At 35.4% G+C, this 103,968-nt stretch overlaps 11 protein-coding genes, 1 long non-coding RNA gene and 1 other non-coding gene across 18 annotated transcripts; 5 read left to right on the forward strand and 8 right to left on the reverse strand.

Moving 5' to 3' along the window:
- Nucleotides 1–3,987: 3,987 nt before the first annotated feature.
- HEC1 (basic helix-loop-helix (bHLH) DNA-binding superfamily protein) lies at nucleotides 3,988–5,271 on the reverse strand. Its single transcript, XM_022041910.2, has one exon. It carries the CDS (start codon nucleotides 5,013–5,015, stop codon nucleotides 4,146–4,148), a length of 870 nt encoding a protein of 289 aa, XP_021897602.1. The 5' UTR covers nucleotides 5,016–5,271; the 3' UTR covers nucleotides 3,988–4,145.
- A 3,248-nt stretch (nucleotides 5,272–8,519) lies between these two features.
- On the forward strand, nucleotides 8,520–8,592 carry TRNAR-UCU (transfer RNA arginine (anticodon UCU)). The gene has a single exon. It is a non-coding gene; the product is annotated as a tRNA-Arg (tRNA).
- An 829-nt stretch (nucleotides 8,593–9,421) lies between these two features.
- Nucleotides 9,422–10,136, forward strand: RALFL34 (ralf-like 34). The gene has a single exon (XM_022041842.2). It carries the CDS (start codon nucleotides 9,558–9,560, stop codon nucleotides 9,957–9,959), a length of 402 nt encoding a protein of 133 aa, XP_021897534.1. The 5' UTR covers nucleotides 9,422–9,557; the 3' UTR covers nucleotides 9,960–10,136.
- Nucleotides 10,137–15,483: 5,347 nt separating this feature from the next.
- On the forward strand, nucleotides 15,484–17,035 carry MAPKKK19 (mitogen-activated protein kinase kinase kinase 19). Its single transcript, XM_022041934.2, has one exon. It carries the CDS (start codon nucleotides 15,686–15,688, stop codon nucleotides 16,811–16,813), a length of 1,128 nt encoding a protein of 375 aa, XP_021897626.2. The 5' UTR covers nucleotides 15,484–15,685; the 3' UTR covers nucleotides 16,814–17,035.
- A 1,543-nt stretch (nucleotides 17,036–18,578) lies between these two features.
- LOC110814455 (uncharacterized) lies at nucleotides 18,579–19,998 on the reverse strand. Its single transcript, XM_022041935.2, has 3 exons — nucleotides 19,379–19,998; nucleotides 19,101–19,286; nucleotides 18,579–18,984 (listed from the first exon to the last, which is right to left on the reverse strand). The coding sequence occupies exons 1-3, from the start codon at nucleotides 19,868–19,870 to the stop codon at nucleotides 18,700–18,702; spliced, it is 963 nt and encodes a 320-aa protein (XP_021897627.1). The 5' UTR covers nucleotides 19,871–19,998; the 3' UTR covers nucleotides 18,579–18,699.
- A 1,002-nt stretch (nucleotides 19,999–21,000) lies between these two features.
- LOC148266173 (uncharacterized) lies at nucleotides 21,001–27,667 on the reverse strand. Its single transcript, XR_015818221.1, has 2 exons — nucleotides 27,011–27,667; nucleotides 21,001–21,323 (listed from the first exon to the last, which is right to left on the reverse strand). It is a non-coding gene; the product is annotated as an uncharacterized LOC148266173 (long non-coding RNA).
- On the reverse strand, nucleotides 23,748–26,388 carry LOC148266174 (Subtilisin-like serine endopeptidase family protein). Its single transcript, XM_088217066.1, has one exon. The coding sequence runs from the start codon at nucleotides 26,371–26,373 to the stop codon at nucleotides 24,001–24,003; it is 2,373 nt and encodes a 790-aa protein (XP_088073192.1). The 5' UTR covers nucleotides 26,374–26,388; the 3' UTR covers nucleotides 23,748–24,000.
- Nucleotides 27,668–28,393: 726 nt separating the features above from the next.
- Nucleotides 28,394–31,854, forward strand: LOC110814453 (PLC-like phosphodiesterases superfamily protein). Its single transcript, XM_022041933.2, has 9 exons — nucleotides 28,394–28,547; nucleotides 28,647–28,727; nucleotides 28,813–28,938; nucleotides 29,075–29,212; nucleotides 30,099–30,197; nucleotides 30,297–30,600; nucleotides 30,918–31,141; nucleotides 31,232–31,318; nucleotides 31,479–31,854. Exons 1-9 carry the CDS (start codon nucleotides 28,542–28,544, stop codon nucleotides 31,653–31,655), a joined length of 1,242 nt encoding a protein of 413 aa, XP_021897625.1. The 5' UTR covers nucleotides 28,394–28,541; the 3' UTR covers nucleotides 31,656–31,854.
- Nucleotides 31,855–32,760: 906 nt separating this feature from the next.
- Nucleotides 32,761–36,402, reverse strand: LOC110814345 (putative serine/threonine-protein kinase At1g01540). Of its 3 annotated transcripts, none has more exons than XR_015818219.1 (8): nucleotides 35,472–36,402; nucleotides 35,172–35,276; nucleotides 34,873–34,995; nucleotides 34,611–34,781; nucleotides 34,399–34,528; nucleotides 34,070–34,279; nucleotides 33,407–33,831; nucleotides 32,761–33,265 (listed from the first exon to the last, which is right to left on the reverse strand). XR_015818219.1 is itself a non-coding variant. In XM_088217067.1 (7 exons), the coding sequence occupies exons 1-7, from the start codon at nucleotides 36,122–36,124 to the stop codon at nucleotides 33,691–33,693; spliced, it is 1,533 nt and encodes a 510-aa protein (XP_088073193.1). In that variant the 5' UTR covers nucleotides 36,125–36,402; the 3' UTR covers nucleotides 33,315–33,690. The 3 variants fall into 3 exon arrangements, 1 of the variants encoding a protein (XP_088073193.1); XR_015818220.1 differs by having other exon boundaries at nucleotides 32,761–33,269; XM_088217067.1 differs by lacking the exon at nucleotides 32,761–33,265 and having other exon boundaries at nucleotides 33,315–33,831.
- A 1,817-nt stretch (nucleotides 36,403–38,219) lies between these two features.
- Nucleotides 38,220–49,727, forward strand: ICU2 (DNA-directed DNA polymerase). 2 transcript variants are annotated; one of them, XM_088217069.1, is made up of 30 exons: nucleotides 38,220–39,501; nucleotides 40,092–40,262; nucleotides 40,350–40,433; nucleotides 40,521–40,595; nucleotides 40,750–40,814; nucleotides 41,359–41,449; nucleotides 41,557–41,745; nucleotides 41,869–42,032; nucleotides 42,125–42,239; nucleotides 42,735–42,914; nucleotides 42,988–43,101; nucleotides 43,872–43,991; nucleotides 44,079–44,402; nucleotides 44,535–44,627; nucleotides 44,952–45,070; nucleotides 45,171–45,243; nucleotides 45,347–45,403; nucleotides 45,553–45,645; nucleotides 45,962–46,084; nucleotides 46,159–46,256; nucleotides 46,421–46,466; nucleotides 46,761–46,874; nucleotides 46,989–47,084; nucleotides 47,173–47,376; nucleotides 47,462–47,538; nucleotides 47,926–48,145; nucleotides 48,388–48,441; nucleotides 48,521–48,640; nucleotides 48,727–48,801; nucleotides 49,365–49,727. In XM_088217069.1, exons 1-30 carry the CDS (start codon nucleotides 38,350–38,352, stop codon nucleotides 49,509–49,511), a joined length of 4,653 nt encoding a protein of 1,550 aa, XP_088073195.1. In that variant the 5' UTR covers nucleotides 38,220–38,349; the 3' UTR covers nucleotides 49,512–49,727. The 2 variants fall into 2 exon arrangements, with proteins under 2 accessions (XP_088073195.1, XP_021897489.1); XM_022041797.2 differs by having other exon boundaries at nucleotides 38,221–39,501; nucleotides 46,989–47,072.
- Nucleotides 49,728–50,090: 363 nt separating this feature from the next.
- Nucleotides 50,091–57,814, reverse strand: NAPRT2 (nicotinate phosphoribosyltransferase 2). The gene is made up of 15 exons (XM_022041798.2): nucleotides 57,311–57,814; nucleotides 56,339–56,483; nucleotides 55,672–55,791; nucleotides 55,448–55,582; nucleotides 55,308–55,369; nucleotides 53,883–53,958; nucleotides 53,533–53,634; nucleotides 52,814–52,930; nucleotides 52,424–52,482; nucleotides 51,917–52,091; nucleotides 51,613–51,747; nucleotides 51,441–51,539; nucleotides 51,032–51,140; nucleotides 50,455–50,567; nucleotides 50,091–50,385 (listed from the first exon to the last, which is right to left on the reverse strand). Exons 1-15 carry the CDS (start codon nucleotides 57,463–57,465, stop codon nucleotides 50,308–50,310), a joined length of 1,680 nt encoding a protein of 559 aa, XP_021897490.1. The 5' UTR covers nucleotides 57,466–57,814; the 3' UTR covers nucleotides 50,091–50,307.
- A 2,274-nt stretch (nucleotides 57,815–60,088) lies between these two features.
- ALC (basic helix-loop-helix (bHLH) DNA-binding superfamily protein) lies at nucleotides 60,089–64,621 on the reverse strand. Of its 3 annotated transcripts, none has more exons than XR_002539646.2 (9): nucleotides 64,029–64,621; nucleotides 63,549–63,653; nucleotides 63,406–63,471; nucleotides 63,248–63,313; nucleotides 61,053–61,367; nucleotides 60,894–60,966; nucleotides 60,534–60,702; nucleotides 60,321–60,445; nucleotides 60,089–60,145 (listed from the first exon to the last, which is right to left on the reverse strand). XR_002539646.2 is itself a non-coding variant. In XM_022041799.2 (8 exons), the coding sequence occupies exons 1-8, from the start codon at nucleotides 64,446–64,448 to the stop codon at nucleotides 60,400–60,402; spliced, it is 1,260 nt and encodes a 419-aa protein (XP_021897491.1). In that variant the 5' UTR covers nucleotides 64,449–64,621; the 3' UTR covers nucleotides 60,089–60,399. The 3 variants fall into 3 exon arrangements, 1 of the variants encoding a protein (XP_021897491.1); XR_015818222.1 differs by having other exon boundaries at nucleotides 60,089–60,247; XM_022041799.2 differs by having other exon boundaries at nucleotides 60,089–60,445.
- A 4,756-nt stretch (nucleotides 64,622–69,377) lies between these two features.
- On the reverse strand, nucleotides 69,378–72,358 carry LOC110814344 (RING/U-box superfamily protein). Its single transcript, XM_022041767.2, has 4 exons — nucleotides 70,757–72,358; nucleotides 69,909–69,995; nucleotides 69,601–69,708; nucleotides 69,378–69,518 (listed from the first exon to the last, which is right to left on the reverse strand). The coding sequence occupies exons 1-4, from the start codon at nucleotides 72,356–72,358 to the stop codon at nucleotides 69,378–69,380; spliced, it is 1,938 nt and encodes a 645-aa protein (XP_021897459.2).
- Nucleotides 72,359–103,968: the final 31,610 nt, after the last annotated feature.

A 103,968-nucleotide genomic window follows, 5' to 3' on the forward strand; every position in this document is an offset into this window, starting at 1 on the left:
TTTAAAAATATATAAAAATAGTTATTATCGAGTTAAATAATTATTGAATAAATTAATTTATTTTGTAATTTTTTAATGACTTGAATTTTCTTTTTTTTTTAAAAAAAAAACCTAATTTTTAATAATTAAGCAAATCTTTTTGGAATGGTAAATGACATGTTGTAGGCAAATTTATTCCATATAAGTACCAATAAAGTCATATCATAATGATGGTTATATAGTATTAATTAGCTCAAAAAGAATAATCATTAGTATGTACTAATCTAATTTTTATTTTATTTTTTACTTTTATGAAAATTGAATAAGTTTTGCTTGCCCATTTTGTCAATAACATATACATGTCTAATGTATGCAATATAATTGGGTTACTTTACTATCTCAATAATAATAATAATAATAATAATTAATATAAGTTACTCCTTAAACAGTGACCACAACTATTTAAATAACAAAATTATTTATATATAACCCCTCTCAAAAAATCATTATTACATATGATATGTACCACCAATGTTGTGAGCGCTTCTAATTTATATTACGAAATTTAAATATATTTTTATTTAATTTTTGATAAAAATATCTTTAAAAAAATATTATTTTTTAAGAAAAAATAAAAATTTACGTATTGGGTGATTGAAAATAATATTGAAGATTTTAAGTATAAATTTTAATTAAAAAATAAAAAAAAAACGTATTGTAACTTTAAGTTTACATATAGAATCTTAACTTATAAGAACAATAAATTAAATTGTGACAACATTCAAAGACTAATTACATGTCCATAGTTTATTCAATATTTCATTCGAAATTCATTGAATCGGTAAAGCTCTTGTCTATTATAATAATTGAAATCAATAGTTAAAATATTCTTATACTTTCGTTAATTATTTTATATATTGATTATTAAAAACACACCATTCATTGAACTTAAAAGTTTAAAATATGTAACTCTTGGTAATTTGTATGTAGTCTACATTTTAAAATATGTAATTATATATATATATATATGTGTGTCTGTGTGTACTTGTAAATCCTCTAGAGCTTATTTCCCCACAAAATTATTCTAAATTGTACAATTTATTAAGCAACAATGTCAATGGTCTATATATCCAACATATATTCTGTATTTTTTTCAATAAAAATAAATTAAGATTAGCTTTTTAAAATTAATCAGCAAATGCTAACCCAAAAACAAACAAGCCCAAGTTTTTCGAAACGGTGCGGACTGAGCACAGCCCATAGTCAAAGTTTTTTGGGCCTTCAGATTTCTCTCATTGGGCCTGTAGAAATTTGAAAAATTAAATCAGGCCTGCCGCTTTTAATCAAATTAACCCGCTCCGATTTAAACCGAGTCAAACTAAGTCATTGACTTGTGGATTATATCAGGAAAAAAAAAAAACAAAAACAAAAACAAATTTAGTAGCGGTACATTTCACTTTGCATAAGGGACACAAGACGAGAGGGAAGAGTACTTCCAACTTCTCTCTAAAATATATATATATGTATATATTTAGATCTGAACATGTATATATATATATATGTATGTATACGTGCTATTTCCACCTACTCTTTAAAAAAAAAAAATAAATTATACAGAAATTCAAATTAATACAACCAATTATTTATTTTTATTCTCGTTCCAATCAGACTTGACATTAAATAAAACTTAAAAATTTGGAGGTTTCTCCCTACCATCTAACCTGCATTGTGTATCACAGCAGCATTAATAGTTCCCACCTCTCCTAAATTTAGTGCACCTCTCTTCTAACATCTTTGACTTCCTACCTCCATTAATGCTCACTTATTTTGAATAAATTTGTAAACTTTTTTTTTTAATTTCCCCATTTTAAAAATAATTATGATAATAAAAATTTTACCCTTTGAATTAATAAATGCAAAGAGTTGTATTATGTTGGTCCATGATTTTTTTTTTTTTTTTGATGAAATAATTTTTCTCAATTACCAATTAAAAGAGTTATGAGGTGTTAAAGTTGAAAATGTTAGTAGAAGTCTAGCACAGAAGAAAGCCAAAAGAGGAAACAAGGAAGAAAGAAAAATATATTATTATAAACTTTATCCTATCACGAAGAACATGAGAACTTATCTGAAAAAGGAAAGAAAAAGATACATTGATTGAGTGTAAAATATTATTATATGTATAGATGATATAAAAGAAAGATAGAATGTGTCTGTCAGAGGGAGAGGATACAATGCACCTGCTGGGTGGGAGAGATATGAAGATGTCTTAAAATTCTAAGCCTTCCCTTACGAACGAGGCCTCTTTGTGGGCATGTTGGCAACTTAGTGGGATATCTCACATGCCTCTCTCCCTTTGATAGATGCTTGGTTTGACCCACCCTAATTTAATAAGAAATTAATTACTAATTAATTATATAATTTTTTAATTAACTATTGTTTTTTCTTTTATATATTTATATGCGTGTGTGTATGTATGACTTTGTTTGGATTATATATATATATATATATATATTGGTTGGATGAGGGGAAATGGGTGTTAGTGAAGAATCAGGCATGACCCTCGAGACATGAACATTACTCCAACTAGACCCTGCCTTGGGAGGCAACCTACCCTCCAACTGCTCTCATCTAAGCACTCCACGTCCAAATAAAAAAAAAAAAAAAAAAAACTTTATGATAATATAATTTTTCTTTAGATTCATGATTAATTACATATTAATATTCAATATTATATGGTTTCAATTATTATAATATATATATATATATATTTTTATGCAGAAAACGTTTACTTACTCGTATTATCTACATCTGCATAAGTATATATTCTTTTGTTTTACGTGAATATTTCATTAATATGTAAAAGACATATAATGCAACCATGCATTAATTGCAATTTGTAGAAGATATACCTAAATCTGTCATCTTCATAAATAATAATTTTGGATCTTATTGACTTACTTAAAATAATTTAAAATTAAATTTATTTGAGAATTTTTTTTTAGAGATAAATAAAAATTTTTATTAAAAGATAAAGAACAAATAAGATTATTATCGAGATACCAAGTCACCATATCGTATGTATATTTATTGATGCATTAAAATATAATCAAAGTCATCCACCCGATAATTAATTATAATACTTCGTATTGCCTTCAAAGTAACTGCGATGAGACTTATTTCTCATCTTGACCCGCACCCTGTGTAAATTTATTCGAGATCGTATTGTTTTCAAAATCGTATTTTATAATTTTGTAATACTATTTTTATTGGTATTAATTCATTTTTTTATAAACTCTTTATGTATTTTTAAATAAAAAACGAACTCAATTTAGGTTTATTATTTTGAATTTTTTTTTTCGGAATAATTTAAAATTTATTAATCAAACAAGAGAATATAATGAGGTAACAAACATGAAGCCTCCTCAATTAAAATAGACTCATCATGTAGTATATGACAAAAGTGATTATAACATATAAAATTGTATAAGACAAAACGGATATAAAAATAATAATAATAATGTTTAATATCGTCCGCAAGCAAATTACGAATATAAAAATCTTAGCACTATAAGTAAAGTTATGTTAAAATTTAATTGTGCATTATCTCTATGTATCACCACCAAATTAATCATGTACACGATCACCTCAACCTCCATGATTTAGATTTTCTTGTACGTGCATTTGCACTATGAAATCTTTTTTCCATCACTCTGAATCATGCATAACAAGTTCTGAATTAATAGACATATATATATATATATATATAGATCAATGTGTACGTACATGCATGTATGTAATCCGTAATTTCAAAGTGAATCATCCACTAAAAATTACAAATCTTAAGTTTTAACGAGAGAAGAAATTTGGTAATTAATTAATTAATTATGTTAATTAAGATACAAGTACGTAGATATTCTTCAAGAGTGCTTTAGTCAGAGGTGTGCGAATTGTGGAATCGTAGCTTTTAAAATTAAACAAGGTGATTAACGATATTAAGCTAGCTTGGTAGGTCACACAAACAGAACATATATATTGATAAGATTAATTAATCATATAGGACCTAATAATTAATTATTAAGGACCCAAGTGAAAAATATCCACTTTTTACAAATTAGCCCACAAAACACAATTAATAATCAACATTAACCCATAAATTTCCATTAATTTCATCTAAGCATCTGAATATTCCCCATCGCTTGATGATGATAATGAGCTGAATTAGAAGGTTGGCAAGCTTTCACCAAAGGCGAGTAGCCCATATTCGTAGCCAAGGTTGCACCCGATAAACCGAGACCCGAACCCATCGGGCGATTAGCTGCAACTTGTTCCAGCGACTGCACCTGTCTTTTCAAAAACTTGACGTAATGTATGGCCTCGTCGAGCATCGAAGCCGTGTCCATCTTCGTTCCGCCCGGCACTAGTCTCTGCAAAATCCTTATCCGCTCGCTTATCCTTTCCCGTCTGTGCCGAGCCGCAACGCTCTGCGGGTCCTTTGAGATCCTCACGTTTCTTCTCTTCGGAGGTTTAATGGATTCCGGGTCGATGTGAATCGGCTGCATTGCCGCTATACGAAAGATCATCTCCCTCATTGCAGCCATGGAGCTTTTCTTCTCAACCGACGACGCGTACGAGTTCGCATTGTTAGAGAACAATGGGCCTAGCCCTCCATATCTGAATTTTCCCGACGTGGGTACACTGGGATGATGAAGATGGTGAGTGCTAATTGACGTTTCTGGAACTGGGTTGGCCATGAAAGATGTAGAAGTAGGTAGATTTATCAACATAGACGAGGTGGAGGAAGAAGAAGAACACGAAGTCGGATTGATGTTGGTATTCGGGTGTTGAAATATTGGCTGCTGCAATGTATTTCCAGAAGTAGAGAATTGAATCTCGGGATGCAAAGAGGAATTACTGGCGTGGAAATTAAGGTCACAGAATTCAGGAAGCTTTTCCATTTGCATCATCATTGTCATGATTTCCATGTGGTCTTCTGCTGCAACTGATGACGGTGATGAATTTATCATGTCAACATCCATTGATTCTCACACTCGATCAACTCAGACGGAAAAGATGGGCAAGTGATGATAACCTGAGAAGATGATCAACTGTGACAGAGGGATGGCGGTGCACAGATGATCAGAGAAGAAGAAAAAAAAAAAGAAAAGCTGTAAATTAGTTTGGTGGAATTAGGGTTTTTTTTTTTTCCTTCCTCTTTACCAGTTTTGTTCAGTAAGATAAAGGAGAGAGAAGAAGAAAGCATGCATGAGCTAAAAGCTTGCAGGAAATGGAACGCTTTATATAGCAAGTTGTGAGGCAATATATATATATATATATTTACTTTCACGAATTCATTTATGATGAATTTATGATGTATGATGGAGACCGCCCATTATGTGGGGGCTACTTAAGTAATATAAAAGAAATGTAAACCGTCTGATCTGGTTCGCGATAATTAAAACCCAACACGTGTGTGAAATCAGAGGGTCAGAAGAGTCCATTCCTGCTAACTGGTCCACAAGTTGAAGGGCTGAGATTTTGGACAAAGGTTCATGCACGATGAACCGCTTTCTTCTTTTAAAAAATTTAGGGGGAGTGAAAGTGGTTTGGTTTGGTTTGGCTTGGCTTAAAATATTTACTACTTTGTAGAGAAAACCCCACAATCACATGAAGTGTGTCAGACACCAGAACTACCACTTCACCGGGGCCGATACTCAGTTGCCTGAATAATATTTCTAATGATTTCTACTGCTTTAATATATCATGTGTTTACACACATATATATATATATACTTTCAAAGTATATATCTTCTATACACATATGTACGGCCATCACTTTGCATATAAGATGATTAACACAAAATTATATGACAACATTTTATTAAATTTTAAAAAGACTCCATAGATCACAAAGAAAAAAATTGGTGTAAGTATATACATTTGATTTAATATTGTTGATATATAAACTGAACAACGAAACCATTTTAAACAGCATCATAGTTCACAAGATCACGACAACAGTAGGGTTGATTTGGGGATGGGACCTACAATACTGCGGTAATTTTATATATATATGTATTAGTAAGGGTTTAAATATAGTTATATATATGTGTATGCTATATCTCTGGAACGTTGCAGGATTGGTCTCTTACTGTTGTTCTGTAATGGTCACGCTTTTCAATAAGGATTAGAAAATGACGGTGATGCAGAGCCTAGAGACTGACCGCCAATTGCAAGTACACTAGACCGGATCTCTCTCTCTATCTATCTATATTGTATCATACACATAAATACATATATATATATATATGTAGTGTACGTACTGTCAACTGTTCAATAATTCTTTGGCTGCTTATGGTAACTGTTCTTGCCAATGCACAACGCCCTTTTCAGTTTTCACGTCTTCGTGCATAATTATCAACAGCATCTCATCAAAACAAAGAATTTCTCGTCCTATGAGTGTGTGTGTGTATATATATATATATACACACAAAACCTCACACCTCCACACGCGCACATTTACACACACACACACACAGATATATATATGAGTGTGTATGTGTGTCTGCATATATAGTTGGTCTAGTAACATCCTCGAAGTAAAATTCTTGATATATGCTGTTAATATTATGGAAATAAAATTTTAAATGCATTGTACCAATATAAAAAGGTACCTATATATTTATATGTACTTGTAAAAACTTGATCTTTGCTTGAGAGAATTGACCGAGACTGCGTGAATAAAAAAGTTTTAAAAGAGAAGATGTTAATGCTTTTGTTTGGTTGGATCTTTTCTTTACTCTGAATTATAGTCATGGAAGTTGTCCAATTGGGCATCACCACCTTATCTTCTTAGTATTAAAATGTTGAGAGAATGTATATTGTAGGGCCTCCCTTGTTAATGGAGTCAGTTCTTACTTGGTTTTTTATTAAAATATTTCAGAAGGGCACTTAGAAAAAAGGTTAGAGACTCCAGATAAATCCATATGGCATCGTTCGATCAATATATAATTAAATTCCAACATATCTTCTCTCTACATATTCTCCCTGATCTTTTGCTTTCTTCCTTTGTATTCTTCTACCTTCTCTTCTCTGTTTGTATATCAATTATAACGCATGCAGTGAATTTTTTAAACTTAACTTCACTGGGTACGTCAAAATGTATCTATACAAGTAAAAAAAAACATATTATAATAAAGCTATATGTATAGAATTTTATCAGCGCACATGGTTGCCTGGGTACTGACACTCAAGGTTCTTCCAATACTTGAAATTTCTGCATGAATGAATAAAAACTATTATTGTTATTTTTATATATTATCCTTACTCATTGCCTTCTGTCTCATGGACCAAAGAAAATAACAAGTGGTCCAATTACCCAATATAATTTATTTCCTCTCCCTTTCACAATAACTTTTTTTTAAAATAAATCGGATCCGTCCATGCATTCATTATTAATTACTAACTAGCTATGGTACTTATTACCTTAAAATTCATAAGACCCAGAAGCCACTGTAGCTGTTCATCTTTTCAGATTGTCTCACTTGAATTCTACAAACTAGCATTAACAGATCGAGGAGAGGAAGCTTTGAAGTTTGAACATATTCAGAAAAAAGAAAAAGACAAAGAAGGGTTTATGTCTTTGAAATTTGTATTCGCTGCTCTTTGGGGTTGACAATTAATGTTTACGTAAAAGTTGACTTATCTACCTTTTGTTAGGATTTGCTTTATATGCACTACTTCATCATTATCCACGGTACCTTCTCTTTATACATATCTATACAAATATATATTAAATACATATATAAACCATCATTTTTTGTCAACTGCGCAGTAACTCAAGCTAACTGGGGATGCAGTTTCTCGAAGACTCTATCCATTTTCCATCAAGAATCTATTCTTTTTAGTCTAATCGTTATCAGGTCCATTTGGGTTTTTATCCAGTTTGCGAGTTTGACTAATGTTGTTGGGAGGCTGCTTCTCTTTATCTGAAAATTTTGGCATGGTGATGACGAATCTCCATATGTATATATTTATACATACACGTAGAGATGATAATAATAAGCGCAAGTCAAGAACTGGACCACAAGGAAATTAAACAGAGAGGAGATAATGGTAGAGGCTTGTCATGATTGAGTTTATCAAACCAGTTGTCATGATTTGTCACGAGTTAACTGGTCGTATGAGCTGATCCATCGGTGTCATAAATACAAATGCACAGAAATCTGTATCTTCTTCCTCTATGTATGTACGTATATGTATGTCGACCAAATTCGGGGGAGAGAATCCAAGGGCCCTAATATAAATAAGGTTGGGCGAGAGAATGAGGGAGATTTTAGATTCATCAATGTCTTCATAATACTATATACATATACCTAATCATTCAATTACAATTGCAAAGAATGTGACGTACGCTATTACTTCCACACAATAAGGTCCAACGGATCATGATACAGTAAATCCAGTAAGATATATATAATCTGTATATGAAATTGTCTCAGAGTTTTAAAGCTGTAAACTCAAAGTTGCGCCCGGAACAACAGGCACCCATGGCCTAATGGATAAGGCGTCTGACTTCTAATCAGGCGATTGTGGGTTCGAGTCCCACTGGGTGTGTGTTCTGAATTCTTTCTTCTTTCCTTTCGTTTTTTGAGAATAAATTTATCGACTTTTAGTAATATTCTATGGGATTAAAAATGGGTTTTTAGGCCTAAAATTTGTGAATTTGGGCCTTTGCTTTCTCCATTATTGACGAGTCCTCGTAGCTCAGATTCCCAGTTGGGAAGTCCAACGTTTACGTAACAATCCCAAGCATTGTTTTTAGATCATAATAATATAACGAGTGATGTTATAATTAGAATGCATTTACCACTTATATATCAATGTTTATATGTATTTTAATTAAAAAAAAAAATTATTAGAATCATAACTAAAGTCATTAAAAATTAACCCCATGAAGAAAATTTTATGTAAAATTTAAAAAATCATCAGCTTTGATATAATTTAAAAAATTTGAAGGGTTGAATTTTCTTTTTTTTTTTTTTTTTGAGAGGCAAAAAAGCGAATAATTGATGATGCCTTAATTGAAAGTTTCTGAAAAAGAGAGAAAGAAACAAACGGTGAAAGGGTCACTTAAAATGCCAACACATTGGACCGGTACCGTCTTTTAAGGGCGTCCATCATGTCTCTTTATTTTTTTAGGATAAGCCCAAATTTAAAACACTATAAACAACACTTTACTTCTATGCTCATCTTACATCCCCTGTACTCGCCGCTCTGATTTCGCAAATAGCACTGGACCCCACCGAGAAATCAATCCGACGGTCTAAACTAGAGGATCAAACATTTCGCAACTAAGGGTATGCTCATTATAGTCAAGCATACAATCATTACCCACTGACAACATGTCCAGAATCGATGCAACCCTGAAATGGTGCATTTATGAAGACACAGCTGTAACCCAATCATCTTCCTTCCCTCACCGACTCCTCTCACTTCCATCCCAGCTTTTCCCTCCCTCCCCTCCCTCTCTCCTCTTATTTCTTATCTGCTTTCCTCGATCTTCCCCCTCTCTGACCGCCATGGCCGTTTCACCTTCCAAGCTCCTCCTCATCCTCATCCTCTCTGCTATTGTTGCCCTGTCGCTCTTGAGCTCGAAAGCCAAGGCTCACCTCGACGAGACAAGCTTGAAACTAGTCGGCGACGCACTGGATTGGCCACTCGCTATGTCTCTGTACAGCGACATTGACGATTTGGAAGGAGAAAACGGGGAGATAGAGGAGGATGAGGGTGAGTTCGGTCGCCGATCTCTGTTTTGGAGAAGGGTCCGATACTACATTTCGTACGGAGCTCTGTCTGCTAACCGAATCCCATGTCCACCACGTTCCGGAAGGTCTTATTACACTCATAACTGCTACAAAGCCAGAGGGCCTGTGCATCCATATACGAGAGGTTGTTCCGCCATAACCAGATGCAGGAGATGAGTTGAATGTAAGTTGTTCACGGCGGCGGGGGGGTTGTGATGATTTGTATGTGATTTTTTTTTTTTTTTTTTTTTTGATGGGTTTGAGGATTCGAGCTTAGTTGAATCAAGCGTTTTCTTTGTACTAATTACTTGATTAGTGTGATTAATGTTTAATCTATTAAGGAGTGTTGTTGTACTCTCACGATCTGATTGTTTCAAATTTTGAAGTTATTATTTGGATTTCAAAAACAAATCTGTATTCAATTTAAGGTAGGAAGTAATATGATTAATTTATTTTAAACGAGAATAAAATGAATTTGAATATTTTTATAAAAATATTAACTGTAATTTGCAATTATACAAAAATATAATTATTTGAAATGAATTACTGTTCTCTCACATGTCTGACATCACCCAAATTTCTCAGAAGAATTTCAATTTTCAATTCATTGTACGTTTTAAAATCTGCGAATGATTTGGAATTTCTGTTTAGATCTCTCTCGCCTGGCTGACTGATTAATTGTCTAAACAAATAATTAAGTAATGCTTATTTCTAGGCAGTGTGTCCATCGCACCCTCTTCCCTCACCAACCGCCATTGCTAGCAATCGGCAAAAAAGGCCGGCCCATGGGAACTTCAAATGCGAGATGGCCCAAACTGACCGCTTAGCCAACCCATGGTCGCTCCTGCGCTGCTTCATATTGGACCATGAAAGTAACTCCGTAATAAAAAGGGCCCGGCCTAACCTCTGATGCAACAATTCCACAATCTTACTGGTTCACATTGACCCACCATTTAATAAACAAAATAATTGTTGCAAAACAATAAATTTTAGAACCCTTTTTTTAATAAATATTTATTTAATTTTTTAATAAAAAATATATTTTTTTCTTTTATTGGGAATTATATAATTTTTTCACGTATGAATGTCAATTTCGTATCTCGCTATGCTATTAATAATGAAAAATTTAAAATTGAAAGATATTGAAACATGGAACACAAATTTCAGGCAAAGGTAATTCCTTTATATATATATATATAATACAAAGACGAAGCTTGATTATAAAATAAATCAACACACACCCAAGTATATATATTTTATGTGTACTAATAAATTAAAGTCAATTTCCTTGAGATGGTTGTTTCCTACCCTAGAGTTTGGTGAGGTCTCGGTGTATAAATTCAACCTATATATGTATATATGCATGTGTGTTACCCAATGACTTTATTCATTCATCTTATATATGTATATATATATATATATATTATAAAATGTTGATTCGGAATTTTTTTTTTTTTAAAAAAAAGTTGATGGTAGGAGCTCATCATTGTTGATGGGGGCAACGATCATTTTGGGTCCCATTTATAATCCGCCGACATGAAACCCAAAGCCATAACCATTGCAATGATAACGAAATTAAGCATAGTCTCAATTACACTTCGTTGAAAATAGTTCAATTATTATACGTACATACATATATATATATATATATATGTATGTTTTCTAGATTTCATATGGGTGATTGAGAAAAGGTACGAGCTGGCACCAAATCTTAGTAAGGTGGGATAAGAGATTTATATAATTCTCTAATCTGTAATCAAGTAGGGTTTTGTAAGTTCACCCATTAAATCAGTCTCCAAACCAAAAAAAAATCTAGGGCATATATATACACAATCTACTTTTAAGCTTCTAATCAATTATTTCAAATTAAGTTGTTAAGCATTATAATACATTTGTATCGTGTATATATATATATATATATATATGCTATCACATCATTGCTTTTTTTCATATCTGATGAATTAAGCAAGCAATATTACCATCGGAAAAAAAAAATGTATATATAAATTATTGTTTGACAATTTCTTGGCCCTTGGTTGGGATTCCGATCACTATTTCGCTTTTACTCGGTAGGCGTCCATCAACTCCACTTCTTCTCATCTAAGAAAAGTGAATAATACAAAATCTCTGTTAATGTAAATTGGACAAGACAAACAAATCCAATTCAACCCCATGTGATCGCACATTATAAATTATAATGTGTGTGATTTATATACCCAACTCATATTATATTTATTTATACAGTTTAAGGGAAACAATAACACGAAATTGACCGGCGGCTGATGGCTGCTACTTTTGTCAACGGGTTTTAACTCTTAAACGTGCCCGAATAGGAAGCTTCCCTCGCTCTTTCGCTCGCAGAAATAGCTACTAATTAACTCTTTGTTTTCTTCCTCTTCAATTTGTGTAGTTTTGAATTGCCGGGGGGGGGGTGTGTCAAATTCATTGTTTTAAGACCACACGAGGCTGGGATGGTCAAAAAACCTAATTTCAAAAAGATTCATATAAATCTTTAAGGAATTTGCAATTTGGGTCCGTCTGTGGAGGAAAATCACCGGAGAACCCGTGCGTCATAAACCAACCATGGTGGGCTAAAGTGGGTGTCGCCAAATGGGTCCCGTATCACTTCCACAGGGCTGCACAACGTCTGTGGAGTTGACCGTCCACGACTTTGACCCCACAAGGTGGCTTACTCGACTCTCACTTCATTATTTTTCGACCGTCAGTTTCTCTCTCTCTTTTTTTTTTTTAAACCTATTTACGACTTTACGCGGCCGCACCGTCGGTCGGCTCCACCACCCGGTTCAGTGTATGTTGAGCTCACGTGGGCAGTGGCCTGATTGATTTAAAATTCAATAATTAAAAGGAACCAAAGTCTTTTAATTTTTATTAAATTTTTTGACGGCGATTCAGATTTTTGTTGGCTCCCACTTTTGTGCGCACCGCACAGTGAAATTAGCAATTTGTCACAATTAGTCAATTATCCATTGAAATACAACCATGTTCGTCAAAAAAGGTGGCGAAATTCACGTATTACATATTGTGACAATTAATTTAGATAACTAATTTCCCAGATAGGCCATACTAATCTTATAAAATACAGACACGATCATATATTGCTTCGTTAATTACTGCTAATTATTTTTCCACGAGTAATTAAAAAATGGGTTTCTTATTATTAAAAAATAATAATAAGAATGACCCTAAAACACGTGATGAATATCGCAAGATGTCACACCTTCACACCTACCTCTACCTAATGACTATCAAATATGCATGCATCTATCTACCCCAACGCTTATTAATTACACCCTGCAATTTCAGAAATTAAATATATTTACTCAGTCACGTAGCTAATTAATCTCCTCTTTCTAATTTTATATACACGTTAAACCTCTCCCCCCCCCCCCCCCCCTCCCCAGTTCACCTCGGTCAGTACTTCACTTTTGAAATAGATTCTATATATGTCTATATACATATGTATATAAACGTAGAGTAGATATGTGCGTTTGGATGCATACCCCTCTGGGCAAGCATCAGTCAATATCTTATAGTGTATCTATATAAGTGATGGTCGGGAACTATATGTATCCAAATAATTAGATATTTTCATTTTCTATATGTAAAAATAATATAACTTGAGTTACCAATATGACCGTAAGATTTATTTTTGTTGTGTAAAATAAAAATACATAGAATATATATATGAAGCGAGCGAGAAACAAAGTGACTCTCGGGAGTGAGGTGAGGCTGCCTGTATACCTTGGTTTTTTGAAAAAGGAGGCTGTATATCGTTGGTACTTGCAATATAAACTGCATATATACGTATATAAATGTTCATATATATATATGTGTGTGTGTGTAAAACAGTTTTGATAATTATGTTGCATTAAATATACATAATAGTAATAATAAGAAAGGGTAAATGGAAAAGTAAGGAGGAAGGGAAGAAAGATGATTGGGCCCCCGAGCACTGAAAACGCGGTGCCAACAACAGAAGCCCCGCGTAGGGTGTCGCAATTTCGTGGAGAACGTGCCTTCATGTGACGCCATCCTAAAATCGAGGCGCCTCCAACAATATCCAGCCCTCTGCTTGAATCATATATATATATATATATTATACACACACACACACACACACATATCTCTCTCTATACATACATACATATATATATGTATATATGAATTGATTATTAGGGAGGAGTGAAAAGGAATGCAACCAGGGTTGATGAGAGCAGAAACACATGCATGCAAGTGGGAGGAATATCATGCAACTACTTACATAAAGAAAAAAAAAAAACGGATCGTAACAATCCTGCACCTGGATGACCTCATTCCGAATACTGCATCACGTATATAAATATATGTGTGTATATACATGCACTGTATGTAACTGGATGCATGACCTCGTTAAAAATACTGCAGCATATATACACACGTCTACATACTTTCAGCTTATTTCAACGGTTCTTTTCTCGTAATTAATATTATATAATATATTTCCTTCTAATGTTTTGATATATATTTTTTAAAATTTGTCAGTAGAAACACAAATTTTTAACCTCATTCTTTAAATTATATATTAAATAAATTTTTTTTTATAGATTTTAATTTTATTAATTTCATTTTACCCAAATATTTTAGGTAGATCATCCTCGTATATTATATATATATATTTATATATTATAGCTAGTGAGCTGGTCTTGTTGTCACACACAATATAAATATATACATACATACAGCCGGCGGATTGCACGCAAAATCAAGGTGTTAAGTGATGAATTACAATAACTGGTATGTTCAAGTCCAATATCAGAAATGGCAGCAATATTTATTTTATATATAAGTATGTATATATATATATATGTCCTTTACCGATATCCCACGAGACCAGTGAAAAATGTTCATAATTATATATGTGTGTGTGTGGTGCATATATTTTTTTTGGGGTATCGTGTCAATACTCATTAAGCAGGATCTTGTTAAGGTGACGGGCGCTGTTAACTGCACACGAGACACAGTCGCAGATTTTGTGTCTAAAGACAACTGCCATTGTATTTTGGGCTACTTTCATACATTTATTAATTTTATAATATACTAAAATATCATTATTTTTTGAATACTGTTATTTATTTTCATGAATTATTATTTTTTTACATCATGCTAATTAATAAAATTAATAATAATAAATTATAATTGTAATTAAATAATCAAATACTAGATTTATTTTTCTTCAAGTGACGAAAAATAAATTTATGTAAAATGGATGATGGGTAGTTTCCAGTTTCGCACGTTTTAAAAATTGGAGAAACTGTCGGTTAAGACTACGGGGAAATAGTCAGGGACCTTACTAAAATATAGTTGACGTAGATTCTTCGTTCAACTACATCGCCACACTTTCCTAAATAATAAGGGACTGTTTGGTTATTAATTTCAATTTGTAAGCTAAAATCAAATCTTCCTGGCCTCCGTTTAAAAAAAAAAAATCTTGATGATTTTATTTCCCAATTTAATTTTCTTTTTAATTGAGGGAACAGTATCAAATATTATCAAACACACGTTTTCTTTTTTTAAAAAAAATAATAAAATAAAAATATCCCTGCGGAGCTTGCGTATCACGTGCATTAATTATTATAAAAATATTAAATTCATATATAATTAAAAAGTAATAAAGCCAAATACTACTCCCATGTATAAAACCAGAACCTCTGCTTTTAATCTTTTGTTGTGAGTCTCTGAGTTTATACTTTCTTCTCTCCCAGCTTCTGTTTCTTCCTTTATCGCCAAGAAATACCAGAAAATTGAGCAAGAGGAAACCCCAATACCCCCCCTCTTTATTAACCCACTTCAATCGTTTACTCCCAAATCTGCAACTCGAGGGAATTTACTCTTTGATCGCTGCAATGGATTGGGTTCGAGGAGAAACCATCGGCTATGGAAGCTTTTCTACCGTCAGTTTGGCAAAAGTCACAAGAAATTGCGACAGATTTCCGCCGTTGATGGCCGTAAAATCATCCGACTCGGTCGACTCCGCATTACTCAAGAACGAGAAAGAAATCTTGGAACAACTTGGGAATTGCCCGCAAGTCATTCGCTGCTTCGGAGACGATTGCACGACCGGCAAGGGAGACAACTTGTACAATCTTTTCTTGGAATACGCAAAAGGTGGCAGTTTATCCGATCGTCTCAAGAAATCCGGCAGCGGGTTGCCGGAATCAGACGTCCGGCGCTACACAAGGGCGATACTCAAAGGGCTTCGTCATATACACGCCAAGGGTTTCGCTCACTGCGACGTAAAGCTCGACAATATATTGATGTTCGACGACGGCAAGATCAAGATTGCCGACTTTGGGCTCGCGAAGAAAACAGAGCAAGAACAGAGTCATCGACATCAGGAGAACGAAGACAGTTCAGACAGCGGCGTTACGATTAGAGGGACTCCTTTATACATGGCGCCGGAATCGGTTAACGACAATGAGTATGATTCGCCGGCGGATATATGGGCGCTTGGGTGCGCTGTTGCTGAGATGGTGACTTCAAAACCGGCGTGGAAATGCGAAGACAGAACGAATATCATGGCGCTTTTGATTCGTATCGGTGTCGGTGATGAACTGCCGAGTATTCCCGACGAGTTGTCCGAAGAAGGAAAAGATTTCCTCGGCAAGTGTTTCGTCAAGGATCCGAAGAAGCGATGCTCGGCACAGATACTTCTGAGCCATCCATTTGTTGCCGTCGATTTTGACGATGATGATCAAGATGATTCCTCTGTTCCATTGGTTTGCAGCGAGGAACTCTCGACATCACCCAGGAGTCCTTTTGATTTCCCTGATTGGATTTCTGTAAACTCATCGATTTCTGGATCACTTCCCGCTCAGTCTCCTCTGTCCAATTTAGGAAATTCAAGGTTTGGTTTATCGTTTTCTTCAGGTTTCGAGTCAATGAAGAACAGAGTAAAGCAGCTGGTGACTGATCAGAGATCGGATTGGTCAGTTTCCGGGAGTTGGGTGACTGTCAGGTGCGAGAATTCGTGAAGTGCGGAGAATTTTCTTCCATCGATTCAATGGTCATGATTGATTCAATTTTGTCTGTAATTTGATTTGGGGTGTATATAATTGGGATAGCCATTAACGGAGATTTGTAGGTCGCTGACATTAGTTCTAGTGATCAGTCTTGATTTGGTCGCTCGGGTGGCCAGCGTGTACAGAACCAATTTTTTAATTCAAAGATATTCATGACACTGTTATTAACACTAATTAATCCAGTTTTATTCTCTTCCACAAATGTTTGCTAATTACTGGGGGGAGTTTGTGAATAGCTTGCTTTGGAGCGAGAGGGAGAAATTTACTGTTGAATGAAAATAGAAAAAACCCAATTGACAAATCCGAAATTCTGGGTGTTGAATGCTTTGAACCTGCAAATGGATCCTCTGTTTAAAGTCACGAGCGGTGTCATCTTGGCTCAACCATGGAGTAGAATCGATTAAATTAATCTGTTCTTTTTTAAAATTTTGGTTTTGAAATAAGCATGCGGTGTTTTGGATATTTCACCAAACAATAATAATAATAATAATAATGAAGAAATGAAGAGGTAAACACCAAGCCTGCCAAGAACAAAAGGCAAAAAGAAGAGCAGCCCTTGGGAGATTGAACGAGTCAAAAAACAGAGGCACAGGTTCAATTTCTCATCTTCGTGCATGAATAACAAGAATTGCTGAATTGACTGAAACCTGTAGTATTCGTATCACCAAATTGATTTCGCATTTTTATTTGAAAGGCAGGTGAGTCAACATCAATTTCATCATCATCTATACTATATTATACTAAATGGTATATATATATATATATATATATACACACACGTATATATAGCGTTGAAAATGTAGGGGGTAGATACGACTGTTTTGGGCGTAAATCAGAACGTTTAAAACGAGTTTCTCATTTTTTTGGGTGAAGTCCTGCGGGTGAGAAAAAAGATTACACGTTCAAATTTCTTCTGATTCACGTATATACGGACCACACTTGTGTTTATTTGTATCTCCTTATTACAAATAAAACGATGACGTTTTAATATTGGGCTGCCCGTACTGGGCTTTCTATATATCTTAATCGAAAATAATAATAATAAGTTTATTTTTAGATAAAATTATTCAATATTCTATAATTATATAATAAATATCCACAGTGTATAATTCAAGTGGATCATTTTTGCGTTTGGCTCAAAAGGAATGTGTGTAAAAGAACTAGACTAAAATTAAGACGTAAATAATTACATTAGTTTATAATTCTCGCCTTATAATTTATTAATGTAATATATATCATTCCCATCGAATAAGAACAAAAAAAAAAAAGCAGTACGTTAAATGAGTCAGAATTGAAAATAAATAAGCAAATTAAAGCTAATAACCCTCATGATTAATACAAATTGCAACACATAATTTATGTAATTAACGGAATCTATGGGATGGTTTTGATAGATTTATGATGGTAATTAACTTAGATCTTTTAATTACATATAATAAAAAAAGATTGAACCACCACCCTAATCTAAATCTCCAAATCTTCTAAAAGTTACGGCTAATAATTGAAGGAGACAAGCACCGACCGAATTTCGTATAGATCCCAACTCTTCTTATTATATATGTAACTACCGACCAAACCCTTAATTTACAATCTCACAACCGCGATCTGAAATCCTCCGCCAATTTTTAATTTTCTGAAATATGTTTTTATTTATGCTACCAAAAAAAATATATATATATATATGTATTGGAAAATATGATAAATATAATAACAAAAATTAAAAATAATATAATAATATAAAATTGATTTGCTTTGTCTTGGAATTTATAATCAAAAATCGGCTGATCAAACAAAACGACCCTTTTGAATTTCCTGCTTTTTCTTCTTCTCTGATACGTTTAGTTGTAAGTGCACTTGTTCTTTAATGGAATGGCCACGTTCATCTTCTTCGGGTTCATGGTGACGAAGCACTCGACTCTTTTGTAGAACTTGGGCTTCACCAGTCTGCCCAACACGTACGCTCTCGACCGAACCATGAAGCTGAGTTTCAGGGGCACTGGGTCGACCGGTACGCCGTTGATGCTCCCCAGGTTAGCTCCTCCGCCGTATAATGGTATATGGCTTCCTTTCACCGTCACTGTAATCGATCTCTGGCTTTTCCTCGACTGGTAAAATCTGTTTATCTGCAAAAGAACCCAACTCTGTTTTAATCGCTAAATCGAAGTTGATTTTACCGCCATGATTCAAGAACGGTGGATTGAATAAAGGAATTTCACAATGGGAGAGATGGGTTACTTACGGCGCCAGTGGCGACGGTGAGTTGAGAGTAGGAGAGATCTAGAGGTGTCGATGTGACATGGACGCCGAAGAATGTGGCCGTGTTTCGGAATTTCAGCTTAACACTGCAGTTCATGGACACCATTTCTGTAGCGACTCCTGATGAATCCGCACCGGCTTGGATCACGAATCGATCAAAAAGAATGCTCTTTAACCAAAACAATGAATACCCATTTCAAAAAAATGATGGATAAATCTGACCTCAAACTTGTTTCATTATCAGTTTAGATTTGAGGTTACCTTCATGGTGATGGCGGGTTTTTGAGGCCGACTAGCACCCCATAGAATGAGAGAAAACAGGGAGAAGAGGACAATGAAGCCAAGGACAAATGCGAGAAAGTAGGAACGACGAGAGAGAACATGAGATGCGCCATCATCGTCGAGCAGAGCCTCCTCTTCAATGGCGTCAAACTCCTTCCAGGGCTTGCGACCGGCTTTGTGGTGATGGGAGTCGTGCTTGTTGCGGTGCGGCTTGAGGGAGGCAGAGAGACGAGTCGAGGAGGATTCGCGTGAGGAGTGAGGGCCCAAGGAGGAGTTGGAGTGAGAATGGGGAGGGGAGCCCATGGGGCTGAGTACCGGAGTAGAGTGGAAGGAGTTGGTCGTCTTCTCGCCATCGTGGGAATCTCTTGAAGGGCTCTGAACGTAGTAGACTTGCCGGCGAGGAGATCTCGTTGGCGACGACTGAGTGAGGCTGCTGACCTCCGAGTCTGTTTTGGAGAGATGAGCCGACATTGTTGAGAATCTGTGTAGCTACTGGTAATGGCAGAAGATGGAGAGCGAGAGGGAGGAAGAAGAGTTTGTTGACCTGATTGATTTTCTTGGCTCGGGAGAGAGCATTTTTTTAAGTATGTGAGATCTGTAAAACGTACGTTTTGGCGTTTGCACGTGGGGAAGTTGTGTCTATTTTCGTTTAAGGTAATTAATGAGAGGAGGTGGGCAAACTTAGCTGTCTGTATTTATTTACTGTATTGATTTATAAATGGTCAAATTTTGATTTAGAGAATGGCCAATTTCTTAACCCTTTGAAAGTATGGAAGGAATCATCTTGTTCAGTTAATTAAGGTGTCTCATCTTCCCAAATCAATGGCAGGTTCTGACTCTACTGGTATAATAAGGTGTAACCTGAAACCATTTAGGAAATACAAAGATTAAGTTGACTGACTTAACTTTCATTTCTTTGTTTAATTTACTAAATTCCTTCATTTGGCGCAATTATTCATTTTATTAACATAATTAAACACAATTATAAACATTAAGTATTCAATTAAATATCATTTGCTTCAACAATTTTTTTGAGAGTAAATTTTGGTGTTAATCAGCATTGACTGAGCTTGGCGTGAATTGCAATGGTGTGATGAGAGGGAGCATGGGGTCTGGCTGGTTATGGCATGTACCACAAGTACATCTAGACTCTCAAGGCCCCATCTTTGATTTCCATAAACATACAAATCTCCTTTTGAAAATTCTACACTAAACACATCTCTGATTTTGATTTTAACTAGGGTCCAGTTTTCGTAAATTTTGCAATCAAAGATCCATAAATGAAGCTCTCAGATCTGCCATTGTTTTCTTGTTTACCTGCATGGGAATCAAGAATTGACATAAATCTTAAAACCTCTTTTTTTTTTAAAAAAAAAAATAAGTTATTTTTCCACAGTTGAAGGGATATGCTATTCTGGATCTACTTGATTTTCTGACTATTATGTTAAATTAAGTCTGGTGGTAGATGGAAGAAGATGCTGGCTCACTACCACCTAACCCAAAATAACTAATTGTCAAAGGATAAATAAGTTCTATGCTGATGCTAATGCTAATTTATCATTCGGTATGGTGAACTCATTGATGGTAATTCAAGTCTAGGATGGGTTCAAGCAACCATAAATATAAATCATATAATTCAAGTCTAATGACGGGTTCGAATGATCATAATGATATTCTTAATCTAATAAAAAGAATTTGCAGTTTGGAATGGTTTTCTGCAGGTTGACCACGAATCGGAGCAGAGTCTAATGTCCTGCCAGTAGATGATGATTATGAGAAATAAATTGAAGATAAGGATTCATAGAAGCTTTAAAGAAAAAAAAAATTGTGAAATTGCAGAAAGTTCAGTGGGAAAAATGACTCCATTCTGCCAGCTTTTCAACTGTGATCTCCTTGAAGGCCCTCTAAATGGCTGTGTTCAGTCCTAAACAATGAATGCAAACATATTATTTAGATGAGAAATCGTATTTGTATAATCAAAATTGTTAGTGCAATTCGATCTTTTATCAGTATATCAATTCAATTAAATGTTTAAGTTAGTAATACCCATCAACGCATAGCTATTATAAATGTTTCTCCTTTTCTCCTTGTACCTACTTCATATTTTTTTATTCATAAAGGGATTGCTTCTTATGGTTGAGTTCCAATTTTATATAAGCAACATCAAATTTAAATATCAACCGTGAAAGCTATCATATAATATCTTCATTGTAGCCCGGGGAAGCTGCCTGCTGATCCACATGCACTAGAATATGGGTTCTGCAGACAGCCATCCATTGACAGCAAGCAAGTTAATAGTATATATGTACATAAATACATAAATACATAAACACATACATACACACATATATTTATCATAGAGCATCTCTAGCTTTTGGCCTGTTTTCTAGAAGCTGTCACTTTTCTTCTTCTGAGCATCAAATTAAACTATCCGGCATGCTTGGCAACCTTGTCCCAAGAATATGGTTGCCTCCCCTTCAAAGTAGAAATCAAAAATTTTTTATCCAAAGAAAGAATAACTACCTTATTATGATATATTTAAACCACAAATTACCTCAATATCTCATAGAAATTAGTAGTTATTTATCATCATATAACACAGTTATTATGTATACAATGATTATTGGCAGAATGACATTGGCTACAAACTAATTGCAGATGTATTTTACTGCTCTCTATGCATCCATGTAGACCAAAAACTTGGTAGAACATATCATATACAATCATGTATATTATATAATGAATTGTAATAAAAATATTTAATTTCTTGTTGAGTTAAAGCTGATCTGCTCTTAATTGTAAGGCATGAATCTGACAAATTGTAAGGGACGCGAAAATCTAGCAAACATCAATGGTTCTCCATTTAGACAGTGAGCGAGACATTTTCTCGTGGAACCAACAGTTAGAATTTGATAGAGGCTTATTAGTGATTTTTTGTTCTAATGTCACTACCTAATAGTTGCCAACTATATGAGATCGAGCAATACTAAACAATTCATTTTTTTCTCTATTCATTTTTGTTTTTTTCTGGGTAGAAATTTTTTTTGACTAGATATGATAGAAAATTTTGATTTCTTCTATGCAGTGGCAAAATGGTGGAAGGTATAGATAGAAGGTGAACTCTACTACAAACTGATACAAGAGGAGTATCAAGAAAATTCAAGGGACAAGCATAATAATAAAGATAGACTAGAAAAAATTAGAGATCAAGACGAAGAAATAGAATGAACAGAATAAATTTAATAACATAATAACTAGAAAAACAAACACGAAAAGATGATAGATTAAAGAACCTTAACAAAATGAATTATTTATTTATTTTCATTTATTCTCCTTTTCATGATAATTACTTAGTCTTTACATAGACATTAACTATAACTAATTAAAAATTATAAAAGAAATCTAAGTGAGCATAATTCCTACAATACTAACTATCTATATAAATACAAAACTAATATATTATGATGTCTAAATAAATTTAAACATAAATAATTTAAAAATATAAAATAATAGTAATTATTAAAAAGATTTAACTGAAAATTTGTTGCAAGAATAATTTCTTCTTATTTTGTATCTCTATGATGCCAGTACTACTGAAATGGGGGCTAAAATATTTGGCTTTAGTCAAAAAGGACACTAAAGGGCATTCTTCCATCCTAATCAAATAGCCTACATGCTGGTTTTGTAGAAATAATTGCATTTCTAGTATCCTTTATATAGTCCGAGATAGTTTTCTCAGCAAGCAAATCTATAAAGGCTGCTGGAAATGTGCTTCTGGAGTATAAATCTGATAAGTACTAGTCAGTAACAAAGAAAGCTCCTGAAACTCCATCAAAATTGACCTTTTCAACTTTGTTTCTCATGCCTAAATTATTTTTGCAGACAACGTAAGAGTAGAGAGCAAAAAAGCAAATTCAAGCAATCAGAGAAAAAACAGTAACATGGAGCAATTTTGTGAAGGTGACATTATCCTATAGCAAAGCAATCGAAGAAAGCATCAGTTACGGAAAAATCAGAAAATTGCAGTGGCATAAATTCAACAGATCTGCAGCGATCTGAGAGGCCAAAAAAGGCAACAAAAAGACCTGCAAAGCACCTGTCTAAAACTGACGGCAGTATTTTGGAAGATTAAAATTCTACAAAAGATCCTAATGCACAAATATATCACCGATATGTGTTACTTACCAAACTGAATTTACTTCACCAAAATAAGAAATCATCAATACAGGCCATGAAATCAAAACTTCTAACAATTTTGAGAAGTATACCAACTGATCCTTTATACTTACGCAACAAGCTAGGAAAGAAATAAAATTTGACAACAATTAATGAGAAGTTGCTAAGGAGGTTGCAGATGAAAGGAGAAACTGGCATTCCAACATTGATTTGTTTGCACACGAAAACCAAAGCAGGGTACGTTTGTGTATATATGTACCCTGTAAGTTAAGGATATAGTTCCAAGAAAAATGTTAACGGCAAGGGAATATAAAAGAAAAAAAAAGACACAGAAAAGAGAAAGGGCAGTGAAATCATCAGTCTCTTTTGATATAATTATAATACTTTATTATCCAATGAGAGCCCAAATTTATGCCCTTAAGAGATTAATCTTGCACAAAGTTTGTGGCAACTATAGGACTACTCACGATATATTTGCCAGTGTTATCCACCCAACTCAAAAACCCATAGACCAAATCTTCTTTCAAGAATCTTGGGCCTTCCAGTCCAAGTCTGTAGCTTTGCTTCTCATACTTATGCTTGAACACCAGTCGTTGTGGCTCCACATTCACTTTCAGTCCCTTCATGCCAGTTATCTTGGCAGTATAACTCCTTCCTCCCTCAGCCATGTTTGTCACAGTCCTTAAGAATTCCAAAACTTTTCTATCTGATTGTGAATCTTTCTCATTAAAGTATGCAATAAAAGATGGGTAATTAAGATCCAAAGAGCCCTGTTGACAGCTGTGAGGGGACCCTGTAATGGTTCTGATTTGCTTCGATGTGAAATTCATTCCACAAAGAAGCTTTATGTAGTCCTCTGCTGCTGCATCGTAAACAAGTCCTGGATCAACTGCCTTGTTAGGATTAACGTGTCCAGCCCCGATATCTAGAGGGCTGGCTGGGCGGTTATTATTGAATGCATCTTTTATGGGAGTTAAAGTGTTATCTAGTGAATTAGCTGTGGTCATGAGGGCAGATCGAATTGCTGCAGGGCTCCAATCAGGGTGGATTCTTTTGATAACCGCTGCCACACCAGCCACATGAGGCGTAGCCATAGATGTTCCCGATAATAAGTTGAAATTGTTAAACAAGGAAGCTGAGCCAATTTCAGCAACTGAACTTTTTGGAGACCATGATGCAAGAATTACTGAACCAGGGGCCAAAATGTCTGGCTTTAGTACAAAAGGGCAACGGGGAAATGGCCCTCTTGAGCTATAATCATCAACCATTGGTGCTGGTTTTGTAGGAATAACTGTCTTCTGGAATTGCAGGCTTCCTGTTGCATTTCTGGTTTTCCTTATGTAGTCCAAGACAGTTTTCCCAGCAAGCGAATCGATAAAGGCTGCTGGAAATGAGCTTCTAGTGTAAAAATCTGATAAGTAGATGTCAGTAATGAAGACAGCTCCTGAAACCCCAGCAGACTTGGCATTTTCAACTTGGCCACTTATGCTTAAATTATCTTTACAGACAATGATCTTGTGGTCTGCCAACCTCATTTCTTTTACACTTGCACAAGCATCCAAAAAACCAAGCAGCATTTGGGTATGAGAAGAATTTCCAGGATATAATGATGGGAAAGGGATTTGAATTCCATTTCCAAGGGTTAAAACTCCTTCAAATTGGCGGTCTAAAGTACCAGCTCCAACAGTTAACACCCATGGAGCTCCATTAATCAAACTCCAATACAGAGGTCCATCATTTCCCGCTGAGGCAACTACAAATACACCCTTTTCCATGGCTGCATAAGTGGCTACTGCAATTGGATCATCTTCCAAGAAATTATCATCAACTGCTAGTGCCAATGATAACGAAAGAATATCCACTCCATCTTGAATTGCCTGGTCTATTGCAGCAAGAACATCAGATGAATAAACCCCATATCTCCAAATTACTTTATACATTGCTATGTGAGCCCTTGGTGCCATCCCTCTAGCAGTGCCTGTTCCATACCCAAAATAAGACGCTCCTTTCACATAGCTGCCAGCAGCTGTAGATGAAGTATGTGTGCCATGTCCATCTGTATCTCGTGGCGAATTCATCTTAATCTTTACCTCGGGATTGTTAGCAATAAAACCCTTGTTGTAAAAGCGGGCACCAACCAGTTTCTTGTTGCACAAGGAAGAATTGAACTGAGTGCCTGACTCACATTTTCCTTTCCATCTGGATGGGACATCACTCATTCCTTCATCGCTAAAGCTCTCACTCTCAGGCCAAATACCAGTGTCAAGCAAACCAATAATCACACCTTCCCCATAATTTGATGCTGGCCATGCACCAACCGATGAACTCAAACCTAGGAACTGAGAGGTCCTCGTCGTGTGGGCTTCAAGAGGATGATCTCTAGTGGAGGAAATATAGCCAGGGACCTTTTTCAGAGCTTCAAGCTCAGGAAGACTAAGACTTGCACTAAAGCCACGAATTGAGTTGGTGTAAGAATAGAGAAGTTTAGAAGTTGGGGTGGAGGTTGCTTTTGAAGTGTCTGATATTGACGAAAGGGTTGCTAAGTACCAGCCTTGGTCACTGGAGAAGGGTCTGGGCATGGCTGATAAGTCCATGTGGATGACATATATATCTGATTTTGCTTGAGCATAGGAAATGATCTGGGAGATAGTAAGTAGTGCGAGCACAAAAGTGGAAGTAAGTTTAGCCATGGCTAATGAACAACACCTTTCTGTAAAATCTTGGTTATCAATGGAAATTATATCTCTCTTCTCAGGTTTCCGTGGAAAAAAACTACCAGCATTGTTTTGGTACGTCATCTGTCCATCTTTGGACCAGTGAGAAAGCAAAAACGTGGGATGCTTTGAAAGGAGCTTTACATGATTCGTCTTTTGTTTGTAGGGATCTCTTTATGTAATAAATTTCTTGGCAAAGTTCTCTCGTACAACTTGTTTTTGTCCCATTGCTAAAAGTTGGGTCTGTAGGTAGTGGAAGCCAGATAATCGTTTTTTCTTTTTGGGCACAGGAAGATTATATCTTTTTCTTCATTATAAATGTACGCATATATATCTTTTTTTAGTGGAACAATGCGCGTTCGTGTGTGTATGTCTTAATTATCAGTACTATGTATGTGTGTATATCTTAATCATCAGTACTATGTGTGGTGATAATTCAGTCTCTCCCTTATCTCTAGCTAAGACCATTTCACATGCTATGTAGCACAACAAAACCAAAGTGGGCATGCCTATATGCAGTCCGTATCAGCAAAAAAAAAAAACAAAACAAGAAAAGGTTTAACCCGTTCGCACTACTCTTCTAAGCGCTCGCTCTCCAGTCCTTTTAGCTTGACAAAACCACAAACACCTATCATGCGTTAGACTCATTTAACGATACATACGTGCGCGTGTTTAATACATACAGTCTGTAGATAAAGAGATAAATAAAAATGGTGGGTACCTCGTTTTCCACTATGTTTTTGCTATCGGCTCTCGCTTCCGTCAATGGTTGCTCCCCACCGACCGTGCAGCTTTTGCTTTCATGTCGTCGCTTATAGGGCCCTACTTGAGCATCTTCAATGCATGGGTAGACGATCGACGGTAGCCATGGCTGGTATTATGTCAGCTATGATCCAAAGACCCGCCGACTTTCGGCCTGAATCGCGGAATAATTGGGCTTCATCTTCTTCTAATGCGTAAACTAAAGATTTAGAGAGTTTGCCGAGACAGTAAAGAAATGATATTCAAGAAAAATGCATGATGTAGTTCTCGAATCAAATTTACTCCTTTTCCAAAACAAAAGAGCTTGCAAAAGGCAAGCATCCAAACACCTTGAGTCTTCCATCTTTCTCATACAATAGCTCAAATGGAGACTAAAATTAAGTAGAGATGAGGGAGTCGGATGAATTTAGCTGGTGACCCTCAAGAGAGCTGATATCCGCAAGTTAAATTAACATCTAAAACTATGCTTCATAGTTAACTTAACAGACGACGGTTTATAAAGAAAAATTTAACAAATGGAGAATTCGTTTTTGTTTACAAATTCATGAAAAATTTTGAACAAAAAATAATTAAAAGAAATTTCAACATAAATCAATCAAGAATATTTTGATCTTTCAGTTCTATGTTTTGTTTGGATAAATTTAAGTGATAGATAATCAATATATAATAATAATAATAATATATTTTTTTTTATATTTAGATGATAATATATTAATGCGTGTTAATGACGTATTTTTATTTAGATAATAAAATAGTATGATTGTATTTTTAACTAAAATTATTAATTTATCCATATGTATTATATGTAATAGTAAATAATATAAAATAAATATTTAAAAAAAAATTATTTATCAATATAATTATATTTATATTTAAATAATTAAATTAAAATTTTATATTTAATAAAATAAATAATCATTATTTATATTATTATATTAATTTAATGAATTTTTAATTATCAAGATATATATAAAATTAATTAAATTCAATAAAAAATAAATTAGAATGCCGGTCAAATACTAATAATTTAGTAGTTTAAAAATTCATTCCAAAATTTAAAAATCAAATACCATTTGTTACCATCGGAAGTTAGTTGAAACAAACACGATTAATTAAGTTAACGGATTGGATGAGTAAAAAGAGAATCTGAACTTAAAATTTTCTTTTTTAAAAAAAAAAATGGTTCGTGTGCTGGACCCCGAGCATAATTCATTGGGCTCAAACCCAGCCCATTACACGATGCAGCTGGGCTAATGGGCTGGGTTCGGCAAGCATCGTTTACTAATTCTCTATTGTATTAGGTAGAATAAGATACTTCAAAAAGAAAAATAAAAAAAAAAACTGATTTTCTAACCAACTCCTCTAATAAAACTTCCCGCTACCTGACAAACGATTCGGCATCTCCCTCCCCGTTCCAAACTCGAACAGGTTTGCCTTCGTAAATCTCTTCTTTCTCTAAAGCAAGAAAAGGAAGAGAAAAATTCTCCAAAATGAAGGTTACTTCATCACCTCCCCTGCTTTTTCTTTTCGTCCTCACCTTTGATGAAAAAGCCTAACTTTCTTACTCCCGTCAATTTTTTCTTTTTCCATTGCAGAGATTCAATCTTTCAGTTAATCGTCCTCTCTCTGTCCTGCTCACCACGCTTTGTTTTTTCTCCTCCGCTTCCAGTCTCAAGGTTTTCATCCCTCCATTATTTTTTTTTTACCCTCTTGTTGCTTCTCGTAATCGTGGACTGATTCTTATTTGGCGGTTGAAAACAGATCGGAGAAACGTGTTCTTCTACAAGTAGTGCATGCGACGCCGGTTTAACTTGCCAAACTTGCCCGATAAGTGGAAATACCCGACCCAGATGCACCCGGATCCAGCCGCTGAACCCGACGTCAAAAGTAAACTTCTTCAATTTACATACATTGTTCCGTTTGATGTGTCCACCCCTGAACCTGTGATATCATCTTTTTGTTTTTTTATGTTTCATTGTTCTGCCGGTATTGATGTCCAGCATGCGACTTTGGTGTTGATTAGGTCAATGGTTTGCCATTCAACAAGTATTCATGGCTAACTACCCACAACTCGTATGCTATCAGAGGGTCAAAACCTGCTGTTGGACCCGTGCTTATCTCCCCGACTAACCAGGAGGACTCTGTTACGAGTCAACTCAAGGTAAGATTTCATTTTTGTTTGTTATATTTTCTGTTCCAAGTTTCTGGAGAGTTAAGATTCAAAGAACAATGAAGAAAACGTTTTGCATCCGTATTGCAACAATGCGATTATTATTAATTACAAGCAGACTTGTATGAGCAAGGAGACAGGTTGATCCTTTGACTGGAAAAAGAAATTAATTAATTAATACGGAAGAAGATTAAGATTATGCTTTTCTATTTTCCTTTTGAAGCAATCGATTTTCTCTTTTCTTTATTGCTTATAGGCGGAAAGCGTGCGCGAGTAAATAGGTGAGCGAGCGCCTGAAAATTGATGCAAGCTATATCGGACACGCTAATTACTTGTCTTGTAATTGAAAATCTAAAAAGTATTTCAATAATCTTTAGTTGTTGGTGCTTTTATTAAATTATAAAGTAAGCATCCCAACTAACTAAACCCCACTTTGATTATTATTAGCAATAATGAATTAGAGAAAAAAAACAGGCTAATCAATTTTTAGAAGTAGTCAGAAATATCAAGCTTTTTCGAGACTAAATCCATTCTCAGTACCTTATATGGGAGAGCCTTGTATGTAAAATTTTTATATTTCATAAACTCTTAATTAGAAAATTCATTACAGACCATTATGTAGGAGCAAGTCTCATTCTTTAGATACACGTTTTGAAACTTTATTTCGTTATTTGTTAGAGAAAATTTTGAAAGCTTCGCCAACAACCTTCCTACATTCCTCTTTATCTGAATGAAAAGCTAAAATTCAAGTGAAAATTCTTCTTTCTTTGTACTGTTTCTTTTTGTTTTTTCTTCCTTTTACAGTCTAATGTTGAAGTTACAGTCTAGCTGATATAATTTATTGTTGTTTCTCTGAGGGATATATATGTTTGTGTAGAATGGCGTTCGAGGACTTATGCTGGACATGTATGATTTTGAAAATGACATCTGGTTGTGTCATTCCACTGGTGGCAAGTGCTATAATTTGACAGCATTTGTAAGTGGTGTAATTTCAGTTGATGAACTCTATTAACTGAGCCAATAAATTTCCTCCTAAACTTTAAATTCAATCATATGCACCAACGTTTGCATGCAGCAACCTGCAATTAATGTGCTCAAGGAGATCTCTGTGTTTCTGGAAGCAAACCCATCAGAGATTGTTACCATCTTTATCGAGGATTACGTGGCATCCCCACAGGGTTTGACCAAAGTTTTCGATGCAGCTGGTCTCAGAAAATTCTGGTTTCCAGTGTCAGCGATGCCTAAAAACGGTGGAGATTGGCCAACAGTGGATGATATGGTCAAACAAAATCAACGCTTGGTAGTGTTCACTTCTAAATCAGCTAAAGAGGCTTCTGAAGGGATTGCTTATCAGTGGAACTATGTGGTAGAAAGTCAATGTGAGTTTCCAGACAGGAAAACTCTACTCACACATCATTAGAGGATTTAGCATTAACAAATAGAATTAAAGCAGTATAGAACATAAGGCATGGCTCATTTCATATATTTGTTCAGGATAAATATGATAGGCTTTGGCTCAATCATTTCTTGATCCTGTTTATTTTCAAGGATTCCTTTTGTTTATTAATGGGTGTCTTTTTTAAGGTCTCTTTTACTTTAGTTATTGTTTAATACATATCTTTTCACTAAATTACTAGATACACTAGGATAGATATGAAATTGGATAGTTTTGATGGTGATATGATATTGCTTGCAGATGGTAATGAAGGAATGACAGCTGGTTCTTGTTCAAATCGTGATGAATCATCTCCTATGAATACAAAATCTAGGTCCCTGGTTCTCCAGAATTACTTTCCTACTGATCCTAATATAACAGTAGCTTGTTCTGACAATTCGGCTCCGCTAATTAGCATGATAAAGACTTGCCATAAAGCAGCTGGCGAAAGATGGCCAAACTTCATCGCTGTTGATTTTTACCAGGTATTGCATTGTTGCATTTTATATGTTTCTGCATCTAGCGTAAGTGAAATTCTAATTTTCCAGTGAACTTTTTTCATTGATTCTCTGCAGAAAAGCGATGGTGGAGGAGCCCCAGAAGCCACAGATGAAGCAAATGGTCATCTTACATGTGGATGCGATAGTATAGCCTATTGCAAGGTTAGTTGTTCGCCAAAAGCAACCTAGTACCTGCTAATATAAGTTGCATGTTAGTCCATCTGGAGATTTAGCTATTGCTGAATCCAAAATCGATAAAAATGGTGGAACAAGACTTTTGAATCTAAATCCTAATGTAATTTGATTTGATGTGTACGAGCAGGCCAATGCTACATTCGGATCCTGTGACGTTCCCCCAATTTCACCCCCTCCACCTGCTGCTGAGGCCGTTACACAAAGTCCGCCAGAAACTCCGGCAAATACAGGTCTTCTCAGTAGCAGACCAGTCCTAAAATGGTCTTTGCTGGGGACAATTATTGCCAAATCTTTTCTCTTATAGTTATAGTTCCTATAAACCACGTCTTTTTTTATTATCGGTCATATTTTTTACTAATTTTCTTGTTTTTACCTCGTTTGGGTCACAGAAAATTTTTTTTTTCTTCTCTAGTTCTTGTAAAATCTCGATAATCTTGGTTCATATGGGATTCAGCTGCTCACAGCCTTCTTGTTTCATATAAACTATGGAGTGCAGTTTTGTTCGTTTGAAGAGCCATTTTAAACTCTATCTCTGTATGAATTTGGATTGATAGCTAGAAATATATGGAGAATTGGAACCAAGGGAGCAGTTCCTGTACAAGAACCTAAAATGTGCTTGTTAAATTCTATATAAATTTTATTTCAAAATAAATTATATTCTGTCAAATTTCCTAAATCAGAAAGAAATCCAGGGAATGTCAAGAGCCTAGAGACAAAGCAATTGGTGACAGTACACGGCAAAATAGGAAAGTGAGTATAATTATTATTAGCTATGGAACACTTCACATGCAATTAATAATTAACAAGTGGACCGAGAGTGATGAGATTTCCATGTCAATAAATCCAGCTGCAAAAGAAAAAGAAGAAAGACAAACATGGGGACCGGAAGTACGGAGGCCAAGAACCCTCAGTATCACTGTTGTGGAAAAGCACGTGCGATGAATAAGATGAAGCTTCAGTCACCATGGCAAACACACATTTCTGAGATAGCTAAATAAAATTATAGTACATATGGAGAATGGTATCCCTCAATACTTTTTTTTTCTTACACGCAAATTATATGTAAACCGATATATTACAGACGGAGATGGTATAAACAAAACTAATTTAGGATAAAGAGATTTAAATAGCAAATTAGATTATATAAAATATTGACAAATTACTTCCTAAATGATTCAGAAGCAAGGCCTGTAAAACCAAGATACCGGAGAATTTTCTCACAAACTAACCAATAAGCTCAAAGCCGAAAATTTGTTTGTCAGTTCATCTGAGCTAGACTTGTTAGCCTGTATGGAGAGAGACTCTGCAGTTAAAATGCGTTTGATCAACTAAAGACTGAATTTTGTTTGAGGTTGTGGGGAGTATAATCCTACAGGATTTCAGGTAGGCACTGGGCCTTGAGAGAAGTGTTAGAAAAGGTAATCAAACATTGACTAGTATGAAAGTTTATAGTAACTTACATATTTAATGAATAACTTTGTTTGTAACTACATAGTTTAATGTTTAGTTGAACAACTATAATTACAAAAAAAGATTATACTAGATCTATGTTCAAGTTCTGACCTCAAGAAGAAATTTGCTGATATATAAGGCATAGGTAAATTAGTGAAATTGGATATATTGGTTGTCAAAAGAAGCCGTGCATCGAATTGAAGCTTTGGCAAGATCAATTCCTGTAAAAAGACATTGTATATTTTATGTAGCAGAAGTCCTGAAGGAGTTCAAAAGGAGTGCAAAATGTGGAGTTTCTCGCTTTCATAATAGGACAACGACCTGAGACAAAATCTAGTCTGCTGCTCAAATTGATCAAACAGCAAAAACCTCCAGTGGGCGCACATGGGACTCCCCAAATGGACCAGCAAGCCATGTTACCCGAGGGACCCTAGAAAACGACACAAATGATCACAAACCTATCTACCTGCCATCAAAGTTGAACAAAGTTGCCTCGTTAACAAAGAAACAGTTTCGATTTTCAAGTTTTCCTTTCATGAAATAGATCTGTTATATGATACCAAAGTTGAACAAAGTTCTACACAAGGAAAGCTAAAGATATACCTGCCTTTTTAAAACAAAATGAATTTGGAACAATTTCGTTCACAACGAAATGACAAAAGACAGTGCCTAAGAGATTTGAATTGAATCTTCCAGAGATAAAGTGAAGCAACCATGGAAACCACATACTATATACAAGAATAGATGATAGTCACCAAACTTGAACCATCAATTGGAATTTGTATACGCAAGCTTCCTGGCAGAGTTGCAGGAGATCTGAAGTATAAATTCCATCTCAAACAAGCTTTTGTGAACCCTTTTTCTTGTTTCCATCCATGAAGATGTCCCTATCTTGCCTCATTAACATGCAGCCCACTTTCATGTTGATTACTCTCGCCTGCTTCTGTCATCTCCATCTGCTGCTTGCTCAACTCCTCTTTGGTGCTACCATGATTTGCATCAGCTGGAGCTTTTCCAGCTCTTCGATCCTGAAACAAATTGCACAGTGCATCATCATCTGCGGGTTTGAATTTTGGTAGTTTGTTCTCTTTAACCATCAAAGGGAGAGGGGAAGGTGGGAAAGTAGTTTGCAAGAAAAAGATATCCCATCCTTAACGTCCATTCGTATATAATCTAATTAGTCATTTTGATCTTGTCAGGCTACTGGATTGGTAATCAATTATGTTCTTACTAAAAGTGCTAAGAATACTTGAATTGTATACGTACATCTTTGAAAGGTGATTCTTCAGCTTCAAGCATATGGACAACGTGGCCCATCTTTGGTCGCTTCTGTGCATTTGGGTCCACGCAACGCAGAGCTACAAGAAGAGTGCGCTTAAGGGCTCTAGATGTTGGTTTCTCAGGCAGCTTGGGATCCAACACTCCCTCAGGATTCCTGTTAGATACCATTCTCTTAAGCCAGTCCACCAAGTTCACCTGGAGGGGATTTATTGTTAATTAAAAGCAACATGAGAGATTTACTGAGAAAAAATACAACACTTAGAACAAGTTAAAACTGATTTGAAAAAGTCAACATCAACTACATGGTGAATCACCTCCTCAGGAGGTCGGCTATAATCAACTGGATTTCTCCCAGTAATTATTTCCATTATGAGAATTCCAAAACTATACACGTCACTTCTCTCATTCAACATCCCAGTACTTGCATATTCAGGAGCAACATATCTGCAAAAGTAGAAACAAATTATTTCTGGTGAATGCACAAGTGGAGAGAAAACAAATTTGTGACTAGAGGCATCTTGCTTACCCAAATGTTCCCATCACACGAGTTGTGATGTAGCTTCTCTCAGAACCAAGCAACTTGGCAAGGCCAAAGTCTGAAACCTTAGGATTCCATTGCCTATCAAGTAAAATGTTGCTTGATTTTACGTCCCGGTGAACAACTTTGGGCTCGAGTCCCTCGTGAAGGTAACTCAACCTAAGTCATCAATTAACAAGAAATTAAGATTGAAAAGATGGCTAACAGAATAGGCAGCTTGGAGGCCAATGCAGCTGGATTTAGATTTTACCCTTTTGCTGTTCCAAGTATAATATTGATCCGAATTTCCCAGGTAAGCGGACTCCGTGGCCCTACATCTCCATGAAGCCACTGTTCTAGGTTCCCACTATTAACATACTCATATACCAGCATCCTGCATTATATGAAGATCAGTAGCTATGAGTAAATGACTTAACCATATTTATCTATATAGCCGTCTTGAAAAGGAAAAACACAAATCAGATTATCAAACAAACTGTAATCAATAATCAAACACTTGTATTTTTTTTTTTTTAAAAAAAGCAGAGCAACCAGGGAAAAACGGAGTACCTGTGAGCTCCTTCAGCACAGTAACCTAGTAATCTAACCAAATTTTTGTGCCGTACTCTTCCAATTGCTTCCACTTCAACTTTAAACTCCTTCTCCGCCTGACCCCTATAACCAACATGTAATTCATTTATCATAGAAACACACCAAGATATGTCAGCGCAAAAACATCAGGTCACTTAGTTCAGTCAAGTGAACCCCAAACCCTCGCCTACCAAATCTATTTTCCATCACCAGATTAAACCAAACAGTATTGCAGTTCTATAAACCTTGTCAAAGTAGAAAAATTACATAATTTATAACCTGTTGTTAAGCAAGTTCTTGACAGCAACCTGCGTCTTATCCTCCAAAACGCCATGGTAGACGATCCCGTATCCACCTTCACCAATCACATTCTCAGCGGTGAAACCATTCGTGGAGGCTTCCAGCTCTCTTAGAGTGTACCAATGTCCCCAACCCAAATGCGAAACCTCGGGTACAACTGCGGCCACCTGGTCCTCGCCGCAACCGCCGCCTCCTCCTCGTGTCTCGCCGCTTCCGTGCAGAGAACACCCAGGATAAGAAATCCTATGGTCTTTACCAATCTCAACGTGAATCCCATGATACCCAGTTGGGCTCTCCTCTCCCGGCTGCAGAAGCAACGCCTGCCGTTCAATTCCAGTCAGCGGGTCAGATTCCGGGCACGGGTCTGCTTGGATTTGCGTCTTGCTGGGTGGTCTAGTGTTGCAGTCGATTTTCACTTCTTGGATCTCCTTGGATACGACCGGGATTGCAGGTTTTGAGGAGGGTTTGTGCTTCCTGGTGCATTTGGAGGCGAACCAGAGAGATATTAGGAAGAGAATGAGCACAAAAGCTGCGCCCACACAAACGCCAACGACTATCCATAAGCGCAATCCAAAAATGGATGTCGTCTTGGAAAGCTGGTCCGCCATTAGACCTGCTTTGTGATCAGACATGCGCGTCCAATGCCAGTGACGTTTTATGTATAATTCAGCAAAAGAGACAGAGACGAAGAACAAATTCCTTGGCGCGTGCACATTATTTTGGAGGTACAGCGTATAAATACAGAGAATCACAGAGTGATATATAGTCAGAGTATATAGATAGGAAGATTGTAAAAGGAGGGTGGAGAGAAAATGAGCTGGCGGTGGTGGGGGCTAATATGGCATCTCCGCCCAAGAAATCCCGCGGGCAGAAGTTGAGACTTGTGAGTTCAGTTTGGTTGAGCGACTGACATGTAATTTGAGCGAGACGTTATATCCAAACTTATAACCCGTAATATTAATAATTATTAATTGACATAACTTAAAATCCAGCCCCCCATACTAATCAAATCTTAATTGATCATTAAGATTTGATTAATTAAATTAGCTTATTTGCTTGTTTGATTTTGATCAAATTCTGTGAATTTTTTTTTTTTATATATATATATTTTACAGTTGAAACAATTATTATCGGGATTATAATTACGGTGCCCCGTTAACTTAACACAGTTACTCATTACAAATCATGCCGTCAGTGTCCTCCCTATCAACCCAATCACTTTCTGTAATATTATAATATTTAATCGCTGATTTTTTTTTTATATATAATATTATATAATGTAATTTATCACTTTGTTTTATTTATTATAATATATGTATATATATATATATACACACACACATATATACACACACTGGCTGAATTAGATGATGGGTATCAATTTTTGCATGGTGGATAATTCATTATCAACGTGGGTGGCTCATTCGATGGCTTGTTTACATCTCCATGTGAGAATTTAATGTTTGAAGTTGAAGAGTTGGTCTAAACAGCTGTATTCCTTTTTTTTTTTTTCCCTATAAAAAAAGGTCAATTTTTTTTGAAAAAAATTAGAAATCATCGTATAAATTTAAAACTAAAAAACACTTATAATATTATTAGTAAAAAATTATATTTTACAAATTTTATTTTAAAAATTTGTAGAATGCATTTTTAATTTTTATACGAGTTTATGAACTTATATTTTTAATTATATTATGATGAAATTTATTGTTAATGTAATTTTATTTATATATTTAAAAAATTATAAATTGATCCAAACCCAAATTTGGTTAAAATAAGTGTGAATTTGCGGATAAATTCAACATAAATTATAAATTTATTTGAAATCCATGTAAAAATTAGCTATAAAATATGTTTTATAAATAAACATAAGTCTGAGTCTTATTTGTTAATAATTTAATTATTGTAAATAGTAATGCATGTAGAATTTTAAATATATAATGATATTTAAAAATATATAATTATATAAATTTTACAAGACTTAACCAAACTTAATGTTTATAATTTTGTAAAACTATTTATGCATGTATTTTGCATGATTTATTGTCGTCTTCTTTTATCCTCGACAACTACCATTAAATTATTAAGTACGTTCCCCCTCTAACATGCAGACAAATTAAGAGGCTATACTTACATAATACATGGTTAATTTGTAATTAACAATGCTCATTGGTCGAGCTTTTATTTAAAGATCATCAACCGACAGAACTTTCAAAAGGCTCGAAAATTGAAAAAAGAGAAAAAGCCGAAGCTGGTGTCTCCATCAAGCCCCCACTTAATGTATTGTATGCATATAATACATAAATTATTATATGATGTGATATAATACACTTTAAAATAATAAATCACCAAAAAAGCGCTTATGGGCCGGCCGGTGATGAAAAAACTTAAATGGGTGAAAGTTTGAAAAATCCAATTTTATAATTTACGAGTCCAATAGTTTTGCAGGTTATCGAAGGAAGGTTATGTTCGTAACAATTTATGATTACGTGTATTTTATTTAAATTAAATTAAAATAAATATACATAAATCTATAAAATTAATAATAGAAAGCATTTTGATTTTCAACGACGGTGCCGTATTGAACAAACATTTATTACGGTAATTAAATACTCATTAAGAAAATAATAAAAGTACTAAACATATAATTAAGAAATGAAAAAAAAAAAAAAGCATCGCAATTTGTTATCAAGTACGGCCACGGTTCCTTTGGCGCCAAAATCATTGAATTTTCCCGCCACTTCCATTGGATAGGATCCCCAATTCGCCGCCGTATTCTTTCCATTTGCCATCCAAATTTTAAACAATAAAACCGGCGAAAAGAGAGAGAAATCCGTCCAAATCTAGGCAAACGAACATGGCGGACGAGCAACCTACAGTTGCCGGGAGGCGGCGAGGCCGTGACCCGGAGGTGTCGGCTCGGTCGGTGGCGCTGGAGAAGCTGAAAGCCCTCCGGCGAGGCGGACGCCGGTCGGAGTATGATATCAAGCTGGAGAATCCGATTTTTGACACTGTTCCGGAGGAGGAGTATGACGCGCTCGTAACCCGGCGTCGGGAAGAGGCTCGCGGCTTCATCGTCGACGACGACGGCCTCGGCTACGGCGACGAGGGTGAGGAGGAGGATTGGTCAAAGGGTGGTCTTCCTTCCTCTTCCGATGAATCTGACGGCGAAGGTGGTAGATGCAAGAAGAAGAAAATTGACAGGGAGAGAAAGGACAATAATTCCTTAAAGCAGCCGGCCAAAAGGACTAATCCTTCCCTATCGGCTGCGGCGGCGATGATGGGGAAACAGAGGATATCTTCGATGTTCACTTCTTCAGTTTTTAAGAAGAGCAAGGAGACTGATAAGGTGAAATGCGAGAGCATTATTGATGAGGTCATAGCGGAGTTTGCGCCTGATGAGGCTGACAGAGAGCGGCGTAGAAGGGGGAAGTCTGTTTCTCTTCCGATCCGTGCCGTTAAGAGCGAGAATCAGGTTGCTGCTAGTGCGGTTAATTTCGCGATGGATGGGGTTGAATCGGGTCGGCTTGTTGCAAGCGTAAAGCCTCCGATGTGCTTGGAGCAGGATTTTGGGATTGTTGAGGAGAAGCAATTGATTGAGGACGTGAAAGAGGAGGTAGAAGTGGAAACCAATGTGGGTCACGATTCCAAATATGAATCAGGTATATCTACCACTGAAAGAGATGTGACTACGGAGAGGGCGGATGTAGAGGGCGCAGTAGATATAAAGACAGAAGCAGTGGTGAAGAAGGCGGATGTATTTACTCTGAATGCTAAGATTAATACAGAGGAGAAGGATCCGACGTTGAGTGCGACTGCTGGGTGGAAGGCTGTTAGGACAAGAGGTAGCGAAAAATCCAATGTGGCCGAGGAGTTAAAAAACGGTCATTGTTGTCAAGTGCAGTCTGGTTTTGACCTGGAGAGCGATGGGTCCTTGAATTTCTATATACTTGACGCTCACGAAGAGTATTATGGTGCTAATATGGGCACACTCTATCTATTTGGGAAGGTAAGTTGAAAATTCTTCCGCATCTATGTTGTTTAATGGTTGGCCTGCCACATAAATTTCTCATCGATTTAACAATGTCCTGTTTCTCTATCCAGATTTCTTAGAAATGGCATTTGACCAACTGCATTAAACCCTGCCCGTAAAAAATATTGATTCATGCTTGTTGTGTGGCGAATCATTTTGCTTTTATAATCGTTATAGATTTATGTTCTTTGTAGTAGCTGCACTGCATTTTTAGCGCAGCATTATTGGGTTTGGCCTCTTGGCCTGTATACTTACGTGTTTACGTGCCCTTTCAAGTTGTTGCTACTTCGGAAGCAAACCATTGTTTTACATTTCCATACTTCCAGGCGCGATACCTTGAAGTCTTGGAGTTAACAAGCATTCCGAAATTTCACTTGCATCTCAGATAGTTTTTCCTTGTAACAATTAGAATAGAATAAAGTTAATAATTTATTTTGCCGGTGTGATATGCTTTGCTGTATTTGTTAAGTCAAGTATTCACTATTATACATTTAACCAATTTAATTAATGGATATCATCTTTATAAATTTGGATTTAGACTGCTAAAATTGTCATGCGCAAGCCAGGTCAAAGCAGGAAATGCATGCCATAGTTGCTGTGTGGTTGTGAAGAACATGCAGAGATGTCTATATGCAATTCCACATGGTTCACTGTTTCCAACCGATGAGATAATGAAACTTGAGAAAGATCTTGAAGAGTCTCGGATTCCTCCTGTAGATTTCCAAACAAAGCTTCATGTAAGCTTATTATGTGCTTAGCACTTCCTTTTGTCATTGTTATCTTGTTGAGGGCTGCTGATCCTTCCTTCTCACCAATATTCTCAGGATATGGCATCTCGATTGAAGAATGAAATTTCACAACAACTGTTAAACATCAATGTTTCTAGTTTTAGCATGGCACCTGTCAAGGTTTGTAGATCTTGTTCTAGAATCTCAGAAGAGGATATCCTCCACATGTTGATGCAATCTGCTTACTGAAATTTATGGCCATAACAGAGGAGTTATGCTTTTGAGCGCTCTGACATACCTGCTGGAGAGAACTATGTGCTGAAAATCAATTATCCGTTCAAGGTATATTTCCCAAACAACCTATCAATTACTTGTAGAACTTCATTTTTCCATTAATAGTATTAGCGTACAACTGTATTTGTATTTATTATGAATCTGGTACCATTATTTACCATTGGGATTCATCACACTTCATCCATTTTTCACATTATTGCAGGATCCAGCACTTCCGGCAGACCAAAGAGGAGAAAATTTCTGTGCTGTGCTTGGTACTCATACCAGGTTAAGTAGTTAAATCTGGTTTGTGGCGTCTTATATCTAATGTGTTTCTTTCACTTGAAGCAAATTCCTGAAGGCTCCTCTTGTACCAGTGTCTGCTAGAAATTCTGTCTATATGGAAGACTAGTTTGGGTGGCTAAGCTACTCCAGGGGAATTTGTAATGAACTTCTCATCATCCAACATGTTCATGCCAGTATATTGAACTGTAATTATTAGTTGGCTTAGTACTATTTTCCTGCTGTTTGGATGCTTCTGTAGACTTATTTAGGAGGAGTTTAGTTCTATCAACTCATGTAGCAGGAATATAAATATAGTTATAGAAACTGACCGGACTGCTTGTCAATAAATTGATCAGATTTTGGTGTAAAATGCTCTTGCAATATTATAATTATAATCTCTATATTATTTTATATAACATGTCATGATATGTAACTGAATTTACTTAGAGGTCAAATAGGAAGTTCAGTTAGTACTTGATTATTCTTGCTTTTGATAATCACACATTTCTTTTTGTAAAGAAGTTCTGACCAATGTGGTCATTTGCAGTGCATTAGAGCTTTTTCTCATTAAAAGGAAGATAAAGGGACCTTCTTGGCTGTCAATTTCAAAGTTCTCTAGCTGTCCATCATCTCAACAGGTGAAATTTTATGATCTAGGGGTCTTTTATCATTTAGGTATGTTCATGAGATATCTTTCTGCAAGTTTTAGTTTCCTTCCTGACATCTAGTTTTTACCCTTGTGCAGGTAAGTTGGTGCAAGTTTGAGGTTACCGTGGACTGTCCGAAGCACATACAGGTTGCATCTTCCTCCAAGGGAACAGTAGAGATTCCTCCAGTGGTTGTTACAGCTATAAATTTGAAAACTATAATCAACGAAAAGGAGAATATGAATGAAATTGTCACTGCATCTGTTATCTGCTGTCACAAGGCCAAGGTTTGCTCAACTACCTTGAAATAATCTTTCCATTTTAAGTTTTGACACGTGTTTATGCAGCATCAACTTGTTTCCTTTATAGCCAACAATTCTTCCATTTGCTGCTGCTGTTTGACCTTTCAGATTAATACACCAATGTTATCCTCCGAATGGAAGAAACCTGGTTTATTGAGTCACTTAACCATTGTCCGTAAACTTGATGGAGGCATATTTCCTATGGGCTTTAGCAAAGAAGTCACAGAAAGAAACTCAAAGGCTGGATCAACTGTTTTAGTCTCTGAAAGCAGGTAACACGTACTATATTTTTGTCAAGTTCTTTTCTTGTTTCTTTGAATTGATTTTTACTTTCTGTAATTTGGATTTCAAAATCATGTTGCAGTGAAAGGGCATTGTTAAGCAGGCTGATGTTAGAATTACACAAGTTGGATAGTGATGTTCTTGTTGGACATAATATATCTGGGTTCGACCTAGATGTTCTTCTCCACAGGGCCCGGGTAAGAAAATTATTGCATTTTCTTCTGGGAAAAAGAAATGTTCAGAAACGTTCTATTATTATCTTTAGCAACTGGTAAGGATGAAGTGATTTTGTTGTGCACAGCCCACCACTTTAATATTTAAAAATTATGTATGATATCCTTTGTTGCTTACATCTTGCAACACCTGAAGCCGTGTCTCAATGCAGTTGCAGTTGTGGTATTTCTATAACAGGCCAAGTAGTTTCATTTATTTTTGAAAGAAAAGAAGATACCAGGCAATGATATTTTGTTAGTACATTGGCCGGTGTTGGTTTAGAATGGGGATCTTTGGTGGATCATTGGTTTTCTTCTCCTAAATTTGCTATTGCCTCTACACAGTGACAATATGCTGGAAGGAAATTTAGGTTTCTAGTGACCCAGTTAACATGTTCTGTTTCTTACATTCTCTGGAATGCGGAGATCTGCTACTTTGCCTGTCAAATGCACATATGAAGGTCATAAATGATACTGCAGGTATGCAAAGTGCCAGGCGTCATGTGGTCCAAAATTGGCCGTCTAAAGCGTTCTTCTATGCCTAATATTACAAAAGGAAGCACCATTTTTGGCTCAGGAGCAGGTCCAAGGATCATGTCTTGCATTGCTGGTCGGCTCTTATGTGATACCTATTTGTCTTCCCGTGATTTATTAAGAGAGGTATGGCAGTTACCTGGTATATAGCTTGTGGGAAATTTTTACTTTCTTACATAAAAGAATTGTTTTCTTCCAGATCAGCTATTCTTTAACACAAATAGCAAAGACTCAGCTGAACAAGGACAGAAAGGAGATTGCGCCTAATGACATTCTCAAAATGTTCCAAACATCTGAATCTCTCATGGAACTTGTAGGTTTTCCTTCTTTGATAATGTGATTAGGACATTAATCTTCATTGTGACTTCTTTCTTTGGCTGAATGTTGATTGTAATTTACCCTACAATAGGAATTTGAGCCAATTATAGATGCAAAAATTGTGATAAATTTTAGTGACACACATGTTATGAAGCTGCATGTAGGAGGAGCCCATCTTTCAGTATGGTTAGCGAATTTTGTAATGATGGACAATTAATAGCAGTGAAACCTTTGCTAGAGATATTGGGTTTTGTTGGGACCAAGTTTTCATATCTCAAACAGGGTTTGAACAAAATGTTGGACAACAGGGTAGACCGTGCATGTGGTAATTTATGAAACATTCTGGTCCAAATTATATTAGTAGCTTAAATCATCTGGTCTAAATAGAAGACTTAACTTTGTGCTTTATCAACTGAGGCAATATCTCAGTTTAGGTAAGGCAAATATGTTTGATGGTTCAGCATTTCAAAGTTACCTACTATAACAGGACATGTTACAATTGTTTCATGGTTGTGCTGTTCTGTGGAAGATGTGTACTTGTCCATGGAATTTATGTTGATGATTGGAATAACATTAGTAGCTTAATTGAGAAGGTAAAAAATAAGCAACTTGGTATCTTTTCAATTGAGCAGTATCTCTGTTTAGGTAAGGGAAATGTAGATGATGACTCAGCAGCTTAACTTTGCCTACTATAACTGGACATATAAGACTTCTTCATGGTTTTGCTGTTCTATGATGGTTCTTACTGGATTTTTTTGCCTTCAGATTGAATATGGCGAGACCGATGCATGGTTATCCATGGAATTAATGTTCCATCTGAGTGTTCTTCCCCTCACACGCCAGCTGACAAATATCAGCGGTAATCTTTGGGGAAGAACTCTTCAAGTAAGCTTATCCATTAAACATGATTGTTTGTGGATCTCACTTGCACAATATAAGTTATCTAAGTACGGATTTTTTGGGTCTTCTCAGGGTGCCCGAGCACAGAGAGTAGAGTATCTTCTACTGCATGCATTTCATGCAAAGAAGTATATCGTTCCTGACAAGTTTTCATCTCATTCAAAAGAAGCAAAAATGACAAAGCGGAGAATGAATAATGGTTCTGAGGATAAAAATGTTGATGAGCTGGATATTGATGAGGCAAACATTGAGAGTGATTTTGCTAATTATGATCATGGGAAAGGCAAAAAAGGTCCAGCCTACTCTGGTGGATTGGTTTTGGAGCCAAAAAGAGGTTTATATGACAAATATGTACTGCTTCTGGACTTTAATAGTCTTTATCCTTCTATTATTCAGGTTAATATCACTAACTCTCCTCTCTATCTCTATCTCCGCCATTCTTCCCCTTCATGCCTAACAATCGTGTTCTTGTGGAATGAAGCTGTTCTATTGAGCCTTGATAGTTAATACTGAAAGCTGATGTTTCAGGAATACAATATCTGCTTCACAACCATCCAAAGATCTCAAGATGGGTTAGTACCTCGTTTACCATCAAGTAAAGCAACTGGGGTTCTGCCAGAGGTATTATTCCCTCGTGTCTTTTACTTGAAGTTGCAAGTTAAGAGCAATGAAACTTACAAACAAATGTCTATGTTAGGAGAAAGTTACAATTCCTTGTTCTGGAAATTCTAAATAAACTTTCTATTAAACTTTCTATTAAATTTGTAGTAATATGTTGAATCCGATGACTGATTAAGATGGTTCACTTAAACTTGCATTTTTTCTTGCATACAAAGTTATGAAGAGTATAGAGTGCCAGGATTTTGTTACTGTTTTATGCATTCGGTATTCTTTTCTGCAGCACTGGTGGTAAATAATTTGGACTTACAATATATTATTTTACAGTTATTGAAAACTCTGGTTGAGAGAAGGAAAATGGTTAAGTCGTGGATGGGTGGTGCAACTGGTCTCAAGCTTCGGCAGTTTGACATACAGCAGCAAGCACTGAAGCTCACGGCAAACAGGTTTGTGGTTGTCTTTTATTCTCTTAGTGTTTAACTTTATGTCCATATTACGATGGTTATTTGTTATGACTCTTACAGTTTCATATGGTTAAATATGCAGTATGTATGGATGCCTGGGGTTTTCCAATTCAAGGTTCTATGCAAAGCCTCTTGCTGAGCTTATAACACTACAAGTAAGAGAAATGTTTAATGCTGATATTTCCATGGAATGTTTAACTTATAATGAGGGTAGATTTGAAAATGTAATCTATGATTAATCATCAATTGATTCTGCAGGGAAGGGAGATCCTACAGAGTACTGTGGACCTTGTTCAGAATAATTTGAACTTAGAGGTATAATCTTATATGGTGAGACTTAAAAATGTTTTAGGTTAAAGTTATCCTGTGCGATCTTTTAATAATGATATTAATGTTATTTTACTTCGAAACATTGGTATAATTAAGCATGTTCCAGGATGAAGCCTTCTTTTCCTCTCTGGCAGGTAATCTATGGGGATACTGATTCGATCATGATTTACAGTGGACTAGATGATATTGTGAAAGCAACAGCCATTGCCAGGAAAGTTGCTCAGGAGGTGAGGATATGGTTATGTACTTCGCATTTGTTGGAGCTTATTAAGTACTCCAGTAACTTGGCTGTGATTAGAATGTCTAAACAGCAACTTCCATACAGGGAAAGGTTTTTATTAAAATTTAAACTTTGGAAGCTGCTTTAAAGGAGCAACACTTGTATTTTTCTAATGCAGCTAACTATTAGTGTTTTATGGTTGAAGGTTTGACTTGTCCTGAATAAAGGCTATCTTTGACAAATAGTCACTTTCTGGGATGGAATCTGTTTTTCCCCCCCTATCCTTAGCATGATTGACCTGAAGTGTTACTCTTAATTTCTAGGTTAACAAGAAGTACAGGTGTTTAGAGATTGATCTTGATGGCATTTACAAGAGAATGCTTCTTCTTAAGAAGAAAAAATATGCAGCTGTCAAGATTCAGTTCAAGGATGGCATAGCATATGAGGTATTTTGTGACGGTTTTTTCTCTGTTGGTTATCCCACTGGAAAATTTTCAGGATGGTTACTTTGTTGCTACAGGTTATTGAACGCAAAGGCCTGGATATGGTGCGTCGTGACTGGAGCTTACTATCAAAGGAATTGGGAGATTTCTGCCTAGGCCAAATATTGTCAGGAGGGTATGTTGATTTGGGTTCTTGTCTCTCTTTCTGATTTGATCTGTGTATTCTTATATGGTAAGGATACCTTAATTTTTTTCCCATGTTAAGCTTGTAATCCAAGAAACGTTATAGGCAGCTTAGGTATCTTGTTGTATCTCTGACTCTTATCCTTTGTCTGGTAGGTCATGCGAAGAAGTTGTTGAATCAATACATAACTCTCTTGTGAAGGTGAAGTCATAATACTGTTTGCTGTCATCATTTCTTCTCATTTTTGTTTCCTTTTATTGGAAATGGTAAGGAATAGTATAAATGGCTTTGAGATCCTCTGGTAACTTTTATTGTAATGTTCTGGGTTTGGTTTTGATTGTGGTTATCCCTGACCCGCCAGCCAGGGACATAACAAGTTCTACAGAAGTTTGGGCTTATGGTGTAATAAAATATTTTGTGAACTCTGTTTTAGGAAAAATTCTATTTGCAGTCAGATTGAATGATTCAATAATGGTCACTATTTGCAATCAACAGGTGCAGGAGGAAATGAGGAATGGACAAATTGCACTTGAGAAATACATTATCACAAAGACATTGACTAAACCACCGGAAGCTTATCCAGATGCCAGAAACCAACCACATGTTCAGGTGAGTTTGAAAAATAATCATTTAATCTCTATTTAAGAATTGTTTTCAGGCATTTTTTGATGTTTACAACTTCATATAATGTATTGAAATGGATTTGCCTATGCTATTTACTAGGTGGCACTTAGATTGAAGCAACTCGGGTACTGTACTGGTTGTTCCAAAGGCGATACTGTACCTTATGTAGTCTGCTATGAACAGGTTTTGTATGAAGTAATTATTTCTTATCAAATCAGTGGATCAGATACTTAAAGATTGTTCACAAATTACAACCGCCTGCACCTTCTTTTCCTTCTGACAGGGTACTAGTTCAGGCAGTTCCACAGGGATTGCTCAGCGTGCTAGGCATCCTGATGAATTAAAAACAGATGATGGAAAATGGATGATAGACATTGATTATTATTTGTCGCAGCAAATTCATCCTGTTGTATCACGTTTATGTGCTTCAATTCAGGGTACAAGCCCTGAACGTTTGGCTGATTGTTTGGGACTAGACTCATCAAGGGTACAAGCCTTTTTTCAAGCCAACCAGATTTGAAATGCCATAAAATTGTCCCCTTGTCTTACATTTGAATAATTGTTTCTTCTAGTTTCAAAGTAAAGCAAATGACGCTGTTGGAAGTGATCCATCTAGTTCACTCCTTTTTGCTGTAGATGATGAAAAAAGGTAAGTCTCTCATTACCTTGATGAATTTATTCGTATCATATTTTTTCTTCCAGGACACAGCATTGTTATTGTCTAAAATGTGATTTTTCTAGTTGTATGAATATTATGAATACCTCTATAAAAACTGTTCAAGAATGTTTTGTTAAAAACTTTTGCTAGAATGTCCAACTGTTTTTACCTATTATGGTTTTATTTTGGATTTCTTTTGAACATCATACTTCCTAGAATATGCACCATTTGTATTTGAATGTTCTTTGAACTTCTTAAACTAGAAAATTTTCATGGCAGCTTTTCTCTAGAACGCCATTTCAACTGATAAAATGAAACACGAAAAGCTTGTTGAAAACTGACTGTACTGCTTTGATACATGTGATGATTCAATTGCAGATATCGGGGTTGTGAGCCCCTGGTCTTGTCTTGTCCCAGTTGCTCTGGTACTTTTGACTGCCCAGTCATATTTAGTTCCATCTGTATGATGATTAATGGGAAGCCAACGGGACTAGATGCAGAGGAATCTGCTGGCAATTTCTGGCAAAAGTTATGTTGTCCTAAATGTCCCGAGGAAGGTGATACTGGCAGAATATCTCCTGGAATGTTAGCCAACCAGGTATATTATGTTGTTCCCATCAACTATGTAGAGATCACAGAGATATTCTAGAACTCTAGACCTTGTATAAGGGACGTTAATGCGTGCTCTCTACAATTATCAGAACAAATAATCAATTGGTTAGGTCATTTCAGATAGCTTATGTTGTGCATCATCAACTATCTACTCAATGCACAGTATATGAGCCCATGCCTAAGGAATCAAGTGACATAGACTTAAAAGTTTTATTTTCCTTTTATCAGGTCAAGAAGCAAGCGGATGGATATATCTTAATGTATTACAAGGGTGTATTAATGGTAATCTTCTCGTGGAAATTTACATGCAATCTTGAATGCTGGGTCAGAATTTATTTTATGGGACGATGTTTCTTTTCAGTGTGATGACGAGACATGCAAGTATACAACCCGATGTCTAAATCTGAGACTACTTGGTGACTCTGAAAAGGGAACAGTTTGTCCAAACTATCCTCAGTGTAATGGCCGTCTTGCAAGAAAGGTTTTCATCTACCAACTCCTAAAGAACACAACTCGTTTATATTCTTATCATTTTACTAAAACAATGATCTGATATTTGTGAACCAGTACACTGAAGCAGATCTGTACAAGCAGCTTTCATACTTTTGCCACCTTCTGGATACCGTGCGCTGCCTAGAAAAGGTTTCTTGGCTTTAACTTTCATCTTGTCTTTATTATGAGCTACACCTATGTTGTCAAATGGGTTGGGCCGGTCTGGTCCGCTGGCATACACGTGGTTGTTGTCAGCCTTGGCCGATTAAACCGTGAAGAGGTAAGGGATATGTGTTGGCCGTTTGGGTCTGGCCTACCCAGACTGGATTAAGTCTATTTATCAAATTTTATTTAAAAATTGTGGGATTTATTTACAAATTCACACTTTAGTTCAATAAAAATTTTAAAACTTTATTTAAAAAATACGAATTTACAAATAAAATTCATAAAATTTATGTTAATTGCCAATAAGTTTTCATTTTTTGAATTTGTTCCGAATTGAGTGTAATTTTACAATATTTACAATACATTTAATTTTTATTCTGTGAAACACGTCACGTTCCTATTTCGATCTGGACAAGCTGGGCTAGGCCACAACGTCCCATGGGTACCGGACGGCCTGACCTATCTGACAACTCCTAATCTACTGTTACTGTTGCAAAATTTTATATTTCAAGTTGGTGCTGGTTTCTTACTGGTATCGGAAGTTGCAGATGGAAGCAAGCTCCAGAATACCGCTAGAGAAACAGTTGACAAAAATTAGGCCGATGATTAATTTAGCGGCCACGACAGTTCAAAGGATGCGAGATCAGTGTGCTTATGGATGGGTGCAGCTAAATGATCTTACTGTGACGGTTTGACTCCCAAAAACTTGGGCAGACTGTTGTACTTTGCCTGTAAATCATGTGTACATTAATTTATCAATTATTACAATAGATCAAATCTGAAGCAAGGTAACTTCCATCTTGCACCTCTGCGTGATATGCAGCTGGTTACTTTTTTCATTATGGGTTTGTCGCACCTGATGTTTTTTCTTACCGGATACGAGATTGCATTTAAGTACATAGTGTTTAGTATATTATGATTTTAATTGTAGTTTATTTATTTAGTTGTTTTTATAAGTTCTTTATTTGTAATGAAAATGTCATGGAGAATTTAAAATTAAATTTGAACTTTCCCATTAAAATAGTAATTCAAGAGTATGCCTGCTATGGTAATATGACAGTCATAGTAACAGGTAATTTTTTATTTAAAAAATAAAAAGTTTATGTATTTAGCTTAATATTGAAAGCAAAAACATAAGTACTTTTTATAAATAAATAGCATGTATAGGTTTTTTATAAATATTATATAGTATGTCTTATATACATTACTAGTTCGATTCAATAAACTTATTAGATAAAAATAAAATATAAAAAGTTGGAAATAAATCATGCAACTAAATTCGAAAATCTGTATTTATTTAATCAAATGATAATTGAATAAACCAAGGAAAACAACCAAATGATTTATTTAGGAATGCCAATACATCTTAACGACAATCGCACTTATGTATATGCTGTGCTGCTGTAACCACTGAAAGTGCCTCTCCAAATGCGTTTGAACTTCGATCTGAAATTTGTACAGTAATCTTTGCATTTCATCTCAAACACATTGCTACTGCAATTCTCCGACAGGTGCCTCGTTGAGCCATAGAAAATGAATGAAGTCATACAATTTTGCACTTACGCTAACCTGCATGACAAAACATTCACTTATCTTGTAAAACCGAGAAGGTTTTTTACCAAGGGGCTTTTGCAATACCTTGTAGGGTGTGGGGTTCAGTCGCCTCATGTGATCAGGTCGCATTTGTTCAAGCTGCTTGATACACCGCTGCCTGATGTCCTTCAGAAGTGGTAATTCTTCTCTTGCTTTATCTTCAAAATACAACAATTCAGTTTCAACATCAATTATGGGTCGTAGTAGACGAAAATCTTGCTTTACAAATAAAGAAGAAACAGACTACTGCTTGTCATTTCATTTTTTCAAATCTGAAAATCTGTGTCAGAGAAGACAAGAGCACAGGATTGACAACTGTGTATCTTAAACTTACTTGACATGGAGAATAAGACTTTAAGGTTACCATGAAAATTATGGTGAAAAGGCTACAAAAAAGATACAAATGGATTCTTTGTGTTTCATAGAGATAGATATTAGCACAGTAGCTTGGCAAAGAAAAAGTTGTAAATAACAAAAATATGTTTCTGGGTGGATAGGTGGCGGGCTGGTGGAATGTAATGCAGTATCAGTAGACAGCAAATGTTGAAGCATGCTAAAGGTTAACGCTGTTTGTTCGATGGTAGTAATCCCTGACATTAAAATATAAGCCCATAGCTTTTACCTGACTTCCCTGACCAGTAGCATTTCAGAAGCTCTTCAACACGTTGAGGCACCACATATGCCCTCTTGGATTCATTAAAAGGGTGACGACACAGTATTCGCTCGCCAACCTGCAGTTTAAAAAGTACATGGAAAATAACATATATTTTTAAGACATTTTGTCACCATATTTAGATATCTAAGAAGAAAAAAGGAGGATGTTGTGACAGCATCTGTGAATTTAATACACGTCAGTGTGTAAAATCTTCTCTTTTTAACTATTATTTTCTATGCTTGTTATCCTCTTCTGCAAAAGGTGATGCTAACTCCCTCAGAATCCTACACTGCCTCAAGGGAAGCACAAAGTATTAAATTACTCTTGCACTTGTTATGGTTAGTACACGATAAACCTGGAGTTGATCTTGTTTTACCTTTGGAGGTGGCTCGTTTTCTCCAGTCATAATGTCCACCAGTGGGTAACCCTCTTTGCCATACAGTCTATAACACCGTTTTTTACAGGGTATAGAGACCTGGAATTCCAGAAGAAAAAGTTATAAAATGAACCGAAAATGCTACTCAAATTTTAACAGATCTTGGTGAAACCTTCGAAACATCTTCAGAAAGTTTTATTCGAGGTTGATCGTTTATCTCAACAAGCTTAAAAACACAACCTAGAGCAGCTTGAGAATAGCAAGTGACCAGATAGGTTCCTATCCCAAATGCATCTACTTCATGTCCCTGCAAAAGAAAACAGATCAGAATATTTGGGTCCAGTAAAATGCATACTTGTCTCTTATTCAACTAGAACAAAGTTTCTGATAATAGATTGTGACGAGCCAAATGATTCAGTTTTCATTGACGATAAAGATAGTGCAAGTGCAAGTGATTTTTAATTTGGATAAACTACCTGTTTATTTAGAGCATCTAAAGTTTCTTCATTGAGATCATTACTAGCAGTAATATTTGTATTCCCAAAACCAGAAACGCCAAATTCTTTCTCAATGGTATGAAAGAATATTCGAGCCTCAGAAGACAAATATGCCAAGTCGCCGGAGTCCAATCTGATGCCTACTGCTTTGTATCTGCAGATCACAATTACTGGAATGTAATTAGACGTTGGTAATTGTTTAAATGACACATCATCAAGATATAACGCAGAAACATGGCTTTCAGGTCTCAAATAGTGACCTTGGATGTTAATTGAGGCAAGAGATTGTTACATAGACATTAAAAGATAACTTCTTCAAAGAAACATCAAGAAAACACTATATATTTCTGATTGATAAAGTACACATGGATCTAAAAGAAATATGATACATAATTTTGACTGATAACAGAATAATCCATGCAAATAGAAAGAGATTCTTGTACACCCACATTTAGTAGTTCATGTAACGAGATGTTAAAGACATACCCCAAGTCACTTAGTGCTAGTGCAACTGCACAGAAGTTGGGGACTCCGCTCCTCAAAACCTAGTAAGATGGATGCCAACTGTTAATATTGTATTCTTAATGAAAAAGCATGGCCAGATGAAAGGAACATTGCAAAATTTTTGTATGATTGTCAAGTAATACATAACCCATGAATGTGTTTAAGAACAAACAAAACGTTGGTGGAGGAGAAATCTTAATACGGACCAAACATTTCAACAAGATAATATTGATGAGACGAATCACTCCATGCCCACAGCAAGAAGAAAATGATGAATTTCAGTTAGGAAGCTGAGATATAGTTTCCAGAGAGAAGTGCAGGAGGCATCATCTACCTCAAAAAAAAAATATTAAGTCATTTATATTAACTTACATCATATGTGTCTACAAGAGCAAGAAAGTTGTTAGGGAATGCTAAAGCATAGGAGGTAAAGGCTGCCAGCTCACTTTGATTGGTCTCACCAAAAGTGCCACGTAATGAATGTAACCACTGCAAAAGATGCATCCGTTAAACAAACTAAAAATCTAGCAGATAGAGAAAGAAGAATTACTTCTGACTTCCAAGAAGAAGTCATCTTTTTTTTTCTGTCAAAGTAATTCTGATGGTACAGATACAGAGACAAGCAGAATATGGAACACTTGAAAGTATGTTTCCAACTCTAAAAACAGTTGTCCCATTTTTTTTCCTACAAATTACCATGCATCTGAAAATATAACAATGTAATGAGGAGAAACTGCAGCGATCATTCTTACCAGAAAGTCGCTTCCATATGCATGGAAAACTCTCTAGTTTTCAATATATGTAGGAAAATTAGAGTCTGAACAGGAAGTGCTAGTACAAGCATCCATTTTACAATCTTAATCATGGACAAAATGGTTTCACATAGCCTAGCTGGTGAAAGCTACTTTCTTGATAATTGAAGGGAAAAAAAGCCCAATTGATGCAATGGCACATAATAGATCACTAGGTTAACATCTTTTATCAAGGGTAAGAAGTTCAGGAATTCATCTCTTACTACAAACAAAAATACGAAGGCCATATAAATATGAAACAGATGTAACATGAAGGCATTAAATGCCCATTTAAAATACCTGAATTTTATTTAACCAAGTCTGAACCAGACTGACAAAATCCTCACAAGTACTTGATCCATCAGCACTTTGAAGTGATTTCTCTACAATCTCATCGGGGCTCTAAAAAATTGCAACAGAAATCAGCAGATATAATATCTTCATGCTGCGTTTGAACAAACCACAATAACTGATACACAATAAGTTCCTACAATTGGCTATGAGTTCAAGGAAGAAAAAGAAACCGACCTAAAAACCAAGAACAATATTACATTCAGAAGTTGGTGACAACCATACTATGATGACAGATTAAAAAATTGATTTTGGAGTATATTAAACTACAAATATCTAAGACATGTGAAGTTACCGACCATATATGAACTAACAAAAGCGTGGGAATGTGTTCCACGGAGAGGTATCCCAAATAACATCCCAGCTGCAACATTGCTGCCAATGTAAGAAAACAGAGAAAAAAAACATAACATCAGCTTATGGTCTCAGTTTCACAATATGAAGCATGAATAAAAAATGGGAATAAGAACACAATATTTATCAATCAGAAATCAAATGCCACTATTTTCTAGGAATTCTAGGAACCATCTTATTAGCTGCTTTAGGGGTTCAAAGTAATCATAAGCACAAAAAGGACAAAGTTCGGAAGTGAATGTTTTTCCAAAAATAAAATAAACAAAATAAACTATGTTCCTCTGCCCCTGTACCACCCACCTCTATCCCATCCCCAATATTTTATAAAATAACATATAGCTCCCACAAAATTTCATAAAAATATACATATATTTGTCTCATATATTTTAAGAACACATGTAACTTACTATTATAGAAAAGTAAATTTAAAAAATATAAAATTAAGACATAGATATATTATATTAAGTATTAAGTTTGCAAACTGCAAGGGCAGACTAAGAGCAGAGACAGAATATGCTGAAGGGAGATGAACCAATGCTAGTCTACTTAAGGAGGATCAAGGCTAAAAGCGGTAAATGAATAAGGAGGGCAGATTAGGCGTGTCTAACTCAGCCTAGCTATTTTGTTCCATTTTATTTCTTGTTTATTTCTATTATGCCAGCTGGCACAAGTATTCTGTTATGTCTGTTTTGAATTCCTCTTCTGTTATTTTACCCCACCATTTCCAGAAGCTAGTAGTACAAATGGAAAATGTAACCGAGAATGGAACAGACTGAAAAATCATAAGAAAATTTCGAATTATAATCAGAAATCACCGGAAGCTTTCAGTGATTCCCTTCATTTCTATTTTATATTCTCCCTACCTCTCTGTTTCTCTAATATTCTTCTTCTCTCAACCTAAACCCTAATTCTTCTTTCAAAACCCTATCAAATACACAAAATTCACTACTTTGGTCCATGTCTAAGCTCCTGAAATAAACATTATTATTTATTTAAGAGTAGGATATTTCAAAAAAAAAATTAAGAGTAGGATAAATAAAATAAAAAAATTATCGACATATTTATTCAAATTGATTGAAGTCATATGGAATGTAATCTTAATTTATATGAGAATCTTATATGAAAATGAGAAATAAAAAGTGAAGCTAAATCTACCATAGGAGGGTTCACCCCAGCATCGGATTCATTTTGAACAACACTATTGTTTCCCCACACCCCCCACACCCCAAATTTCAGGGTTCTGGCACTGCTTTAGTTAGTATGATTTCAGAACTATGTATTTTAGAAGGTTTGTTAATGCAGATAAACTGATTTAGTTAGATGTAAGGAGGCTGCAAAATACATAAATGATGTTTGGGAGCAGGAATTACCTTGTTGCATCAAATCCTCCCATGTAGCAGTATTTTGATGCACTTATTGCACCATCAGGTCCCTATGTATAATACAAATTTTCGGATCAAGAAACATTTGAATCAAAACTTCAGATGAAAAAAATAATAAAGCTAGCAACCTGAGCTCGCCGAAGGCCAAACTCAAGTAGAAGTTTGGATTTCCCAGCAACAAACCGATGTCTGGCAGCATTTGTAGCCACCAAGGATGCATAATTGACAAGATTCAGAAATGGAGTTTCCAACAGTTGAACCACCTAGAAGAAGAAACTTAAAATCTTAGCTTCATCTATAAAAGTGAAATGGCAGGCATGTAAGTGTTACTCATCTGGTGGATAGTACTCACAGCAACTGGTCCTTCAACTCTCAGCAGGGGTACCTTAGGGAAAACAACTGATCCCTCTGAAACAGAATATACTTCAACATCAGAACAGTCAATTTCCCTAAGATAATCGCAGAAGCCCTCCTATGATTTAAAACCAGGTGAGTAGATTAGTTAGAAATCATAAATTAAATTGACAGCATCACAACATCTCAGCAACTATATCTTGGTCTACTCATAGAAAGAATATAGATCTAAAACTTTTGGTTTAATATGACCTTTGTCCATTAAGATAAAGGAGAATCTACAAAAAAATCCATGGCAATTATTCAGCTTCATCATGTGTTTAAGTACTTATAGCAGTTCATAAGACTTAAATATTTTAACATTCTGGATATTTTTAAGAGATTAGATTGACAAAGTAAACCCTACTCCCAGACTCTGGACTCTGGCATCAAGGGAAAGGTACCTACATGAAACACGATGAACGGAAATGAACAACCAAATATTAGGTATCATTTATGAATTTGTCTATTTTTATACTTCTCAGCATCTTAAATATGAATTGAAGATGTAAATGTTTGTTACTATTCATGGACGTAAGAGCAGTGTTCAGCTAAACCACAACAATTTTCTGGAACCAAATTTAGGGTTGGGGAAACAGATGTGATAAGCAAATTGTCTAGTTTACCTCACATGAAGGCAAGGTTTCACGGATAAATGAGATCTCATCCTCAGTTAATCTGAAATTAGCAATGAATCTTATGCATTCCTCTAAGCCAGCAAAGACTGTATATTCACCACCAAAAGGATTCTTCCGAAAATATAAATCAAACCTGAAGGACATTGTAAACCATACAAAAGACTTCTCAGACAGGAAAACAGCAGACTTAAACCTTTTTTTGTTTTCTTTTCAGACAGAAAGTAGAAAGTTGGTATATTAAAGCAAAGAAAATAAGTTGCCAACCACACGGACAGCCCATCAGACTGCCCCCCGATCAGTCTGTTAATTCGATCCTATTACCATTCTTCCAATCCTGTCGAATGTCTGACAGTTGAAATCCTCTCAGATGAAGTCTCACATTAGTCTAAACCTCATTAAAACAGGCATTTGACCACACATTGGTTTTGCAAATCATTTTCCTTTCCCTTAACTTCCTTTAGTGCCATATAATGACCTATCATTTTCCAGCACCCAAACAAGGAATAAGAGATAGAAGGCTATGTAGCAATCCAACAAAATGAGCAGCCAAATAAACTAAAGTGCAGTACACATTTACAAGTAAAGTCCAAATGGTTTAGAATGGTGTTGAAGTAAGTATTCATTAAGTCTGTGTCACTAAATAAACTGAAGACTTTTCCAAGAATCAGGGTAAACCGCACATGAAGCAACCAAAACCAGTTATCTTCCCGGGAAAACATACTAACTTGACTAACAAAACAACTCATGCTATATTCAAAGTTAAGGCAGTAAATAACTAAACATATCCGATACAAAACTCTGCTTTGTGGCTAAGGTAAAATAACAACTAAAAAGGAAGTTCCAAACTTATTCACTTTTCCTCCATTTTGGCAGAGCAACCAATCTGAGGACGTAAAACAAGACACGAACAAAATATAAGAAATAGATTAACATAAAGTAAAGGGAGGACATGCAACTCACACGGCTCTCTCGTTGTGCTTGCCGGCCTTCCAGTAAGCGTAAGCCATGGTAAACTGGTAAAGATCCGTAAGCAGAGGCGTAACCATCGGGTTAGTTGGACCATCCACAGCTCGACCCGACTGCTTGGCGCTCGGACCATTCGCTTTCGCGTCCATTTCGATATCCACCAAATAGAAAAACTCGATCAATTCTAGGGCTCCTTTTATCTCTTGTTTATTTTTGTTTCCCAACTTTCCCCACTTGTTGTATGAATCGCCGAGTGTTCAGTGAAGGTTAACGATAGTGCGGTGGTGTATTTATATAGCGAAACCAGACGTGAGCGTGACGAAGAAGACGAAACCAGCCATGGAAGCGGAAAGGAAAAAGAACTTGCTCTTCGGTCCTCACGATTTATATAGAAGAAAAGACAGTCGTCGATTTCCAATTTCTTGAAGAGACCGTTGAAAAAGCAGGCTTTCTAGTTATCGTCCTACAACATAAAAACGGGATTTAATAAAATTTAATTTTTGGTTTCTGAACCAGCCTACAATTTGTGGTTTATACCTTTTCTATAAATTCAAAAAAAAAAAATTTCCATTTTTAAATAAGAAGAATATAATATATTTTAATAAAGAAATGTTTTAAGCCATGAAAAATAATAAGCATTGTGGATAAACAAGATATATATATATATATTTAAAGAAATTTAATTATTCTTTTTAATTTTGAAATTTTAGCAATAATGGGTAAATGTAAATACAATAGGCAATAAATAATATTTTCTTTAATTTCATTCATAAAAAATTAATTATTTTTCAACTATCTTAACAATTTAAACTAATTTTATTTATATTTTTAAAATTTTCGAATTCTATCTATTTTAAAATCTTCGTCTTATTTTATAAACTTAAGATTAGAAATAAAGTCAATTTAGAATTTTACTTGGAACAAAAATTGGTCTAATATTCGTACTAAAAAAAAAAAACTTAGTCTACTTATGATATTTTTAAAACGAATTTAAAGTTAATATAAAATTTACTTGCAAATTTAGGATTATTTTAATTAGAAAAATAGAAATTCTATCAATAAATTATAATATTTGAACTTATAAAAAAATTAATATGATATATTTCAAACTATGTTAATTTTGGTCAAATTTAAAATGTATTATCTTAATTATGTACAAAATTTTAAACAGAAAAATACATGTGGGTTGAGGCACTATTTGGGTTTTAAAGGAAATTAGAGCAACTATTTACTCAGCCCTAATCTCTATCTTCTGTTTATTTATTATCATTATCTCAGCCTCAATTTGTTTAATCTGTTTTTTTTACTCAATAATGATAACACTAATTACTATTAGAGAGAGAAACAAGAGAATGTTTGGAAATAATTAGTACTAATTATTATTTTTTTTATAAATAATAATAATAATGATAATAATAATAATATTTTTTTTTTTAAAAAAAAGACCTAATAGCACCTAATTCCACTTGCATTTTTTCATTTAATTTTTGTCAATGTTTAAAGTTTGATAATTATTATTTTTGTTACAAATAATAATAATAATATTTTTTAAAAAAATTTAATAATACTTAGACCCATATATTTTTTTCTATTTAAATGTTTTCGATCTCTAAAATTTAAAAAGTTTTACGAACGAAGATGATATTTAAAATTTTTAAAAATTAATTAAGTATTTATCAAAATTTTATATAAACTTATTTTTTATTATTTATAACTAAGAATCCTATTATATTATAATTAAAACAATATAAATTTATAAATAAATTTTTGCATAAATTTAAAAATTATTCCAAAACATAATCTCAATTAACAATTTAATTTCAATAAATGAGAATAAAACTCACAAAATAAAAAGTATCCAATTTTAAAACTTAACATTCAATTCAAATCATTAAAATTAAATTAGTAGTCCACCAAAGGAATATTACACTTTGTTATTTTTTGTTTTTGTTCTTACTCTATAGAATTTATTAAATCAATAAATCATTTTAAGACCATCATATATTTTTTTTAATAAAAAATAATTAAATACTAACACTACTAAGTTTTTTTTTTTTTATATGTTTAAGTCTTAGTCCTATATATTACTGTTGCATAAATACGACGGTTTTATTTATAGTTATCATTTTTATGTATTTAAGTCTTTAGTCACAGCCGACATGCTAAGACTTAAATGCTAAGTATTTAGATGAACAAGATGAAATGTTAAGTCCTTGATTATGTATTTATACACAATTTGGACAGTTCGAAATGCATTTAACCATTAATATACCGTATTCCAACGCACACGAATGCATCAGAGTCACTATAAAACAAAGAATTAGATATCATAACTCATCAAGCTTTAAATATTTGATGGGTAAATTATAATTATGCTTAAAAAATAATTGATTATCTTCCTTCAGTTGTGAGAATTTTGTTTCACAAAGTGTTTCTTTTTCAGAAATTCAAAGTAATAATATACTACTAATAAATAATAATAAGAACATTCAAATGGTATAAATATATTTAAGGCATTGGGCCAGAGTCACTTTAAAAATCTTATTCACAGCTTTGTTGGTAGGCTGTATCCCACTTTAAATTATTGGAAGAATATCTTAGTGGTTTTTGGGCAGTCATATATCTATTTAGTTAGAATCCTGTTTAGAAAATTAATCACAGAAATCGCAATTTTATTACAACTGTTTTTCAAATGTCATATTATTTAGAGTTATATATATATATATATATGGTTTACCATATTCAGTTGCCAGTTTCTGAAATGCAGGATCATCATGTAATGAAACTTTCACATTAATCACATATAGTGGTGAACAGGAAAGGGCATACCTGGCAGACAGCAGGTACAAAATGAGACATCTCAGTTGATAATTAAAGAAGCCAAAAGAAAGCTGGAGTTACATGACTGCTCATCCTAATTAATCACAAAGACTGGCAAAAGAATTGATTGGATAAATTTTTCTGATACAGATTTGCTTCATGGTTTAGAGGCATGTGAAATTACCACTTTCATGTCAGGGTTTGAAAAGAAGTTGCTGTATGAAATCCATGGAGTTAGTAGAATCATGAGCCCAGCAAACTGGTCATTCTGTTTTAGTCTCATCATTGGTGGTACTTCTCCTTTGCATCCTAGTGAAAAAAAAAAGCAGATAAGTTAAGGCACAGACGAGTATAATCCAGGAAAATGAATCTGATGATGAGTAGATAATACACTTACCCGGTAAACTGCGAAGATAAAATTAGATTATGTTCATTGTTCTTTAGAAGCATGCTTTCTGATTCATCTCTTCCTACGGCAGATACATCTAAAGAGCTACTTTCCTTTGGATTGGATTGATTTGTATTAAGAGGAATTGAAACTGAAGTCAAGCTTCCCACTTCAAAAACTTCCGGGACATTGAAGGAGTGTTAGACAAAGGGCTTAAGAGTTAAGGACTCAATTTTCCATTTCTTGAATACAAATATCATTAGGACAAATTAAACAGAAAGCAGATTTACTGATTTAGCACCTACATAATAAAAGCATACTGTTCTCGTTATATTAAAGAATTGTAGATTTAATGTGGTAGACACCAACCTGATGAATTAGTCTTGGAAGTTCCAATATTCATTTGATGATGATGTGGTAATGCATCTTCCCTGCAGACTTCCTTCACCATTTGAAACTGTAAGTTGATTGGCTAATAACAACATTCCTGCAGAAAACAACCCTTATAGGGGTTTACATCAAGCTTACCTCTGATGAATTTAGTAACTGGAATGGCCCGAAGTGACCTTGGATTGGTGATTCTATACCAAATGGGCTTGTTGTGTTGATTATATCTGGCACATTGGGTATAGACATGTGGTTTGAAGGAGTACATTGATTGGGTAGACTAAACACAGGTGGCACTAGAGTTTCACGGTTTACAGGACGCATGTCACTCATGTTTATATACAAAGATCCATTGTCTTCGCTAAAGCTCATCCGTGTCTGGGAGAGTTGCGTGGGTTGTAAAGCTCCAGGCAAGCACAATGGACGCAAGCTTAATCCATTTCGCATTGATAACATCTGCTACGTCAAAATAAACAGACACATATTGCATTCCCACTCTTTCAGTTCAAACTGATAGAAATACAACCAAGGTACTTCATTTGATTGTGGTAACACTACGAGGATGAGAATCATAAAGTAGATAGATGTATGTCAAACTTGTGGTGCTCACATCTCTCTCTGCCATTAAGCAAGAAATGGGCAGTTTTGCTTTCAGGCATGATAAACAAATAACACCTAATGCACTTAAGTTTCTGATAACTTTTCCATGATGAGAGTGATGACATATTTCAAGGTGAATTAGAAGCATTGATCTAATAAAGGGATACCCCTGCTGTCTCAGACAACTGTACTTAAAACATTTCTCAGGAAATGTTTCTCAAAGCTTGTCCATGATAATGCACATGGGAAATATTTAGTCCCTGGATCTAGCAACTTGATCACAACTGCATAATTCATCTCACAGAAAAATTTCCACGAGAAAAAACCAAGGAAATTTCAAACGGATTCTGGAAAAACAAAGTTTCGATTAATCTGTTCTTCATTTCTTTGCCAGTAAAGCTAGTTGGAAACAATGTCTACTTTTGTTACCTTAAAGCTTATCAAGAGCAGTTTTTCAGTAACGGGTTTTGGAAGAGTGCAAAGCTATTATTAGAAGACACATTACCAAGAATTAAAAGAAAAAGAACCAGTGTGCAATAACATTTGCTCCGGAATAAAAAGAAGCATTGGAATCTTCTATTCTAGCAAAACTACAAAAGCATCATAAGTGTTGCAGACTCGCAATTCTGTAAGGACGAAAACTAGATTCTTGTGCAGAGTTGGTTTTGTTCCCAAAATGTTCATGTTCAAGAAAGCCCTCAGAAGTATCCATGCCCATTACTGACGTGAAGACAAGCTGACATAATGGTATTTGTGACTTCTTACTTGGCCTTGCCAAGGCTTTAGAATAATAGGTTGGCATGGAAAAAAACTGAAAACATATGTAATTTTAGAAATACAACGGGAAAAAGGAGAGCATACCAATGCTTTGTTAGTGAAATCACAAATATAAACAGAGCTGTATCGCATATGATTATTGCAGCTTTTATCGTTCAAAACATCAGCTAATAGTTCTGTACTGATGGCACTCTTATTTTACACACCCGATTCAAAAATACACCTTATGTCAGCTCTAGAATAGATAAGGACTCCATACAGGATAATGTTTAGATAGAAAAAAATTTTGCTACTCTAGGCGTAAATTCTTTACCTTCAACCTAGTTGTTTTATGTTCGAGACAGGACAAGATCTTTGAAACTTCACTGACATTGTCACAGCAGCGTGACTTTGTAAAAAAAGACTGTCCTTACTTTTTCATGCCAATTACAACGGATAAATAACAGTTGATTTTTCTCTTTCAGTTCACTTAAAGCAAAAAAGAACTGAGATTTTGGGGGGTCAGAGTTTCTTTTCCTTTTTGAAAGAACATTTTATTCCATTTAAACGCGGGATTACTCAGAGAAGAGATAGAGGGACTCCAGAAAAACTTAATTTATTCAACAAGTTTTCCCTCGTGTATTGATAAATATTTTTTTACAGCAAACAACTTACAGAAATGCTATGAAGTATGCATAAATCGTCCGTGAAATACTTTAAAGTCTCTCCAATGCGTATAATTTACAAACTAATTTATGATACGTTTCTTCAGTGTGAAATAAATACATTAAAATCAGAAAAGAAAAACTTATGATAAGTTTTATTTGATGAAGAAGAATTTAAGATGGTAAAACAAATTTTCATGAGGCAGCTATGTTGTTAATACCATATTCTTGTGCATGACAAGTTTGGATTTGCAACTTAATTTAATTCATAGTCGCAAAACAAATATGAAAATTCATGCAAAGATTGCCGCAAACCTGTACTTGAAGCTGAAGCTGCTTGAGATACTCAATTGCTTCATCAAGCATTGAAGCCTTATCCGTCTGACATGAATGAAAAGACCAAACCACTCAACAACATTGACTCAGCCCGTAAGGCAAAGCAAAAAGGCGAACAAGACTAGCATTTAGCATACCTTGTTCGAATTAGGAATTAGATTTTGCAACGCTTTCATTTTCTCGTTTATCCTACTCCTCCTCCTCTGCTTATAATCACAGAAATCAGAAGTCATGTACAATACTACAGGCTTAGAACAAGGGCCTTGAAAGGAGACAAGACCTTCTCTGACAGATTGTGAACCTCTGCAGCTCTGCTTCTCTTTGATGAACCACGCGGTGGAGCTGGCTTTGGCGGCTGTTCGTCTATCAAAGTTTCCAGACCCTCCTGCGGCAAAATTTACAATTGAATATGCAAAGAAACTCTAAAAAAAAATCAATAAATATTTAAGAAACAGAACAGAGAAGATATTTTCTTATTCTTAGACTTCAATTACTTGTTTGCTTTCTCCCACAAATCTTTCCGTAATGAATATATTTATTGGTTACTTAACAGAGTGTAATAGAAAATCCGATCGTATAACTTCCACCATCCGATCACTAAAAAATAATTAAACAAAAAAATTAACTAGTCCAAATTTACTTCTTCAACTACAGCTTTCTCGGTCTTAAAAAATGAAGAGAGAAAAGAAGTAAAAAATCCCAGCTCTCACATTTTATCATCCGTCAACCAAACAGAGAAGAATCAGAACCGCGAAAGTACCTCGCTCTCGCAGTCATACTCTTCAGTCTCGTTCTCGCTCACCGCAACCGAAGACCCCGACACGTTGGCAGCATTCCCTCCCACGTTCCGCGAGAAACAAGCTGCGGATGAACCATAACCCGCCACTGGGCCCGGGCTCGCCCGGTCATACAAATCCACGTCGCAGATCCCACGCTTCGCGACGTTCGATTGGGAGATGGACGGCGGCGTCGAGGAGCACGGCTGCACCTGCGGGCTCGCTCGTACAGCAGCAGCCGACGGACATGAAGACGATAACGATGACGAGGAACGGACGAGAATCTGCCGGAGAAAAAGCGAGATTTCGTCGGAGGAAGACGGAGGACTGTAATTGTGATTATTATGACCGTGATCATAAGCCGATGAAGAAGGCGAGCAGTTATTGTTGATACTTTCCTCCATTACTTTTTTTCCTCTCTCTGTGTTTCTTGAATTCGTTGTTGGAAGAATTAGGTTTCGGTTCACTGTTTTCGCTTTCGGTTTCTCGCTAGTCGTCTTGTTTATAAGAGCAAAGCAAATGGATTAGCAACAGAGTATTATGGGCGGGGGTTTTAATCAAATTTTGGGAAAGGAAAAAAAACGAACGGAAACGATAATGAGGTCACGCGCTGAAAAAAGCGAGTAGAGAGAAGTATTTTTTCTCCGTTTATAGGGGAGGGAAAAGAGGCAAATGATTGGACTGTCAAATGTTAAAAATGACAGGACAGGGCATGGTAACAAAATTTCGTTCTGTCAGGCATGTCGCAGGTGAACTCCACTACCCTTCGCACGTGAGTAACACTAAATATCATTTTATGTATATATATTTTTTAAAAAATTAATTAATTGAATATCAGTATCTTTCACCAATTTTCCTCCGTACAGGACGCAGATCCTTGTCCTAGCAACGTGTCAATCAACTGTAGCTTAATAGTTTCGCTTAATGATGATATACACTAATTTTATAACATATGAAATATTAAATTTGGCCAAGAACACACATCCTTGTATACATTCATTTTTTAAAATTCGTACATTCTATTTTTAAATGGGTAATTTAAAAAATTATTTAGTTGAAAATAATTCGACCCACAAATTATACCATGAATTATTATATATATATATATATTTGGAGCAATGATCAAAAACAAAAAATGAATTCTTCGATTATGTGTTCTGACCATCAACATGCTGAGGATATTATATTTTATATGAAAACAATTATTAATTTCATATACATACACATAATATAGTATTTAATATGAGGTGGGCAAATTAGTTGGTAATATATACAAATATTTTGTTGATTCCTTATACGACTACCGACACCAACCAAAATCATTTTCATTTGCACACTGAAAATTTATTATAATGACAGGATTTAGAATGTGTATTAGTTAAATCGGCATTAGAAAATAAACGATACCCACAAGATGATTTCGAAGCAGGTGATTAACGAGTTAAGTCGCTGAGCAAATTACGGTTTAATTAATAAATTATCTATTTAAATGTATTAATTAAATCTAATAAAAATAATGGGTTAAGCAAATTATTGTATTTCGTTATAATTTGAGTAACATATTTTATTTTTGTTACGGTATTTGATTAGAATTACTTGTTAAGTATAAATTACGTGTAAAAGAAATTAAAATGTATGTTTACAATTAGTTTAAGAGACTTAAATTAGGGTGCAAATAGAAGTTAATTAAATGGAGTAAAAACAGAGTGGGGCATGCAAATTGTAAATTAGTATTTATGGAGATAACGATAATGTCACTGCTGCAGCAACTGGAGCACGCCCGAGGTTATTGTCTTCGCGTCCTGTTAAAATAAACTTGAATACGATAATGTTGCAGGATGAGTGTGTCTCTGCGTGTGTGTGTGTGTATATATATATATATTATAAAAAAAAAATATTAAGTATTATATTATATACAGGAAACGACGACGCTTCTGCCAAGTAACCATCAGATAGGTTTCACTTTTGCAGTAGTGCGTAATTGTTAATTAGCTGTATATCTGTCCATACATACACACACACACACACACACACACATATATATATATATATATATATATACATAGGCTGGATTCTTTAATGGATATGAATGGGAGTTAATGCCTTTTACATGTAAAATTTAATTTGATTTTACTCCAAGAAAGTTGACGTACCAGAAATAAATGTTATCATGATTCTAGGGCGCTCTAATAAAAAAAAACATATATATATATATATATATATAGATCGTGCTGATATTTAATGTAGGTCGGTAGAATGAGGTTGTAATTACGGCAAAGATAATTTTTAGGGAGGGATTTAGTGACGTAAAATATAATTAAAAGATATATATATATATGTGTGTGTGTGTGTGTGTTAAAGAAAATATTACAGTAATTCAAATTGACATAATAATCTTACATTTTGGTATCTCTTTTTCATTAATAATGTTGAGAAAAATTCAGAGAAATTAACGAAGGCCGGCAAGCACCTCTTAATTCAAAGAAATCAATTTGTTGTTTGGTTCAACAGAAAAAAAAAAAGAGGAAAAAAAAAAAAAGCCGAAACACAGAAAGCTTATTTATCCCAGGAACTAATCTGGTAACCAAAAGGACAATGAGCAGCAGTGTTATGAAGTTCTGGGCAGTCGCCATTTTAACCACACTGCTTCGTTGTAATTCCTGAGTTAGGAGTCCATTTTTGAGACTGACCAGAACACTTCCCACACGTTCTGACGCACACCCAAAAGCAGGAAAATAAAAGAGAGAAGAAAAAGAAAAGCTACCCAGACAAACCTTTTACTACTCATGTATATATATATATATATACATATTCAATTGACGTATTCAAATTGTAGTCCATACAGATTATAATGGCTACACCTGCAAATATATATTCCTTTTAGCGAGTAGGTACAGCATGAGTTTCACCAGTTTTAACAACTCTACGGATCGCCACTCTTTTCCATTTTCCCACTACGTACAAAACTTTGCTACTCCTCATATATTATGTGGATATATAGCAGCGTATGCATGGAAAGAAAATTTGAAAGGAGACTGGTTTCGTTAGCATGTAGTCCGAAGGGACATGAATTTGGTCAAAAGGATCAGAATTCAGACCTCTCGCCATCTATCCCAACGAATCACTGTCATGTCCGACCCGAACGACACCTTAACCGGACGCGAATAAAATAATAATAACGATGATGATGTCGACAACTATTTATTAATGTGTTTAGCCAGCCTTTCCTGACTCACGATCTACACGCGGCGCTCTCTGAATCGGTAGACAGATCACGTATCCAACCCCCCTCTCTGTTTACTCCACGGACGGGACCACCGGAGTATCTGCGTCGCCATCATCAAACGTCATTCGCCCCATCAACAATCAGACACGGCAAGTAATGAGAAAACTCCACTCTCTTTCTCTTCTATTCGGTGGGGTCCACGAGTTTTGGGACGTTGACGTGTCGATTGGATATGGTGATTGGGTGCATAGGGATGTGTACTTGTTCCTGACCCTACTACACGATCTGTTCAGCGCCTGATCCGACGGTTGACCATTGCTGAGGTGTCTGATTTGATTGGTCGGGCTTGAAATTCAGCTTGAGAACGCACGTATCGTGTCGCTATTTGTCTCCGTCTGTTGCCAATTACGAGGATAACCGACGGTTTAAACTTGAGAAAAAAGAACTACAATATTTTTTAAATGTTCTTGTAATATCTTGAAGCGAATTTAAAATAGTTCGAATTGTATAATCTTAGATTAGTGACATTGATAAACGACCTAACAATTATTAGTACAACTCAATTATGAAGGTGAGTAAGTCGGGTCGGTCTTGAAAATTTTGGATTCTTAAAATAGGCCGGAGTTGATTAGATTGCGTTTAGCTATCTAAAGGGGTTTAGGGTAAAAATGTACTAATACGATGTTTTGTCTAATTTCTAATTTAGAAAAAGATAGGGTAGAAAGAAAAAAGGTACTTCAATTGATTTTCATATTGCATTGGGGGAAAATTAAGAGTGGTTTATAAATTAGAGAAGTATAAATAAAATATATCTGTATTTGTTTCAAAACATATCTTTAAATAAGACACTATTTGTAAATAAATGTAAAGAAATTTTTTAACTCTTATGAAAAAGAAAAAAAATAAAATATACTTAAAATATAATTTAAGTTTTTAGAGAAACAAAAGTCGAACGAAAAAATAATTTATTATTTTTCTCACGTGATAAAAACGATTCAAACTAGTAATATTAAGAAAAAAAGTAAGATATGAACGTCTAGTAAAAACACGATGCTAGAGATAACTTGTAAATAAATGAAAGAGTAAAATATATTAATTTTAATAAAAAGAAAGAAAAATAAAATATAATTAAATAGAATTTAGTAACAAAAAAAAAAGAATCTTCGAATCCAACGAACTTTTTTATTTGATTTTAAAAGTAAATAACATTTTTAGTTGAAAAAGAACATATTTCTATTTCGAAAAAATATATACTTCAATTTTTGAGAAACAAAAGTGACAAAAATTATTCATAATAATAATACTGACAATAAAAAAGTAAGATAGAAACATCTAATTATGGCATAATATTAAAGACGATAATTATTCAATCTATAAATTTAATAAATAATAAATAACCTACTTAAATACAATAATAATAAATAATTTTCTATTCCTAAGGCATTCCTTTAATAGTTTTAAAAAAGGCTGATGTTACTGACCTATTAGTTTTATTCTTAAAAACTATTTATACAAATCAAACTTAAGTAATTAAAAAATGTTATATTTCTCTTTATTCTCTTAATTAATATTGTAGATGATATATAGTAATTTTAACAATATAATTAAAGATAATCATGCATTTCATAATAAAAACACAAACTGCAAAGATAAAAATAATTAAGGTCCATAAAACACACTTATTATGCATTGCAAAAGAAATACCAGATTATAAAATGTCTAACATCAAACCGGCCTTGACATGAAAATTGCTCAAAAGGTCTTAAAGTCACCATATTGCCTTCAACAAAACCTACAAAGCTCGATGATTCTGTTTCCATTTGGAGGCTTCGATCCATAACCATAAAATCCTTTTATTTGGATCTACGAGTAGTACAAACTCATAAAACCACAAAAGGAAGAAGCTTGAAAGAATCAGAAGACTTTGTGTATGGTAAAAAAAGTAATACCATAATAAGGGATACCAAGCTATATATAAATATGTCATTGGCCTGACCAGATCCAGCCTTATTTATATAACAATAAACGATAAAGGAAAATTAGATAATGTTTATTAAAAGGCCAAACTATGAATGACCTAATATATGATTATTCTGCCATTGAGGGATTAGTGAGCGACCACATCCAAACCCTTCCTCTTGCAGATAGGACAGGTGTTATTCATCACCAACCACTTTGTGATGCAGTTGGAATGAAACTCATGCTCACAGTCCAGTTTTCCAATTTCATTTCCTTCCTCATAGTTGTCCTACAAATTATGAACCAAAACATGATTTAGGTTCACTAATTAATGGATGATCATTTTCTATCTTGTAAACCAAAACTCTTACCTGACAGATACAACATATTTCAGCTTCAGATGGAGTAGAGTGATATGTCCTTAGGCTTAGATTGTCGAGGATTATAGGCTCGGCTAACCCATTATCAATATATCCCATCTGTACTTCAAGCTCAAGTAGTTCATAGTGAATAAATCATAATTTACTTCAAAAATTACCCCAAAGTATACATGTATGTACGTATTTATGTATGTAAAACATGTTTTTTTTATAGTTTGAAATTTTTTTTGGCTTGTATGTTATTATCTTTTATAATCTTTTAACTGAAATAACTGCTAGAAAAAGACATCTAGGATTACCTCATCTTCCTCATCTTCATAATCATCATCATCATCATCATCATCGCTATCGGAAATGTGAATAAGGTTATTCATCATGATGAATTCCTAGCATGCCGTCATCCAATCCATGCAGGAGAAAACAATGTCAAAAATTAAAACATGTCATTTGAAATTGATACTTTAGTTTAATCTAGCTTAAGAGAAACAATATTGTCTTTAAACGTTATAAAATGAATATTTTTGCACTAATATACCAATAAATTTTCTATATTATTAGAGGATATGTAGAGCGATTGAAATTGAAAAAGAACTAACTTCAAAATTTTCTCTTTTAAAAGACAGTTTCACCCTAAAAAAAAACATAATTTTTGCCAAATATAAAAGTATTCTATCCAAATGACCACAAAACGTTTCTAAAATATCAACTCCATCTGCTTAAATTCATTCCTATGAGTATATGTGAAAATATAACAAAGTCGTTATATCATAAATATACGGTAATCTAATAATAACCCTAACAGAAGAAAATTCATGTATCCTCATACACATATTCGCCTACATAAATCAACTTGTAGGACTATTTAATCATATAAATTATGTATAAAATAATTTGAAGTAAATTAAACACAAAATATAAGATAATCAATAAAACCTTTTAGATTGAAGTTCAAGATATGAATTTTATATTAAATATTAATGTATCACATCTTACCACTCGATATATTCTTTAACATTTAACACTGTTCAACAGTATCTATTATCCACAAGTCTCAACAATCAAGTCTCAGTTATTCCAGACAAATTATCCCAAAAATATTTTTCAGATAAGTAAACCCACAAGAAACAGCAATGTTTTTGGTACATACCTGAATTGCTTGTCTTCTCTCATCATCAGTTAAACATTCGAGCGGAAGTGGAAAATCAGAAACGTCAGGAGGACCAGGTACAGCTCGCATCCTCAAAGCTCGCTGAGAAGACCTTCCATTTCCATCTCCAGCTGGAGCCTCCGTACCTCTTGCAACAGCAGGAGCACTCGAAGGTATTGGAACCCGCATTCCACCTCTACGTCCCACTGGCTGATTCACATTGTTAGTATTTCTTTGGACATATTCTTCAGCCATGATTGGTTGGGGGGAGTTATTTGCAGCTGGTGGTACCTCAACACTTGGACCAGACACATTTCGGGAAGAAGAAGCAACGTTACTAGAAATATTTGTAATCACATTCTCATTTGGCGACACTTCAGCCCGGTTAGTGCTCGTACCCTCATTGAAAGGCACAATTTGTCTCGCTTGGTTCATCGGGTTCCCTTCCTGATGTACCCCAGATCCTCCATTCATAACGTGAGTGGCAGGAGAGACAGCTGATAAGGCACCTCCCAACCAAGTTACCTCGTTACACCATTGAGAAAGTAGTAGACTTTGTGAAAGATTTTGGATCTCTACGATAGGCAGTTGTGCTGCTAAAGTTGCATGAGCAGGAAACTGAGGTTCTAAGATTTCATTAAGAACTTGATCGCATGGAAGAATGCAATTCATTTGATATAATAATCGTATAAGGTTGCCTACTGTTTGAGCTGATGTTGCCTCAGGTACAACATCTTGTTGGTTTTCTGTTCTCAATCGAGTATTTCTCTCGAAGACATGCATTTGCCTTGCCGCACTTGAAGCTTGGTGTGGACCAAGTGCTTGCCCGAAAACCAGTGGACTTCCTGCTGCCAGACTTGAGTTTAGTTGTAGAGATGAGCTTCCAGCTTGCAGATCATCCCCAAATATAACAGTGGACGATGCTGAGTGACTAGCATTCATAAGGTGATTATTCCAGGAGCCTGTTGAATTTAACCTGCCATGATTGAGATAGGCTAGGCCATTTGAAGCAAGTTGTTCACTAGGATGATCTCCAGCTCTCTGTCCATAGCTTGAACCATCTCCTGTAAACAATTCACGGAAAACATATTCAGGTGCTCCTCTTTTGTGGGATATACTCCTGCCATCACTTGATAGAACCTCCCTAACATTATTTTCTTCTACCACATATCCTGAAGTTCCAGAAGATGTTACTAGTGTCCCAGAAGGGTTTATGGCAGATCCTAAGCCACCTGAATCAAATGGACGTAAGGATAGTTCTCTCCCCCAGTCATGATTTCCGTCAACTCCATTACCGTCAGGAGTTTCATTCATGTCTACATCCAAAGGCAGATTGCTCGAATCAGCTCCTCGAAAAGCAAAGTGCTCATTCCTCATATGATCGTACTCATCTCTATTGAGCAACTGCTGAACGCTGAAGTAGTTTTGATTCCTTGTAGAATTAGAGGATTCCCCTATAAAGATTGGAATAGTTTCTGCATTACTACTTGCAACATTAAGAGCCACATTGTGCTGATTTGATCCACGATTGTTGACATTAATTCCATTGCGAAAAACATAGCTTCTTCTTAAGCTATTAGATCGGTTAAGTTGATTCTGCATGATGCAAAGATTGCAGCTCCTCCGAAAAAGATGGTTTCTCGACCAACCTGAAAATAGAAAAAACGAGCCACATTGATATTTTAGATGGTTTGAGTTTGTCTTAATTTATCTTATGAGGAATAAAAAGAAAAATATGATACGAATAAAAAATATATTTAAATAAAATTAACACAAATTCAAAACTAATCTTTTATCAAAATCGAGTTAAATATTTCATAGTTACTCACTTAACAAGTGAGAATATAAATCTATCATCGTAAAAATGAAGATACAAAATTTTTGCAATTGCATATGTAATTGCAAGTAAATTTTTGTTAAAGACAAAAGAAAATTGAGAATGTTAATATAATAACAGAAACGTATGAATTCTTTAAATGAATAATGTTAATAAAACAAGAAAAAATATTTGATCAATATGTATGTATTGCATATAAATATGCAAGGATACTAGATCCCCCTAGTACGTACAAAAACTCATACTACATGCGGATGAATCGCAATCATCTAAATTATAGTGAATGCATGGATAAAACATAAATTCTATTTTGAAAGACTTATAAAGCAACTTATAACTAATTTCCTATCGAGAAAGACAAGATATTTGTATAAAAAGAAAATCGAAAAAGAATTATACTTTGTAATTAATCCCTAAACTAGGACACGTAATATATGTTGATATGAAATAACTAACCATTTTAGGAATTCATTTAGAAATCTCAACTTTATAGTTAGGAGATGTCGAATTTTTTACTACAAGATGATAAAATTTGACAACGTAAAGAACTTCAAATATATTTATTGAATTCTACTTAAAAATTTTTAAAAGACCAACTTTTTTATAATAAAATTTTCAGCATTTCACAGTTAAGTATAAATCTTCAAATGAATTAAACAAAAAAGTTCATTTGAGTTCAAACATATCCTAGAAGATATTTGCTAATCTTAGTACTTTACATATATCAAGGTGATCTCAATAATTAAAATGCCATAATTAGCTGGATAGATCTGTGATGAACAATCATTTTTTTTTCTTCAATGTTTGATACATAAATTTGTGATATTTTAAGTAAAGGAAAGTGATTGCTAGACAAGTTTATATTAAAATTATAATATAAGTGGTGTGTATAATTGAGTGGGTTGAAAATATCTAGGTTAAAGAATTGAATATTGATACATACATATGAACTAAGAGTTCTTCCATGAATTACTTATAAAAGAAGGCTACTTATATACTTGTGTGGATAACTATTAGAATAAGACAGATGGATATACATGGTATAGTAAAAGCCTAGATTTGAATTGTATTTAATTAAGAGATAATAATATGAACTATTTCTTCGTATAACAATGGTGTAAACTCGTGAAAAATTAGTTATATAAGAATACTTTTATAGAAAAAGAAAATATTTTAAGTGGTACAGAATTACTGTACAGGAAAACTCATACTACTCAAATAATTTAGAATGACCCAAATCAGATTCTCAAAATATAATTACTTTGTGAATGTGTCATGCTTATGACTAAAGTGGTCATTAATGATTGGTTTTCGAGCTAACAACTTATTAATATAAGGTATAATAGATACATCGTACAAAACTTAATTTCTAAAGTGTATAGTCATAAATTATTATAGAGTCATTTAGGTAGAATACATGCATGCAATGAATTTATTCTATTTTTTGTAAACTTTTAATGAACACAATATATGGAAACATAATAATAAAATAAAGACAAATATTTGCAAGTCCAAAAAAAAATAAAGTAGAAAAGTAAAGATTAATATGAATAACTTAAAATGTAAATATTTACCTTACGATAGTAATAATATAATGCTAATTATAAGTACCCAGTAATTATTTTAGTAAAAGGATGTTTCGTAGCTGTAAGTTAGGGTAGAAATTATGAATAAGAAAATTATCGAAATTATTTTTAAGCAATAATAATAATAAAGATTCAATATGTATATGCCACAAACAATTGAAACATATACATACATGTATATATATATATAACCAAATTGAAAATTAAAAAAAAAAAAAAAACCCCACAAATATGCACAAAAAATTTAGATTTATCAAAACCCCTAAATGAAGTATAACAAAAAAGAAAGACAAACCAAAACTCTAGTAAAATACACTACGTTTAGGTACAGAAGTGATGCACCACAAAAAATATAAAACATAAATCAAATTCCGATATAAAATACCAAAACCTATGATCAATAACTAATAATGATGAAAACATCAAATCAAATATAAGCAAATCGATTTGGGATAAAATTAATAGAAAACTTCAATGAACATCACCCAAATCTCAAATCCAAACATGTGCATACACACTCATACAGATACAGACAAGAAAGCACAAACAGATTATCAATCCATGAAACATAGATAGATCACAGATGAAAAATTATGTATATGTAAAATATAGATAAATCACATATGTAGTAGAAATAGGATTATAGATATATGAATCACAGTTATATCACAGATAAAAGAATACAGATATATGAAGAATAGGTATATCACAGATAAAGGATTACAAATATATGAATAATAGATGTATCATAGATAAAAAATTATAGATGTACTAAACATAAATGGAAAAAGATAAACAAAAAGAAGGAGAATAGGTTATACCGAGTAGGATGGAGAGAAGCACAATAGTTGAAAAGATCAGTGAAATTTCTTAAGCACAGATTGAAAATGAGTTCAACCGCCTCTGTTCACAATAGTTGAAAGGATCAGTGAAATTTCTTAAGCACATATTGAAAATGAGTTCTGTATTAAAGTTATAAGTGAATTGGGAACAGAGGCGGTTGGTGAGTTGTTATGCAATGAATTGGGTAGTTTTTGAGATATAATCAATGGGTAATAATCTTTGCTCCTAGAAACTTCCAATTATAGATTAAATCATAAATGCACTAACTAAAACAAGCAAATATAATAGCAAGAGGGTATAGTGCCTTACCCAACAGCTTCTATTATGAAACGCTTTTGCTGGCTTTTGATACATGCCCCTTTGTCTCTTTCTATTCTATTTATTTTCTCTCCATAAAAATGAGTTTAGATAGAAATAATTATAAGTTTATTTTACTACAGACACTATTGTGCTTTTATTTTTTTAAATTCATTAACAACAAATATTTGAATTTTAGTTAATAAGACCGTTATTTATTAGTTGACCGTTAAATTCGTTAAGTTAGTTAAATTCATTATTTTTATAATTTGATAAGTTATTTATGTAATTTATATAAGATAATAATTATTAATTATACATGTTTTTTTAGGTAAAAAATTTAAGATTCAAATTTTTGAAAAATTGACTCTTTTGTAAATCAAACCCAAGTCATCAAATTTATCCTCTCCCCAAAAAACCCAACGACTTCAGTAAGGTTTGTGTCTTAGTTGAATAAACAAAGTGGATATACATTTTATGCTCCTATACATGGTATCCTCATTGGATATATAGATTTTTAATGGTGCTAGACGTGTTTACATATATATATATATATATATATATTTATATATAAAGTGATGCCCATTTAAAGATTTACTATAATAAGACCTTTCTTTAATAATTTTAATATTATAATTGTGATGTCAACTCGTATTAATCCATGTCTCATAGTTAATATAATTAAGTCGTCGGTCAACCTAAAATTTCACATATTAACTTCATACGTTTGGATTGCCAATTTTAGAACAAGATGCAAAATTTGAATCTACTATAAATTAATTTTTAATTATGACATAATATCAGAGATGACTTGTAAATAAAAATTATTACCTCTTATCAAAAGGAAGAAAAATAAAATATACTTAAACATAATTTAGTTAAAGAAACTCTTCATATTTAAAAAATACTTTTTTATTTAATTTTAAACGTAAATAATATTTTTAGTTGAAAAAGAAATTTTTTCCTTTTCTTTTTGAAAAATATGTATTTAAACTTTTTAGAAACAAAAATGTAATAAAAAATAATTCTTGATTTCCTCACGCAATAAAAATGATATAAACTAATAATATTGAGAAAAAAATAAGATAGAAATATCTACTTATGTCATAATATCAGACAAGATAATTACTTACTTTATAAACTTAATAAACGATAAACGACCTACCTAAATATATTAATAATAAATAATTATCTATCTATCTTAAACTAAGTCCTTCTCCTAATGAATCAAAAAAATAAAATATTTCTCGTCATTCGCTAAATTCATATTGTAGATAATAGATAATAATTTTAACAATATAATTAAAAATAATCATGCACTTAATAATAAAAACACAAAACATAAAGACAAAAATAATTAAGGTACAAAAAACACAACTATTATCCATTGCAAAAGAAATATCAAATCATAAAAGGTGTAGCATCAAACCAGTCTCGACATAAAAATTGTTTAAAAATTCTTGAAGTCACCATATTATCTTCAACAAAACCCACAAAGTTCAATGATTTTTTTTTCCATTCGGAGCTTTCAATCCATAACCACAAAATCCTTTTATTTGGATCTATGAGCAGCACAAACTCATGGAACCATAAAAGTAAGAAGTTTCGAAGAATCATGAGTTTTTGTGTATAGAGAAAAAGACAATACCATAATAAAGAAAACTAAACCATATATAAATATGTTCTTAACTTGATAAAATCAAACCTTATTTATATCTAATAAACGATAAAGATAAATAAGATAATATTTTTTAAAATGCTAAAACTATGATGACCTAATATATGATTGTTCAGCTATGGCGAAATTAGTGATCAGCCACGTCCAAACCCTTCCTCTTGCAGATAGGGCAGGTATTATTCATCATCAGCCACGTTGTGACGCAGCTGGAATGAAACTCATGGCCGCAATCCAATTTCCCAATTTCATTTTCTTCCTCACAGTCGTCCTGCAAGGTATGAACCAAAACATGATTTAGGTTCACTAATTAATGGATGATCATTTTGTATCTTATAAACTAAAGCTCTTACCTGACAGATACAACATATTTCAGATTCAGATGAAGTAGAGTGATATATCCTCATATCCAGATTTTCGAGGATTATAGGCTTGGCTAACCCATTATTGATGTATCTAATCTGAGCTTCAAGTTCAAGAAGCTCCTAGTTAATAAATCATAATTTAGTTCGAAAAAATATCTCCATAGTGTATATATATAGATATAACATATATACATATATATTTTGTACTTATGTATATAAAGTATGTTTTTAATAGTTAGAAAAATTTTATTATTTTTCTTTGTAATCTTTTAACCGAAATAATTACAAGAAAAAGACACGTATAATTACCTCATAATTCATGTCGTCAACATCAAGATGCATCTCCGGACGATAATCCTCCTCATCTTCTTCATGGTCACTATTGGAAATGTAAGGAATGCCGCTCACCATTGCGAACACCTAGCATGCCATCATCCAATCTAACAATACCCATAATACAAAAATATATTATCAAAAATATATTAAAGTTGGAAAGAATCCAAGTTCAAACTTTTCTCTTTTAAAAGATTTTTATTTTGAAAGGAGTAATTTTTCCTGAGTATAAAAGCATTTCATCAAACCAACATAGAATTTGATTGGGATGACCTAAAATTTTTCTGGAATTTTACCTCCATCCACTGAGTCTCACCCCTATGAGCATGTCTAAAAACATAGCAGAGTTATTATATCATAAATCTATAGTAATCTAATTGTTCACAGAAGAAAATTCATTTATCCTCATCTTAATGGATAAATAATGCTAATATATTTGTTGAGAGGAGTGTTAATAATATTATTGTAGCAGCCCCGGTAATCCAAAATGGAAATTATATTATAAAGATTAAATGCGGAAGCGAGATCAAAATTTCAGTTAACATCCCTTACACGAAAACCAAAAACGTACTTAAAATATAAAAGATTAAACTAACTAAGAGAGAAACTCGAAAATAAAACTATGAGTATGACTACAGAGTCTCTAGGCATCCCCTTCGTCGTCCTCCTGCGGAACGGGCTCGGGAACCATGTCTTCCTGATCTGAAATGGTTAAATAAGGAGTGAGCTACACTAGCCCAGTAAGAACATCACGATATCTCACCGTCACGGAGGTAAAGGTGGGTAGAAAAACTCAAAAGACCAATGGAGCATGATTTATAACAAATCCTTTTTTTATTTATGATAAAACCTTTACCATCCACTTACCTCGGTGGAATTCATGAAACAATATAAGAAAACAATAACATTATCACAATCATAGAATAATATAAGCTGTAAAACATAGCACTTATCACGCATTTTGTAATTCAATCATTATACAACATATCCTTTTCTCATTTACCAGCCTACTAGTATCCATGGGGGTCCATAGGGGTCCCGCTACCCGTTAACCTTTAACATTCATAATCAGTTTCCAGGGCCGTCCCCATACCCCGTCCGGTATGGGCGCCAAAACCATAAACCTCATACCCCGTCCGGTATGAGGGTGAAACGGGCCGTCCCCATACCCCGTCTGGTATGGGCGCCAAAACCATAAACCTCAATACCCCGTCCGGTATGAGGGTGAAACGGGCCGTCCCCATACCCCGTTCGGTATGGGCGCCAAAACCATAAACCTCAATACACCGTCCGGTATTAGGGTGAAACGGGCCGTCCCCATACCCCGTCCGGTATGGGCGCCAAAACCATAAGATCTCCATACCCCGTCCGGCATGAGAGACCACAATCCCGGTAGGGTTCCCTACGGACCCGGTCCGTCCACCATCTCCCAGGATATCTAGTCAGGCTAACCCCATCATACAATTATCAGTCTACACAATCTTTCATTTTTCTTTTCCTCAATAAGCATCATCAATTCACATTTAAGAAAGCAAATCGTAATTCATGCCAAACAGACAACATACAGTATCAGTTCTTCAGTCTTTCAACCCATAAATAAATAAAACAGTAATATATGCACTCGAAACTATAAAATGAACACATCAAACCTCATAATGCATTTAAAGCTGTAAAACAGGCCAAATAACAGTAAATCATAAATCACATTAGACTCGGGCTCCATTAGCAACCTTAAGCAATTTCACACATGCGTTAATTCAAGAAATACCGTTTTATCATTTTGAACTTTAATACCGTGATAGGAAATAGGGTGAGGGGTCCTTACTTGTTTTCGGGATCCGAATACGATTCACAGTGCGCCTACAGGCCGTCCCTAATTTTTCCTGAATTTTTTCCGGGGAACTGAAACACACTAACGGTACCTGCACGTGTTCCAAAAAAAAACCCAAATTAGGCCCAGGGCCTCTTTCGGCCCAAAATCGCAACTCCGGCACGGCGGCTCCGCCGTGCTCCGGCGACGGCGCCGCTGCTGGCGGCGGCGAGTCGCCTCGGGTTGGCTGTTTTTGGCCGAATTCGGCCACACTCGCATCGGTCCCTGTGAGAAAACAACCCTAAGGCCCTCGGGGGGCCAAAAAATCACGGAAAAACGGAACTTACCGGCGGCGGCACTCTCGGGTGCGGCGGCTCTCCGGCGAGGTTCGTGTTTTGGTGATTCGGCTCCGGTCAACCTGTAGAGAAAAGAATGGTGATCACGGTGATATAAAAACTGCATCAAACGGAGGCCGGGAAGGGCCTCGTCGGAGGCAAAAACCGAGAGGGGGCGCGGCGGCGCCGCTGGTCTTCGGCCGCGTATTCCGGCCGTTTGGCCAGGATTTTGGCTTCGATTTGGCCATAGGAGGAATCAGCGTGGAAAAACGAGTCGGGGGTATGAAATTTACCTCGATCGGCGGTCGGAAATTTCCCGGTGCGGCGGCAGGTGGCGGCGGTCGGCCTCTGGTTCGTCTTCTCCGGCGAGCGGCAGGCGGCTAGGGTTTGTGGTCTGGTGTGGGGGTTCTATTTATAACCCCTTGCCCTTTGATCTCAGCCGTCCATTTTGTTTTAATCTGGGCCGTCCGTTTTTGATTAAATCTGGGCCGTCCGTGCGATTAAATCTGGGCCGTCCGATTGTGCGATTGATCTAGGCCGTCCGATCGCGCCCACGCGGATCGCCAACGTGGCCCGTTCAGGAGCGACGTGGTCTTGCCACGTGGCAGGCCCGGGTTGGCCGGGACTGCTGACCGGGCCTGCTGACGTGGCTGCCGACGTGGCTTTTCTTTTTTTTTTTTCCTCCTCAGTCCGGGCGCTACAACTCTCCCCCCCATTAAGAAATTTGGTCCCCAAATTTGCTTCATTACTCTTGATCAAACAGATGGGGATATTGGACCCTAAATTCTGATTCCAGTTCCCAAGTCGCCTCCCTAGGCGTGTGGTTCTGCCACATGACTTTTACAAATGATATTTCCCGGTTGCGGAGTATTCTGCTTTCTCGGTCCGTGATACTGACCGGTATTTCTTCATAAGACAAGTCATCTCGGAGTGGAAGCGGTTCGTGAGCCAAGACATGAGAAGGGTCCGGATTGTACTTACGTAGCATAGATACATGAAACACATTATGAACCCGGGAGAGCTCAGGAGGCAGTGCAAGTCTGTAGGCAGTGATACCAATCTTGTCTAAGATTTCAAAGGGTCCAATATATCTGGGGTTTAATTTTCCCCTCCTGCCGAACCTGCTGATTCCCTTGAAGGGGGTGACTTTAAGGAACACCCGGTCGCCTTTCTCAAATGCCAGGTCCCTTCTCCGGGTATCGGCATAACTCTTCTGCCTACTCTGAGCTGTCTGGATGTTCTTCTTGATCTTAACTATCTTGGACGTGGTTTCTTCTACCAAATCCGGGCCAAACAATCTTCTATCGCCCACTTCCTCCCAACAGATCGGCGACCTGCACGGACGCCCGTATAGCGCCTCGTATGGGGCCATGCCGATGCTTGCTTGGTAGCTGTTGTTGTAAGCAAACTCTATCAGGGGTAGGTGGTCGTCCCAATGGCCCCCGGAGTCAAGGACACAAGCTCGGAGCATATCCTCCAGAGTACGAATTGTCCTCTCTGATTGTCCATCGGTTTGGGGGTGGAAGGCAGTACTAAGAGACAGCTTTGTTCCCATAGCTTGCTGGAAACTATTCCAAAACCGAGAAGTGAATCTGGGATCCCTGTCGGATACCACTGTTACTGGAACTCCATGTAGTCTGACTACCTCCCGGATATACATCCTTGCCAACTTGTCCAAGGGATCAGTCATTTTGATGGCCAGGAAGTGGGAAGACTTAGTGAGTCGGTCAACAATTACCCATATAGCATCATGTCCCGATCGTGCCTTGGGTAGTCCCGATACGAAGTCCATGGTGATATGTTCCCACTTCCACTCCGGAATCGGTAAGGGCTGAAGTAACCCGCCCGGGCGTTGATGTTCTGCTTTGACCTGCTGACATACCAAATATTTAGATACAAAGTCGGCTATATCTCTCTTCATCCCATTCCACCAGAACCGAGGTCGCATAGTTTGGTACATTTTCGTACTTCCTGGATGCATGGCGAACCTTGAACTATGGGACTCTGTCATGATGTCTCTTCTTAACTCACTGTCGTCTGGGACACACACTCTGTCCCTGAAACGAATCAATCCGTCGGCAGAGATCTGAAATTTTGAGTTCACTCCCTGTTCTGCATCTTTCTTGCGGGTTACTAGGGCGGGGTCGGTTGACTGGGCTTCCTTTATTCTTTGGATTAACTCGGGTTGGATTGCTAGATGGCTCAAACATGTGACCCTCTTCAGATCTCGCAGTCGAACCTGCTGCGTGGCCCCAATGGACCTGCATTCTGAAACCATCAGATGGGCCAGGGTGCCTGCACTTTTCCTGCTGAGGGCATCGGCTACTACGTTGCCCTTACCTAGGTGGTATAGGATGTCACAATCATAGTCCTTGAGGAGTTCCATCCACCTTCTCTGACGCATGTTGAGATCCTTCTGAGTGAAGATGTGCTTCAAACTCTTATGATCGGTGTAGATTTGAAAGGTCTCTCCATACAAATAATGGCGCCAGATTTTCAGGGCGTGTATGATTGCGGCAAGCTCCAAGTCATGGGTAGGATAGTTCTTCTCATGATTCTTTAGCTGTCTAGACCCATATGCTATAACCTTTCCATGCTGCATCAGGACACAACCCAGACCCAGATAGGAGGCATCACTATAAACTGTATACCCTCCTGATCCACTCGGTAGAGCCAGCACGGGTGCAGTAGTCAGTCGCTTCTTCAATTCTGAAAAACTCCTTTCGCAGTTCTCATTCCAATCAAACCTTGCATTCTTCTTTGTGAGTCGGGTTAGAGGAGCCGCTAGACTGGATAACCCTTCGACAAACCGACAGTAATAACCTGCCATCCCTAGAAAACTGCGAATTTCCTTAACTGTTGTCAGCCTTTCCCAACCAAGTACCGCTTCAACCTTTTCGGGGTTCACTGACACTCCTTCTTTCGATATAACATGTCCTAGGAAGGCGGTTTGCTCGAGCCAAAATCCACACTTGCTCAACTTTGCATACAACTTCTTTTCCCTGAGTACCTGTAGGACTTGGGCAAGATGACGAGCATGTTCTTCTCTACTTTTTGAGTAGACTAAGATATCATCGATGAACACGATGACAAATTGATCCAAGAACTCTCTGAAGATTCTGTTCATTAGATCCATAAAGATGGCCGGGGCGTTGGTTAGCCCAAACGGCATAACCAGGAACTCGTAGTGTCCGTACCTGGTTCGGAATGCCGTCTTGGGGATATCCTCCGCTCTTACCTTTACCTGATGGTAACCTGATCGTAGATCTATTTTAGAAAAGATCTGTGCACCCTGCAACTGATCAAAAAGGTCATCAATCCGAGGAAGAGGATATTTGTTCTTGATTGTTACCTTGTTTATCCTTCTGTAATCAATGCACAGTCTCAACGTTCCATCTCCCTTCCTTGCAAAAGTAACCCCGGCACCCCATGGGGAAACACTGTGCTTAATGAAGCCACTGTCTTGTAGCTCAGTGATCTGTTTCCTTAGTTCTTCCATCTCGATGCGACTCATTCGGTAAGGAGCTACTGAGATGGGTTGGGTGCCTGGCTGTAAGTCTATGGTGAACTCGACTTCCCTGTCCCTTGGTAGACCGGGCAGTTCATCCGGAAATACGTCTGGAAAGTCTCGGACTACTGGAATCTCTTGGATACAAACTTCTTTCTTGGGTTTACCTAGTTAGAGAAAATACAAGATTAAGGCATTGGAAATCAAGAAAAACTTGCCATTCGGGAAATCAGTACTGGATAATTTTATTAACTTGTAAAAGGCTCCTCGTTGGGAGGATTAAATACAATCTTTTTATTAAAGCAGTCTATGGTGGCGTGATACGCCGCTAGCCAATCCATTCCTAGGATTACATCAAAATCCCCTGTGTCTAACCCTATAAGGTCTACCCTCAATTTCCTATCTGCTATCTCCACGGCACATGCCCTGTAGACAACCTCTCCTAACAATGTCTCCCCCCCAGCGGTAGATACAAGCAATAATGAATCAAGTCTATCAGGTGATACACAAATTTTGGAAGCAAGAACATGTAAAATAAAAGAATGTGATGCACCAGTATCAAACAAAATATGAGCAATGTGGCCAGAGATAGTATACATACCATGTACCACGTCCGGGTCTGCGTCGGCATCCTTCTGGGTAAGATTGTAAACTCTGCCCTGGATTGGAGGCCTTCTCTGATTCTGGTTCCTGGGGCATTCCCTTGCATAGTGCTGGGCACTGCCGCATATGCGACAGGTGTCGTTGAGGCGGTAACAGGGTCGGTCCCCGTGATCCCTGCCACAGTGCTGGCAGATCTTCCCACGTGCTGCCCCCATAGCCTGAGGAGGAGCCTGAACGGCAGGCCTGGGCCTCTTACTGGGTTGGACAGGCATGGTAGGCGCTGGCCTGCGGAGCGGGGCTGAGGGTCGGGAACTTCCCGCTAGCTGAGGGCGGGTGTCGAAGCTCCTTTCTATGATCTACGCCTTTGCCAGGACTGCCGAATATGTCTCGAGCTCCATCACCAATAAGTGCTGTCTGATCGCCGGGCGGAGGCCCCACTGGAATTTTCTGGCCTTTCGGCCCTCATCCAACAATGTCTCCGGGGCATGTCGGCCCAGCTCTAGGAACTTGTGGGCATACTCCGACACTGTCATATTACCCTGGACCAATTGAGCAAATTCCAATTCCTTTAAATGTTGGATGTGTTTAGGGAGATACTCCGCATGGAAGGCCGCTAGGAACTGCTCCCAAGTAACTGGTACAGGCAGGGTGGCCCGCTTGAGCTCCCACCAGCGTACCGCTTCCCCTACCAGCATGTAGGAGGCAATGGCAGTCCTCTGCTCAGGAATTACTCCCAAGGTCTCGAAAGCTCTCTCAGTCTCTGCCAGCCAGTATTGGGCTTCTTCGAACGAGGATCCCCCTGAGAAGGTAGAAGGGTTCAGTCTCCTGTACCTCTCTATGAAGCCGGGGTCGATCAAGGAAGGAGTAGGGTCCCGGGGTAGAGGGACTGGGACCGGCTGAGGGTGAACTGGGGGACCTTGTGGTGGAACCTGCTGATGTGGTGGGGGCACTGGAAAGTGTTGTGGCGGCGCCTGCTGGTACTGTGGCTGTGGTACCGGGTCGTACCGCGGCTGTGGTGCCGGTTGGTACTGTGGAGGAACAGGCTCCTGCCGGGGTGGTACAGGATCAGCCTGCTGTAGTGGGGGCTCAACCTGCGCTAGTGGAGGAGGTCCGGGTAACTCCCTTCTCTCCTCTTGCCTTCGCTGGGCAGCTACGAGAGCCTCCACCATCTCATACAGTCTGTCAAGATCCTCCCGAAGCGAATTATCCTGAGCCGCTCAGTTTAGTGGGGGCCTTCCTCTCCTCGTTCCCGTGTACCTGCATTCATAAGGAATGATTGAGTAACGATATATCGGTGAGTATTTATCTAAGACACTATTGTGTAAGGGATGGGTCCGAGGAAACGCGGCTCTGATACCAACTGTAGCAGCCCCGGTAATCCAAAATGGAAATTATATTATAAAGATTAAATGCGGAAGCGAGATCAAAATTTCAGTTAACATCCCTTACACGAAAACCAAAAACGTACTTAAAATATAAAAGATTAAACTAACTAAGAGAGAAACTCGAAAATAAAACTATGAGTATGACTACAGAGTCTCTAGGCATCCCCTTCGTCGTCCTCCTGCGGAACGGGCTCGGGAACCATGTCTTCCTGATCTGAAATGGTTAAATAAGGAGTGAGCTACACTAGCCCAGTAAGAACATCACGATATCTCACCGTCACGGAGGTAAAGGTGGGTAGAAAAACTCAAAAGACCAATGGAGCATGATTTATAACAAATCCTTTTTTTATTTATGATAAAACCTTTACCATCCACTTACCTCGGTGGAATTCATGAAACAATATAAGAAAACAATAACATTATCACAATCATAGAATAATATAAGCTGTAAAACATAGCACTTATCACGCATTTTGTAATTCAATCATTATACAACATATCCTTTTCTCATTTACCAGCCTACTAGTATCCATGGGGGTCCATAGGGGTCCCGCTACCCGTTAACCTTTAACATTCATAATCAGTTTCCAGGGCCGTCCCCATACCCCGTCCGGTTTGGGCGCCAAAACCATAAACCTCATACCCCGTCCGGTATAAGGGTGAAACGGGCCGTCCCCATACCCCGTCCGGTATGGGCGCCAAAACCATAAACCTCAATACCCCGTCCGGTATGAGGGTGAAACGGGCCGTCCCCATACCCCGTCCGGTATGGGCGCCAAAACCATAAACCTCAATACCCCGTCCGGTATGAGGGTGAAACGGGCCGTCCCCATACCCCGTCCGGTATGGGCGCCAAAACCATAAGATCTCCATACCCCGTCCGGCATGTGAGACCACAATCCCGGTAGGGTTCCCTACGGACCCGGTCCGTCCACCATCTCCCAGAATATCTAGTCAGGCTAACCCCATCATACAATTATCAGTCTACACAATCTTTCATTTTCCTTTTCCTCAATAAGCATCATCAATTCACATTTAAGAAAGCAAATCGTAATTCATGCCAAACAGACAACATACAGTATCAGTTCTTCAGTCTTTCAACCCATAAATAAATAAAACAGTAATATATGCACTCGAAACTATAAAATGAACACATCAAACCTCATAATGCATTTAAAGCTGTAAAACAGGCCAAATAACAGTAAATCATAAATCACACTAGACTCGGGCTCCATTAGCAACCTTAAGCAATTTCACACATGCGTTAATTCAAGAAATACCGTTTTATCATTTTGAACTTTAATACCGTGATAGAAAATAGGGTGAGGGGTCCTTACTTGTTTTCGGGATCCGAATACGATTCACAGTGCGCCTACAGGCCGTCCCTAATTTTCCCTGAATTTTTTCCGGGGAACTGAAACACACTAACGGTACCTGCACGTGTTCCAAAAAAACCCAAATTAGGCCCAGGGCCTCTTTCGGCCCAAAATCGCAACTCCGGCACGGCGGCTCCGCCGTGCTCCGGCGACGGCGCCGCTGCTGGCGGCGGCGAGTCGCCTCGGGTTGGCTGTTTTCGGCCGTTTTCGGCCGAATTCGGCCACACTCGCATCGGTCCCTGTGAGAAAACAACCCTAAGACCCTCGGGGGGCCAAAAAATCACTGAAAAACGGAACTTACCGGCGGCGGCACTCTCGGGTGCGGCGGCTCTCCGGCGAGGTTCGTGTTTTGGTGATTCGGCTCCGGTCAACCTGTAGAGAAAAGAATGGTGATCACGGTGATATAAAAATTGCATCAAACGGAGGCCGGGAAGGGCCTCGTCGGAGGCAAAAACCGAGAGGGGGCGCGGCGGCGCCGCTGGTCTTCGGCCGCGTATTCCGGCCGTTTGGCCAGGATTTTGGCTTCGATTTGGCCATAGGAGGAATCAGCGTGGAAAAACGAGTCGGGGGTATGAAATTTACCTCGATCGGCGGTCGGAAATTTCCCGGTGCGGCGGCGGGTGGCGGCGGTCGGCCTCTGGTTCGTCTTCTTCGGCGAGCGGCAGGCGGCTAGGGTTTGTGGTCTGGTGTGGGGGTTCTATTTATAACCCCTTACCCTTTGATCTCAGCCGTCCATTTTGTTTTAATCTGGGCCGTCCGTTTTTGATTAAATCTGGGCCGTCCGTGCGATTAAATCTGGGCCGTCCGATCGCGCGATTGATCTGGGCTGTCCGATCGCGCCCACGCGGATCGCCAACGTGGCCCGTTCAGGAGCGACGTGGTCTTGCCACGTGGCAGGCCCCGGTTGGCCGGCACTGCTGACCGGGCCTGCTGACGTGGCTGCCGACGTGGCTTTTCTTTTTTTTTTTTTTCCTCCTCGGTCCGGGCGCTACAATTATCACACCATACCACTCAAATTATCATATATATATATATATATGTATATATATATTCTTAAGGATATATAACCAAAGAGAAAGATAATATTACATATTTAAAAATATATGGAATACATATGTGGGACATGCATGCATCAAGCAGTTGCTATATCACTTACTGGTGTTTATCCTACCACTTGATCAAATTAAAAAATTCTATACGTTTTTCTCTTACTCTGTGTTTTATCTTATCTGCTATGTAACTTAAAGTTGCTGAGGTAGGCAAAGCAAGTTAATTACCTCCAGTAGTATCCTTGTGAGATAATAATCTTGTAGAAAAAGAAAAAATAAGCAAAGGTTTTTGGTTTCTTCCAGACACATTCTCCCAAAAAACGTTTTTCACGAAGCAAACAATAATGTTTTTGATACATACCTCCCGAATTGCCGTTCTTCTCCTCTCAGCATCAGTCAAAAATTGGAACGGAGGTGGAAAATCAAAAACGCCAGGAGGACCTCGTATAGCTCGCATCCTCAAAGGTAGGGGAGAAGAACTTCTATTTCCATCGCTGGTTGGAGCCTCCGTACGTCTTGCAACAGCAGTAGCACCTGAAGGTATTGGACCCTGCATTCCACCTCTACGTCCCTCGGGCTGATTCACAGTATTAGTATTTCTTTCGACATCTTCTTCAGCCATGGTTGGTTGAGGGGAGTTATTTGGAGCAAATGGTACCTCGACACTTGGACCAGATACATTTCGGGAAGAAGAAGCAGCGTTGCTAGAAATAGTTGTATTCGTATTCCCATTGGCTCTATTTGCATTTGGCGACACTTCTGCCCGGTTAGTGCTCGTACCCTCATCGGAGGGCACTGTCAGGCTCGCTTGGTTCATCGGGTTCCCTTTCTGATGTACACCAGATCCTCCATTCGTAACATGAGTGGCCGGAGAGGCAGCTGATAAGGCACCTCCCACCCAAGTTACCTCGTCACACAATTGAGAAAGTTGTAGGCTTTTTGCTAGGTTTTGGGTCTCCACGATAGGCAGATGTGCTGCCAAAGTTTCATTAGCAGGAACCTGAGGTTCTGAGATTTCATTAAGAACTTGATCGCATGGATGAACGAAATCCAGTTGATATGATAATCGGATAGGGTTGCCTACTGTTTGAGCTGATGATGCCTCAGGTACAACATCTCGTTGGTTTTCAGTTCTCAATCGAGTATTTCTCTCGAAGATATGCATTTGCCTTGCCGCAATTGAAGCTTGGTGTGGACCAAGTGCTTGCCCGAAAACCAGTGGACTTCCTGCTACCAGACGTGAGTTTAGTTGTGGAGATGAGCTTGCAGATTGCAGGTCAACCCCAAATATAACAGTGGACGATGATGAGTGACTAGCATTCATAAGGTGATTATTCCAGGAGCCTGTTGAATTTAACCTGCCATGATTGGGATAGGCTAGGCCATTTGAAGCAAGTTGTTCACTAGGATGATCTCCAGCTCTCTGTCCATAGCTTGAACCATCTCCTGTAAACAATTCACCGAAAACGTATTCAGGTGCTCCTCTTTTGCGGGATATACGCCCACCATCACTTGATAATAAAAAAGTAAGATAGAAACACCTAATTATGGCATAATATCAATATTCAATATATAAATTTAGTAAATAATAAATAACCTACTTAAATACAATAATAATAAATAATTTTCAATTCCTAAGGCATTCCTTTAATAGTTTTAAGGAAGGCTGGTGATACTGACTTATTAATTTTATTCTTAAAAACTATTTATACAAATCAAACTTAAGTAATCAAAAAATGTTATATTTTTCCTTATTCTTTTAATTAATATTGTAGATGATATATAATAATTTTAACAATACAATTAAAGATAATCATGCATTTCATAATAAAAACACAAACTGCAAAGACAAAAATAATTAAGGTTCATAAAACACACTTATTATTCATTGCAAAAGAAATACCAGATTATAAAAGGTCTAACATCAAACCGGCCTCGACATGAAAATTGCTCAAAAGGTCTTAAAGTCACCATACTGCCTTCAACAAAACCTACAAAGCTCGATGATTCTGTTTCTATTTGGAGGCTTCGATCCATAACCATAAAATCATTTTATTTGGATCTACGAGAATTACAAACTCATAAAACCATAAAAGGAAGAAGCCTGGAAGAATCAAAAGACTTTGTGTATGGTAAACAAGGTAATACCATAATAAGGGATACAAAACCATATATAAATATGTCCTTGGCTTGACCAGATCCAGCCTTATTTATATAAAGATAAACGATAAAGGAAAATTAGATAATATTTATTAAAAGGCCAAAACTATAAATGACCCAATATATGATTGTTCTGCCATTGGGGGATTAGTGAGCGGCCACATCCAAACCCTTCCTCTTGCAGATAGGACAGGTGTTATTCATCACCAACCACTTTGTGATGCAGTTGGAATGAAACTCATGCTCACAGTCCAGTTTTCCAACTTCATTTCCTTCCTCATAGTTGTCCTACAAATTATGAACCAAAACATGATTTAGGTTCGCTAATTAATGGATGATCATTTTCTATCTTGTAAACCAAAGCTCTTACCTGACAGATACAACATATTTCGGCTTCAGATGGAGTAGAGTGATATGTCCTTAGGCTTAGATTGTCGAGGATTATAGGCTCGGCTAACCCATTATCAATATATCCCATCTGTACTTCAAGCTCAAGAAATTCATAGTGAATAAATCATAATTTACTTCAAAAATTACCCCAAAGTATACATGTATGCTAGTATTTATGTATGTAAAACATGTTTTTTTTATAGTTTGAAATTTTTTTTAGCTTGTATGTCATTATCTTTTATAATCTTTTAACTGAAATAACTGCTAGAAAAAGACATCTAGGATTACCTCATCTTCCTCATCTTCATAATCATCATCATCGCTGTCGGAAATGTGAATTAGGTTATTCATCATGATGAATTCCTAGCATGTCGTCATCCAATCCATGCAGAAGAAAACAATAGCAAAAATTAAAATATGTCATTTGAAATTGATACTTTAGTTTAATCTAACTTAAGAGAAAAATTCTTGTCTTTAACCGTTATAAAATGAATATTTTTGTACTAATATACCAATAAATTCTCTATATTATTAGAGGATACGCAGAGCGATTGAAATTGGAAAGGAACTAACTTCAAAATTTTCTTTTTTAAAAGACAGTTTCACCTTAAAAAAAAAATAATTTTTGCCAAGTATAAAAGTATTCTATTCAAATGACCACAAAGCGTTTCTAAAATATCAACTCCATCCGCTTAAACTCATTTCTATGAGAATATGTGAAAATATAACAAAGTCGTTATATCATAAATATACGGTAATCTAATAATAACCCTAACAGAAGAAAATTCATGTATCCTCATCGTAATGGATAAAGGTTTGCAGGCTTCCAATACACATATTCGCCTACATAAATCAACTTGTAGGACTATTTAATCATATAAATTATGTATAAAATAATTTGATGTAAATTAAACACAAAATATAAGATAATCAATAAAACATTTTAGACTGAAGTTCAAGATATGAATTTTATATTAAATATTAATGTATCACATTTTACCACTCGATATATCCTTCAACATTTAACACTGTTCAACAGTATCTATTATCCACAAGTCTCAACAATCAAGTCTCAGTTATTCCAGACAAATTATCCCAAAAATATTTTTCAGATAAGTAAACCCACAAGAAACAGCAATGTTTTTGGTACATACCTGAATTGCTTGTCTTCTCTCATCATCAGTTAAACATTCGAGCGGAAGTGGAAAATCAGAAACGTCGGGAGGACCAGGTACAGCTCGCATCCTCAAAGCTCGCTGAGAAGACCTTCCATTTCCATCTCCAGCTGGAGCCTCCGTACCTCTTGCAACAGCAGGAGCACTCGAAGGTATTGGAACCCGCATTCCACCTCTACGTCCCACAGGCTGATTCACAGTGTTAGTATTTCTTTGGACATATTCTTCAGCCATGATTGGTTGGGGGGAGTTATTTGCAGCTGGTGGTACCTCAACACTTGGACCAGACACATTTCGGGAAGAAGAAGCAACGTTACTAGAAATATCTTTTATAGAAATTTCTTCGTATAACAGTGGTGTAAACTCGTGAAAGACCAGTTATACGAGAATACTTTTATAGAAAAAGAAAATATTTTAGGTGGTAGAGAATTACTGTACGCGAAAACTCATAATACTCAAATAATTTAGAATGGCCCAAATCAGATTCTCAAAATATAATTACTTTGTGAATGTGTCATGCTTATGACTAAAGTGGCCATGAATGATTGGTTTTCGAGCTAACAGCTTATTAATATAAGGTATAATAGATACATTGTACAAAACTTAATTTCTAAAGTGTACAGTCATAAATTATTATAGAGTCATTTAGGTAGAATACATGCATACAATGAATTTATTCTATTTTTTGTAAACTTTTAATGAACACAATATATGGAAACATAATAATAAAATGAAGACAAATATTTGCAAGTCCAAAAAAAAATAAAGTAGAAAAGTAAAGATTAATATGAATAACTTAAAATGTAAATATTTACCTTACGATAGTAATAATCTAATGCTAATTATAAGTACCCAGTAATTATTTTAGTAAAAGGATGTTTCGTAGCTGTAAGTTAGGGTAGAAATTGTGAATAAGAAAATTATCGAAATTATTTTTAAGCAATAATAATAATAATAATAAAGATCCAAAACTGCTTATGTTATTGAATGATATATGTATATGCCACAAACAATTGAAACATATACATACATATATATATATAACCAAATTGAAAATTAAAAAAAAAAAAAAACCCCCCACAAATATGCACAAAAAATTTAGATTTATCAAAACCCCTAAATGAAGTACAACAAAAAAGAAAGACAAACCAAAACTCTAGTAAAATACACTACGTTTAGGTCCAGAAGTGATGCACCACAAAAAATATAAAACATAAATCAAATTCCGATATAAAATATCAAAACCTATGATCAATAAATAATAATGATGAAAACATCAAATCAAATATAAGCAAATCGATTTGGGATAAAATTAATAGAAAACTTCAATGAACATCACTCAAATCTCAAATCCAAACATGTGCATACACACTCATACAGATACAGACAAGAAAGCACAAACAGATTATCAATCCATAAAACATAAATAGATCACAGATGAAAAATTATGTATATGTAAAATATAGATAAATCACATGTCTAATAGAAATAGAATTATAGATATATGAATCACAGATATATCACAAAGAAAAGATTTATAGGTATATCACAGATAAAAGAATACAGATATATGAAGAATAGGTATATCACAGATAAAGGATTACAAATATATGAATAATAGATGTATCATAGATAAAAAATTATAGATGTACTAACCATAAATGAAAAAGATAAACAAAAAGAAGGAGAATAGGTTATACTGAGTAGGATGGAGAGAAGCACAATAGTTGAAAGGATCAGTGAAATTTCTTAAGCACAGATTGAAAATGAGTTCAACCGCCTCTGTTCACAATAGTTGAAAGGATCAGTGAAATTTCTTAAGCACAGATTTAAAATGAGTTCTATATTAAAGTTGTAAGTGAATTGGGAACAGAGGCGGTTGGTGAGTTGTTATACAATGAATTGGGTAGTTTTTTAGATATAATCAATGGGTAATAATCCTTGCTCCTAGAAACTTCCAATTATAGATTAAATCATAAATGCACTAACTAAAACAAGCAAATATACTAGCAAGAGGGTATAGTGCCTTACCCAACAGCTTCTATTATGTAACGCTTTTGCCGGCTTTTGATACATGCCCCTTTGTCTCTCTCTATTCTATTTATTTTCTCTCCATAAAAATGAGTTTAGATAGAAATAATTATAAATTTATTTTACTACAGATACTATTGTGCTTTTATTTTTTTGAATTCATTAACAACAAATATTTGAATTTTAGTTAATAAGACCGTTATTTATTAGTTGATCGTTAAATTCGTTAAGTTAGTTAAATTCATTTTTTTTAATAATTTGATAAGTTATTTATGTAATTTATATAAGATAATAATTATTAATTATACATTTTTTTTTAGGTAAAAAATTTAAGATTCAAATTTTTGAAAAATTGACTCTTTTGTAAATCAAACCCAAGTCATCAAATTTATCCTCTCCCCAAAAAACCCACCGACTTCAGTAAGGTTTGTGTCTTAGTTGAATAAACAAAGTGGATATACATTTTATGCTCCTATACATGGTATCCTCATTGGATATATAGATTTTTAATGGTGCTAGACGTGTTTACATATATATATATATATATATATATATATAAAGTGATGCCCATTTAAAGATTTACTATAATAAGACCTTTCTTTAATAATTTTAATATTGTAATTATGATGTCAATATATATATATAAAGTGATGCCCATTTAAAGATTTACTATAATAAGACCTTTCTTTAATAATTTTAATATTATAATTATGATGTCAACTCGTATTAATTCATGTCTCATAGTTAATACAATTAACTCGTCGGTCAACCTAAAATTTCACATATTAACTTCATATGTTTAGATAGCCAATTTTAGAGCAAGATGCACAATTTGAATCTACTATAAATTAATTTTTAATTATGACATAATATCAGAGATGACTTGTAAATAAAAATTATTACCTCTTATCAAAAGGAAGAAAAATAAAATATACTTAAACATAATTTAGTTAAAGAAAATCTTCATATTTAAAAAATACTTTTTTATTTAATTTTAAAAGTAAATAATATTTTTAGTTGAAAAAGAAATTTTTTCCTTTTCTTTTTGAAAAATATGTATTTAAACTTTTTAGAAAAAAAAATGTAATAAAAAATAATTCTTGATTTCCTCACGCGATAAAAATGATATAAACTAATAATATTGAGAAAAAAAATAAGATAGAAATATCTACTTATGTCATAATATCAGACAAGATAATTACTTACTTTATAAACTTAGTAAACAATAAACGATCTACCTAAATATATTAATAATAAATAATTATCTATCTATCTTAAACTAAGTCATTCTCCTACTAGTTTTAAAGGAACTCTAATTGTGAATTTTATTTTTAAAAACTATACCTAATGAATCAAAAAAATAAAATATTTCTCGTCATTCGCTAAATTCATATTGTATATAATAGATAATAATTTTAACAATATAATTAAAAATAATCATGCACTTAATAATAAAAACACAAAATATAAAGACAAAAATAATTAAGGTACAAAAAATACAACTATTATCCATTGCAAAAGAAATATCAAATCATAAAATGTGTAGCATCAAACCAGCCTCGACATGAAAATTATTTAAAAGGTCTTAAAGTCACCATATTATTTTCAACAAAACCCACAAAGTTCAATGATTTTTTTTTTCCATTCGGAGCTTTCAATCCATAACCACAAAATCCTTTTATTTGGATCTATGAGCAGCACAAACTCATGGAACCATAAAAGTAAGAAGTTTCGAAGAATCATGAGTCTTTGTGTATAGAGAAAAAGACAATACCATAATAAAGAAAACTAAACCATATATAAATATGTTCTTAACTTGATAAAATCAAACTTTATTTATATCTAATAAACGATAAAGATAAATAAGATAATATTTTTTAAAAGGCTAAAACTATGATAACCTAATATATAATTGTTCAGCTATGGCGAGATTAGTGATCAGCCACGTCCAAACCCTTCCTCTTGCAGATAGGGCAGGTATTATTCATCATCAGCCACGTTGTGACGCAGCTGGAATGAAACTCATGGCTGCAGTCCAATTTCCCAATTTCATTTTCTTCCTCATAGTCGTCCTGCAAGGTATGAACCAAAACATGATTTAGGTTCACTAATTAATGGATGATCATTTCGTATCTTATAAACTAAAGCTCTTACCTGACAGATACAACATATTTCAGATTCAGATGAAGTAGAGTGATATATCCTCATATCCAGATTTTCGAGGATTATAGGCTCGGCTAACCCATTATTGATGTATCTAATCTGAGCTTCAAGTTCAAGAAGCTCCTAGTTAATAAATCATAATTTAGTTCGAAAAAATATCTCCATAGTGTATATATATAGATATAACATATATACATATATATTTTGTACTTATGTATATAAAGTATGTTTTTAATAGTTAGAAAAATTTTATTATTTTTCTTTGTAATCTTTTAACTGAAATAATTACAAGAAAAAGACACGTATAATTACCTCATAATTCATGTTGTCAACATCAAGATGCATCTCGGGACGATAATCCTCCTCATCTTCTTCATGGTCACTATTGGAAATGTAAGGAATGCCGCTCATCATTGCGAACACCTAGCATGCCATCATCCAATCCAACAATACCGATAATACAAAAATATATTATCAAAAATTGACACTCAACTTAACCTAATTATAGATGAACATTTTTGTCTTCTCTCAATTTTAAACAATGTACAATGGATATTTATATAAAAGAATAATATATACCAATATATCCTCTACATCATTTGGGGATTAAATACTAAGCAATTAAAGTTGGAAAGAATCCAAGTTCAAACTTTTCTCTTTTAAAAGATTTTTATTTTGAAAGGAGTAATTTTTCCTGGGTATAAAAGCATTTCATCAAACCAACATAGAATTTGATTGGGATGACCTAAAATTTTTCTGGAATTTTACCTCCATCCACTGAGTCTCACCCCTATGAGCATGTCTAAAAACATAGCAGAGTTATTATATCATAAATCTATAGTAATCTAATTGGTCACAGAAGAAAATTCATTTATCCTCATCTTAATGGATAAATAATGCTAATATATTTGTTGAGAGGAGTGTTAATAATATTATCACACCATACCACTCAATATATGGTTTAACATTCAGCATTGTCCAAATTATCTAATATCCAGTTCTCAACACTCAAGTCTTCAGTTTTTTCATGAAATCTCTCACCAAAATATCATATATATATATATATATATCTGTATATATATATTCTTAAGGATATATAACACAAGAGAAAAATAATATTACATATTTAAAAATATATGGAATACATAGGTGGGACATGCATGCATCAAGCAGTTGCTATATCACTTACTGGTGTTAATCCTACCACTTGATCAAATTAAAAAATTCTATACGTTTTTCTCTTACTCTTTCTGTTTTATCTTATCTACTATTTAACTTAAAGTTGCTGAGTTAGGCAAACCAAGTTAATTACCTCCAGTAGTATCCTTGTGAGATAAAGGTTTTTGGTTTCTTCCAGACACATTCTCCCAAAAAACGTTTTTCATGGAGCAAACCCACAGCAAACAATAATGTTTTTGATACATACCTCCCGAATTGCCGTTCTTCTCCTCTCAGCATCAGTCAAAAATTGGAACGGAGGTGGAAAATAAAAAACGCCAGGAGGACCTCGTATAGCTCGCATCCTCAAAGGCGGGGGAGAAGAACTTCTATTTCCATCGCTGGTTGGAGCCTCCGTACGTCTTGCAACAGCAGGAGCACCTAAAGGTATTGGACCCCGCATTCCACCTCTACGTCCCTCGGGCTGATTCACAGTATTAGTATTTCTTTCGACATCTTCTTCAGCCATGGTTGGTTGAGAGTAGTTATTTGGAGCAGGTGGTACCTCGACACTTGGACCAGATACATTTCGGGAAGAAGAAGCAGCGTTGCTAGAAATAGTTGTATTCGTATTCCCATTGGCTTTATTTGCATTTGGCGACACTTCTGCCCGGTTAGTGCTCGTACCCTCATCGGAGGGCACTGTCAGTCTCGCTTGGTTCATCTGGGTCCCTTCCTGATGTACACCAGATCCTCCATTCGTAACATGAGTGGCAGGAGAGGCAGCTGATAAGGCACCTCCCGACCAAGTTACCTCGTCACACAATTGAGAAAGTTGTAGGCTTTTTGCAAGATTTTGGGTCTCCACGATAGGCAGTTGTGCTGCCAAAGTTTCATTAGCAGGAACCTGAGGTTCTGAGATTTCATTAAGAACTTGATCGCATGGATGAACGAAATCCAGTTGATATGATAATCGGATAGGGTTGCCTACTGTTTGAGCTGATGATGCCTCAGGTACAACATCTCGTTGGTTTTCAGTTCTCAATCGAGTATTTCTCTCGAAGATATGCATTTGCCTTGCCGCAATTGAAGCTTGGTGTGGACCAAGTGCTTGCCCGAAAACCAGTGGACTTCCTGCTACCAGACGTGAGTTTAGTTGTGGAGATGAGCTTGCAGCTTGCAGGTCAACCCCAAATATAACAGTGGACGATGCTGAGTGACTAGCATTCATAAGGTGATTATTCCAGGAGCCTGTTGAATTTAACCTGCCATGATTGGGATAGGCTAGGCCATTTGAAGCAAGTTGTTCACTAGGATGATCTCCAGCTCTCTGTCCATAGCTTGAACCATCTCCTGTAAACAATTCACCGAAAACATATTCGGGTGCTCCTCTTTTGCGGGATATACGCCCACCATCACATGATAATAAAAAAGTAAGATAGAAACACCTAATTATGGCATAATATCAAAGAGATAATTATTCAATCTATAAATTTAGTAAATAATAAATAACCTACTTAAATACAATAATAATAAATAATTTTCAATTCCTAAGGCATTCCTTTAATAGTTTTAAGGAAGGGTGGTAATACTGACCTATTAATTTTATTCTTAAAAATTATTTATACAAATCAAACTTAAGTAATCAAAAAATGTTATATTTTTCCTTGTTCTTTTAATTAATATTGTAGATGATATATAATAATTTTAACAATACAATTAAAGATAATCATGCATTTCATAGTAAAAACACAAACTGCAAAGACAAAAATAATTAAGGTTCATAAAACACACTTATTATTCATTGCAAAAGAAATACCAAATTATAAAAGGTCTAACATCAAACCGGCCTTGACATGAAAATTGCTCAAAAGGTCTTAAAGTCACCATATTGCCTTCAACAAAACCTACAAAGCTCGATGATTCTGTTTCTATTTGGAGGCTTCGATCCATAACCATAAAATCTTTTTATTTGGATCTACGAGAATTACAAACTCATAAAACCATAAAAGGAAGAAGCCTGGAAGAATCAGAAGACTTTGTGTATGGTAAAAAATGTAATACCATAATAAGGGATACAAAGTCATATATAAATATGTCATTGGCTTGACCAGATCCAGCCTTATTTATATAAAGATAAACGATAAAGGAAAATTAGATAATATTTATTAAAAGGCCAAAACTATAAATGACCCAATATATGATTGTTCTGCCATTGGGGGATTAGTGAGCGGCCACATCCAAACCCTTCCTCTTGCAGATAGGACAGGTGTTATTCATCACCAACCACTTTGTGATGCAGTTGGAATGAAACTCATGCTCACAGTTCAATTTTCCAACTTCATTTCCTTCCTCATAGTTGTCCTACAAATTATGAACCAAAACATGATTTAGGTTCGCTAATTAATGGATGATCATTTTCTATCTTGTAAACCAAAGCTCTTACCTGACATATACAACATATTTCGGCTTCAGATGGAGCAGAGTGATATGTCCTTAGGCTTAGATTGTCGAGGATTATAGGCTCGGCTAACCCATTATCAATATATCCCATCTGTACTTCAAGCTCAAGTAATTCATAGTGAATAAATCATAATTTACTTCAAAAATTACTCCGAAGTATACATGTATGTACGTATTTATGTATGTAAAACATGATTTTTTTATAGTTTGAAATTTTTTTTGGCTTGTATGTTATTATCTTTTATAATATTTTAACTGAAATAACTGCTAGAAAAAGACATCTAGGATTACCTCATCTTCCTCATCTTCATAATCATCATCATCATCATCATCATCGCTATCGGAAATGTGAATAAGGTTATTCATCATGATGAATTCCTAGCATGCCGTCATCCAATCCATGCAGAAGAAAACAATAGCAAAAATTAAAACATATCATTTGAAATTGATACTTTAGTTTAATCTAACTTAAGAGAAACATTCTTGTCTTTAACCGTTATAAAATGAATATTTTTGCACTAATATACCAATAAATTCTCTATATTATTAGAGAATACGCAGAGCGATTGAAATTGGAAAAGAACTCACTTCAAAATTTTCTTTTTTAAAAGACACTTTCACTCTAAAAAAAAACATAATTTTTGCCAAGTATAAAAGTATTCTATTCAAATGACCACAAAGCGTTTCTAAAATATCAACTCCATCTGCTTAAACTCATTCCCATGAGTATATGTGAAAATATAACAAAGTCGTTATATCATAAATATACGGTAATCTAATAATAACCCTAACAGAAGAAAATTCATGTATCCTCATCGTAATGGATAAAGGTTTGCAGGCTTGTAGTACACATATTCGCCTACATAAATCAACTTGTAGGACTATTTAATCATATAAATTATGTATAAAATAATTTGAAGTAAATTAAACACAAAATATAAGATAATCAATAAAACCTTTTATATTGAAGTTCAAGATATGAATTTTATATTAAATATTAATGTATCACATCTTACCACTCGATATATTCTTTAACATTTAACACTGTTCAACAGTATCTATTATTCACAAGTCTCAACAATCAAGTCTCAGTTATTCCAGATAAATTATCCCAAAAATATTTTTCAGATAAGTAAACCCACAAGAAACAGCAATGTTTTTGGTACATACCTGAATTGCTTGTCTTCTCTCATCATCAGTTAAACATTCGAGCGGAAGTGGAAAATCAGAAACGTCAGGAGGACCAGGTACAGCTCGCATCCTCAAAGCTCGCTGAGAAGACCTTCCATTTCCATCTCCAGCTGGAGCCTCCGTACCTCTTGCAACAGCAGGAGCACTCGAAGGTATTGGAACCCGCATTCCACCTCTACGTCCCACAGGCTGATTCACAGTGTTAATATTTCTTTGGACATATTCTTCAGCCATGATTGGTTGGGGGGAGTTATTTGCAGCTGGTGGTACCTCAACACTTGGACCAGACACATTTCGGGAAGAAGAAGCAACGTTACTAGAAATATCTGTAATCACATTCTCATTTGGCGACACTTCAGCCCGGTTAGTGCTCGTACCCTCATTGAAAGGCACAATTTGTCTCGCTTGGTTCATCGGGTTCCCTTCCTGATGTACCCCAGATCCTCCATTCATAACGTGAGTGGCAGGAGAGACAGCTGATAAGGCACCTCCCAACCAAGTTACCTCGTTACACCATTGAGAAAGTAGTAGACTTTGTGAAAGATTTTGGATCTCTACGACAGGCAGTTGTGCTGCTAAAGTTGCATGAGCAGGAAACTGAGGTTCTAAGATTTCATTAAGAACTTGATCGCATGGAAGAATGAAATTCATTTGATATAATAATCGTATAAGGTTGCCTACTGTTTGAGCTGATGTTGCCTCAGGTACAACATCTTGTTGGTTTTCTGTTCTCAATCGAGTATTTCTCTCGAAGACATGCATTTGCCTTGCCGCACTTGAAGCTTGGTGTGGACCAAGTGCTTGCCCGAAAACCAGTGGACTTCCTGCTACGAGACGTGAGTTTAGTTGTGGAGATGAGCTTGCAGCTTGCAGATCATCCCCAAATATAACAGTGGACGATGCTGAGTGACTAGCATTCATAAGGTGATTATTCCAGGAGCCTGTTGAATTTAACCTGCCATGATTGAGATAGGCTAGGCCATTTGAAGCAAGTTGTTCACTAGGATGATCTCCAGCTCTCTGTCCATAGGTTGAACCATCTCCTGTAAACAATTCACGGAAAACATATTCAGGTGCTCCTCTTTTGTGGGATATACTCCTGCCATCACTTGATAGAACCTCCCTAACATTATTTTCTTCTACCACATATCCGGAAGTTCCAGAAGATGTTACTAGTGTGCCAGAAGGGTTTATGGCAGATCCTAAGCCACCTGAATCAAATGGAGGTAAGGATAGTTCTCTCCCCCAGTCATGATTTCCGTCAACTCCATAACCGTCAGGAGTTTCATTCATGTCTACATCCAAAGGCAGATTGCTCGAATCAGCTCCTCGAAAAGCAAAATACTCATTCCTCATATGATCGTACTCATCTCTATTGAGCAACTGCTGAACGCTGAAGTAGTTTTGATTCCTTGTAGAATTAGAGGATTCCCCTATAAAGATTGGAATAGTTTCTGCATTACTACTTGCAACATTAAGAGCCACATTGTGCTGATTTGATCCACGATTGTTGACATTAATTCCATTGCGAAAAACATAGCTTCTTCTTAAGCTATTAGATCGGTTAAGTTGATTCTGCATGATGCAAAGATTGCAGCTCCTCCGAAAAAGATGGTTTCCCGACCAACCTGAAAATAGAAAAAGAAAGCTACATTAATATTACAGATGGTTTGACTTTGTCTTAATTTAGCTTATGAGGAATAAAAAGAAAAATATGATACGAATAAAAGATATATTTAAATAAAATTAACACAAATTCCAAACTAATCTTTTATCAAAATCGAGTTAAATGTTTCATAGTTACTCACTTAACAAGTGAGAATATAAATCTATCATTGTAAAAATGAAGATACAAAATTTTTGCAATTGCATATGTAATTGCAAGTAAATTTTTGTTAAAAACAAAAAAAACTTGAGAATGTTAATATAATAACAGAAACGTATAAATTCTTTAAATGAATAATGTTGATAAAACAAGAAAAAATATTTGATCAATATGTATGTATTGCATATAAATATGCAAGGATACTAGATCCCCCTAGTACGTACAAAAACTCATACTACATGCGGATGAATCGCAATCGTCTAAATTATAGTGAATGCATGGATAAAACGTAAATTCTATTTTGAAAGACTTATAAAGCAACTTATAACTAATTTCCTATCGAGAAAGACAAGATAATTGTATAAAAAGAAAATCGAAAAAGAATTATACTTTGTAATTAATCCCTAAACTAGGACACGTAGTATATGTTGATATGAAATAACTAACCATTTTAGGAATTCATTTAGAAATCTCAACTTTATAATTAGGAGATGTTGATTTTTTTACTACAAGATGATAAAATTTAACAACGTAAAGAACTTCAAATATATTTATTGAATTCTACTTGAAAATTTTTAAAAGACCAACTTTTTTATAATAAAATTTTCAGCATCTCACAGTTAAGTATAAATCTTCAAATGAATTAAACAAAAAAGTTCATTTGAGTTCAAACATATCCTAGAAGATATTTGCTAATCTTAGTACTTTACATATATCAAGGTGATTAGTACTTTACATATATCAAGGTGATCTCAATAATTAAAATGCCATAATTAGCTGGATAGATCTGTGATGAACAATCATTTTTTTTTTCTTCAATGTTTGATACATAAAGTTATGATATTTTTAGTAAAGGAAAGTGATTGTTAGACAAGTTTAGATTAAAACTATAATATAAGTGGTGTGTATAATTGAGTGGGTTGAAAGTATCTAGGTTAAAGAATTGAATATTTATACATACATATGAACTAAGAGTTCTTTCATGAATTACTTATAAAAGAAGGCTACTTATATACTTGTGTGGATAACTATTAGAATAAGACATATTGATATACATGGTATAGTAAAAGCCTAGATTTGAATTGTATTTAATTAAGAGATAATAATATGAACTATTTCTTCGTATAACAATGGTGTAAACTCGTGAAAAACCAGTTATATGAGAATACTTTTATAGAAAAAGAAAATATTTTAAGTGGTACAGAATTACTGTACATGAAAACTCATAATACTCAAATAATTTAGAATGACCCAAATCAGATTCTCAAAATATAATTACTTTGTGAATGTGTCATGCTTATGACTAAAGTGGCCATGAATGATTGGTTTTCGAGCTAACAACTTATTAATATAAGGTATAATAGATACATTGTACAAAACTTAATTTCTAAAGTGTACAGTCATAAATTATTATAGAGTCATTTAGGTAGAATACATGCATACAATGAATTTATTCTATTTTTTGAAAACTTTTAATGAACACAATATATGGAAACATAATAATAAAATAAAGACAAATATTTGCAAGTCCAAAAAAAAATAAAGTAGAAAAGTAAAGATTAATATGAATAACTTAAAATGTAAATATTTACCTTACGATAGTAATAATCTAATGCTAATTATAAGTACCCAGTAATTATTTTAGTAAAAGGAT

Source organism: Carica papaya, chromosome 4 (genome assembly GCF_054855325.1).
Source record: "Carica papaya isolate Zhongbai chromosome 4, ASM5485532v1, whole genome shotgun sequence".
Classification (NCBI taxonomy): Eukaryota; Viridiplantae; Streptophyta; class Magnoliopsida; order Brassicales; family Caricaceae; genus Carica; species Carica papaya.

What these genes read in the sequence shown, in the direction of transcription:
- HEC1 (XM_022041910.2), bottom strand. Translation starts at nt 5,015, where the DNA reads ATGGATGTTGACATGATAAATTCATCACCGTCATCAGTTGCAGCAGAA.
- RALFL34 (XM_022041842.2), top strand. Translation starts at nt 9,558, where the DNA reads ATGGCCGTTTCACCTTCCAAGCTCCTCCTCATCCTCATCCTCTCTGCT.
- MAPKKK19 (XM_022041934.2), top strand. Translation starts at nt 15,686, where the DNA reads ATGGATTGGGTTCGAGGAGAAACCATCGGCTATGGAAGCTTTTCTACC.
- LOC110814455 (XM_022041935.2), bottom strand. Translation starts at nt 19,870, where the DNA reads ATGTCGGCTCATCTCTCCAAAACAGACTCGGAGGTCAGCAGCCTCACT. An exon ending in AACCCGCCATCACCATGAAG is followed by an intron (nt 19,287 to 19,378) that starts GTAACCTCAAAT and finishes TTTTGGTTAAAG; the next exon opens with AGCATTCTTTTTGATCGATT. An exon ending in TCACCGTCGCCACTGGCGCC is followed by an intron (nt 18,985 to 19,100) that starts GTAAGTAACCCA and finishes GTTCTTTTGCAG; the next exon opens with ATAAACAGATTTTACCAGTC.
- LOC148266174 (XM_088217066.1), bottom strand. Translation starts at nt 26,373, where the DNA reads ATGACGTACCAAAACAATGCTGGTAGTTTTTTTCCACGGAAACCTGAG.
- LOC110814453 (XM_022041933.2), top strand. An exon ending in TCGCTGTTGATTTTTACCAG is followed by an intron (nt 31,142 to 31,231) that starts GTATTGCATTGT and finishes GATTCTCTGCAG; the next exon opens with AAAAGCGATGGTGGAGGAGC. An exon ending in ATAGTATAGCCTATTGCAAG is followed by an intron (nt 31,319 to 31,478) that starts GTTAGTTGTTCG and finishes GTGTACGAGCAG; the next exon opens with GCCAATGCTACATTCGGATC.
- LOC110814345 (XM_088217067.1), bottom strand. Translation starts at nt 36,124, where the DNA reads ATGTCTGATCACAAAGCAGGTCTAATGGCGGACCAGCTTTCCAAGACG. An exon ending in CGTGTGATGGGAACATTTGG is followed by an intron (nt 34,529 to 34,610) that starts GTAAGCAAGATG and finishes CTACTTTTGCAG; the next exon opens with ATATGTTGCTCCTGAATATG. An exon ending in ATAGCCGACCTCCTGAGGAG is followed by an intron (nt 34,280 to 34,398) that starts GTGATTCACCAT and finishes AATCCCCTCCAG; the next exon opens with GTGAACTTGGTGGACTGGCT.
- ICU2 (XM_088217069.1), top strand. Translation starts at nt 38,350, where the DNA reads ATGGCGGACGAGCAACCTACAGTTGCCGGGAGGCGGCGAGGCCGTGAC. An exon ending in CTGAATCTCTCATGGAACTT is followed by an intron (nt 43,102 to 43,871) that starts GTAGGTTTTCCT and finishes TTTTGCCTTCAG; the next exon opens with ATTGAATATGGCGAGACCGA. An exon ending in TTTGGGGAAGAACTCTTCAA is followed by an intron (nt 43,992 to 44,078) that starts GTAAGCTTATCC and finishes GGGTCTTCTCAG; the next exon opens with GGTGCCCGAGCACAGAGAGT.
- NAPRT2 (XM_022041798.2), bottom strand. Translation starts at nt 57,465, where the DNA reads ATGGACGCGAAAGCGAATGGTCCGAGCGCCAAGCAGTCGGGTCGAGCT. An exon ending in TTGGCCTTCGGCGAGCTCAG is followed by an intron (nt 55,370 to 55,447) that starts GTTGCTAGCTTT and finishes TATTATACATAG; the next exon opens with GGACCTGATGGTGCAATAAG. An exon ending in CTTGGTTAAATAAAATTCAG is followed by an intron (nt 52,931 to 53,532) that starts GTATTTTAAATG and finishes CATCTTTTGCAG; the next exon opens with TGGTTACATTCATTACGTGG.
- ALC (XM_022041799.2), bottom strand. Translation starts at nt 64,448, where the DNA reads ATGGAGGAAAGTATCAACAATAACTGCTCGCCTTCTTCATCGGCTTAT. An exon ending in AGTATGACTGCGAGAGCGAG is followed by an intron (nt 63,654 to 64,028) that starts GTACTTTCGCGG and finishes ATTTTGCCGCAG; the next exon opens with GAGGGTCTGGAAACTTTGAT. An exon ending in TTCCAAGACTAATTCATCAG is followed by an intron (nt 60,703 to 60,893) that starts GTTGGTGTCTAC and finishes ATGTCCCGGAAG; the next exon opens with TTTTTGAAGTGGGAAGCTTG.
- LOC110814344 (XM_022041767.2), bottom strand. Translation starts at nt 72,358, where the DNA reads ATGCAGAATCAACTTAACCGATCTAATAGCTTAAGAAGAAGCTATGTT. An exon ending in AGAGAAGACAAGCAATTCAG is followed by an intron (nt 69,996 to 70,756) that starts GTATGTACCAAA and finishes ACGGCATGCTAG; the next exon opens with GAATTCATCATGATGAATAA. An exon ending in AAATATGTTGTATCTGTCAG is followed by an intron (nt 69,519 to 69,600) that starts GTAAGAGTTTTG and finishes CATAATTTGTAG; the next exon opens with GACAACTATGAGGAAGGAAA.